A 129,078-nucleotide genomic window follows, 5' to 3' on the forward strand; every position below is an offset into this window, starting at 1 on the left:
TTTTTCTCCTACTAAAATTCCAAATATCGCTATTAGTAGCGAAAAATAATTTACGGTTTGTTTACATATTTGAATTTAAAAAGGCTTCGTAATACCGCAGTGAGAAATTTCTGAAAAAAAACTCGCTTTTGGTAAAAACTAGTATTTGAAGTGATAAAAGAAAGTAATGTTATTTACAATTCAAAACAGTCATACTGGTGGAACTCTAGCCGTTAGTTTTGCCACGTTGTCAAAGTTAAAAATAATTCTCCTAACTGAGGACTGATAGGAACTGGATTTTTGAGCGGTTGAAGCGAATCTAGTTCCTTTCGTGGTCCTTAGAAACAGATGTGATGCATATGATGATAACGCGTCAGAAGGCAAGAAGAGAAAAGATAGAGGGTCAACTTCACCTTTCCTGCAAAGCAAAAAAACTGCTAGAACCCCATGAAAAAGAAAACCAAGGGAAGAAGATTCATAAGATGAGGACGACGTTATGAGTATGTTGAAGAAGATGATGGGGGAACTAAAAGAAATCAGGAATAAAAATAAGAAATATAGAGAAGAGATGATAGCACTGAAAAAAGAAAATATAAAGATAAAGCAAGAATTGGAAGAAACAAAAAACAAATTAACCCAGATTAAAAACAAAGTAGAAAGAATTGAAAAACAGAGGAAAAGAAATAACATAGTAATTACGAGTCTACCAATAGTCGCAACAGATGAAACAATCTTAAAAATAACGTAAAAGATTTTATACAAAAGCATCTAAAAGAGGATGTCGAAATAGAATCTGCAAAGATAAATGACAATATAGGTCTGGTACAAATGAAGGATTATGGCGAAAAAATTAAGGTAATGAAAAAAAAGCATACTCAGATTTCTTACTGGAGAATCTTCATCAACGATGACCTGACCGAAAAAGAAATACACATGAGGCAGGAAATTGTAAATAAAGGCAAGTAATTAAGAACTGAAGGTAAAAATGTGAAGATAGGGAACAAAAAACTAACTGTGGATGGCATAAAATGGGAATGAGCTGGAAATGGTATTTTCAAACGAGAAAATTCCAGAAATATGTACCCAAAAAACGGCATATAGTAGTGAAAAAAAGAGATGACCCATTATGCCAACGGACCCTAGCGATGAACAGGAAAATGAGTTTCAACATAAATAGCACAATAAAAAATAAGAATATGTACCTAAATATTGCGACATGGAATATACGAGGAGTATACGAGGAGGGAGCATTAATTAACTAAATAGAAGAACTTAAAAAATATAAAATACACATCATAGCAATACAGGAAACACATTTAACTGGAAACAACATTGAAAAGATTAGCCCATACACGTTTTATACAAGTGGAGGCGATAATAGGAATTTTGGAGTGGGTATATGAAGACGTGGAGCAAGTGAAACGATTCGTAGCAAAATTTGACAGAATGTGTGCAATTATAATTAAAGGAAAAGAGAACATGATATCGCTGATAAATATACATACTCCCTGAACAGAAGAAAAAGGAGAAGAAGTAAAAGATGAATTTTATGAAGAATTAGAGTCATTGTCTGAAGAAATGCCCAGAAAAGATATTAAAATTATTATAGACGACACCAATGCAATTGTCGGAAGAGAAGATACTATATAAAAACATAACAGGGGGTGAAAGTAAATATTTGAATACAAATGGTAATGGCCAAAGATTGATTACATTCGTAATTGCAAACAGGATGAAAAGAATAAGTACGCATTTCAGGAGAAGAAATATATAAAGAAACGTGGAAAATTCCGAGATCAACTGAAACTAATCAAATCGACCAAATCTTAATACAAGAGAAGTTCGCCAATTTAATAACAAATGTGAAAACGTGCAGAGGGGCTTACGTAGACTCAGATCATTTGTTGGTTAGAATTAATATGAGAGAAGCAATAATTAAAAACCATAAACGGAAAAAGAAAGTGAAAAGTAATTTATTTTTAAAAAACTGCGAAAATTTGATATAGGGCAGGATTATCAAATGGATATACAAGAAACCTACGCCAAACAAGATAGTACTACTGTGGGAACATAAAACAAAGTTCTTGAAAATGACAAACACTATAAAAAAAGCAACGTCGAAGAACATACCAAGAACAAAAAGATTTAGAAAAAAGCACTGGTTCGATGACGAATGTAGAACAGAGTTAACAAAAAGATCAGACTAAAGATTAAAAAGTTTACCATCGCAAAAACAAGACGACCTAGAAAGGTATGCCGAACAACGAAAAAAAGTAAAAAAAATCCTAAGGGAGCGGAAACGAAAGTATATGGATGATAAAATAAAGCGTATTGAAAAAAATTACAAGAAAAATGAAACAAAAAATTTTTACAAAGAGGTAAAATACATTAAAACTGGGCATCAAGAAAGAACGATGAATGTAAAAAATAAGCAAGGAAGGCTGATAGTGGACGAAGACCAAATATGTGAAAGGTGGAAAGAATATTTCGAAGAGATGCTAAATGACGGAGTGACGAAGAAAATTATAATGTTCCCAAACCTCAAATAGTAATAGAAGAAATACCAAAGCCCACAAGAGTAGAAATTGAAGAAATAATAAAAGATATGAAAAATCAAAAAAGCCCCGGGGAGAGCGGCATTGTGGCAGAGAACTTAAAATATGGAGGAGAGCCCTTAATAAACCAACTTAGTGAGCTAATACTAGAAGTGTGGGATGTCGAAGAAATGCCTCAAGAATGGAATAAGTCGATTATAATTCATATACACCAAAGGAGAGATAGAACTGAATGCGCAAACTATAGAAGAATATCCTTAATAGAGGTAATATATAAAGTGCTCGCTATATTAATTAAAAAACAATTAGAAATATATATATATATATATATATATATATATATATATATATATATATATATATATATATATATATATATATATATATATATATATATATATATATATATATATATATATATAAGAATCTAGGAGAATACCAGGGAGGATTTGGGAAAGGAAGATCAACAACCGATTAAATTTATATGCTAAAACAAATCCTGATCAATTGCTATGAATACAACATTTCAGCACAAGTACTTTTCATTGATTATAAAGTCGCCTATGATACAATAGACAGAAACAAATTAATAGAAACGCTGAAAGAATTCCAAGTGTCAGAAAAAATAGTAATATTGGTAAAAATGATAATTAAACAAACCATTTGTGCTGTGAAATGCAACGGTACAGTCTCAGAAGAATTCGAAGTTAAAAAAGGTATTCGCCAAGGAGACATGTTGTCTACATTGCTATTCAATATAGTTCTAGAAAAAATTGTAAGGGTTAGTGGGATAAATAGGTCCGGCACTGTTTTATACAAGGAGCACCAATGAATGAAAAGAACTATCAAGTATAGCAAAAAGACTGATTCGGGAAATATCTAAAATGAGGCCGAAAGTTAATATTAATAAATCGAAGTACATGGAGATCTCGAGCAAAAAGGAATAAATACCAGGGGATCCTTTAAATTGGAGGTGAAGGATGGATCAGTTGTAGAATTCGAGAAGGTGGATGAATATATGTACTTAGGTACTCTTATTGATCAGACATGTAAAGAAGAAACTGAAATCAACCTGAGACTGACCAAGAGCAACAGGTGTGCTGGAGCCATGAGCAAAATAATTATGGCCAAAGAAATCGAAATATTCTGCTTCTTTTCTTAAATTTTTTATGAAAATGTTTATGTTTGGATGAGTTTTCTTTAACATTCTGTCTAACCGGTTGTTCCATCCTTCCACGACATTATTTGTTCGGTGTCGGAGGCCATGGCAGTTCCACATATTCATGTTAATTACTGGATTTTCTAGCCATAAAATTTTGTCAAATTTTATGATTAGCCACCCGTCTTCTATTTGCTCCAATTGTAAGTATGCCAATGCAGAACACATTCTTAAATGAAGTCTAACGTTATCGTCGTTAATGTATTGTGTTGTCAGTCCGATCGACTGAATGTTCCTCCAAAGCGACTGATTAAAATGGTAGTTGCATCCATGCAGTCTTACATCTGGGAAAACAGTTTTGAGTGCTTGAATAACAGCATCTTCAAAATCAAGCGTCACTGTTGTTGGTTTCCATCCGCCTAGTTTTTTTGTCAGTATTGTAAACAGCCTTCTATACGTTTTCATTTTTTTGTTTGGTAGAAGCGCATACAACACAGAAATAATTCTTGTTTCGTCGTCAGTGCTGCCTATATCGACATGCATGGTATATATTTGTGTAAACTGTTTGGAGGAGCTCTTAAATGTACCGTCGACAAAAAAATCTGTTTTTGTTGCTAACGTTTCCTTTGCTTTCGAAGTCGAAAAACATAAAATCCTTTCTCCTTCTTCAGTGTCGTCAAAATACAAAAAACTCTGAGCATCTTCTAATATCAACATTTCCAGTGGGATATCTATTTCAATAGACGACGCTGGTTCTGGTCCGACACCAGTTTGTAAACGTCTTGAACGACAAAGTGTAGACTTATGTCAGGCATACAAAGGGATTTCACTCACAAAATCGAGTCCTTTTGTAAATAGTTTTTCGAGCTCTTCCCTGCAAATGTCTGGGGTTGGAGTTTCTTCTTCTCGAGCTCTCTTTTTTAAAATGTACGTAGCCTTTTTTACTTCTAAGAGAGCTACATCGGGGACACAGGTGTGTTGGTTGACTTCGAGTAATTCCGTCAGTTTTGTCTTCATCCTCCCTTTACAGTTGTGGTGACGTTCTTTTAAACATACCCAAGTTACAACATCTTTTTTATTCTTCCTATATTTTTGATACTGATATCCAGCGTGAAAAGCAGAAGGTTTTTACTTGGTGGTTTCAATCACTTCAAAATTTTCCATTATTAAAAGTTGTTACGTATTGCACTAAACAATCTCTCAAACTAACAATATACAAATAATATGCATTTGTTTTTATATTTAGATTTTGGTAATTCTCCCCCCAGCCTTTATAATTAGGCAAATACAAACTTTCCAAAAATCCGTAATGAGGGGATTATTGTGGTTTAGTCATTACTGTTTTCATTACCTATTTTTTTAAATATAGATAAGCGGATTAAAATATTTCAATAGGGTCAACTAGGCCTGCTAATAACTCGGGTGGTTACTAATTTACGACCTTCTTATAATTATAGATTTCTAGCTTTTAAGTAAAATGTCTGATCGCAAGTGCAACGTTACCTGCCAAAATATTTTGGATTGACCGCTTTTGCAACGAAAATTACCTTAACCGCATATGCAACGACCGCATCTGGACCTATTTCTTTTCAAACCCCCATCACAAGATAGTTCTATTAAAGATTCTTTTTCATCCTGTTTTAATGTTTCATGAATGCTATCCAAAATAAATGGTTGTCACTATTTAAATGGGAATAAGCCACAATTGAAGATTAAAGTACGTTTCAATTTCCACTTTAATTTTATCTGACTCATTTATATTGACAATTCAGACATGCATTATACATTTTAAAGTAGACGACTTTAAAATGATATTGTTGAGTTGCGCTCCTGGGACGACTTTACTTATAAGATAGTTCATTCGATTACATGAAATCAACTTTAACTTCAGAATATCCATCAGAAAAGATCATAGCATGTAATTCGTCTTTAAAAAGACAAATACATGCCATGATGACAGTAAAATTCTCCTGTTAGTGATTCCATAGTAAATTATGAGGGAAAAACCAGGAAAAAAACCTCATAATACTATCCCGACATGGTAAGTATTTGGTCGTGCATTTAGTTTACTTTCAATAAACACCAAATTCTGATTTTATATGTTTGTTATTTAAAAAATATAAATGATGTATGCTCAATATGCTACTGACTTACTAATACTGGTATTTTCCTTTTAATAACTTCCTCTTTCAATGTGGGTAACCAGATCCTACTACATTCTGCCGAGGAATTTACGACACAATTGGTCTCATTTAGCATAATTAGAGCCGCTTCTTTTATTTTTCTCTTTTTACCATCCGTTTCTTTTAGGACTATATTTGAATGATTCCATTGAACCCTATGTTCATTATCATATGCGTGTTTACATATTCGAGATCTATCAAATTCTCTATTTTTAATATAAGATTGATGTTCACTTATTCTAATATTTAATGGCCTTGATGTTTCACCTAAATAAAAGTGATCGCATTCACAAGGTATTTTATAAATGCAATTCTTTGTCCTTTCTTGTTCATTGTTAGGTTTGGTTTTGGACAAAGTAGATCTCAACGTATTTGTTGTTCAGTTCAAAATTGGTTTCCATTAAAAACACATGTACTTCAGGACGCAACTCGAATAACCTGTTAAACATTTTTTCTTTTGATGACCATCTTACCTCTGTATGTAGCAATATCTAAATATGATCACTTCCCATTTCAGAGCATAGTTTTGAAAATAAACGCGAGCTTAAGGCTCGAGATTTTATAAAATTGACCATCTGAACGGCTTCATGGAGAACATGTTCAAATTCATCTGGCATTCGCTTTGCTACCAAAGCTTCTCTGTGCATACTTTTTCTGCAACCAGTTTTACTTTGGCAGTTACACCTCCATATTTTCCTGTCATGGCTCTGTCACCATCCGAACAGAAACCAACGGATTTTTTCCAGTCTAGTCCATTTTCCACAAAAAAATCATTGATTTTCTTGAATATTTCATCGGTAGTAGTTCGTTCCGTTAACGCCTAAAATAAGTACTTTTCTTCTATTTTGGTTTGAAATATATATCGCACATAAACCATAAGCTGAGCATAGTTTGTTACATATGTGCTCTCATCAAGTTGTATTGCAAAAAAATAAAATACTATTTTTTATCCGGTTTACAAATTTTTCTTTAACATTTAATGCCATTATTTCAATCCTACGACATACGGTATCATTGGATAATGGTATAATACTAAGCTGTTTACCTGAATTCTAACCAAAAATACACGTTACCATATCTTGTGCGGCAGGCAGAACTAGTTCTTTACCGATGGTGTGTACTTTTCCACACTTTGCAATTCTTATCACGAACAAATATGCCTCTACTGTTGTTTGATATGACATTAATTTTTTTGTGCATCTTAGATCCGTTAACTTTCGAACGAAGTAATCCTTAGGTTTATTTTCCAACACTGAATGTTTTTATTGAAGTGGCGTTATAATAGCGAAGATTTCATACACTGGTTAGAAAGAATTTCCGAACAGATTACACATTTGGGCCTTGGCTCATCATTTCTATTCGTGAATGTAAATCACCCTGTATAGGCTCCGACTCTGAAGTGGAACTCGATGGACCGGTATTTTCAGATGTTCTGTTGTCTCTTTTAAGCCACGTATCCATTTTTTATCAGTAACAGCAAATTACTCGTTTCGACAAAACCAACCACAACGACTGACGGCCACGAGGAAACTAATGGCGTGGCGTGAATGGACGTGAATCAACGGCGGTGACAATTTGCCGTGATTCCAGTGTTGCCAACAATGAATAAGATATTGCGCGCTTGTGATTTCAAACTCACAGCGTTGCCATGCACAACGTAAAAGATAACATTTGTTAGTAAATTTTATTGAAATTTTTCGTTTCTTCTAGTTTATAGAGTACCACTTTTAACTGCTTTGCGTACCACCAGTGGTACGCGTACCACAGTTTGAGTACTGCTGACTAAATGGTTTGTCCTAACTGACTAAAAAGCAATGTTCACTAACATAAATTGTCCTATCTCACATATACTAAGAAAAATTGTCCGTTTTAACTTTAAAAATGCAGTTAGGACTATTTAAGATGGCATTTTATACTGAACGGCATCAGTTAGGACAATTTTGCGTAGTACGACAAAAGCATGTTTGTAACATAACTTCAAAAAATTAATTATAAAAGGTATTTGTTATTGTCAGACATTGGGTGTATTCTCATGTTTTTTGTATTTTAAGTAAATAGGTATATCTTGTGAGAAATGGATGAAGGGTAAGTTTAATAATGTTACCTTAGGTATAAGCAATAACTGATTGTAATTATTGTTTGTAGTAGTAGCAAAAACTATAGACTCATATGCGTCTATATTGATTGGTAGTAGCAATGTAGCGTTACTTAGCCGGAACAGAGATATATGTAAACGTATGGTATTTAGCCAACAGAGAGAATGATCCAGATTTTGTACCTGGGCCGTCTAATGAATTCGACAATAATATAAATGGAAGTGAGTCGGATTCTAGTTATGAATCTAACCAATATATTATTATTTCCTCTGGTAAAAACATACAGATATTGTCATACGCATTGCTAGCCCCTGCAAGTTCTAATCAGGTAGACTTAAGTAATTCAAGATATTCAATTATCGTACTAGAAGAACGCAAAGAAAACCTATCCGATATAGAACCAGAAGAAAACGAATTTAACTTCGTTCTTCACTTCAAGATCTTCAGTTTACAGCTCACAATAATTATAAACAAAGCAGTTGATAAAGCTGAGAGTAAACTGTATACAAAAACTGGGTAAATAAGAAAAAGGAAAAAAATTGAAGAGTCATTTGTCGAAAGAAAGAAACAAAAAAGAGACAGTTATCAAGAAATAATTCATAAAAAGTTAATTTAATAAAAATGCAACTTTAACTTTACTAACTATACCTCCAAATATAAGTTACAAAACCCTAAAAACAGAATTTGAAAACAATTTTATTGATTTAAAAGATATTTTTATAATGAGATACATTAAGGAGACACGCTGAGGAGTCCCCAGATTCGTAATACATGTCGCGGTGTAACTTTAGATAGAACAAAATATTTTAATATTTTTATCGATACATATCATTTATGTTACATATATTGCGATGTAAATTTTGTATTATTAAGTTTTAAAACTTATTATAATAAAATTAAAAGTGTTCAGTTAATTAGAATTTCAGTTTCATTTAGGACAATTTCAGTAAGTAATACAAAAAAACGTACTTCATATACACTAAGTTAAGCAGTGGCGGATCCAAGGGGAGGGTCACGGGGGTCACGACCCCCCCCCCCCAAAATAAAATTAAATATCAATCAAATAATCCTAAAAAAAAATAATTTAAAATTCATCAACCCTATAAGCAGGAAGTCAAGAGTTAAATTCAAACTCATTTATTCTAGAGGTAAGTGTAGGATTATACGGAAGCCTTTTTAAATTGCTCTTTAAAAAATCAACAATTCTAAATACAGTAATACCTCGACTAAGACTTCCACGAATTCAGAGTTACGCGATTTTCAAATTTTGTCAATTCGTCATTTGAGTGCCAGGGAATCGTTCGATTATCGATGGAATAGAATTACCGCCCACACATTATTGCTCATTCAATGTACATGACATGACTTTTCGCACGAAATCAGCACATTTTTATTTTGTATTAGGTATTTCTTATCTTCAGTTTTTTTTCTACGAATTGGTTGTTTGTAATTTGAATATGTATTATCATTGTTGAGACTGTGTGCTCTATTTGATAATTTATCTATGATAAATATCAAAGTGAATATTGTTGTTGCATTAGCTCTGCCTGATACGCTAGTGAATACAAATAAAGGAACTGGGGGCTGCTGTCCAAGGTATTTGTGAAACTGTGAAATAGTAGTTTGTCTTAGTGATGTTTTAAGTACAACCGTATCACTTATATAGTCGTCTTCTTCAGTCACCAAAATTAGATTTTAAGTAGGCCACTGAGGCCATAGAGGACACTAAATGCATTCTTCAAAATAAAAGATCAAATGCTGAATCTGTTTTTAGCAAACTTTACTATAAAGTAAACAAATAGCTGAACAACTAGACATTGAATTGAAGATGCCTCGTATAGTTTCTCGTCAAACCTGTCGTCAAAACCAATCTGCTAACTCTTGCGAAGAATATTTCCAAAGATCTATTTATTTACCTCTATTAGACAATATCTTAACTAATTTAGAAGAACGACTTTCACCGAAAGTTATGAATCTATTTAATCTTCGAGTTGTTATACCCAAAACTGATAACGCACCAGAAGATAAAGTTGCATTAAAAAAAATTGTTGACACTTTCCGGGAGATTATTGGACCAACTACTTACTTCATATTCCACAGAAGAACAAGAGTTTTACTGTGGATTCAAATTGGGAAAGAGTGGTGCAAAATAATAGTAAAATAATAATAAAGTATTAGAAAACTGCGATATTCATATGTATCCAAATATCAGAATATTTCTGCAAATAATAATTAGACTGCCAGTCAGTGCAGAAACAGCAGAGTGTTCTACGCTAAAGCGTCTAAAGACTTGGCTTAGAAATAGAACTTCTGCGGAAAGGTTAACTGGTTTAGCACTCATCAGTCTGCATCCTGAAATTTCTCTAGATGTTGATGCAATCATCGAGCGATTTGCTAAATCGGATTGGCGAAAAGAATGCATTTTTATAAAATTATATAATATTTACTTATCTTATTCTTATAGTAGAAATTTCAATACTGAGAATTCAAAAAATATTTCATTCACTTATAGCCTAATATGCCTAATTATAGAAATAACTATTCCTTAATTATATCATGTTTTTTGTTGAATAAATTAATTTAAATAAAATGCTGTTCACACTTATTCTTAAGGTTTTTTCTTCATCGGAAGTTTGGCCATAACTACAGCAAATTGCTCTCTATCTTGAGCTGTTCTTAGTATCGAATATTTGTCCATGCCTGTCCAATCTTTTACATTCTTCAGCCAGGAGCATTTTTTCTTCCTGGACCTCTTTTTCCTTCTACTTTCTCTTCCATTATGAGTCGTAGAAAGTTATATTTTTCTTCTCTGTAAATATGTCCTAGATAACTCGTTTTTCTGTTGTTTACAATATTTAGGAGTTCTCTCTCAGTCCTCATTCTTCTCAGCACCCCGTTATTGGTCACGTGCTCTGTCCACGAAATCTTCATCATTCTTCGAAAAGCACACATTTCAAAGGCTTCTATACGCCTCATACTTGTAATTTTGAGAGTCCATGTTTCCACTCCGTATAGCAATAAGGAATAAATGAATTTTTTTACAAATTTATATCGGATATCCAACGATAAGATAGAGTTTATTAGGAATGTTAAATACATTCATTAATGTTTAACATTGAGTTATTGCATTTAAATTACTTAACTTTAGTTTATACTTATTTATCCTTGGTTTGTTCTTGATTTTGTAGCTGTAGGATAGGTGGGTTAAAATTAATTGTCTTTAAAATACCTAGTTTAAATTGACAGTCCTTGATTTTTCAGTATTTATATTTAAATAACTTTACTTTGGTTTAATAGTCTTGTACACTTGATTTTACTGTCATGGAGTATGTGGGTTTAAATTATTATTTTTTTGTTTAAGTTTAAGACCCCTTAATGTTGTACCCTTCTTTCCACCCGTAGGGTAATTGGGTTTTAATAACTTCTCATTGGTTTAATATATCGCTTAAAATAATTATTGAGAAAATGGTTCCCTTACATGAGGCACAAATCATATCGTAAAGGTGCAAAAATCTAAATCCTATATCAAAATCGCCCTTAAGGCCCATGACCTGCCCCCCCCCCCCCCGACAAAAAAATTTCTGGGGATCAGCTACTGAAAGGTGCAAAAATCTAAATACTGTATCAAAATCACCCTCAAGACTCATGACCCCCCCCCCCCCGTGACAAAAATTTCTGGATCCGCCACTGAGTTAAAGTGACAATATAATCAAAATTAAACTCGAGTAATCCGGAAAGAATAGATCAAAATTATGACTAGCAATTAAATTCTATTCTCCGACATAATATATAAAATAAAACATAAAGAGTTTCTTAAATTACCAAGCGTTATACAATGAAACGAAACAAAAACTGGATTTTCTCAAAACCTAAATTTTGCAGATAGGACCTTTCAGGTTAGAACGGCAGTATATATATATATATATATATATATATATATATATATATATATATATATATATATATATATATATATATATATATACTCAGGTGCAAAAAAATCGATCCATTCCTTATTTCTTATTTATTTGAAGTTGTATAATTTTAGAGACATTAAATTACGTATGTAAATTTAGGTGTACCCTCGTATACGAGAAATAAAATAATATTTTTAATATTGCTTTTTATATTTCTTAAAACAAATTGGTATTTCAGGTTTTTGTCAAAAAGGGTCTGAAGCAAGTAGATATTTATTGAATGTTGTTTTTAATTCAACAACCCTACTAGTGTACTTAGTGATTTTATTTTCAAAACGTGTTATATTTTTATTTAATTATCCTTCCTAAATGTCTCTAACTCCGACAGATGCTGCAAGGGCGGTGACTTTAGTTCAAGATGGTCGTAGCCAATATTATGCAGCTGAAATGTTGGGTGTTAGTCGATCTTCGGTTCAAAGAGCAGTTCGGCGTTTTAGCGACACCGGTAACTTCACAAGAAGACCAGGATCAGGTCGTAGAAGGGTAACATCCGAAAGAGATGATCGATTTCTGGTCTCATCATGTTTGAGAAATCAGCATCTTACTTCAGTTGAACTGGCAAATCGTCTGAGCGAAGTGAGAAATGTGGATGTAAGCAGATGGACAGTTCATCGACGAGTTGTAAAAGGTAATTTATTATCCAGAAGGCCAGCCCTATCCCCAATACTATCCATAGAACATCGCAGAGCTCGCCTTGCTTTTGCAAGAGAACAGGAAAACTGGAGTGATGCAGATTGGGGCAATGTATTGTTCTCAGATGAGTCCAGATTTTGTCTGGTCACCAGACGGCCGAGAAAGGGTTTGGAGAAGACACGGAGAGCGATATTTTCAATGTAATATTGCAGAAAGAATAAGTTATCGGGGGGGGGGGGCTCCGTTATGGTTTGGGCTGGTATCAGTTCAGAAGCCCATACTGATTTAGTTATTGTAGATAGAGGTTATATGACTGCTGCAAGATACATAACAAGTATTTTAGATCAGCATGTGGTACCTTTTGCTCCTTTCATTTCACCTAATTTTATTTTTATGGACGACAACGCGCGTCCTCACCGTGCTAGAATCGTCAACCAATATATAGAGGTGGTGGAAATTGTCCGTATGAACTGGCCAGCTTGCAGTCCCGATCTCAATCCCATAGAACATCTATGGGATATGATGGGAAGACGTCTTCGAGCACGAAGACCCCGTCCAAACAACTTGGCTGAACTTACAGTGGCTCTTCAAGAAATATGGGACCAATTGGATCAATTTGATATCCAGAGGTTAATTACCTCAATGCCTAGACGTGTACAGGTTGTTATAAGGGCCCGAGGGGGAAACACTAGATATTGATTTATTATCAATGTTTTTCTTAATTTCAGAAAGTTTTGAATATTCTTGTATTTTTTAGTTTTGGCGGTAGTCTCTATAAATAAATGATTTTTTTGTATAATCTTTAAACATTATTTTAATCTAACATATACTTTTACATATATACCTGATTTAAAACTAATATCTTCAAACGTTTTCTTTTTTCAGCAAATAATACCCATGGATCGATTTTTTTGCACCTGAGTATATATATATATATATATATATATATATATATATATATATATATATATATATATATATATATATATATATATATATATATATATATATATATGTATGTATGTATATATACACATGTTTAATAATATATTTATTGCATTGTAATTTGAGTTATAATAATCGTAGATTAGATACTAAATCATTTTTGGATGACACTAAATAAAATACCGTTAAATGATATAAATAACGTAAGTAACGCAATAAACACAGTAAAACTTATTATTTTTTAAATTTTATTCATATATACCAAATTAAATGTTGTCAATAATATTAAATCGTTAATTGATACACGTACATGTGATCCTTATTAGTGACGTGATAGAATAGAAAAAAAAAATATTATTCTTTCAATACGAACTTTTTCACTTATATGAACCATTTTTAATCTAAGTACAATTTATTACTATGCTTTCTACACTGTTTTAATACAGAAAAAAAAACATAAGACGCGAGTTTACGTTGTTACGAGGATGTGAACTTTTGCAAGCAGTTTGAAAATTTAAAGCGATTTTTTAAATTATTATTCTCATCGGTATTGAGAAATAAATGTAGGTACCTACCTATTCTTTAACTGTAAAGAGATTTGTTTCTCGTTTTAACGAATTTTTTCCAATTGGTATATATGATTTGGGAATAACAAGTTTTTTTTAAATCTCCAAAAATATACAGGGCGCGCCCATTTAAAATAAATAAGTTGAGGGTATTTCCAGTGAAACCAGAAGTAAAGTAGTAACAAAAAATATAACATTAGATGCTCTATTTCCATTGTACTTGCATGCAAAGTTTCATGAATATCGTATTTTTCGTTTCAAAGATATTTACTTGCTACTTGGTTTCATATTTTATCCCAACCTTGTATAAATTAAAGTTAACTACAGTACATTAAAAAGTTGATTTAAAAAGAGTAGTTTTCAGATCAAATATTGCCTTAGCTTATAATACTTTTAAAAAATAGGCTACAACTAATTTATCAATATAGCTCTTTACATTTTGTAAAAAATGGTATTACATACGTACAGACATAATCACCTGTTATTTATTACAAGTGCGGTACCAGCAACACACGACCCATGGTGCGTTGCCATATCTTAGTGTTAGATTTACTACTACTTTCTACTTATTTATTAATTTAATAATCAATGTAAACAGCAAAATAACTTGCTAAATAATTTATTCTTTTTGAAGATTATCATTACATAATATTTTCTTTTCTATTAAGATTCTTTGAAATTGTTATATTTTATAATTTCCACTTAAAAGTTTTATTTTATACTAATAAAACTAATTATAAATATGAATAAACGGAAAAATTATTGAATGAAATAAAAACACGGAAGAAATTATTCTACACTACTCCTTATTTCAGCTACAGTATTAAATTTTCAAAATTTTCTCCACTGGAAACAACTTAATCTGTGATAAAATACCCTATCCAACTTTTTCTAAAGCTTTATGCGAGATTTTCTGTATTTCTTTGGGTATTCTAGCTGTGAATGAAATCTTCAATAGCTGATGTTACTAAATTCCTTTTACACTCTAGAGCGTCGGATTTTTTGTCGTGTTGGTGTCTACTTTTTTCATTCTTGTTCCTCGATATCATTTCCATTTCTATGTAGTTCATCCCTCTGGTTTTACCTACTTTTATAATTTCATTTATAGGTACCTACAGTTTTTTCTTTCTACTCATTTGGATCATTATCAAAAATTTAATTTGACTCTGTTAGATATAATGCACTTAAACCAAAATATTTCAACCCAAATATTATAAATAGTTATACGATATTTTTTTTATACGATATTAAGTTTGTGCTAATTTTGAACGTTTATAACGTAATGAGTTATAATTTTTGTTTTAAGGCATCATTTGTGTTTTTGTTAAAGCGACGTATAAAATGACTATTTTTACCAGACGTCACTGAACTTAAATAATGAAAGCGTAAGGCGATCGCAAAATTATAAAAATATATGAGGTGATTCATTTACCGTAAGTATCCAACTATCACTGGAAATAAATGTCAAAACTAAATAACTTTCAAAATAAAAGTTAAGGTGTACGAAAAATCATACTTTTCTAAATAATGACAAATATAATTTGATTTCGTAAGTAGTACGCATGCTGCAGAATATGTAAATAAAATTAATATCTATGGAACTTACTCAGTTGCCTGATTGCATAGTATCCACATAAATATTATTCCACTAGTTTTTAGTAGAGCTAGTGCAATGCATTGAAGACCTGGGATACTAAGGGACCATACGAAATCGATTTCCTGAAGATGGCTCCGCAGAGAAAGTCGAAAGCTCAACGCAATCAAATTGAACTATGTGCAACAATGAATTAAGTGAGTTTTATATTAGTTTTTACGAAACTTATGATACCTATATAAAAATTTGATTTTGATGGATAAAGTACCAGGGAAGCCACAATTTTTTACAATAATTTTTGGGGAATATAGTTATTGTTTTAAAATTATGTAAACCTTAATATAAATAACAATTCTTGACAACCTCGGAATACCATACCAAACTTCTTAGCCGCATCCCCTCTCCTCGCCCAGAACGTCGTCACTTACCTACCTGCCAAGTTACATAGTTACCTGAGATTGTGGCGTCCTCAGCCTACTTAGTGCATACGTCACGATTGACCTTTTGAAAGAATTTTAACTAAATTGTAGAGTTTAATTAAAAAAATAGGTGATACCTTTTTAAAAACTTATTCACGAGAACTGTTTAACAGGTTACAGAAACACTGTGAAAGAAACTAATAAAAGTGATTTTCTATTCTGGTGTTTAAATTCTTGTGGAATTTTTAGGTGTGTGCGAATAACTGTGGAAAGTCTCTGTGTGGATTTCTTTCTGTTTTTGCAACAACGTTGGTAAGTATTTTAATGAATTAGCACTTCCTTTAAAGATATCAAACTAGTATACGTAGGTATTACCTATTATATATATATATATATATATATATATATATATATATATATATATATAATATATATATATATATATCCATTTTTATCCATATTTAGAAAATATAGGAAATAGGCTGATTTGATTGCAGAAACCATGTTATATATTTAGTGATAAGAATATAATATTTAACAATATAAATAATTGTATCTAATATTAAAAATTTTAAGCATATACAGATTTAAAAAAGGCATGAAAAAACCCTTAGTATATTTAATGTAATCAACGAATATAGACGCATATATGCATATTCGTCAATATTCGTTGTAATAGACAAGTAAACATTGAAAAAAATACTTTAATAATACAAACAACGAATTTAGTCTATATTTATTGATACAAAGTTGTCAAATATGTTGGTACATTTAAATATATAATGTTTTTGCGTATAAAAGTTATTAGATGTAGTTACTTAAAACATTTGTTAATTTCTAGCTATAGATATTTGATTTTCCCAATTTCCATTCAGTCAAACAGTTTTTCTAGCAAAACAAATTCCTTTCACTTATTTATCGTAATCCTTGAGTACACAAATATAATCGTTTGCATAAATGGAAAGAAACTTTTTCAAGAGTAACATATTTGTCGGAATCTTAGATTAATGAAACGATTTAATTAATCTAAGGTTTGAATTCACTGTTAGTTATGATATCGTCGTTCTTAAAATCACATTATTTCAGAAAATAAGTTTCACTTAACAGTTATTGCAAAATTGAAATTGTTTATCCCAGAAAGTTTTTATGTAAAACGGTATTATGCGTAAACTATTAGGTCTACGTAAATTCTGAATGCTTGAAGATTGAAAATTGAAATCCAGATTGAAGAAAAAGGCTTATTTGATCAAATTAAATCATTTAAAACGTTTATGTAAATATTGTAAAATAGGTTTGCAAAAGTACTATTATTTTAGGCTTATAAACAATTAAAATAACTCAGACACAATAACATGTAGGAAGTTATTTTTTTTTTGTCTTGGCATGTTATGTTTTATGTTGGCATTTTTACACGAATTCCAAATAAAAACCCATAATATTTTACGACCCTTAAACCTGAGTTAGAACGTATTTTTTTTTAATTTACCGGGACTTTGTTCATAAATACTAACACAAAGAAAAAGAATTATTTGACACATCAAAAGTTCAAGTTTAGACAAAAACATTTAAAAACGATTCCTTTCCAACTAAAATCTGAATTCATAAATTTACATTTATAAAAGCCGCAATAGGTATATGCGGTTCTAATCAACAAAAATGGATGTTTTTTTAATTTGGGGTACCTCATGGCGTAGATCATAAAAATTTATTTAGTTGTCCCCTATCCCCAAATCCACAAAAACTACCCCATCATCCGCCTAGCGGAAAACTCATCCCTGGAAAAATCGAGATATTGGCCAAAAACGTTGAAACCAGAAAAGTGGACAGCTATAAATTAATTGCTAATTTATTGCTGAAGTCTCATGCCAAGAAACACTTTATTGCTGCGGCCATTTCCCAAAAATAATGATGACTGAACCTATCTTAGCGTCATATTGTAATGCTAATTAAATTTTCTTGAATAATGTTCAACTTACTTGCTAAATTATTCCCATCATCCTTCAATGCAAATATTATCCCTAGCAAATAGTGCTGATACAGTTTTAAAAAAATAATATATTATTTGAACCTCATATTTGCTATATTCTTTGCATAGACCAGATAATATTTCCGTTAAGCTATATAATGTGGCAGCTACGAGATATACTACATATTGTAGCGTTTTTTAAATAAAACGAGCGGTTCGAATTTATATAAATATATTTATTTATAAGTTTACAGTTCGGTAATATATTAACAACTAAACTAACTCATAACATCGTTACACATATATATATATATATATATATATATATATACCAAAAGTATTATTCTAGAATAATTCAAAGTAGTCCTACCTCTAATTCGCCTACGTGCAACCATTACATGGGCCATGCCGAAAGCATGTTCGTAACAATATTTTATTGCTAAATTTTGCTAACTTAAAATACACACATGCATCTTTCATTGTTAATTTAATGCTGTAGTTTTCAGCCTGTTATTAATTCACCATCTTTTGAGAATCAATGAGTATTGTAGCCTCCGAGAAACAAAGGGCGTTGTAGTTTAAGTATGAAGCTACAATATTTTTTGTGTTTTGGAAAAGGGTGTAGCAATAAAAAGCATTGTTGGCGTGAATGGCCAACATTAATTATTAACTTAAGGAACTGGCCTTAATTACTAAATACATCGTAAATAAAGTATTAGGTAAAGTATCTAATAACTAGTAACGTCTCAACCTCGGCAGACGTATTTAAAGTGATTGACTTTGTATACATACATACACGTGTACCTAGTATTCCCTGTAGTTTGTGTGGATAAATATATGTCACCACTGATAATAATTAACATAGAATATATTATATTTCACGCTTTTTCAAAAACCTGTAACCCTTTTCGTTGCCGAGCTATAGATATGTTAGCTTTACCGTAAAGTTAGCAAAGCCATTGTTTCTCGGAAATGGTTGCAGCAATATATTGTTTCTTGGTGTAAAACTTCAGCAATTAATTAGCAATTAATTTCTTGTGGTTCACTTTTCTAGTTTCATCGTTTTTGGCCGGTATCTCGATTGTTCCGGGAATGAGTTTCCCGGAATAGGGAATAGGGAATGATGGGGTAGTTTTGGGGGTTGTACAATATACAAATCAACGGAAATTAATTAGCAATAAATTATGCCGCCAAGATGGGCTCTGTAGCCTTTTTCATTGCTGAGATAGCTATGGCTATGCTAGCTTTATCGTAAAGTCAGCATAACCATTCTTTCTCGAAAACTGTTGCAGCAATAAATTTTGCTTCATGGCGTAAAACTTTAGCAATTAATTCCTAGCGGTTAACTTTTGGTTTCAACGTGTTTGGCTGATATCTACATTTTTCCGGGAGTTTTGCGCTAGGGGATGATGGAGTAGTTTTTGGAGATTGGTCAATGTTCTAATAAATAGCAATTAATTAGCAATCAATTATGCCGCGAAGATGCCTTATTCATTGCCGACATAGCTATGGCTAAGGTAGCTTTACGTGAAGTTAGCATAATCATTGTTTCTGGCAACGGTTGCAGCAATATTTTTTTTCTTTCCGTAATATATTAGCAGTAAATTATAGTGTTGGTCTGAATTAGGTCTTATAAAATGGATATGCTAACTTTACAGACATTGGTAAATAGATCTAACCTGTTGTGTATTTGTTATCATTGAAATTAGTCTATAGTTGTCGCATTCAGTGGTGGAAAGTAATGTAACCAATGAATTATTAATTATCTGGGAATAGATATATCCAGCTCAGGTAACACGAGGAATTAAGTTAGATACCAAGTTACAAAAGATAACAAACTATCTAAACGACATAATATTTGACTCCACTATTTGACACCTTAAGAATAAAAAATACAAATTTTGGATATAAACGACGCATTTATTTGAAAAAACAAAAACTTTAATAAAACTTAGGTAATATGATTCTGCTAAAACAATGTGTTTATAATTAGGTTAATGAAAACATCAAAATTATTCAGAAAAATAAACAAAATTTTGGGGCTGCAAATGTCCCTGTAGTTGACACTAATAAAAGTTGTTGTCACCAGTGCTTGTCACAATAATGATCTAGTAGTTGACACTGAAACATTTTTATCCACTAACATCTAATGGCTTGCTAAATTCATATTTTAGTCGATCACCTGCTGCTGTCATATTTGGGAAATCAAGCTTTTCATTTATTTGTTTAAAATCAATGACACTTACATCATCTGAATTTAGTTTGAAGCAATTTTTTTCCATATTACAGCAATTCACCGCTACTACTTCAGCTTCAGTTTTTGAAATAACTTCCTGAATAACACAGACGAATTTATGAACTCTTTTTTCTCCTGGAAACTCAACTAATACATAGTCGCGTTCTTTATAAGTACCTTTGGTTTTTTCAGAATTATAAACTGCGTTTCTCAAATTAAAACTTATATTGCTAATATCGTCTATGGTGTCACCTGATTCAACCCATTCCTCATCAGACTCTGAATCAGAGGAAATATCGTATGTTGTTTTTGTTTTTCTTTTTGTGCTTTTCTTTTGTTCTATTTTGTTTCTTTTTATTAGTTCACGTTCTTCTTTTTTAGCGAGCCTTTCTCTGGCTCTTTTTTGCTTGTTCTTTTCATGTTCTACTTTAGCTTTTTCCTTTTTCTCATAATACTCCTGCCACTGTCTGTAGGAGGCCACTGATCTTCTGTTTTTTTCCTTTTGGTAGTTTTGGCTCAGGTCAATAGAGAACTCTTTTTAAAAGCAGAAGGTATTATAACATTTAAGACATTTGGTGAAGGGGCTTGCGTCCTTACTGACGGGTTATCAATTTATGAAGTACTAGGTGGATCAATGTCACGTGAACTCGAGGAACTTTGAAAGTAAAGCGTTGACTGAATCACATTAGTATTTGGAATGCTATCATGTGAAGTTGAAGGAATCGGCGCTTGTGTCTGTAATTTTTTAACAGGTGTTATGTGTACATCTGCTGTGGTGGTCACGTCATATATTTCATCTGCAGAATTGTTGGGGATTTCTTCTAGCTCTTTTTTCCATTTATTATTTTCTTTACTCTTTCTAAACTGTAAAAGTTTTTCATGTTGAATATATTTTTCCAAACATTTCAATCCCAGTGCTAGCTCTTCAATATTTTTTGAAGCTCGACTTGAAGTGTCATCAGAGAGTTTACTCTTTGATTTTATCTCACCTGGTTTGGTAATATCCTGAGGACAAAAATAAACTTTTTTTAAAATTGGAGACTCATGGTTGTCAATTCGCCATTGCTGTACTTTAGTTTCCCATCCCTCTTTAACAGTGCGAAAAACGGCAACGTCCATGGGCTGTATCAAATGGGTAGCGTTTGGAAAAAGGGCCGTAAGAATTATGCCGTTATCTGCACAAAACCCACTAGTATGCAACGTGAGATTTGAAGCATGTCCGTCAATAAAAAGTATAACAGGTAACTTGATGTTGTTGTCCACTAGCCAGGGATGAAAAATATTCGCTATAAACTCAAAAAAAGTTTCACCAGACATCTTCCCATAATCCGATTTTCCTATTCCCCGGTTCGGGGAAATACTCATAGTAGTTTCCTTCGGAATCCTGTCGTACCTAAACACTACCATAGGTGGTAGTACCTGAAAAGCTGCGTTACCGGTAACCAAGGCATTCCTTCTCGTCATTATTAACTTGCTGGTACAGTTTTCTCTCCTTTCCGTGCTAGTACTTTCCCTCCTTTTGGGTTTAAGAAAAATGCAGATTCACCACTATTAAAAATTCTGGAAGGATCCTCTAGAATGGACCCATGTTCATTTTTATCTAAGTATTCACGTACTTCTTTAAACCATGTTTGGATGTTTTTTTTTTTGTTACTGAAGATTTTATAACTTTATGTTTATAAACATTTATGTATAAAACTTTACAACTAGGTGCTTGTAAGTATGAGGAATTATAATTGTATGCAAACATTAATATAGCTAATAGAAGGCGCCACATATGCTACATATGTGTCATAATTATAATTTGAGCTTTTGTATTAAATTGAAGCCATAATCAAAACATTTTATTTACAAACCATATTAAGAAATAGTTAAAACAAATAACATTAAACTTTTTGTCAAAGTAAGTGTTCGATATGTCCACCATTTTTTTAAATGCAGTTAATGCAGTCCAATCCAATTCTTGAAAGTTGTTGAAAACCATATATTTTGCCTTAAGTTAAATGGAAATTCTTTCAACAAATCAATAAAACTATTTTGTAAAAAATGTAAATAGTTTTCACCATTCAAATTACCAGGTAACTCACATAGCCCTAAAAAATGATTAACAATGATTCCACATCAGACACGTTTATTTTAAATATATATATATATACACCAGTATTTAGGCGCCTCGCCCTTCCGGTAGGGATCTATGGAGGAGTATCACTGAGCCGCAAGCCTTTATCTCTTGCCGAACTGCTCCACCATAGGCCGATCAGACACCAGCATATTCTAGTCTAAGCCGCAGATTCATTTTAGAATTTTAAACTGCTGCGTTAGCCTTTTTGTTTTCTGTACACCGAGCTGGGAATCGAACTCACTTCCACTGAACCACTCGCAGTGAAGCGAATGAGAAACCGGCCGCCCAGCCCGCTTGGCTATCTGACCGACATGTTGGAAATGCCTTTCTCTCTTAACATGAGGATATTTAGTACTCCAAAATTGATGTAAATGTAGCTTCCATAAATAATATTCTATCGATGAAAGAGTTGTCAAGATTTTGCCTATTTCGGACATCATTTGCAAATCTGCATCTAAAGGTAAATCTGCTGGTAATAGATTTTGCAGAGGTGTAAAATTTTAAGTATGAAAATGCTCACGGTATAGGATTATTAAAACTGAAGTTTTGCTGATTCCTAACGCTGGAGATAAACATCGTGTAGTTACTTTAGAATCATCTTCAACGCGAACCATTACTTCATCTTGATCATATTGATCAGGCGCAATGATTTTCGGTCGGCCTAAGTTGTCACGTTTAGGACGAAATGAACCACTTTCACCTAAATTCCGAAATAGATGTTTAAGGGTTGGTAATTAGGTTGCAGCCTGTTTGGGTAACTTTTAAAATAGGTATTCCTTTTTTGCTGCATGCCAGTTAAAGTGCTGCTGCCAATAAATAGCAATCATATCTCTCATGTCTGTATTAGAAAAATAATTATGCCTCGGCATTTTCTGGTTTTCTTTAATAAACCAAAGTAAACCACATATTGCAAAATCGAAACAAAACTTATTTTTAGTTATCAAAAACATTTGTGACATCAGCCTTCTATGTTAAAATGTCCCCTAATCCATTGGGGTTGTCTAATGATGACATTAAAACTGGCTTAGAAAAAAAAGGTAGTTGGTACAGTAGCTGGTACTGTAGACTAGCGTGGAACTTTATACTGTTTTCTGTTTTTTTTTAAATTTTATTAATATTTTATTATTTAAAAGTAATTTTATTATTATTTATTTATATTTTAAACAAAGTAAGTTATATTAAAATAATTCAATACATTATTATTGCTAGTAGCGCCACCTGCTAAGGTACCAACAAAGCATACCTACGTTGTTTATTTCTGACAGACCCGTCAAAGACAGACTAAATATTAAATTATTAATAAATTATAAATTTGATATTTGATCATTACTTTGATAGTAAATTTAAACGTTATATAAAATAAATAAGATGTTTAAAAATAGAATTTGATTATAATTTGAAAGAAATTTATTAACAACTAACGTTAACAAATATATGATGACTATAAACGAAAGGATCGATGTGAAGACCGCTATTTTGTGACGCTACTCGTGACGCCGTCTCGTGGCGCTCGCCGCAGCATTTTACTATAGAGAAAAAAGTATACAACGCCAGTATAAAGGCTTTTAGAAGCGATAGAGGGAGGTTTCAGGAAATTGTAAACATGATAACAACCAACGTCTGAATACGGACACGGCACCTTAAGAAGAAGATAGAAGCCTCGTTTTAATAAGACATTCAGCAGCAATAACAAAGCATTTTTTGGTGTTTAATTGATATTTTTGAGTTGTTTTTATAAAAATAAACTATTAGTTATGCATATTCACAAGTATTCAGTGCTTTACCGCACAAATATCACAACTAAGAATTATTATGCAGTTAATTTATAAAATGCGGTCATCTAGAAAAATATTAAGTTTTGATGCTATTAACAAGTATACCTATTTTTGTTAAAATAATGTATCTTTAATATTTTTTGACAAAAACAGCGCTAACTTGAAGAGCAAATAGGTTAAGCGCAAATTTATACCACATATGGTGCCCCCTATCAGCTTCATTAAAATTTGCATCAAATTATAATTCCTCATACTCAAGACCACCCAGTAAATTTTTCTACATAGATGTTCACAAATATAAAATTTATAGATAAAATTTTAAATTTCCACTTGTTGGTGGTTACACGTGGTGAAAGCAAGTTGGCTTAAATCGTAATATTTTAAAGTGTCGAATTTACTGTTTCTTTTTGTACAATTACTTAAAAATGTAAGGACCACCCTGTATATACACTAATTAAAAAATATTTTATCTTTTGTCCATAACTGGACACAAAGGATCGCAGCCACTGAATCCTCGCCGAGCCGGCTTCTTTGTTTCCTCATGGTCAAGCCGGCTCTGGAGAAGAGCCTATCTGCTGGGATGGACGTAGCTGGAATTGATAGGATATCTTTGGCCAAACGAGCCATGGTAGGAAATTTATTCTGGTTGTCTTTCCACCAAGAGAAGATGCCCACGTTTCTGTCTTCTTCACTCATCATCATCCTTACCACTAGAGAACCCAGAAGAATGTATGTACATATATAGTAGTAGTGTATGATGTTATGTAGTACCACAAAGGTCCTGTTCATAACGTTAGTTATCTTTAGCCTTTTCTTCTTATCTTACTAATACCAATGACACCCTATTTTGTATGTTGAAATTCTATAATAGTTTCTTCCAATCACATAGTCCTGGATTTATATGTTAGTCAATGCACTGAGGTAATTTTTGGTAGCATTATCCGGTGCAAGAATTTTAGCTTCTTCCGTTCTTCGTCATACCCAATTTTTACAAAATAATTGGCGGCTTCAGAATTGCCGATGACGGAAGACGTTACATCTTCGTCTTGAACACTGATTCGGGAAAATTGGCCAATAACCTAGCATGCTGGTCTAAGCTAGTGTTGCTATATGCAGTGAGGGGTTGTAGGACAGGAGTTTAAAGTTTGGACAAGGTTCTAGATGACAACCAGTTGCCATCTAGAACCCATTTAGATAAGGTCTGAGGGTCAGCAACAACCCCTATTGGGTGCTAAGCAGGATATCTGGTAAACATTTTTAACAATAACACACAACAAATTTTGTAACTTTCTAAGATATTTAGTGGCTTGACTCGTATATAGTATATACCTAGTAATATTACACTGTTGATGGACTTTTTAGTCCGAAAACGTTCTGTGATGGAGCCCCAAAAAGTATTTTTAATTATATACCTTTTATAAAGGATTTTTTAATAAAACGTGTGTGATTCATGATATACAGCCAACCACAAGAATTTCATTTTGCTTGTGGATCTTTTTATTTTATTTTTAGGGTACGAGCAAGGTGTAGTCGGTGGTAACATCTTCACCGGGAAGGTTTTGGTAAAGATACCGAATGCTATTTCGATATCTTTGATTAATCATTATGTAGTCTGATTTCTGATTTCTGATCAATTTTCTTTATTGTTTTGTGGAAATTTCGACATATATAATCTGCGAGCTTATTCTTATAGTACACACAACCAAACTTATATGGAATCACCATGTATTTCAAACTAATATTTATTTCTTTTGAAAAAACTTGTTATTGTTGCGAAGAATAAAGGTTTTTATGGAAAATAAACAGACCAATAAAACAATCAGATAACACTGCCCATCACGGTATAGATTATTTGTATTAGTTGTAAATTAAACGGAGGTGCAAAGGGGAAATATTATTGGTCTTGTGGAGCAATTGATGTCTCAGAGGGACATAGCTACAGTGGTAGGCGTAACCCAGGGCGTTGTGTGAAAAACCTATGCTAGGTATCAAGAGGTGTAAGTGTTTCAGTTGAAACGACAAGAAGAAGACTTCATGCCGAAGGAGCAGTAGACAGTTACGGATTCCCGAGTTAACCAGGCAGCACAAGATTGATCGCCTAAATTGGTATCGATCTTCAATACCAAAACTGGAACACTGGAAATTGGCAAAATGTGCTATTTTCAGACGAAATAAGGATTTGTGTAAAATCATTTGACCGATAAATTCGTGCACTTAGAGGGAGATCAAGACAAATAAGAACAGAAACAGCCAGATCTGTTCACAGACCTAAAGGAAGAAGTATTGTGTTTTGGGGAAGTAATATGGTCGGTGAAAAAACTACTTTAATTTCCATTCAACCAACTTATTCGAACCAACAGCTCGAAGGTATGTTGATTTGGTTCTAAAATTTCTAGTTAGACTCTGAAAAGTGCAATAAGAAAAAAATTAATTTTTATGCATTATAATGCACCTCCACATGCCAGCAGAGTCATTACAAACTTCCTTGAAGCAGAACATATCGCTATTTTGTAGTGACCTGCTTGCTCATCCGACCTTAACCCTATAGATTATTTGTGGGATATGATTAAAAAATAATTAGTCTTCACCGGGATAATCCACAAAACACTGTACAGCTAGTACTAGTTGCTCTTGAAGAAAGGAAACAACCTACCACAATAAAATATTTACAATTTGTTTAGGAGCATGTCCACGCGAATTGGAGCTTGCATAAGGCCTAGTGTTAGTAACACTGACTACTAAAAAAAAACATAAATAAATAAAAACAATCTAACCATAATTCGTTGTACATTAAAATTTTTTATGCTATTGACTCTAAAACAAATAATTTCAATTTTATTATTTAAGAATTTATGGGTTTCTTTAATTTTTATGTATTAGTAATTAAATTGCTTTAAAATAAATATTCTTTGACTTTGTAGGTTGATTTTTTTTTTAATTCGCTTAAAATAATAAGCAATATCAGATGATTCCATATAAGTTTGGTTGTGTGGATTATTAATTAGTATGGTTATTGAAGAATTTTAAAATATTTGATTATACTGGATTTACTGTAATCATAAAATGCACGAGGATAAGTTTCTTGTAGTTTTTTTTGTTGTTCTGTAAATATTGTCAAAATATTCATGAATATTATTAAAAGCTATATCAACTGTCTCGCATCTGCTTAGATACATGGTTTTTACCTAATTTCTCTTAGGAATGTAAATTATAATGCTCCACCATAAACAGGCAAATATGCTTGTCCTTGTATAAGACAACATTCTTACATTATTATTAATAAATTAGTATGGTTATTGTAGAATTTAAAATATTTGATTATATTGCATTCACTGTGATCACACAATGCACGAGGATAAGTTTCTTCATTAATAATATAATTTGTTTTTAAGTTTTTTTTTCTCTTTATCGAATTTCGTTTTAGACCTTTTTTAAAATCGAAATATTACTAGTGATGCTGCTTGTGAAATCTTTAGCAATTCTATTTCAATTTATGGATATCTTATATTGTAGAGAAATTAATTCACATTTATTTATATACTTTAGAACAAGCAGAATGAAATATCAAATACAAATTGGGTCAAGCCAGGTTATCTGTTTCAGAATTGCAACTGATAGGTAAAATAAAAACAAGTAAAACAAGAATGATACAAGTAAGATTATATCTAGCTGAGAAGAGAACTCAGAAATGAGTGACCCATCTGATATGAGTGTTACACTTCTTTAAAATAACTTTATTCAACACCAACTTGTTTACAATTTAAACTGACAACTATAAACTTCAAAATCTCAATTACAACTGTTACAAACTGTCAACATCTGTTTATATATATTTTCTGACGTTCCACACTTCAATAGACATTTCAGGACTTTTCGATAACATCTCGAAAATTCTAGACTTCTTCATTACTTCTTTTGTTTTTTCGTCAAGTGACTTTTTCTATATGAAATAAATCTCACGTAACTGTGGTAACACTGCTCCCTCCTTTATGGTTATTCGTCTCGAATAACTGGTCTATCAGGGACCTATTGAAGCCAACAGGGTGGATCAGTTCCAACTTCTTCTTCTTTACATGCCAGCTCTGCGACGGAGGTTGGCAATCGTCATGACTATTCTAATCTTAGATTCTGCCGCTCTGAATAGTTCGATTGATGTGCATCCGTACCATTCCCTCAAGTTACAAAACCATGAGATTCTTTTCCTTCCTACACTTCTCTTGTCCTGAATTTTCCCTTGTATAATTATTTAAGTATGTTGTACCTTTCATTACGCATAATATGCCCCAGGTATGGCAGCATTCGTGTCTTGATGGTTTCCAATATTTCCATTCTTATCTCCATAGAATGGAGCTAATCTCTCGATATGAACTACCTTAGGTTTATGTAACAATAAAACACTGAAAACTTTGTTTTCAAAACTCCCACAAAATTTATTTTAAATTCTTATCACTACAGCTGTTTCGGCTGATTGCCTGTTTTTGGCATGGGTTTACACTTTATAGTCTCTAATGAAATAGGTTGAGGAGGGGAGAACTGTTTGTCTCAAGCTGGTCATTCAGAATGATATCTGTGTTTTTTAATTTGTTGATTTCCATAGATTCTAACAAAGATAGCTTAAGGCCTTTATTTTGAATGTGAAGAATTTTAAATTCGTCAGTAAAAGAACGATTATGATCTAGAAGGTGAAGTGCGTATGTAGAATCTGTTTTTCTATTATTGAAAGCCCTTTTATGTTCTGCTATTCGTTTATTAAAATTTCTACCAGTTTGACCAATGTAAGTTTTTGGACAGTCGCCACATTTAAGTTTGTACACACCACTGTGTAAGTGTTTTTTATGTTGGCTCTTGTTGTTTTTAATATATTTGCCTAGGTTGTTATTTGTTCTGAAAGCTGGTGTTATTCCTTTCTTTTTTATGTGTTTGGCTATTTTTGTTGATATTTTGCCTATTCGCTCCGTGCGTGACTGACGCGACACCTACCGCCTTCATCTGACAGTTTTGGAGTCTACCAATTTTCAGGTTAAACATATGACATTAATGACATATGTTTGACATTGTTAAATACAGGCGAAATTGACAATTATTAATAATTAACTTTTTAACTATATTTTTTCAGTTTATGTACAAAATAAATGTAGTATTAAAAACTGGGTTTCTCAAAATTCATCATAATATATCTTTTTAAGCCCAAACGGAAAAGAAAAGTTAAAAATCTAGTACTGGCAAATCAAGTTTTTCACGTGAAAGAGCATATAATTAAAAACAGTAATAGTAAAAGTTATGATATAAAAGCTAAAGTCATCAGGCACTCTGCAGTTAGCTTGAAAGCTTATAAAATATCATTTAAGGTAAATTATTTAAATATTTCAATTGCATAAAAATGAGGTTACGTGATATTTCCTTTTTCTTATTAATAGCACGGATCCATCTTTTTCTTTTCTCTAATTTAATCTTTGGGAACCTATAAAAACTACACTTACTATTTTTGCTATTATTAGCACAACTAAATACGCAACATGTATTTGCACACATTTTTGATAAAATTTATGCGTAAAAAGGTAGGGCCAATTGTGTCATATTTCGCCGCTACGCACGCTGGCATCGTTTCAAGGTACCCCTACCATGGTCAGGCACGGAGCGAATATATGTAATCGAGCAGAAGGTACTGGGTTTTTTCTCTGGTGGTGGAAATACTAAGTTCAGGGCTTTCTTGTGTAGTTTTTGATTTAATTTTATTAATTGTTTGTTCGTTGTATCCATTGTTTACTGCTATTTGCTTAATGATATTTAATTCTGTCTCAAAATTGTATTTTGACATCGGAATTTCTGTTAATCTATGTAACATACTATGATAGGCTGCCAGTTTATGTTGTGTGGGATGGGATGATGAATTGTGAATAGTCGTGTCAGTATGGGTAGGTTTATGAAATATGGAGAAGTCATGTTTGTTTTTAAGTCTGATAATTTTTAAATCTAAAAAATTTATGGATTGATTTGGTTCTGTTTCTATTGTAAATTCAATATGACTATGAAGTGAATTAATATACGATAAAAATTGGTCGAGTTGCCTGTTAGTTCCTGTAAAACATACCAGTACGTCATCTACGTATCTCCACCAATATAAAAACTGTTTGAATATGGGATGTTTTGAAATCTTTGTCTCTAGATGATCCATAAAAATATCTGATAGCAATGGGCTTAGAGGATTGCCCATTATAAGTCCGGCACTGTTATTTGTATAGATTTCATTATTAAATTCAAAGTAGTCCTGGTTTATGCAAACTTTAAGAAGATGTAAAATTTCAGATGTAATGATTGGATTTGTACATTTTTTTACTATTTTAATCTGGAGTTGTTAGGTAACTGAAAATTTTGTATTTTATTAACTAGTTCTATTGTATTTTTTATGGTAAATTTAGGTGAAAATTTAGTGTGTTCTAAAATAATTTCTAACAGTTTTTTGAAAGTTTATATGACGGAGCTGTATAAAAAGAAACTACAGGTCTTATTGGGTGATCCGGTTTGTGTAGTTTAATGAAAGAGTATAATTTAGGAGGCTGTGGGTAATCCATCAATTACCTTAGGTTTACTTTTAGCTGAAAACTCGATGCGGTAGATTAGATCGTCAGTTTCGTTGAAATTTCGGACAAAGTCCTTTCTTACGTGTGGGATTCTATAACCATACTGGGTCACGACTTTCGAAAGTTATACCTGTAGCATGCATGTTTAGCCTGGTCTTGGCTTTAAAGCTTCAAACTTTTACGCTCAAATTCGTAGACTTTTTCCAATTTTTTTTTCAAATTTTCGATGTACGTCAGGGATGAAAGTTTTTCTTCGCAGAGGCAACCTTCCGAAAATAAGAATCATTGATGGATAATAACCGGTTGATTCGTGTTCGGAACTTCTATAGGTGAACAAGAATAGAGGAATTAAAGTTTCATAATATTTTTGATTATCAGCGACAAACATTGAAAGGTATTTACAAACAGTTCTATTATGTCTTTAGACCATTCCGTTTGATTGTGGATGAAGAGGCGTAGTGCGAGTTTTCTTAATATCCAAGATTTTTATTAATTCTTGCCATAATTATGATTTAAAATTTCGTCCTTGATCAGAATGTAACTCTAAAGGAACTCCATGTCTAACACAGGACTTGTGTTGTAAATGCTTCTACTACTGTAGTCGCTCGTTGATCAGGAAGGGGTGCAATTTCAGGCCATTTTGAAAAATAATCCATTGCGACCATTAATTACTTGTTTCCTCTCCCTGTTATTGGAAGTGGACCGAGAATATCCACATCAATTCGTTTATAAGACTTTTCGGAAAAATATTGTGCAATTTTACCTCGACTTGTTGTTCTAGGGCAGTTTTACCAGTTACATAAATCGCATTTCTTACACCAATCTTCTATATCTCGGCGATAATTGATCTAGTAGAATCTGTCTCCAGTGTTACTTTGACTCCAAAATGTCCTCCAGAAAGGCTGCTATGAGTTTTTGAAACACATTTTTAATGTGTGATTTTGGCAGTACAACTTGTTGAACTGTACGTACTCCATCGAGACTTTCCCACTTCCGATATAATAAACCATTGGAAAGATACAGAGAGTTCCACCGTATTTGGTTATTTCCTGTCAAGGTAGTAGGTCTTATTCCATTTTTAAGCCATTCTCGTATGACTTAGCCTATCATTATCTTTCTTTTGACTCTTTTTAAGGTTTACAGGGAAGTCTAATCATTATCTTCTTCCTAGGTCTGAACTATCACTAGAAAATAAAATATTAGTCTATAAAGTAGTTCTAAAACACATCTGGACCTACGGCATTTAACTGTGAGGGTATGTAAGCGAATCACATGAGTTTCAAAATCACATGTGTAATGAAGTCATACACCTTGATCTCTCAGTGAGTGTTACGCGCGAAGAAATAAAAAGTGTAGTGATTCTAGTGCGATAAACCTACTGGATAACAGCAGGGAAGTGAGAAGACTTCCCTGCCGAGAAGACGAGACACAAACCCTTGGACTTATAAGATAGATTTCATAAGTAAATTGTTTAGAACATAAGAACATTTTTTAAATATTATTTTTAGTTAAATTTTGTTAGTAAGGTATCCCCACTGGCATGCAGTCTTCGCTCATACTAATTTTTCTGTTTGAATTATCAAATTTGATTATTATCTAAATAGGACAGATTGCAAATCTTTACTTGGAAAATAATATATATCTATATCTATATGTATATGTATATATATATATATATATATATATATATATATATATATATATATATGTATATATATATATATATATATGTATATATATATATATATGTATATATGTATATATATATATATATATATATATATATATATATATATATATATATATATATATATATATATATATATATATATATATATATATATATATATATATATATATATATATATATATATGTTCGGAAAGATTTCCGCGGTTAGTACAATTAAACTTAGAGCTAAGATTAATATTATTATAAAAATTAATATTAAACTCACCAGTCTTCCGGGTTGAACCGCGTCGATATCCATTTTGCCGAGCTTTCGACATCCTCTCTGATGTCTTCTTCAGGGCTTCCGAGGTCTCAGTCTCCCGAGCCCCCAGACACTACTACACTCACTAGTCACTTCTAGTTCACTCACTAGTTCACTACTACGACTGGGACCAGGGGACGGTTCATTTATACCGTCGATGGTGACGTGGCCTAGGTGGGGGTTAGGGTGGGGATTGGCGCGAGAGTTGGCGCGAACATTTCCGACAGTGGGATTTTGATTCGAAGATGGAGGGGGCGATATTTTGTTTATGAGAGGTCTCCATGTAGAAGGTAACCGTATGGCGTCATCTCTCTTATTAAGGCAATTTGGTCTTTTTTCTATTTCTATGGCTTCTCGGATAATTCTTGGTTTATAAAAGCGGATGGGGGCTATGGTTCTGGAGTTTTCGAAATCAATTTTGTGACCTGTATGAAGATGGTGTTGACCGAGAGCTGAAATTGAATCGGAATTGCGAACAGAAATGGAATGTTCATAAATCCTATTTTGAATTCTACGATTTGTTTGGCCTATATAGGATCGGGGACAGTCTGCACAAGGAATTTCATAAACTCCGTGCTGTTCGTTTGGAATATTGTCTTTGATTGATCGAACAAGAGATGAAAGTTTTTGTTGGGGGGTAAATATTGTTTTTATTCCTCTTGGTTTAAGAATTTTGTCGATTTTGTCAGTGACACCTTTGATGTAAGGAAGAAACGCTTTCGTATGATAAGGGTCTGAGTCTTTGGATTGAGATTGAGTGGGAGATTGATGTCTGTGGATGCTCCTATTGATGTGATTTTCGCGGTAGCCATTTTGGATGAGGGCTTGTTTTAAACAAGAAAGCTCAGCGGATCTACTTGCATCATCGGAAAGGCGTATTGATCTGGATACAAGAGTATTAATGACTGAATTAATTTGTGAAGGTGCGTGGTGAGAGTTGGCATGCAAGTAACGATTGGTATGTGTGGGTTTTCGATAGACAGAGTAATGAAAACCTTGGGATTGGTGTTTCTTTGGAGAAGACCAGATCTGGTCTTCTATTCATTCTTTCAATGTACATCCTATATTATGGGACAGTTTCGACCGTATCAATACACAAACAGCCCTAAACACTTTCGAATCTAAGAGTGAAACTCAGAAGCGCAAATTATTGCATCTCATTTCCGAACAAATTCCAAAAACCTCAACGCTGGAACCCACTACAGTGGTTCATAACTTTTCTGATACCCCTATTTCTGCCATTGCCACTCAAGCTTTAGCAAAAGGTTTCAATTACTCTGTTACTCCAAGTCACATTCCAATTGAGACAATCATCTGTCAAACTGAAGAAGCCATCTCCAGTTTATCTTCCGAAGATGCTGAAATAACCAGACAAGACATCTCTAGAGTTCTTAGAAACTCAAAGCCTCCTGCTCAGAACATTAGCCAATCCGAGAAAAAAGCCCTGAAAGAACTTCGGTCAAATCCAGATCTAGTCATTCTTCCCGCCGATAAAGGAAACGCCACCGTCATCCTAAACACTTCTTCTTACATCAATAAACTTTCAAATCTCGTTAACACTCCAGACTACAAACCAATTCCTAATAATCCAACAACCTATCTGGAGAAAACAACAAAAGCCATTATCAATAAAACCTCTCTTCCTGTTGACATCAAAAAATCTCTAATTCCTCGTGAAAAGTCTTCAAGAACACCTCGAATATATGGCCTCCCCAAAATTCACAAACCCGATATTCCTCTACGTCCCATTGTCAGTGCATACAACTGCCCTACACAACCATTGGCCAAGTATTTGGCCAAAACTCTACAACCTTTCGCCGAAAATGCTTCATCCTTCGTCAAAAACTCTTTTCATTTCATCGAACTTCTTAAACAATACCCTATATCACCGTCAGACATTCTAGTAAGTTTCGATATTGTCTCACTTTTTACAAACATTCCTATAGATGAAACTCTAAACATTCTGAAAACTAAGTACAGTATCCAACAAGACCACTTATCTCTCATTAAACATTGTATGTCCAACACCTATTTCATCTTCCAAAATCAATTCTACAGACAAATAAATGGTGCCCCAATGGGCTCCCCTCTATCTCCAGTGATTGCCAATATCTTTATGGAAGACTTCGAGACCCGAGCACTATCCACATCAATGCTCAAACCCACATGTTGGCTACGATATGTTGACGATACATTCGTCATTTGGCCCCATGGCAGGGATGCTTTGGTGTCTTTCCAAACCCATCTGAATGGTATACATCCTAGTATCCAGTTCACGATGGAGGTAGAAACTGATTCATCCCTACCGTTTCTCGATGTTTTCATAAAGAAACACCAATCCCAAGGTTTTCATTACTCTGTCTATCGAAAACCCACACATACCAATCGTTACTTGCATGCCAACTCTCACCACGCACCTTCACAAATTAATTCAGTCATTAATACTCTTGTATCCAGATCAATACGCCTTTCCGATGATGCAAGTAGATCCGCTGAGCTTTCTTGTTTAAAACAAGCCCTCATCCAAAATGGCTACCGCGAAAATCACATCAATAGGAGCATCCACCGACATCAATCTCCCACTCAATCTCAATCCAAAGACTCAGACCCTTATCATACGAAAGCGTTTCTTCCTTACATCAAAGGTGTCACTGACAAAATCGACAAAATTCTTAAACCAAGAGGAATAAAAACAATATTTACCCCCCAACAAAAACTTTCATCTCTTGTTCGATCAATCAAAGACAATATTCCAAACGAACAGCACAGAGTTTATGAAATTCCTTGTGCAGACTGTCCCCGATCCTATATAGGCCAAACAAATCGTAGAATTCAAAATAGGATTTATGAACATTCCATTTCTGTTCGCAATTCCGATTCAATTTCAGCTCTCGGTCAACACCATCTTCATACAGGTCACAAAATTGATTTCGAAAACTCCAGAACCATAGCCCCCATCCGCTTTTATAAACCAAGAATTATCCGAGAAGCCATAGAAATAGAAAAAAGACCAAATTGCCTTAATAAAAGAGATGACGCCATACGGTTACCTTCTACATGGAGACCTCTCATAAACAAAATATCGCCCCCTCCATCTTCGAATCAAAATCCCACTGTCGGAAATGTTCGCGCCAACTCTCGCGCCAATCCCCACCCTAACCCCCACCTAGGCCACGTCACCATCGACGGTATAAATGAACCGTCCCCTGGTCCCAGTCGTAGTAGTGAACTAGTGAGTGAACTAGAAGTGACTAGTGAGTGTAGTAGTGTCTGGGGGCTCGGGAGACTGAGACCTCGGAAGCCCTGAAGAAGACATCAGAGAGGATGTCGAAAGCTCGGCAAAATGGATATCGACGCGGTTCAACCCGGAAGACTGGTGAGTTTAATATTAATTTTTATAATAATATTAATCTTAGCTCTAAGTTTAATATATATATATATATATATATATATATATATATATATATATATAATCTGTATACTTCTGTTTGTGTACCTGTGGTTACTTGGAGACTACTTCTTCCGTTATGTTCTCTTTATCTTCAAGTCTTTTACAGTACTGGCATTGTTGTTCCAGACAGTAGCGGCTTTTTTAAATCTAGTATTGAAAACCATTTAGCACCCGATAAAGTGTTTAGTGTATTATCTATTTGTGGCAATGGATAACTGTCTTTTTGTGTAACCTGGTTTAATCTTCTGTAGTCTACCCAAAAGCGATTGAAACCGTCTTTCTTGGTTACTAAGAGCACTGGTGAACACCAGAGACCCAAAGCTTCTGATATCGGCATTTATCATGTCTTGTATTATGTTTTCAACTTCTTTTTGCCTAGCAAATGGTAATCTCTGTGGGGCTTGACGAATTGCTCTTGCATCTCCAGTATAAATTCTATATTGAGCTAAACTAGAACGCACTGTAGATTTCTCAGATTCAAAAATGTCAGTTTTCATCAATAAATTTATTCTTCTTCTTCTCATTGCGCCGTCTCCTTTCGAAGGTTGGCGATCCAAATGGCAATTGTAGTTTTGGAAACTGCTGCGCGAAAGATCTCTGCGGATGAGCGGTCGAACCATCTCCTCAGGTCTTTCAGCCACGAGTTCTGGCGTCTTCCTACTGATCTTTTGCCCTGTACTTTTCCTTCCAGTATAACTTGAAGTAATTCATATCTTTCGCCTCTCAGCACATGACCCAAGTATTGCATTTTCCTCTCTTTGATTATTCTTAGTAATTCTTTTTGTTTACACATGCGACGAAGTACCTCAACATTAGTAACGCTTTGTACCCATGGAATCCTCAACATTCGTCTGTATATATACATCTCAAAGGCATCTATTCTTTTTTCTATTTCAGAGTCCATTGTCCAACTTTCACAGCCATACAGTAAGATAGAAAAAACGTAACATCTGATCATTCGGATTCTAAGCTGTAGACTAAGGTCTGATCTTGTAATAAATTTATTAATGTTGTCTAATTCTTCAGTTGTTAAGTAATGAATATTTTTGATTAGTTGTTTCAAGAGACTGACGTCAACTGGGTAACTTGAAGATGTATTCTTTTTTACATCTATCAATAATGTCAATAATGAGTTCCTCGCTTTCCACAACGGCGAAATGCAAACCTTCAGGTTTTTGACTCAGTCTCGTCAGGACGATACTTTCAGAATTTTGAGGAATTTCTGTATCCTTGCTCACTATATCCTTACTTGAGGTGTCGATTCTTCCAAATTTAGAACAACTTCTTCATTTTTAGTAAACAAAATTTTATTTTGAAGATCTAGGATAAATTTGTTTGGCATTATATCCATTCCAAGAACGCATTCATCTTTAATATCGGGTAAAAGAAATAAGTGTTTTATTAAGGTGTTACAAATTTGTATGGTTGCTTTTATCTCTCCATGAATTAGCCTGAAGTTTTACCTGAAGCTGTTTTAAGAACTAAGTTTGTTCTAGTGGGTTGTAGTTTTTCATTCGGAAATCCGGTTCGATTGAAGGATCTGGTTGCATCGGTATCAATAATAAAGGTGCATTTTTGATTGTCAACGTAGCCCTTAAGTGGTCAATTCTGTTCATTTTTATTTAAAGTGTAAGTGCGCACACACACACATGAGTTCATCCCAACCCCTAGGAACATGAGTGTACCACTGCTAGTCAGTGGGACCCCCATATCCGAAGATCAGACCGGTCACGTTCCAAAAGAGCTAATCGTTTTGGCTCGGTACCTATCTGACCCCCAGGTTTTTCCTCCACCCCTCCTCTACGTCTTACATACGCAGAGGAGGCTATGAACTATTACGGCGGGCGATTTTGGGAAAAGAAAACACCCTCCGTTTTGCTTGACTTGTGGTTAGGCCACCTGACTGTAGAGGTAGCTTTTCTCCCTATTTACTTTACTGAGTTTAATTTTTGCATGACTTTGCGCTCTGTGTCCCGGAACAAAATGTGTGTCCGATCAGGGGGTCGGCAGCAGGCTGACGGCCCCCTGTTCGGAAGTTGTGTGCTCGATCAAACAGTCGCCAATTTGGCAAAAACTAGTTTTGGTCTCCTTGCTGGCTGAGTGATCGATGGGTCTGGCCATCAAGCCCGTGTTTGTCGCACACGGCCCCAATGCTCAGGTTACGCGATTGTCTAGGGCAATTTGGTCCCGAAGGACTATTTCCTGAAGGGTTTTTGCCTGAAGGGCATGCCTGAGGGGCCTTAGCCTGATGGGCTTTAATGACGTGTGGATCTGTGTCCAGCTATTTTTATATCTTTAAAGTTAACAGTTTGTTTGTTAGTGGGGGTTTTGGGTGAAAATAACAAGGGTGGGGTTTAAGGGTGGGTGGGATGTGCATTCCCAAGTGTATAATGCTCTAACAAATCCCGTGTCTGTGCTGAGTTGTGGAAGATCGATTCTTTAAAGACCTGTCTCCATTAGTATTTCTAGTAGGATTGTATGACGGGCTTCTGCAATTGAAGAGCTTGTTTAATTTCAACATCCGGTAGTCAATCTGTGAATGTAGCCTGTATACCAATTTGTTCTAAAAAAATTTAGGTGCCTGAAGGTACGTCAAATTCAAAAATCTACCAATGAATCTGCCATTTAGTTCTCAGTCCATTCATTTGTCGTAGCTACAGCTTCGAATTAAAAACGATAAGTTTCCTATGCTGTTTGATCGTCGAATCTGGGTGGTTTTAGAATTTTGCTAGTTTTATTTTATCTGGTTTATTTATGAAAGACGATGAATTTGTTTTTTCAGATTCCACATTAGTTACTGAAACAACATTAGATAAAGTAGCTTGGGTATTCATTTTTCTTTCTAAATCAACTATTTGTCTTTCTAAATTAGATTTTAAACCTTTTTGTTGTTGTTTTAAATCGTTTCGATGTTATATTATTTGATTTTTTAAATCGTTCTTTATATCATTTTGTTGTTCTACTATTTTATTTTCTAAATAATTCTGTTGTTCTTCTAATTTATCTATTCTACTAATAATTTGACTTACACCTCTAATTTTCGCGAATTTGAGACAAACTATTCATGATTTCTATCTCTACTTGTATACGCCTCTCCTTTTCCTCTTCCTTTTTCCTGTTTATGCTTCTCCTTTTCCTCTTTTTTGTCTACGTTTCTCATTTTCATCTTTCTCTTCTTGTCTACGTTTCTCATTTTCCTCTTTCTCTTCTTGTGTACGTTTCTCATTTTCCTCCTTCTTGTTTTGTCTACTTTTCTTATTTTTCTCTTCCTCTTTTTGCCTACGCTTCTCCTTTTCGTCTTCCATTTTTAAAAACCATGCGGAGGTCGTACGTATATATTTCTTTATCAAAACCAGTAGATATTGTATTTACAATTAACAATTACTAAATATTTCTTCTATCCCACCGCTGTCACCAATGTGATTGCTGTGAGATAGAAGATCTTCTTTAAAATAACTTTATTCAACACCAACTTATTTACAATACTTTAACAGACTAACAACTATAAACTTTAAAATAAATTACAACTGTAACAAACTGTTAACAACATCTATTTATATATATATATATTTTCTGACGTTCTGACTAATCTCGAAATTTCTAGTCTTCTTCATTACTTCTTCTTTTTCATTAGGGGACTTTTCTATATGAAATAAATCTCACGGAACTGTAGTAACAGAAGAAATAAAAACATAGAAAGAACGAGTAAAGGTCGCGGACTCTGTGTCTGTCCCAAATAGGTCTCAATAACTTTAATCCGGATCCCACATGATAATCTTTAACACAGTAAAGAGGCTTGGGCTTTAATTTTCGATAAATCTTAAAAAAATTGCTTTAGTTTTCGATAAATCCATAACTCGCCGGCAACCAGGCCAATTTTGTACCAAATTGTTCATAATAAAAACTGCACAACTTTTCTAAACAAAATCCTTTGATTGGAGTGGGGAAATATGTAAATAAACAAGCAAAAGCACAAATTTTGATTATACAATTTGAATAAAATTTTATATAAAACTCGCGATATTTCGGCTAGGTTCATATATTTTGATTTTTAATTTTGACAATATACCATGGATATTTCCTCAAAAAAATGAGTTATACCTACTCGACATTTTTTGAATCTCCCTTTTTAATCAATTCTACATTAAAATTTAATAATGAAGTTCAAAGCAGCGCGCAACTAGTACCTATTGAAGATTCTTCTCTGTTCCCTTCTTCTCGTAATCTTTCATTCACTTTTCTTACAAATTTTTCTTGTAACCCGGAAACTTTTAGGTCATCTATGTTTAGTTTTTTTTTATTTTGGACATTTTTCCTTTGTCAACTAATTGTACATCTAAACTGTGTCTGTACTATCAAATGGTCTGAGTCGCAACTTACTCCACGCCTGCTTTTTCATCTAATACCATAATAATAATTAGTAATAATATTCCTTTGAGACATATAAAATGTATATACAAGTCATGCGTTTTACAAACAATTAAAATTAAAACATTTATAAATTATATAAACATTACAACATTTAGATAATGTTTCTGTTCGAAACAAACTCTTCCACAGTACACCTAGTAACATTTGGCTAGCAATAAGCTTTTAATGGATTTCTTAAAGGAATATTTATTCATTATTCTGTATTTTTTGGTAAAACGTTAAAAAATCTGATGCTCATATACTTTACTGACATTCTTGTCGTTATTCTTTTTTCAACCAATACGTGATCTATTTGGTTGAATGTGTTTCTGTCAGGCAATATCCAAGTGACCTTATGAATGCCCTGATGTGGAAAGCATGTCAAACTGATAACCATATTATTTATAGCTGTGAAGTCTATTAGAAATTGGCCACTCTCATTTGTCTCTCTGTGAAGCATTGAGTTAGAATCCATGGAGAAGCTATGAGCATATTAACGTGTGTATTAAAAACGGCGTCAGTAGGTGTTGTTAACGATCATACCAATATGGCGGTGGGATCAGGGCCGGACTCAATAATATTAAAACTACTATACAAATATGACTAGTTATTCAGAAGATTTAATCATAATCATAATAAAATGTATTGCACATGAAAAGTGCAATACATTTTTAATAAACTATGATTTATTGACATCTCGACAAACACTAAAAACACGACATATTATACATAAAGATAAATTAATACAGTCATATAACAAGTTGTATCTGAAAGAGATAATAATATAAATAATATTTTAAAGGGTAAAATGAATATACGGTATGAAATAAAAGAAATATGTTCGTTTTACAACTCATATATTTGATAACTACAAATTAACTGACACTTAAAAATTTAGTTAAATTAACAAAGTTAAAAAAGTTATTATTAAAAAAACAAAATTGAATATCTGCCGAATATCATAATGGAAATACTGTGTAGAAATAAAAATAATTATGTTGCAGTAGTTAAAAAGAAATTTTAAGATATTTAGGATGAAGATATTTGAGTATTCTCAAGAATAGCACGATCTACCTTATTTATAAGATTTTTGATGAATACTATTAATTTATTCTCTGAAGTACGGGCCATTACTTTGTTTACATATTTGTATACTAACCTGTGGAACGTTATTCCTGAAGATTTTTTATTAATATTGCTTCTGCTACTCCAACTACGTTGAGAACAAGAAACGATTATTATGCACTATCACAATATATTATTATAGTTTTTATTAAAGTATTATCAAACTAAAAATATTCGAAAAACAACATACACGATCTGTCAAAACGATCATAACAATATGGCCGAAGTGAGGTCGTTTTTAGTCACGTGATACCCTCTACATAGATTCTAACTCGATGCTGTGAAGACTATGTTTTCCTATTATCACTAGGTACTGTTCCACCTGTCTGATTTTAGCGTTTGTGTCACTTATCACTATTTTAATATCCTTTCCTGTTGTTGAGCCATAAATTCGTTCTAGATAAAAGGGTAGCTTCGTGTCTTCCTGTTCATTTGTGGGATAATGTATATTTATTATGGTTATAGTACAGCAATGTGTTTTTATCCTCAGTTTGCAGATTCTTTCTTTGATGGCTTGAAAGTCTGTTAAGCTGTTTCATTTTATTATCCACTACAAACGCTACCTCAAATTCCTTATTGCCCTTATCTTTACCAATAGACAAAATAGTATATTTTTTCTGTGTTGATGATCTTTTTCCAATCATTTTGTTTTCTGTATTGCAGTGATTCCGATGTTATCTTTTTCATTTCGTTTAAAAAATAATCTACGCTCCTGGTCTATTTAGCTTTCTGACATTCCACGTTCTCAGCACCTCCCTTCGATCTTTTTACCCATTTACGAGTTCTTATTGGCATTTTTTAAGATGCGTCGTTTTGATGTTTTACACTTCAATACTTAAAACTTTATACACACCGAGAAAAAGAGTATTGTTTCAGTTTTTTTATCTATAATATTCTAAGCATCTTACAATAAAACCTCTCTAAAATGATACCAACTTCTTAAATATAAGATTAGAGTTCACGCCTCTATGCTCTAATAGAAAATGCTTATACGTAACAGCTAAACCCAAAACATTTTGCATTGGTTAAATATGTATGCAAATTTGTAAATAATGTTAGGTATCTACTGAAGAAAAAGTGTTTTAGTTAAACAATATTTTTGCTTATGTTGTTACAAAATGGTCCAAGTATTAAATTCTTCTGCAAACAATCATATGAGTATTCAAATAAAGAGGCACTAAGTAATAATGCTATTGTATTGAACATTACAACCAAATTTAAAAGAATTGAAAGTGTATTACGCCAACTAAAAGGTAAAGCTACATGAAGAAAACCACAGGATGCCAAGTAAACCACGAACATGTTTTCAATAAAATTATGAACTTATCACGTAGGGGTTAACAAATATGAAAAAAGGGTCCTTAAAATATATTGGAACAATTTATTCCCTGTTCATATTTTATACTAACGATCCAATAATAGAGAATGGGTAATTATGCAGCAAGACTGTAAATATTGTTGTAGAATACTTGTGTTGCTATATGTAAGGTCCCAGTTTGATCAGTAAAGTATTTCTGTCTGGCCATATAAAGACAAATTCCATAGATTTTTACGTTTCTAATGACCAGAAGAGTTGCAAGAAATATCTTTGCATAGTGAAAAGGTAACCGTGTGTCCTGCATATTTTCTAGATAAAGAATTATTGTGCCTTACTTCGTTGACGATAATGTAAGTTATACTATTTAAATTCTCACACCATTTGTAGATGACGTTTGTAAGTTTTGCTGATCAAGAGATTAACTATTCGGCAGCCAATTATTTAGCAAAAAAAAATTGTGTAGCAAATCAATTTTTTTAAACGAATTTTAACAATCGATTATCTTCTAATTTATTCTTTTATTGAATACATCTAGGGCACTTACTTAACATTAAAACTAAGATCAAAATGAAAACTCAACCAATTGTGTGGTTAAACAAATTAATATTATAATAAGTGATGGATTCGACCGTTACTTGATGGAAATTCATTTTATATAACAATAAAGCAATGGAAACTTTGTTTTTAAAATTTTCACAAAATGTATTATAATATTTTATCTATTATTTCTATTTTCTATTAATATATGTAACTTGTATGTTATATGGAAAAAATAGACATACAGATTTTAAAAAAGCTTAAAATAAAACAGAATTTAATTTTTCTTCTAACAAAAATAAAATCATGGAATAAAGAAAATCATAAAATAGAATAAAGTTATACAAATAACAAATTTAAGTTTTGTAAAAACATTCAATAACCAAATATTAGTTTAAAAGTTTCATTGTAAAATTGTGTCGTCTATCACTTAAAATGTTTTTCATTATCATTCTGGCTTTAAAACTCTGTGTGGGTCCTAGCCTCCTTAAGAATTTCTCTCCAGTCATTCCTATCCATCGTCTTCCTCCGCCAAGCACGTATTCCCATATTTCTCATGTATTCTCATTACATGGCCTACCCACCTCAGACTTCATATTTTAATATATTCTACGATTATGTTCCCGGTACATTCTATAAAGTTCAAAGTTGTAGCGTCATCTCCACACTCCCTAAGAACTAAGGATTTTCCCGTGACATTCGTTGATACGGTATCTAACGGTATACGTATCTAACAACTGGTTTTGATAAATTTGGTAATAAGAATATGTATTAAACGAAATATGCTACTAAAATATTATTATTAAACGTCATTTTTTACTTATAAACAATGTAAGATTGCTATTTGATTTTAAACATTAAATATAAAGACCAGTAAACTATATGGAAACGTGACACAATTTGATTGAACAAGCATAGAAAATCCTTTAAAATGATGGGTTATGAAGTTATTTTTGCTTAATTATTGGGAAAATAGCTTCAAAAGTTAATTTTGTGAAAATTACCAAGAACTTTTCTAAAAATGCAAAAAATTGATTTTGCTTGAGAATAAGGACCAAGTTATAAATATTTAGCTTTAAAAATTTCAAGAAGTTACTTAATAGTCATTGCAAAATTGCAGTTGTTTATCACAAAAAGATTTTATGTATAGTTATTATGCGTAAATTATTAGGTCTACATAAATTCTGAATGCACCAAATTGAAGAGAAAGGCTTAGTTTTTTAAATTAAGTCATTTAATGAATAAAAATTATTATTAAATATTGCCAAAGAGTTACACCCCAGTTTGCTCTTTCTTCAGGTATTCATCGGGGCTTTGTTTATAAACAATGAGCAATTTAAAAGGAGTCATTGGAAACGCTAAAAGTTTAGACAAAAAAAATTAAAAACGATTCATTTAAAACTGAGATGTACGTGATGCGCCCAAGATAAAGAGTTTAAAAGCGGAGCTATTTTACTTTTCCAAAAACTGAATTCATAAATTCAAATTTATAAAAGTCGCAATATATCCGGTTCTATTCAGCGAAAAAGTTTTTTTTTAATTTGGGGTACAATGTGTGGTATAGATAAGAAAAGATGCATTTAGGTATAAATTGTGAATTGTTTATTTAACCGAGTAATTTGTTTAAACAATTTAAAATAATTACTTATTTTGCAAAATTTTACTTTTCTCTTATTATTGTTATGGTTTATTTTTTAACCAGGAGGAGTAAACTAAAAAGACAGATTCACACCCAAGAAAGTTACTAGAAAAGTCACCAAATACATCTTCTTTTTTGGTTGATTATCTCGGCCTTGCGGTAATCCAGTAATCGATTCTAACCTAACTTTGTTTGTTTATGTTTGAATAATAATTTTTTCCAATTCACTTCCAATATATATATTTTTTTTTTCTAATCACAATAAAAAAATGTTGGATTGTTATGAAGAAGTTGAAGAATTTTTAGAGTTTATTTATCACATTGTAGAAAAAAATCGTCCGGAACGTATACGAAGCGATATATTCGTGATAAAATTAAATCTAAAATTCAATGGAAGTTTACAATATTTCATCAGCGCATTAACTTAAACAACAAATATTATATGCTACTTTAGAGGAATATAACCGGTTTTTATGGGACTGTCCATTTTTCAAATATACAGGCATAGACTTATGTTAATACATTTTGTTTAGGACATCTTGTTCATCACTGTTCCAGTCTGCTTATATTCTTTAATTGTTCGGTAAATAGTTGAATTCTCAACACCTAAAATTACCACATTACTTTAGTAAGTCTTGATTTTAATAATAACTATTCTGCAAAACTAACCTGTTGCCTGTTTTATTTTTGCTACCATAACTGTTATTTTTATTTCATGATTCTCAATTTTGATTTGTTTGTACACGTTTATAATGCATTATTTTTTATTTGATGATAAATGACCCAAATCTACTCGGCGTTTTTTAAGTGGGGAAGGATAATTATCACTAGTACTTGGCATCGAATCCATATTGTTATCTTAATACCACTAATACGTCGCTAAATAGTTCTGAAAAGAACTGTTTTTTATATAAATGCAAACACAAAATCTAAAAATTAAAGGAATAACGCAGAAAATACAAAAAATTGTCGATATAAATTTTGAATTTTAAAATTTCATAAATGTCATTAGTGTCAAAATATCGTAATTTAGCGGAGTAAACTTGCCTGTGATTGGACCAATTACAAACAAGCATTACGGTGCGGTAAATTTGAATTACTCCTCCTGGTTAAAAAACAAACCATAGTAGAGAAAGTTGTGAAATAATAAGCAACTAAAAAAATTTATATAGGAGTTATATTTAATATCTTGTAACAATAAATTTTACAAAAATTAATTTTTTATTTGAAAATCAAATCGATACTTGTTAATTTTTCTCGAATTAATGCTTATTATTTTTACAATTACTTTATCTAAAAAATATTACAAATATATTTTATACAAATTAATTGTTATAAACTTTGTATAATTATAAACAAAAATTATGGAATTAATTTGTATATATTTGTAACATATTACAACGTTACATTACAACGTTACACACTTAACTTTTCTATTTTTATTTATAATTATACCAAGTTTATAACAATTAGTTTGTATAAATTATATTTGTAATGTTTTTTATTCAAGAAAAATAATTGTAAAATAATAAGCATAATTCAAGAAAAATTCAACACGTATGGATTTAATTTTCAAATGAAAAATTATTTTTTTGTAAAATTTATTTTTAAAAGATATTATTTATACCCATAATATATAAATATTTTAAAGTTACCTATCTTTTCATAACTTTTCCTACTACTAATAGTAAGAGAAAATCAAATTAAATTGTATAAACAAATTACTCGGTTAAATAAACAATTCATAAATGAACTAATTAAATTTTATAATCTATGCAACGAGGTGCCCCAAATTAAAAAAACATAGATTTTCGTTGATTAGAACCAGAGATATTGCTACTTTTATTGTGAATTTGTGAAATCAGTGAAATGGTAAAATCGAAAAAAAAACTAACTCGAATTATGTTCTATTAATGTTCTATGACGCTAACTAAGCGTCATAGAACATTGATTTTTTTTTAATTTCGTGTAGAAATGCAGACATTTCGAATAAAAATAATTAACTTCATATATGTTGCTGCGTTTGAGTTATTTTAAATGTTTACAAGCTTAAAATCATAGTACTTTTGTAAACCTATTTTAGAATATTTAACAATAATTTTTTGTTCATTAAATGATTTAATTTGAAAAAGTAATCTTTTCTCTTTAATTTGGTTTTTTCAGAATTTATGTAGACCTAATATGTAATTTAAGCATAGTAAGGTTGTAGGTAGATAAAAGCTTCCCGGGATAAACAATTTAAATTTTGCAATAACTGTCCCTATTATCAAGTGAAAATAAGGTTTTTTTGTTCATTTTTAGAAAGGTTATTAATTATTTTCAAAAAATCGAATTTTGAAGCTATTTTTGCAATAATTAAGCAACAAATTAACAACAATAACTTTGCAAACTCTAAAACAAAACTAATAACAAATTTTAAAGGATTTCTATAGTTTTTTAGTAAGATTGTGACACTTTTCCATATAATTTGCCGGTCTTCACCTTTAGTATTTAAAATCAAATGGCAATCTTCCTTTGTTTATATACTGTTTATTAGTAAAAAACTACTCTTTTGCATATTTTTTTTTGTATATGTTGTTAGATACCTGTATCAAATAGTGTCAGAAGAAGGCTTGTAATTTACTAATTTCTTTTTACCTTTTGTATTTCTTAAAATAGTTAAGGATTTAAGAAGGAGATTTACCCAAAATAGCAGCTGTTGACCGTGCAATTTCTGCTATTTATTATTGCGGCAGTGTTATTTTTAGAGTTGACGAGCACTTCCAGGTACACAATTTCGTTAACTGCTTCGCTGACGTCGTTTTCTATAACAAGTGGCTGTAGGATTTGTGATTACGTGCTTATTTTTATGTTGACGTTTATTATTAAACCCATTCTTGTAGCCGCTTCTTTTATTGCTAGATTTGCATCTCGTACAGCGTTTTCCGTTATCCCAAAAATATTGATATCATCAGCATAGGCAAGGATTTACACTGATTTGTTATATATTGAACGGGTGGTTGTGATTTGTGCCATTCGTATTACTATTTCCAGAGCCAGATTGAACAGTATACAGGAGAGAGGGTCTTAGGGTATTTGTTTTAACAGGTTCAGCCAGTTCCTCCTGGATTCGTCCTCTACATTCAGCTGTTTCAAGAGTTAGCTTTGTTAAATTTACCAACTGATTTGGTACTCCTAGCTCTTTCATTGCACTGTACATTTCTCTTCTATTTACAGAGCCGTAAGCTGCCTTGTAGTATATAAATAGGTGATGAGTATGTATATCTTATTCCAGTGTTTTTTATAAAATCTGTATCAGGGTTACAATCTGATGAATTTCCGATTCACCACCTCTGAACCAGCCTTATATTTTCCTATTATTCGTTTTGCATATGGTGCCATACGGTGGCATAATACAGTGGAGAATATTTTATACGCTGCATTTAGAAGCGGAATTTCTGTGTGGTTAGAGCATTCAAAGATATCTCCTCTTTTCTGTGTCCACATTTCTTTTATGAGTCACTGTAGTGCCATTATGGTATCATGTCCACCTTCTTTATATAGTTCAGCTGGGAGATTATCTATTCAAGGGGATTTGTTTTTAGATAGCTTTTTAACTGCGTCTTTAACTTCAAGAATAGTTAGTGGTTCCTCTCCCCTCTCGTCTGTTCTGCTCTACTCATCTCTTTCGTCTTCCATTTTTTCTTTTTCCTCTGTATTAAATACCCGGTTAAAGTATTTCACTAATCAGTTCAATACATCGTTCTTGTTAATAGGTCACCATTCGGACTTTTGCATTGGGTTGTGGTTGCCTCGAATTCTTTTATGTTGATATTAACTTTCTTATAGTATGCCCTGAGCTCGGTCTTTCTGTTGTTTTCTAAATATTTAAATTCCTTATTTATGTGTTTGCGTTTCTTTCTTTTGTATATGTTCTTTTAAATGTTTACACTATTTAATAAGAAAAAGGTGTAATTTAATTTAAACAATGCATGAGGACATTAAGTAATGAGGATAAAGTGTACTGAATCCAGTATACAGTAATTCGAATAGTCGTACTGAAAAAGAGGTCTTAGAAAATAGTCGTTCTGAAAAACTACTCATCAAACGTGGAGTATGACAGGGATGTGTTTTGTCACCCAGTCTTTTTAATCTATACTCTGAAGAAATCTTTAGGGAGGCTTTGGATGACAGACAAGAGGTAGTAAAACTAGGCAGAGAAGTAATCGACAATATCAGATACACTGCCTATACAGCCGTTCAGAAAATTGCAAGATCTCTTAGGCCTTAAAATTAACATTTCAAAGACAGAGTGGATGGCGGTTGGAAAAATTATTATATATCAAGGTCTGCTTTCGCTTAATGGAGAGGATACAGAACGTGTAAACCGTTTTAAATACCTGGGCAGCTGGTTAAATGTAAATAATAACTATAATGAAGAGATAACAACCTGGATCGAAATATCACGTAAGGCTTTAATGACTTGGAAACCAGTTTTATTATTCGCAAGAAAGTCATGACATAGTATGTGGGGTCTATGCTATTATGTAGTTGTGAGACATGAACATTAAAAATAACAATGCTTAAAAAATTAGAAGCATTCAAATTGTGGTTCTATCTACGGATTCTAAAAATATCATGGATTTCGCACACTTCCAATGAAGATGTTCTTAAAATGATGAATTCAGAACGTCTGCTCACAAACATCATAAAGAGGAAAAAAACAGAATACCTCTACTTCCATCTACTTCACCTTATAGTACAAGGAAAAATGCAGGGAAAGAGATGGATTGGTCGAAAGAAACTTTCATGGCTGCGTAATATTAGACAATGATTTGGTGCCACAGTAGAAGAATTTCTTTGCGCAGCAGCAGTTCATTCTACAGAAAAAAAGCTAATAACCATTTTTGTTGAAAATTATCTCAGCTACATTTCTTGTTTGAAACATTTCTACGGCGTACAGATTCTTGATAAATCTATGTTTTCCGCCCCCTCCCCTTACGAGGGAAGTTTTTAGGGTCCCAAAATTCAGCCTGTACGTATGATTTTTAGAGGTCAAATCTCCTGACGACTGGAATATAAGGGTTATGAGACCTTAAATATGTCGCTATTTTCAATTACTAACGATTTTTTCACTGATGATGGTCTGATAAGGTCGAAAACGTTTTGAAATTTTTATTCCATTTGCATAATTTAATTTTATAAAAAAAATTAAATATATAGGTACCATTATATATTAGAAGTTGTTTACTTCATTATAAGTTTTTTTAAACTATGGTATAACGCCAACCACTACGATTTTCGCTTTTATAGTAATTACTTATCTTAGTAATTTATGTTGTCCAAAATATGCCTTTTAATTTTAACTATTCCTGCTACTAGCAGTTCCGTGGAGAGATCGGTCTCTTGTTTAAAGTAATGTTAAAAGTGCTCTGATAATGAGAATGTGAGATCTTCACCAAGATTTTAAGACGCTGTGATAAATGTTTTCTATGAACAGAACAAAACTCGAAGAAAGGAATTTTAAAAACGAGACTAGAAGATATATCTTCCCTTGGCATATAAATTTATTATGGGTATTATTATATTTTTATATTTTTTTATGGCCACCGTATCCAAAGTTATATTTAGCTATGTATTTAACTTGCTCGGGTTAGTTCCTCACACTATACTGCTTATAATTATTATCATCTTCAGGTTACTGATAACGATATTATGGTTTTAGTAACAATAATACTAGTTTAACATTTACCAATAATTGAAAATAATTTGTTTACGCTTAAAATACTTTTATTTACCGATAGCCACAAATATTCTCTAAAATCAATTAAGCTTATTTGTTTATTTAATAAATATATACATATTTTTAAATATGAATAATTTTTAGGAAAATCATTTTAAAATCAAATTCCGATCTGTGTGCTACATACTGACTGACCTCGATTTATAGTGAAAGGTTCTTTGGTGCAGCATACATAAATAATGATATAATTCAAATACATTTATGCTATGGAATTTTTACATCTTGTTATCGAAGGAAGTTTGTTTTTTTTAATTATATCTTCCCTACTGCCTTTATGTAGAATAAAATGTAGAATTTCAATATGTGTCTTACAAACACTTAATATTCCGACCGACTTATCGATTTAACTGGCTTATCAGAAATTTTATTGGTTTATCCTCATCATCACCTTTACAACTTTACAACTCTGTGTGGGTCCTGGCCTTCTCAAGAATTTCTCTCCAATCGTACCTATCCATCGCCTTCTTCCTCCAAGCACGTATTCCTATACTTCTAATATCTTGATCGATGTTATTAAGGAACCTTGCTCTGGGTCTTTCTCTTCTTCACTGATTAATGGGTATATCAAGAAGCGTTTCTCGCTGGGTCGTTTTGTTCCATCCGCATTACATGCCTTGGTTCCTGGTAGATTCTCTAAGTTGTATCGTCTTCCCTACACTTCCTTGCCATAGATTTGCCATTTAGATATAATACTGTTCTTTCGAAAAATTCAAACATGTTTTCATTACTTTTTGTTAGAGTAGGTACAGATATCTGGACCACCTGTTAGGACTGGGTGTATTATTGTTTTGTAGAGTTTTACCTTTGTACTTCTCGTAATATTTTATGATTTAAGAAGGAAATTGAGCCCAAAATAGTACCTGTTGGCCGTGCAAATTCTGCGGTTAATCTCTTCGATATGTTATTTTTAGTGTCCACGAGCGCTTCCAGGTATACAAATTCGTTATCTGCTTTGATGACGTCGTTTTATATAGCAAGTGGCCTTAGGATTAGTGGTTGCGCGCTTACTTCTTTTTGTTAGTGTTTATCAAGAGTTAGTTTTTTTTTAATTCACCAACTGATTGGGTACTTCTAGCTCTTTCATTACTTTTAACATTTCTCTTTTATTTACGGAGTCGTAGGCCGCCTTGTAGTCTATAAATATGTGAAGAGTATCTATGCCATCTTCCAATGATTTTTCTAAAATTTATCTCTGATATACAATCTGATGAATTATCGATTTATCACCGCTGAAACCAGTCTGGTATTTTCCTATATTCTTTCTGCACATGGTCCCATACGGTGGCATGGTATACTGGAGAATATTTTATACTCTGCATTTAGAAGCGTAATTCTTCTGTAGTTATAACATTCAAATATATGTCCTGTTTGTATATGGTGTAAAGTATCCCAATATTCCAATCACTGGGGAGGGATTTCTATGTCCATATTTCTTTTATCAGCTGTTGTAGTGTCATTATGGTATCGTGGCCACCTTCTTTATATAGTTCAGCTGGGATATTATCTATTCCCGGTGATTTGTTTCTTACTAGATTTTTTATCATGGATCATAAAAGAATTTAAATTGTTACTTCAGAAAATAAACTTAATTTATCACCAAACTATTAAGAATTGCGGAAAATCCACATGCAAGTAGAGGTATCAAAATGATCACTCGAGTAAGAAGTAAACTCTAGAAATGTAAATAAAAAAACTATTTTTTATCGTATCCCGTTTCATATAAATTATACAACAACAATGTGAACGAGGTTATATCTAAATATATTTGGCTACTTGCTGAAGAGTAATCACAAACACACATTTTTATTCATGAAAGAGTTTTTCAAGTTTGTGCTTAGTTTTTTCCGGCACGTCAGGTTTTCAGAGAAAGTGTGTTTAAAATTATTCATAGAAAATGCCAAAAATACTGTGAAAATATTTAATGAAACTATATTTAATTTGTAAATTACACTACAAAATTGAAATGTTCATAAAAAAAGCAATGCAATATAAGCATTAGACAATCTTTGGTCGAATAAAATCGTTCTCTTTTTCCGTGAAAGCTGCGTTTTTTAGTTTTCGTTTTGTGGATTTTTGTGAGCGTGTCCCTCTTAAGGCCCAGCTGTAATCAGTCATCATTCTAATTTCTGGAAAATGGTTAACGTGGGAATCCAAAAAATGAAGTTTGGAGCGCATATTGCATCCCAGTTTTTATAATTTTCAAGCATGCTGACTAAAATTTCTTTGTAGTTTAAAAACTTGTTTCCAAGGACACCGTTTGACTTCTACGAAAGAACTTCATGCTTCAGATTCACCCTGAGTCATTGTATTTTGGAACAATCTGTCCGATTGCAAGTTTGGAATTTGAGGGCGTACACAAATTTCTTCTTTAAGTTTAACTTTAGAAAGCGCAGAAAATAGATCGCACTGGTATTTACCGCATCTTGTTTATTTAAAGCTTTGACAAACTGCTTTATTAATCCTAACTTTATGTGAAGGGGAAGCAAAAGAACTAATTTTGGGTTAACTAATAAATCATGCCACACATTGTTTTATCCCGGTACAAGTCTTTCTCTGAGTGGCCATCCTTTCTTAACGTAATGTAAATTTCATGCTCGTTTGTCCCACTTGCACAAAAAATATGGATACTTTGTGAATCTAGACTGCTGACCTAAACATGGATATTATTTTGAGGTCTGTACAGAGTTGCCAACAATACTCGCTATACTTTATTTTATTTAGCAACAACTCAAAATTCTCATGTTTTTTTAAGATGCACACATATACACAGCATTCTTCAGGAATGTTATTACAATACACCATTGAACTCCATTGAGAGAAATATTTCGTAAACTCTTTTATACTATGGATCTACTACGAAAATGTGGTTCCTGCAGCTAACAAATTTTTATCTTTAAATCGTGATCCTAAGATTTGTGCAACATCCTTCATTAGGCAAAAGTCAGTTAGTTCAGTTTGGATAAACGGTTGAGGTTGGTATATATTAGGATTGAATTCGTCTTGATAGATTTTTTCGTTTCAACTTTCATCTGATAATTGTGTTGGATGGTGTGAAGAAAAGGTGGAGAAATAGGGATTCCTGGTCCATGAGGTACAAGTCGTTTAGCAGACGGTAAATCAGGTTACTGAATTGCATGTTTATTTTTCGAATTGAAACCTTTGACATCGCAGGAGCAAAAGTAACAGTCCTCTTCCTAGTTTATTGCTTTCCTCTATACCAGGAATTCCGAAAGGTAAAGAGCTACGTGTATTTTTGTCTATTTTCTCAGTATCTTGACACACTGAAAGTACACTTTGTATGGAGCCGAAGGTTTATTCTGATCACCAAGTTTTACAGCGAAGTAAGCGGGATAAACTTCGGAATAAATCACCGCACACCTAACAAAATATATCAGGACTATTTTTACACTTTCTTAATAATATATCAATATGCTGACACTATAGGGAGTATAATGCTCTTTTTCCCGCAGCTAACCTTGCTAAGACTTTTTTTTATGTGGTTGCCATCTGTGATGACCGCTCCCCAGGTATTTAAAATCTTTTTCTACGTCGAAGTTGTGGTCATTAGTAGCTATGTTATGCCTAACTCTTGGTCTTGGATTTTTGATTACTAGCATGTATTTCGTATTCTCTTCATTTATTCGAAGACCCATACTACCTGTTTCCTCCTCAAGCTGTGAAAACACCTTGAGGACATCTATTGTAAAATGAGCGACTGCATCTAGATCATCAGCAAAGACCAATAACAGTTTTGATTCTTGATTCGCAAATCCCCCTGTCAGCTCAGACGATGTTTTACTTATAGCATATTCTAAGGCCAAATTGAATAGCAACGGCGGTAAGGGGTCTTCTTGTCTAAGTCCTGATGTTAAACTAAATGGCATTTATTATTAGGTGAAAAGTAAATATTATCATCAATGCCATGGTGGTCTAGGGCTATGAGCCTGAGTTTGCTTTCACTCGCATAGCCAAACCTTCTTAATTTCTCTTTCTATGCCAGCTTTTGAAGTGTTAATTCAGTCTACGACAATGCACTGCAAAACCAATTTTTCTTATTTTATTTGAAGTAATTGCTCAATTTAATGTTCCAGAAAATTTGGTATTGATATTAGGTATTACTTGAATGTTATTAATATCTTCTTTTTTATTAAGTGGTAGTTTTTTCATATTTATTTTGCAATATTTAAAGATCTACATTCGTGCAAATTCAAGGATTTTTTTTTTATAATAAACAAATTGTAAACAGAAAAGATAAGAATATAAAAACGTATTTTTTACTATTAATATTAAATTTTGTTTCAGGTATTATTACTACCCTAAAATGATATCCTTGTGCACAAATCCAGTCTAACTTATAGCGATTTCACAATATTCTTCGATCTACATATTTTCAATATGTCTGAATCAACTCCAATCTGTCGGTGTCGAGTTCTTTATCTTGGTTCCAGCGTGCCACAACAAACCAAGGATGGTTTACAAGGAATCCAAGAACCTCTACAAGAGCTTTATCCTGATCAAGGATCGACCGGAGCCAAGGGTATCGATTCTTGGTTAAGCGTGTGGTCGAATGGAATTTTATTAGAAAATGTGGATGAAAATCATAAGAAAATAACAAGGTTTTTTCCCATTGAGAGCTTGCATTACTGTGCTGCCGTTAGGTAAGTTATAAAGAAATTTAAATATATCAATACAAAAATTTATATGGTATTATTAATAAAAGATAATATTTTTCTTTTTCATTTTTATCTTCTTATTCTCAATTTATAAACAATTGTCCAACATAAAGTACTTAACTAACAGTAAGTTATTACATGTAAATAGGTTTCTTATATTGTTAAACCTTTTTTTTAATGTTACGTTTTAATTATGTTTTTAAGTAATTAACCTGAAATGACATTATTTTTTTTACAAATTATTTTTGAACCATTTTATAAATATTTGAACATTTGTGGTTAATTGCGAAAACATATATTACTATAAATATAAGACGCTAATTTTACTTATTTTTGGAAGTAGTCTTGATTATTTGCATATGAAAATTTTTGGTAATTCCATAAAACTTCGGTTTATATACACATCAAAATAATCTAGGGGACAAAATCTAAATGCGAGATTACATAAGGATTTCAAATAATTTATTTAAAATATTTTTAATAAAAAAGTTATAAACAAGTTTCCCGAATATAAAATAAACATTTTTTCTTAGAATTATCGCAATAGCTCTTAAGAAAATTAAAAGAGATTTCCATAAGTCAAAAAATGGTAACAAAAAAAAATAAAAAACCAATTTGTTGCCCCTCAACTCCCAACAAAGTAGTCTTTAGGTTAGGTTAGTATAGTGTATGACCACGGTTGTTGATTACTAGTCTACATCTGTAAGGCAAACTCATAATCAGATGGTCAATGTCTTGCTGCGGTATTCTGTTCCACTCCATTGAAAGGCCCTTAAACAGTTGCTGTCTTATATTGAACGCAATATTTTGTTGTAAAACGCGCCTACCCAATATATCCCATACATGCTCAATTGGATTTAAATCTGGTGATTGTTAAGGGCATGGTAAAACCTCAATTTCATTATCTTCAAGGAATGTTCGCACGATCGTGGCAGTATGCGGACGCGCATTGTCGTGCGTTAACTGAAATTAATTGAAACAGGAATAACTTTTGCATTTAGAAACTATTTCAGACAAACGATATTGATTCTTATACCAAGAGTGATGCCACCTCATACAATTATCCAGCGCCTTGCTCTCCATGAACCTACTGCAAACCTCCTATGACCAATCGTTCAGCATTTCTGGTACAAATCCAAATCGAGACTCATCTGTGAACAAAGTAGAGGTAAACTCACGTCTAACCCAATTTGCGTGTTCTTGTGCCCATTGAAGTCGATGAGCGCTATTTTCTTTGGATAACACATGTACTCTTACAGGTTTTGAACATTTAACCCTACTTTATGCAGTCTATTTCTAATGGTTTGGTTACTTTCAAACACCTCACCGGTCTCTTGCAGCCTCATTTAGAATTATTGTGATGCAGTTACAGTGCGATCTCGCAAAGCCTGCAACCTAATAAAACGGTCTTCAATCTGGTTGGTTATCCTTGTACACCCTGTATGACGTTTATCAACATCAGCAGTTTCTTGACACTTTAACCACAAACGGTTAATGACACTTCTGTTCATGTGGAGGACCTCAGCAACGTCTCTTTGACTTCGGTCAGCTTGCAGCATCCCGATAGCACGCCACTGCGTTTCGCCATTTAAATGATGTCTCTTCATTATTGGCAATTGCAAAACTAAATAAAAATGCACATAGACATCAAAAATCAAGTACCAATAAAGAAATATTACTTTTTATCTTATAGACAAAAAATGCATATTGAAGTTTTGTTAAAGTTTTTATAGCCATTCTTATCAGCATTAGCGACCAAGCTGGTACAATAACCGCGTTTGACATAAAAAATGAAAAGTTTTTGACCTTTTTAACCCTTTAATGAAATTAGGAAGTGGTTGCTTACGTAACTGCGACGATAGAGCAACGATTTCAAAATAATTTAATATAATCCTTAAATAAAATAAATGACATAAAAGCATAAAGTAAAGAAGATAGAAACGAACTAAACATACAATTCCAAGAAAATAAACCGGACAGTAACAAAGACGAGAAAAACAATATAAAATAGTAAAAATAACCATTAAAGAGGAGAAAAAGTACTTTTTAAAAAGGAAGCGAAGAAAGTATGGGTGACAACAGAACAACTAAATAAAATGATAAAACAATTTTAGTAAAAACAATGCCTCGTGAAATGTGGAACAAAATCAGACGGACAAAACAAAAATCAATATCAGAGCAATGGTCTGATAAACAGTCTGGTCTAATAAAATTACAATACACGTAAATCAAAATGTAATTCGGTACAGGTTGGAACAAATTATTTGTTTTATTTGTTTGATATATTTTTGGATTTGTTTGATATATTTTATATCAAAGTTTAAATGCAAACAAAAGATATTTTTTGTGTGCAAAAATAGATCATTTTGCACACAATTTACTTTTTTAGCTGCTGCGGATATTCATGTTTTAATGGAGGTTTATACGATTTTTTTCTGCAAAGTTGAAGGGAAAAGGGGAAAAGTTCCATTTAAAACTTTCTAAATTAAATTTGACAATTAATGCATTTAAATAATTATAAATAAAGCTTGAAAAACAATTTTGCAACCAATTATTATTTGCATTATAAATAAGCACTATAAATATTTGATTTTGCAGAAAAAGTTGCTTTATATTACTAATATAAAGCAAAAAAATTTGGTTGAAAAATATTCAATGGTTTATAAGATTTTTAATTTGTTAATAATGTTACTATTTTTTCAATTGCAAGAACGCGGTTATTGCCGATAGAGTATACACTTTTATAAGATCTCTTTTTTTTTGTTTTTATGTATATCTTCGACAAGTGCGTTGAGAAATCAAAATTTCAATTAAACTCCCCTCCAAAATGGCGTTTGAAAATTGTTCTAATTTGTTTTTACCTTTTTTCTTTATTAACATCGCAGGGATTAAAAATTCTGAAATACCGTTTCGATATTCGTGTTCCTGACAATTTTTGACACATTTAAAAAACTCTTAGATATACCTACTTACAAAGAATTAAACCTCTTTTTTGTGATACATGGTATACAGCCAGCTGCAGGAATTTATTTTCCTTGTGGATTTTACATTAAAAAAAAGTTTTTCTGGGACCATTTTTTGCTGAGAAAAAGATAGCTTTTCCAACTTTAAAAAATCATTTTTTTTTTAATTTTTAAATATTAACATTTAAAACTGCCTGAGTACATCTATCAACCGTACCACTTAACGACGCCATTTATACATATAATAAAAATTGAAGAAAATTTTAAAAAATAATGATTTTCGTAGCGACCTGAATGATTGTAAATGAAAACTTTTTGTCTAAAAGTGGTGGAGGCAGTAGATCCAAGCTTTCAAAAGTTAAACGCAAGACTTCAAATACACGTCATCAAATAAGTTTGCAATATCTCTCTTTGCAATGATTTTTTCTTTATTTGAGGTAGCATATAAAAATAATAACATCTGCATGACCCTGTTTGCAATAAATAGTCATTAATTCGTTATAAACAAACTTTTAGTTATGAAAATAATAACTACTCATTTTTGTCTAAGTTGTAAAACAGTTTACGAAAAACTGTCAGTTGGTGATATTTCCAACCTCATGTTGGTAATATCGCCAATGTATTTCGGATGCAATATGAACTTTTAAATGAACATCAATATTTAAAAAATAGATTTATTTTGCCAAAAACAATATTTATGCACAATTTAGACAAATGTAAGGTTGGATTTAGTCTTCGTTTGTTAGTCCAACGCACTCCTCATGTAAGTAACAAAAACAAATAATCGCATGTCAGCCACTCTATCCACTTTACAGGTCTTCCAGAACCAGTTCTCGTTCTTAGAAAAAAAAGTCCATTGACTGAAGTTCATGCGTAATGTTACTCAGTAAGCAATCTAGTATGATCCCGAGCTAATCTGCAACTTCAGCAATAGAGCAATCCAGGTGGAAAGAATCATCATCAAAAATCAATAGACAACGGCCAGTTGTTCGGTATTTTGCAAAATAGCCAATTAATTTTTGAATGCCCCAACGGTCATGCTGCCTTTGGGTGTGATCATAGCAGTCCCGCCTGGAAGTAATAAATCTGTCCGTTCTGGTTTTAGTCGTGTGCCTTTGAACAAAATTACTGGAGGAATGACGGCACCTATAGCATTACCACAAGATACTAGTGTTACATTATGTGCATGTACATTTGCTACTACGTGTACTTCGTTTAGCTCCTTTCTTTGCTAAAACTCTTTGTTGGTGATGCAATGTCAGCCGAAATCCGTTTTCGTCCATATTATATATACTTTGGGGTTTATCCATAAGATTCTCATCGATGAGTATTTTTTGAAGTTTTTGAAAATGGTCCTTGATGATGAATTTGTTTGATTTTTGAGATCTAGCAGGATTCATATTCTGTGCTTTTCGATTTCTGGTTTCTGGGTTCCTTTTAAGAAACTCTTTGAGCCAATAACGTCCTGCCATCTTTTTTCCACTGAAAAAAGATTTTTTAAAGATATTTTTCTTGATCTGAACACATTTGCGCAGCAATCCATATCTTTCGCTGTTCCTCATGATGTGACCGAGGTATTCAAGGTATTCAAGGTTTTTATTGTGGTTTACAGCTTGGTATGGATATTAATTTTCATAATTTGAACACCAACTACCTATTAATTATTCATTTAGATTACTCATTAAGTTGTATAATAGGTATTATCTACAACCGTATGGTATTAACGCCATGGCGCTATTACCGAACATTAGACCATTTTTTTTAAAGAAAAAAAAACTTATAATGTATATGTATAGCAATAAAGCTGATAGAAAATAAGCAAAATCGGTCTTCGAGAAGTTTGGGAAAAAATCTACCTGCGCTGTACGATTAAAAAAATTTTAAACTCGAGTAGCTAAACTAAAGTAGCTTGAAACCTAGTTTATATCCAGTAAAGCAACATATTTTGCGTGTATATTATCAGTTGCAAATTTAGTTAGGGAATGAAAAGCTAAATCCAAGTAATTATGGATAAGAAAGTGACAAAGGGTTGCAACCTGTACACTCTTTAGAAACACTTCATCCTAAGAAAAATTGTGACTGTCGTAAGCACGGCTTAAAGGCTTCTTCATCATACAGAACAAATAAAAAACCCCATATAGGACTAAGAAGAACTTCATATCCCTATTTTTCTTCTTATTTTTAACTAATAGTCTAAATAATTGGTCCATCTCCATTGACTATAATATAAAAAAAAATTATTTTAAATCCTTTTCAAAAAAACTTTTTTTTTCTTTTACCAAATCCCTCGATAATCGTACCTCATTGTCAATAAACACATGTACGAAAGCAGGCCACATCTGGAACTATGACATTCAACAACGGATAGCAGACAACTGACAGTATACTAATGTGGTTTGACCGTTAAAAGAGGTCAAACAAAACATCCAAATGAAGCCATCGGTCAAATTAAAAAATCACCGAAAATTAAATAAATGAACAATAGTGCTCGCACACAGTTTTTCTTGTGTTTTTGTTTTTTTGTAATTTTGGTTAAATATTAATTTTTTAATATATAAATTAGTTTCAATTATTGTTTCGCGGTTATCTTTTGTGCCAATATTTATTTATCACAATATTGGTCAAAAAAATTGTTTATAACAAACTAATGAGTATTTATTTCAAAAAGGGTCATGCCGACATTATTATTTTTATATGCTATCCCAAATAAAAAAAAACATTGAAATTGGTCCCTTATTAACAAAGATATTGCAAATTTTTTTAACGACGCGGATTTGAAAGTTTGCGTTCAATTTTTGAACGCTTGGATATACTTATCCGCCACTTTTCAGGCAAAAAGTTTTCATTTAAGGTCGCTACAAAAATCATTGTCTTTCAAAATATTCTACAATTTTTACTATATGTATAAACGGAGTTGTTAAGTAGTTGGGTTCATAAATGTACTAGTTTTAAGTGTTAATATTGATAAATAAACAAATTACGAATTTTTAAAGTTGGAAAAACTATCTCGGCATAAAATGGCCGTAGAAAAACTTTGAGTGTGAAAAATTGTTAGGAACACGAATATCAAAATTTTTAATCCCCGCGACATTATTAAGGAAACAAGTTATAAAAAAATTGGAACAATTTTCAAATTCCATTTTGGAGGAGAGTTTAATTGAAATTTTAATTTCTCACTGCATTTGTCGAAAACATAAATAAAAACAAAAAAATGAGACCTTATAAAAGTGGATACTCTATGGGCAACAACCGCGTTTTTACAATAATTGAAAAAATAGTAACATTTACTAAACAAATTAAATATTTCATAAACTGTTGAATATTTTTCAACCAAATTTTTTTGCTTTATACTGGTAACATAACGGAATTTTTCCTGTAAAATAAAATATTTATAGTGCTTATTTGCAAATGCAAATAATAATTTTTTGCAAATTTGTTTTTCAACCTTTATTTATAATGATTTAAATAAATTAAGGATCAAATTTTCTGTGTGATCAAAGTTCTGTTACAAAATTACCCATTTTTCATAATTTAAACAATGATCCCGTTATAGAAATCATATAATTTTTTGAAAATATCTTTTGTTTTCACCTAAAACTTCGATAAAAAATTTGGTCCCATCTGTACCGAATTACATTTTGATTTTATTTAATTGGATCAGGCTATGTAGGGAAGCAGAGGGGATATATAGAATTCAATTCAATTTCAATGAGAAATGTAATTAACGTAACACGCTGCTATGGGAAAACAAAAACCAATTCGATAAGACAAAATAATAAAATGTTAACAGATAATGATACTGATAAAACTGAAACAGAAATAATATAAAGATGGAAGTACTACTGAAAAAAAAATAAGTCATAGAAGAAAACGAATTACAGGTTCTAATTACATTGGAGAAATAACAAATGAGGAAATTGGAAATTAATTAAAGCATTTAAAAATTGTAAAACCGCAAAAACGGACAATACAACTGTTGAGCTAATAATGATATTTATTCAAAATCAATAGAAACGTTACAGAAACTGTTAATTAAGATATGAATTGACGAATAATTATAACAGTCCTAACTCTCGTATCTAGAGTCGTTCCCAAAATCCTTTCGTATAGCATAAAATTGGAACCCTTCGAAAATTCCTTCTATTGCATCAATAAGGCGGAAATTGGTAGGATATTAAGTAGAATATGTCCTACCAGCAAATATATTAACTTCATGAAACTATTCTAAGGATTTGGAGACAGACTATAACACGCAAGAGAGACAACAGAAAATAGCTATAAACAGTGAAGGAAAATAGGTTTGTGTCTTGTCTTCCACATTCAGACAAATATTACTTGGAGTCTGTATAACTAATTAAAATACCTCCAATTTTCATATATTGCCATGTAGACGATTGAACGAAGATGTAGATGTTTGTCCTTACACCTTTGTCCTGATGGCTTTGTTTCACGCACCAGTAATAGGTCGCTGATTTTTTCCCTTGGGGAACAAGGTTTTTCCTTAGGGAAATAGGTTCACTTTATATATATATTTCTTTGAAGGACCACCCAGAAAACTGGGAAAAATGAAGATTCGAAAAGAACGTTTGAACAAATATATTTAAACAAATACAATGTATTTTAAACGCCGATAACTTGCATATGATACACACTTGTCGGTGATACAATATTGACACGAACTTATTAATATACCGACTGGTTTAAAACACTAATATGCCGCTAGGGCGAGTAGAGCCTGACGCTCCTTCAGTGCTGGAATTTGAACTGATACTGATGTCCACTCTCTCCCCTCAATCACAAACATTCCGAAATCTCCCCCCTGACCCCTCGACGTATTAAAAGATATGTTTATTTTTCAAATACCTTTAACTTTCAAATCATTGATAAAAACTACCTGATAAGGGTATTTGTCTCAACTTGCGGAATTTTGGAATGCGTCAGAGGGTAATTTGGAAAATACTAATCCTTTCATTGTTACGATTCTATGAAGGTTTTAGAAACTTGTGAACTTGTGTAGAAAGTTATTTAAATGCAAGATAACGGCGCTTTACAGATTATTAGTTAGTACAAAGATTTTTTATATATCTAAACTAATATACAGTATGATACAAAAATAAACTAAATAATATGATACAAAAATAAACTAAAAATATTAAGTATTGTTGTTACGCAACATAGTCCCCCCGTTGATGTGACCTACATCTAAATGAGTATGGGGTAAAGGACATACTTTAACAACAGATCTTATAAATGTTCCGTCTTTAGTTCTTAGTTTTACAGTTCTAACCCTGCCGTCTTTACCTGGCAGTGTTTCGATTACTCTTGCCAGTGGCCATTTTAGAGGAGGAGCGTTATCATCGATTAGGAGTACAAGATCATCGACTTTAATGTTTTCTTGGGGCAGAAACCATTTGGGCTTATTTTGGAGGCGATTTAAATAATCCCTAGACCAACATTTCCAGAAATGCTGCTGAATTTTGCTGCATTTCTGCCACAGTGATAAACTATTTTCGGATTTTGTCGAGATATCTTTTTCTGGATAGGAAGTCATGCTGCTTCCAATGAGAAAATGAGCGGGGGTTAGAAAAGAAAAATCATTTGGACTGTCTGACAATGGACAGAGGGGTCGTGAATTTAAAAAAAGCTTCTATTTGAGCCAAAATAGTGGTTAATTCCTCAAATGTAAAAATATTATTGCCCATCATCCTTACTAAATGATACTTGCAGCTCTTTATAGCTGCTTCCCAAATTCCACCCTGATGTGGAGATCGACGTGCAATAAACTTCCACTCAATTAATGTTGAGGCTGCGAATTCTTTTATGGTAGGTAGAACATCCGTTCCCATAAAAAAGTCATAAAGCTCTTTTAACTGATTACGAGCTCCAAGAAAGTTGGACGCATTGTCCGAATAAATGGTTTTAGGAATACCTCTGCGTGAAATGAATCTTTTTAACGTTAGTAGGAATGCTTCGGTGCTAAGACTGGACACTAGCTCTATATGGACTGCCTTAGTGACGAGGCATACGAATACTGCTATATAAGCCTTACAAATGGGAGCACGTCGCAGTTTTGAAGATTTTATTTGAAATGGGCCCCCGTAATCGATGTCGACATTTGTGAATGGTCGAGAGACCTGAAACCGTTCTTTGGGTAGATCGGCCATTATTTGATGAGCTGGTCTTGCGTTAAATCTGTAACAGTTCTTACATTTGTAGATGATCCTCTTGATTTCTCTCAGTCCATCAAGAGGCCAATAAGTGAGTCTAATATTTGACAATGTATTTTGAGGGCCTGTGTGCAATAGGCGAATGTGTTCTCTTTCAAGTAACGATCTAACTACCTGGCATTTTGTAGGAAGAAGAAGTGGAAATTTTTGATTATACGAAACATTTGCATTGCGAAGTCGTCCACCAACTCTTATTAAATCAGATGCGTCTATAAATGGATTCAATTTTAAGATAGCCTTATTTTTTATTGTTTTTTGATGCTTTAAGTCTTTAAATTCTGATTGAAAGAATGTTAGTTGAATGATTTTAACTATTCTCTGCTCGGCTTCTATTAATTCGGAAGCCGAAAGTACACCATTTCTTTTGTTTTCTTTATTTTTAAGGTTGTAAATATACCTATTGCAATATGCAATTACTCTTTGTAACCGAGTGAAAGATGAGAATTTACAAAAAGTTGTATATAGAGTAGGTTTCGAATTATTTACAGCGTGTAAAGTGGCTTTTATTTCAGGGATATCTGTTATATCAATATTTGGAACAAATTCATTAAATTTAGTGGTTGCGTTCATTAGAAAATGGGGCCCATGCCACCATAATGTATTGTCTACCAGCAGGGCCGGTGTGGTACCGCGAGACAGAATATCTGCTGGGTTATCTTTAGAACTTAAGTGACTCCATAAATAAGTTCGCGTTAACTCCTGTATTTGAGTTATACGGTTTGCTACGAAGATTGACCAACGAGAAGGGTGAGAATTTATCCATGCAAGTACAATTTGGGAGTCTGTCCAGAGCCTAACCGAAGCTATGGAAGAAACCTTTGGTGAAATAATAAGAAAGATATTTGAAATCAGGGTAGAAAGCAAAACAGCCCCTAATAATTCAAGTCTGGGTAGGAAAATGGTTTTTAGCGGAGCTACACGACTCTTTGAAGTAATTAAGTTGCATGAAACGATTCCATTTTCATGTAAAACCCGTAAATAAATACAAGCGCCATATGCCTTCATACTTGCATCGCAGAAACCATGGATTTCAATTCGAGAAATATTGAGCGGATTGAGCAGAGGTCTAGAGATTGTGAGTTTTGCAAGATCAGGAATGTGAGCTAGAAAATTCAACCATTCTGATGAAATTTCTCCTGTGAGTTTGTCATCCCAATTTAAGTTACATATCCAAATTTTTTGCATTAACAACTTGGCAGATACAGTAATCGGATTTATTAGACCAAGAGGATCAAAAATAGAAGAGATAATTGATAGAACTTCTCTTTTTGTGTATTTTGGTTCACTAGAAATGTCAGGAAGAGAGATAGAGAACATGTCAGACTGAGAATTCCAACATATTCCAAGAACTTTATTTGACGAATTGTCGGGTTTTATTACATAATTAGATTTTTGAGATTCAGAGGAAATAGAGTCGAGAAACTCGGAAGAATTAGAACTCCATTTATGGAGTGGTATCCCAGCGGAATTTAGACTCGTAGAAAGTTGCTTATAAGTCTTGTACAAAGTCTCGATATCATTTGCACCATGTAAAATATCATCTACATAACAAGAATTTTCTAGAGCATCAGCAGCTAATGGGTATTTTTCTTTATTTCGAACTGCCAACTCTTTAAGACACCTAGTACTTAAAAAACTAGCTGAGTTTGTGCCGTAGGTCACGGTCTGAAGTTCTAGACATTTTAATTCTTCTTGCGGGGAATTGCGCCACAGAATGTTTAGTAGAAATGTCTGTTTTGGGTTGATTCTTATTTGCCTAAACATCTTTTCGATGTCGGCGATAAGCGTATATTTGTAAAGTCTAAAGCGAACTAGAATTTCAAACAAATCAGGTTGTACAGTATAACCTTTGAGCATAATATCGTTGAGAGACACATTTGAGGTTGATTTCATTGATCCATCAAATACAACCCTGAGTCGAGTAGTTAAGCTATCATGCTTGAAAACACAATGATGTGGGAGAAAAAACTTATGTTCGGACGATTCATTAAGCTTAGAAAGGGGAACGTATTTACAATGCCCTAAAGAAACATATTCTGATATGAATTCTGTGTACAGATGCCGTAACTCGTCTGATTTGTTAAGCCTTTTTTCAAGATTGAAAAAACGTCTTTTTGCCAAATGAAATGATTCACCTAATTTTTGATATTCATTAGGAGTCTTCAGAGGTAGGTCTACTTGAAATCTGCCACTAGGAAGAATTGTTAGTGAAGATTTGAATATGTCCTCAGCTCGCTGTTCTGAGGGAGTTAATGTTTTTACATGAATAGAAGTGAGTGGTTTAGTCTCTTCTATTTCCCAAAAATTCTTTAAAAGAGAATCAAGATCAGCAGTTTGTACGTGTAACGAAATATTTGAATAATGTGAGTGTGCATTATTCGTTGAAGGAGTCGCGTTTGATCCTAACATTGTATAACGAGAGTATGGGATATTTCCACCTACAATCTAACCCAAATGAGTGTTTTGAAGAATAGGAAGGTTGGGGCCTAATTTTATTAAGCCGTAAGTAACTAGGTCAAAATAAATATCAGCTCCTAAAAGCATGTCTACGTCCGACGGGGTACAGAAATGTGGGTCTGCAAGTTTTATATTTTTTGGTATTTTTAATAAATTTAAATCCAGCGCGACTTGTGGATGCTGGCACGTAATGCTTTCGAGGACAGCACAGGACAGATTAAAGTTTTTACCAGGATATGTGTTTGAATAGATTTTAAGGTCTACCATCTTGTTTGAAACAGAAGAAGTTTGAGCTATACCTGATATTTGAAGATTTCTGGTATAGGGTGAATAACAAATTCTTTTGGCTAACCTGTCTGTTATGAACGAAACTTGGCTACCGGAGTCTGTTAAACAACGAACAGAGATGGGATTGTTTTCAACATCGTAAACAGTTACCAAAGCAGTTGCGAGTAAAATTTGCAGATTGTTCGAATATACAGAGTGGGACGAAATATTGCTCGGCCCTGGAAGATTTTGCGTATCTGGTAAACCTTGCGGAATTGCATTTGGAACAGAGTTGTTCTGCGAATTTGCATGAATATTCTCCAAAGTGAATTGAGACGAATGCTGATTTGGACGTTGATGACGTGAATTCCGAACAAATTGATTTTGGGCGGGTTGACTTTCATAATTCGATCTATACGAACTTTGCCGTGAAATATTTTCCGACGGGTGCGAAATGTGAAGCAAAGAGTGATGTCTCTTATTGCAGGTTTTGCAATTCGAAGATGAGGAACAAGAATTAGACATATGACCACTAGCAAGGCAATTGAGACAAAAACCTTTGTTTTTTACTTTTTGCATACGCTCTTGAGCGGACAAATTTAAAAATTGTTGGCAAGAGTATACTTTATGTGAGTTAGAATTGCATACGAAACATTTAAAAGATGTATCTCTATTATTTATAGAAATATGAAGAGACGGTTTTGATTTATAAACTGTTTTCTCTTCAAAGATCAAATTTTCCAATATCTTACATTTCTTTTCAATAAAATTCAAAAACTCATCTATTGTAGGAAGTTCGTTGAAATCTCTTTCGGATTCAAAGGATCGTTTCATATTAAAATCTAATTTTTGTGTAAATATATGAATTAAAATTAAATCTGCAAGATTGTCGGAGATATTTAAATTATTTAGCGCACTTAAATTCTTTTTTATGTGAGTTAAGAATTCTCGCAAGTTTTGAGCAGTATTTTTTGTTAATGAAGGAACGTTCAAAAGTTGTTTTAAATAAGTGTTAATTATTAAACATTTGTTTTCAAATCTATTCTTAAGTGTATCGAGCGCAACGGAAAAATTTGAGCCTACAACTTCCAAATTTTCAATTAGTTGTAGAGGCTCGTTCTTGAGAATTGATTTTAAATAAATTAGTTTTTCAATATCTGAAAGATTTAAATCATCTACGATAAGTTTGGTAAACATCTCGATAAAACTAGGCCAATTTGCTATATTTCCATCGAAATGTGGAATTTTTATTTCCGGTAGGCGGATATGATGGTTATTTGAATGATTTTGTTGAGCTGAGGTGCTCACAACAGAATTTACTGAAATTGTATCAATTTTATTCTTTAGAGCTGATCCTAACGTTAAAAATCTGTCTTCTACGTCTGCCATGTCAACAGAAAATTCATCATCTATTGTCTCTAATTCATTTTGAACCTCGAGATATTTGTCAAAAACTTTTGATAGATAGTCTTTTCTAAAAATTAATTCAATTTTTGAAATATTACTTTTTTCATTTTCTTTAAACCAATTCTCCAATCTAGTTATCGATGCTTTACTTCGACCTCTTGCCTTAACAAGATCATCTTTTACTTTAACAATATCATCAACCGTTTTATCCATGATTAGCTGATTGAATTAGATTAAGATTTAGTGAGCGAGAAATATGTGAAAGAATTTGATCTTTAAATTGAAAAAACAGAAGAATAGTAATAAACACAGAGATATAGCGAAAATATGAGAATTCACTAAAAATCGAAAATATAAGTAAAAGGATATAATAATTATAAAAATAATAGCGAAATAACGAAAATGTTCAATAAATGTTCAAAAAGAGTTTATAGTATGCACTTCACAAATGATACTAAAATTAAAAAACTTACAGTTTGTTGAGTGTGATGCTAGGCGTTAAATCAGCTACCAGGATGAAGGAGTCTTGAGGCGTCCTACTGAAAGATGCTGCAGATGCTGCGTTGATGTATAACTTGAAGATGAGACATGCGAAGATCTCTGATTCGAAGTTGAAATGTGAAGAAGTCCGGTTCGAAGGAACATGAACGAAGATGTAGGTGTTTGTCCTTACACCTTTGTCCTGATGGCTTTGTTTCACGCACCAGTAATAGGTCGCTGGTTTTTTCCCTTGGGGAACAAGGTTTTTCCTTAGGGAAATAGGTTCACTTTATATATATATATATTTCTTTGAAGGACCACCCAGAAAACTGGGAAAAATGAAGATTTGAAAAGAACGTTTGAACAAATATATTTAAACAAATACAATGTATTTTAAACGCCGATAACTTGCATATGATACACACTTGTCGGTGATACAATATTGACACGAACTTATTAATATACCGACTGGTTTAAAACACTAATATGCCGCTAGGTCGAGTAGAGCCTGACGCTCCTTCAGTGCTGGAATTTGAACTGATACTGATGTCCACTCTCTCCCCTCAATCACAAACATTCCGAAATCTCCCCCCTGACCCCTCGACGTATTAAAAGATATGTTTATTTTTCAAATACCTTTAACTTTCAAATCATTGATAAAAACTACCTGATAAGGGTATTTGTCTCAACTTGCGGAATTTTGGAATGCGTCAGAGGGTAATTTGGAAAATACTAATCCTTTCATTGTTACGATTCTATGAAGGTTTTAGAAACTTGTGTAGAAAGTTATTTAAATGCAAGATAACGGCGCTTTACAGATTATTAGTTAGTACAAAGAAATTTTATATATCTAAACTAATATACAGTATGATACAAAAATAAACTAAATAATATGATACAAAAATAGACTAAAAATATTAAGTATTGTTGTTACGCAACAACGATATCCGCCTGCTAACTGAACTACGAATCTTCATGTAAAAAATTATTAAATATAAGTAATTAACATCTTAACGAAATAAATCAAAATAAAAAGTTTAAATTTTTAATAGCTATGTTAAAATTATAGTAATTTATGAAGCGAAAACTTGAAAACAAATAAAATTATTGTACAAAAACTATAAACTTTTATTAATAAATCTATAAGAAAAATTCTGATGATATAAGGGCTCAATAAAATAACCGATATAGAAATCTAAGTACGAACAAGACATATTGGCTACAATAACAAAGAAAAAATGTAAATGGATTGGTCAGATATTAAGGAAGGACCACAATAACCGCAAGAAAAGCAAGAAAAGTATCGGCCCAAATAAAAATAAAAGAGAATCTAGAGATCCAGATAGTAGTGGTAAAAAAACTATTAAAACAGAAAACGAAAAAATCGGATTAGGATGGGTAGAAGTCAAAACTAGAGCCAGAAGTAGAGGTGCCAATGGGAAAGAACTTGTATAGTGATTATCGAGGAAATACAAGAGAAAGAAAATACCTGGCCTGACTAGTCAACCATTTGCATTAAGAAACACAGAAAATCCCAAGACTCTGCTCTCCACAAGAAAATGATAATGAGAAAGAAAGCGAGAGAGAGAGAGGTGTTCTGCCCATTAAAACCTTAAAGCCATTTATTTGAGTTATTGTAGAACAATTTATTTCCTCCTGTAACTATTAAGCATACCAAAATTTTTTAATATATTTTTGTATCCATTATTTTAAAGAACTTTTTTACTGGTATTTTAATGTAATGGCACACTTTACCAAAGTTCTTGTACTACATTTGCCATTCTTTTCTTTAGTTTTCTTCTTGATTGTTTCAGATATGTTTTGGTACCAGAAAAGAATACTCTTCACAGTCCAAATCCGCGTTTTTTGCCCTTAGACTCACCTTTCGCTCGTACTCCTAATCCTACGCATCCCCCCCTTTTTGCTGCTATTTTAAGAAGAACCACTGGGATAAAAGTTCTCGAGTGTCATGCTTTTATCTGCAAAAGGGAAGTTGCTGCTAATGCTTTAGTAAGATGCTGTTTTCACGCCTATGCTGACTCTTCATACGCCAAACAAGTTGACACAGCAGGAAGCATCTATGGAACTCTCGCTTCCGAACGGTTATCTAGTAAAGAAAAGGTAAGTTGAATATCCAGTTTTTACTGTTTATGCGTTATATTGTCTTCGAATCTACCATCTTAATTTTTAAATCAAGTCTCGATAACCTGTTCTGAGTTTTTAAATTATTATCTGCTATAATTCTACTTAAATATGACGGGTACGGTGCTTGAAAAACAACTGCTGCCTCCATAGCAATTTTGATGTGTTTTCATTACATGTCCAACGTAAACGAGTGCTTCAAAGTTTTATCAGGCCGTTTAGGTATCTACCTATATAAAATGTATCTACCAATAAAACTGCAAAAAAGATTCACATTTCATTGAAATAAATTCAGATATTTTCTTTAATTAATTTGTTTTGGCTTATGTAATAAAATACCCTATAAGACGTGAAAAATGAATTGTGGTATATTCATTAGATAGCGAGAATTCTTTCATAAACTTCGCAAGTTATAATACCTATGTATTTTTTGAAATGGTGCACTGTGTATTTTAAATTCGAAACATCCAAGCAGGAATTTATGAAAATACTAGAGTGGCTCTCTGTAGAATACTCGTTCTAAAATCACTAATTAGATCAACCTATTCTTAAATTACTCACAGAATCATCGATGTTTGTTAAATGGTCTGGATCTAATCCGGTCAATGAATAAGGCACTTGAAATTCTTTCAAACCTTCTGCGTAATTGGTTTAAGCTGTATCAAATCAAATATGTTGGTTATATTATGGTTGTTATATTATATTTTAAGGCTCAGTGTTTTTAAGTTTTATTGTATATTACGATATCCCAAGTTTTTGTTGTTGGGACGCTGTCTGATTATTTGGTAGAAGGTAGTCTGCGCTGGTATAAATTTCGAAAATATTGATTTTTAGAAAACTCATAACGAAATTTAACTAACAGCAATTCTGTATCAAATAGTGGTAGTGGTTTATTATTATAATAAAAGCGATTCTTATCTAAACAATCTTACACAAATTTTAAAGTTCTTGAAAATCAATCTCAGCTAACTCCTGTGTGTAAAAGGCATACACTAAACCGAAAACACTATTTTACTAGCAAATATCACAAATTATATATGTTTAGCAGATTTTGGTAATCCATGGAATGGTGGTCCAAGGCTCCATGCAATAAATGTAGGATGAGTTTTTGTCATCCAAGGCGGTCGGTTCTTCCTCGTCACTGGAAGCTGCTGACTTGATCCTGTTTTCAAACTGTCGTGCAAATTTCCTTAAATTGGCTGCGATTTTTCAGCAAAGTTAGCTTTTAGTTGAGTTAGATCTGGAGATGTATTCAGCATTCCAGATTTACTCTTCTTACGATTAACTTATCGTTCTATTTGTGTAGATTTAACGAGTGATGTTCAATAAAATCGAAGCAGGAGAGGGGATTCCAGAGGAGTGGGATCTATCATACATGTCCTCTATTTTCAAAACAGGTGACCAGGGTCACCAAATAACTATAGAGAAATTAGTGTAATACCTTCAAAAGCAAGAATCTTTTTCATAGTAATAAAAGAAAAAATAGAACAACACATGGACCATTATCTAGGCTAAACCGTGTCTAGATAATATATATTCATCATGAGACAGGTGATTGAAAAGAAGAAAGAGAAAAACATTAAAACACATATGACATTTATCGACTTGGAGAAAGCATATCATAGCGTTTCCAGGAATCAACTATGGAAATCAATGAGAAAAATGCACGTTAGAGGAAAATGGATGAATATAACACAAAGACTGTATAAAAAACAGAAGTGCAACTAAAGTTAAGCAATGAAATAACAAAACCAATCACCACAACAAAAAGCCTCAAACAATGGCCAATGACAATATCATTACGAAATAAAAAAAGAACAGTTGAACTGTACTTTATTAGAAGATGTCTACAAATCACCAGAGCGGATAGAATAAGAATAGAGGATATATGGAACAGAATGGAAGTAGACTGCTCAATTACAAAAATGTTAAAAAACAGAGCCTTGCAGTTGTACATGCATGTACAAAGAATACCAGCGCACAGGTGGTCGAAAAGAATATTGGACTGGGACACGCCGAGAAGACGCCGGAGAGGAAGACCTGCTACAAGATGGAAAACTATGGTAGATAGGAAATGCTATGATAGATAGAGATCTCAGGGAAGATGACTGGGAAAATAGAGTGCTGTGGAGGACCGAAGAAGAAGAAGATTTGGGCAGTGGGGAAATATCAGCTATAGTTAGACTTCTTCTTCTTCAGTGCCTTATCCGGTCCGGATATTGGCGATCATCAAGGCTATCATGGTTTTGTTGACTGCTCTGCGAAACAGCTCCGCTGAGGTCATCCCAAACCATTGTCGGAGATTTTTCAACCACGAGATACGACGGCGTCCCGGTCCTCTTCTGCCAAATACTTTACCCTGCATAACAAGTTGAAGAATTCGATATTTTTCTTCGTTCCGCATCACGTGGCCGAGGTACTCAAGCTTACGTTGTTTAATTAAATTAAGCACTTCTTTTTCTTTTGTCATGCGCTGTAGGACCTCAACGTTGGTGACATGGTCCACATAAGATATTTTTAGTTAGACTTGGATGAGTTTAATTATTGGACTGGGAGATTATAGAGTCTGAAGGCTTTGTCTGTGTTTGATCATTTGATTGAGTATTCGTAGGTACTGAAAGCCCTGCCTGAGTTTGGGAGCTTGTAGAGTTAGAAAGGCCTGCTTTAGTTTGGTCTTGCCGCTGGAAAGCCTGAAAATCTATAGATGAGAACAATCTCCAAAATCATAATCAGTGACATTTGCAGGCGCAAGCATCCACGCAGGAAATATATTTTCGTTCAGCGGAAAAATGACAAATCCCTTCTAATTATTGCTAACCGTAGCTGCTCAAAGATAAACTTGATTAAATAGTTCAGTTAGTTGAAAATGTGTGCCTGTTTTTCCTGGATGGTTCCTAAGCCTAATATTCAGGTCCTGATTATAGAATGTGTTAAGTGGACCAAAGAAACTGACATCTAGTGGTTGCATTTTATGTGTGTAATGGGGTGGAAAGCAGAATATGGTAATGCCATTATCTTTGGCGTAAGTCAAATCAAAGTTGTTGTCACTGGATTGACAATCCAAAAGTAACACAACCTTGGCTTAGCATGTTTCACAAAATTTTGCATCCATTTGTGGAATACCTCTCCGTTCATCCATCATTTTTCTTGGATAAATCCAACAGCACCAGTTAAAGCATATTGTTCTGAAGCTATTTTCTTGTGGCATTTTAAAGTAATTACTATTTAAATGGAAATAAGCCACAATTAAAGGTTAAAGTACGTTTATTGACGTTTCAATTCCCACTTCGGAAATCGTTCTCAAAATACAAACATTAGTAAATTAAACAAATTTTGTTTTTTTGTTACTTAGTGAAAAATTCATCTAATAATTTAATTTTATCTGACTCATTTATATTGACAATTCAGACATACATTATACATTTTAAAGTAGACGACTTTAAAATAATATTGCCAATATTGTTGATTTGCGTTCCTGGGACGACTTTACTTATAAGATAGTTCATTCGATTACATGAAATCAACTTTAACTTGAGAATATCCGTCAGAAAAGATCATAGCATGTAATTCGTCTTTAAAAAGACAAACAAACACATGCCATGATGACAGTAAAATTCTCCTGTTAGTGATTCCATAGTAAATTATGAGTGAAAAACCAGGAAAAAACCTCATAATACTATTACGACATGGTAAGTATTTGGTGTTAATAACTTCCTCTTTCAATATGGGTAACCAGATCCTATTACATTCTGCCGAGGAATTCGCGACACAATTGGTCTCATTTAGCATAATTAGAGCCGCTTCTTTGATTTTTCTCTTTTTACCATCCGTTTCTTTTAGGACTATATTTGAATCATTACATTGAACCCTATGTTCATTAACCCATGCGTGTTTACATATTTGAGATCTATCAAATTCTCTATTTTTAATATAGGAATGATGTTCACTTATTCTAACATTTAATGGTCTTGATGTTTTACATAAATAAAACTGATCGCATTCACAAGGTATTTTATAAATGCAATTCTTTGTTCTTTCTTGTTCATTGTTAGGTTTGGTTTTGGACAAAATAGATCTCAACGTGTTTGTTGTTTTGAATGTTGTTGAAATGTTGAATTTATTTCCTATCCAATGAAATGATTCAAATATAGTTCTAAAAGAAACGGATGGTACAAAGAGAAAAATCAAAGAAGCGGCTCTAATTATGCTAAATGAGACCAATTGTGTCGCGAATTCCTTGGCAGAATGTAGTAGGATCTGGTTATCCATATTGAAAGAGGAAGTTATTAAGAGGAAAATACCAGTATTGGTAAGTCAGTAACATATAGAGGATACATAATTTATGTTTTTAAATAACAAACATATAAAATCAGAATTTGGTGTTTATTGAAAGTAAATTAAATGCACCACCCACCAAATACTTACCATGTAGGGATAGTATTATGAGGTTTTTTTCCTGGTTTTTCCCTCATAATTTACTATGGAATCACTAACAGGATAATTTTACTGTCATCATGGCATGTGTTTGTCTTTTTAAAGACGAATTACATGCTATGATCTTTTCTGACGGATATTCTCAAGTTAAAGTTGATTTCATGTAATCGAATGAATTATCTTATAAGTAAAGTCGTTCCAGGAACGCAAATCAACAATATTGGCAATATTATTTTAAAGACGTCTACTTTAAAATGTGTAATGTATGTCTGAATTGTCAATATAGATGAGTCAGATAAAATTAAATTATTAGAAGAATTTTTCACTAAGTAACAAAAAAACAAAATTTGTTTAATTTACTAATGTTTGTATTTTGAGAACGATTTCCGAAGTGGAAATTGAAACGTCAATAAACGTACTTTAACCTTTAATTGTGGCTTATTCCCATTTAAATAGTAATTACAGTTAAAGCATGGTCCATTAGTTCGACTTTACTTTTTCTACTTAAATTTTTACGAGGAATAATAAATGCCCGAGGGCATTAACGCAGCAAACCTTAGTATAATGGTGGCCTCTCTCGGCACTGGTTAACAGGCGACTTGTTTTCTGCCTTTTGTTGCAAATACTTTCGCATTTTGTGATGGAAATGTGCTAAATTCAGATTCGTCAACATTCCATATTTGGTGAGGTTCGAAGTTATACAGTTTCAATAAATCAGTCAACAACTTAAGAAATGTTTCCATTTGAACATTGTTCAATCCCCGCGCTCTAGCTTTCGATGTAGCTTCAAGTATCCGAAGTGATATGGTCGGGTTTCGTTTCCTAAAGTCTCTCAACGAGTCCAAACCTGCAATTCTTTTTTTTTTCAAAGAAAATCTATGGGGAAGTTTCTTAGCAACAGCTATTTGGTAAGCAAGTTTTCTCAAATTCGTTCTAGTCATTGCAAAAATTCGCACCTCCAATTTTTGAAATGTTCAATTAATTTGTTGTTCCAGTTCTTTCTTAAATGAAGCTTTGTGACCACCTAAATATCATTTAGACGTTTCTCCTATTTGTGCTCAACGTCGGAGCGTAGTAGTTGGAATGTGGTACAATATTGCTGCGATCTACAAACCCATTTTTGCCTACGAACTGCTGCAATTGCTAAAAATATGAACTAACTTCAAAAATATATTTTACGTTGTAAATAATAATAAACAACATGAAGTCAGTTAAAACTTAGACTTATTGAAACTCCCAGTATCGTCCACTGGGTGAGATGGCATAATATGTCGTAGTATGCCATCTTACACTGTAGATACCTATTATCCAAAATAAATTGTTTATTTATCTACAAGCTATGTAACTTTGTACACTACAATATAATTGTCACATTAACCTCTAAAAAAACCAATGACTGTTAGCTAATGTAGAACTAGAATCATGCCTTTTCTGCACAAAAAATATTCTTTTTTGCGATATATTTTTACTTAAACTGTCGTAGTGCCTGCCTCGATCGTTCTCACGCACGGGCGATGGGCAAGTTGAACAAGCTTCCGTTAGGTATGCACCTATACATGGCGCTATTACACTACTATTGGTGACGCTATTGCTACCATGCTGTCTAAGCCGTTATGTTATGCCGTCCTAGACCACCACCTTCCCCTAACAATTTGTGAGTCGCTAGTTGCAGATTATTTCACATTGGAATACCATATCTCTATTATAATGCTGATCATAAACAATGGTAGTCGTATTATTGCATGAGTTGATCACACAATTATTTGTTTGTATTATATGTTTTTAACAATAACTGTTTGAATTATTTATGGGTGACATATTTCTTTAAAACATTTTTGGAACTCAATAATATTTTGGAATATAAATTTTATATTATTCTCTTATCTTTGCTTCTGTAACCTACAACAATAAATACACCAATCTTTATGTCTTAGATAGAAGAATGGAAAATAAATAGATCACAATCTGGATCTATAATGACATTAAATACAATTGCAAACAACAATCACAAAGATGATATTAGCATCTACAATGGTGATGAGAATCACAAAGTTTGGGCAGGTTCCCAGGACAACTTGGATGGAATTTACGACATTTATTCTAGTAGTACTATTTCGAGACCTTCACGTCCTAGACAAATTTGTCAACCAGTAGGTTAGTATTTAATTATTTAATACATTTGTTACTATATGTATAATGTTATGTTTTCAATTTAAATTTTCATTTATTTCGATCATATTCTCATTTATTTTTTGTATACCCCAGGTATTCAAACTCCGCAGTTAGCTAGCTTAAATAGCGACACAGTTTATTCATAATTCTAATTTCCGTCTGTCAGTTTCACTTCAAAATAAGAGAAAGTGTACATTTTTTCTGTATCTCTTTCATCTATTTAAAGTGGAATTTGAAGTAATAAACTCATTTCTACTGTTTAATCTCTCTTGGCGTTTGATCCATATATTGGACATTGTATTGTTCTCCTTTATGGTGAGACACCCCAATTAACCACGTGGTGTGTAACACCAATGTAACAAGCTACAGTCTTCTCTGGTAGCATAATCTACCAACATCTCCATTGAAGCCAACAACTCCAGTGGAACCTATAATCCACCTAGAAGAATTACTACTTGAAGAATAGTCACTTGCAGAAGAGACTGTGTGTAAGTTATTATAATCTTTTATTTATCCCTACCAAATTTCTCATTGTTCAGGTTTCCGTTTAAGATAAGATGTACCTACACCTGAGGCAAAGCTAGTCGAAGCCTCAACAATAAAATTGGCAGCTCAAGTGTCTTTTATAGTTACACGACTGAGGTGTCATTTTATTGTTAAACAATTAGCATCCAATAATATAGGCAGTGACTCCACTAGTATACATTGGTTGTTATATTGTTACAATATAATTACACCTCTTAGATTATCTACTTTATTGTCTGTATTTGACACAAATCAAATGTTCTCATATGACCTGGTACTGTGTGTCACGTCTGTTTTCAGATTTCATTACGCTTACTTTTCAAAATTTTTCTATTTATGGCTTAACCAAGACAAGCAATTTTCGTTTTATATCATCCTATATTTTTATTATTAGATATCAATATGATTATATATATATATATATATATATATATATATATATATATATATATATATATATATATATATATATATATATATATATATATATATATTATATATATATATATATATATATATATATATTATATATATATATATATATATATATATATATATTTATATATATATATATATATTTATATATATTTATTATATATATATATATATATATATATATATTTGTATATATATATATTTATATATATAATATTTGTTTGATTTTTTACACCTATTACTTATTTGTAGTTTATTCTTTTTGGATACACATAATAATGTTTGTCAACTTATTCGCCATTTTTGTTAGGGCTTCCTTTTAATCTAAATCTTCTATGTCTTTGTTTTTCTGGTGTTTCTTGAGGAAAAAAGGTTTAAAATTTGGTAGGACAAATCCATCAGGCATGTGGCGAAGGAACGTATCCGACAGGGCAGGCAGAATGGAAAAAAGTTAAGCAAGCCAAGACCCACAACTGGTTGTGGCGCCATTAGTAGAAGAAGAAGGAGGAGAAAACAGAGTATGTGGAATGTCCATTTAAAGATGGAGCTACTAAAAACAAAATGATATCTCTGTATTGTGAAATGATTGTGAAAAATAACTAGAATTAGGGTTGTATGGATGAAGTGGAAGGAAGCGAGGAATGTATGTTGTGTGACAGAAAAATTCCAATGAAACTGAAGGGGGGATTCTGTAAACAGCCATAAGCTATGATGTATGGAACTGAATGTTGGGCAGTTAAAAAGAAAAATGAACAACGAATGCGTGTGGCATAAATAATAATGCTTAAAGCTTAAATGAATGAGTGTAGTGATAAGAAAGGATAAAATTATAAATGAGTATATTAGGGGAAGTCTAGGGGTGGAACAATGGATGCCAAAATGAGAGAGCATAGGTTAAAATGGTTTGGTCATGTTGAAGGAGTAGAAGAGAAAGACCTGCGGGAGATGCTTAAGCAAAACATGTCGATAAAGGGGATTGATATTGGCACGGCTCAAGATAGAAACTTATGGAGAAATGAAATTAGGGAAGCTGACTCCGAGTAGGTATAAAGGCAAAGAGAATGATGTTGATGATTTGCTGGTATTTCTATTATTACTTACCTTGCTGTTTTCCATTTATTAACCATTTGTATCTTCGTAACCATGTTCGAACACTTTTTTTTCCTTACTACGACTCAGCTCTTACTATTTTAATGGATAACAAATTTATTTTTATTTATACTGTATTGGCTTGCTAATTTAAATATTTTCTCAAACAAATAATTTTGTTTAAAATTAAAAGTATATGAGATACTTTTATTTTAAATTAAAACTAAAACTTATGTATTTAATTTCTCGTGTTTTTTTCATTTAAAAATTTATTTAGCTGTACCACCTCCTCCTGTGAAGGACAAAAAGAAAAAAAGTAAACAGAAATCATTAAGTGGATCGAAAGAAGATTTATACCATCCTGTTATGAATGGTAAAGCGAGTAGTGTAGCAGGGTCAATGACAAAAGTTCGACAAGGAGGTTCGCAAATGGGAGTACCTCCTCCTCAACCTATTTATATTATGACTCCGCATCCTGGAACACTGCCCAATCCAAAGTTTTTTAAACATCACGGTAAGTTTTAATCATATAAATTAAATTTAATTTTAATAGAGATTTCCAAAATACGAAAGAGGATAAATATTTTTGGTTAATTTCTGGGCCTTAACTGCTGTCGTCCAGAAAACGATTACGCAGGTGTTTACTTAGACCGTAAGAATAATCTGATTGAATATATATATATATATATATATATATTTGACGAACCGGAAATCAGTACATTAGAGAAATCTAGTAACATATTAGCTAAGATAGGTCAGAAACAAGTCGGTCTAATTGTAAGTGCTGAAACAGGTTCCAATATAACAGTGGAATACGCAGTGTTAGCTTCAGGAAATTATATTGCGTCTTTTTTCTATTCCCTCGTAAACGAATGCACCTCTTTTAATGAAAGGAGCACTTGCTGGTGTCGTAGGCTACGCAAATGAGTCTGGTTGGATGGACAAAAACCATTTTCTCATATATCTCAATAATTTTATCAAATTCGCAAAACCTACTCAGGAATATCCAGTTCTGCTAATCTTGGACGGCCATATTAGTCACAGACTACGTTCACTGCTGTCACGTACTGCTGTCAACGAATGCAGCCGTTGAATCTTTTTGAAAACTTTTTAAAGAGTATTAACTGTTGAAAAGGGCACTAAAGAATAACACAGATATATTTGACGAGACTGACTTTCTGCCTTGACTGACAATATTTGATACTTCCTCCCAAACTGGCATCTCGGTAGATTTGCCCACGTCAGCATTGCACCAATCTGAAATAATTCGCCCTCCTAGACCTGCCACTCCAAATCAGCAATTATGTGCACCTTCAACCGGCAGATCTGATAATTATTATCCTCAACCTGGCACCAGTAAGCAGACTGATGCAGATATCAATGCTAATTCTTTTACAGACACTTCAACTGCTGTCTCCAAAACCCAGCGCAGTTAACATAAGAAAAAGCACAAAACCAATACTAAAAAGGAGATATCGAAAATAAAGATGATCTTTAGAAACAAAAGGAAATTAGGAAAATTAGAGTCAAGATAACAAAATCAAAATCACGCAAAGCATTGCAGAAGCAGGATAAAATTTTGAAGCTTGTGCCAAAGAAAAAACAGCAAGTGAAGGTTAGCACTGACAGTAGTAAATATTCAGATTTGGAATGTATATATTACAACCTTATAGTCGGAGCAAGAAGGAAGAGGGCTGAATAAAACTTATGGTCCCATTTGTCCCGCATACTGGGGTGTATAGGACTGGACGCCATTTTCACTTTAAGTTGTGGTTTCTTTTTAACATGTTACTTTATTTCCTTTTTTTTGTTAACCATTGAAATAAAAAATGTTATTCAAAACTATGGTTAGGGTGATGTATCCACTACTTATTAAATTTGGTAAATGCTAGTAAAATGCAGTGTTAGGTGGTAAAATACGATTTTATTTTGAATAAAATGTTTTATATTATTTATGTTTCCGTTTCTAATTGTATTGCCAAATAATGTAAATATGTTATTATATTTTAAGATTTTTTTTAAAGGTTAAAGTACGTTTATTGCCGTTTCAATTTCCACTTCGGAAATCGTTCTCAAAATACAATTATTATATTTTAAGAGTTTATTATTAAAAAAAGTAAAATAGAAGTATGCACAAGAAGAATAATAAGGGATGGAGCCAAAAATGTATCTAAGAAATGGGCCAAGTAAGGAAAACATAAAAAATTGTAAGATTAGTAGTAAAAATTTAATATCAAGAGTTAGAAATCTCTTATTTTATTTATTATTACCGCAAATGAGGTTAAAACAATAATAAATTTATTTTACCGAGTTACCAGTCTTTTTGCAATATAATTGTTATTTTGACGTAAAAATGATCACTTGGGAGTTACGTAACGTTAAGGTAGGAGGAGGGGGTACAGAAAAATATTATAGTGCCTTACATGGGGAGGGGGTCAAAAACTTTAACAATTGCGTTACGTTATACCTACCTTGAACACCCACTAATTATTAGTGACGTTAAGATTTTAATAAAATGATTATTAATGTGTAACATAAAATATTTTGAAGAAAACAAAAGTTGAAAGTGAAAATCATTGTACGAAAGCGGCGTACAGTATTTCTACACCAAAGATGTCTCTTTATCTTTTCGATATAATGTATACACGTTACGATATTTTATTTTTTATATCGATGCATTAATAAATGAATAAATGAACTGAAAGATTTTTATTTTCAGTGCACAAAATTAAGTAGGTAAATCATAATCTTGATATCTAAAAATGTTTTCCAATTAATTATATTAAATATGAAAGGAATTTTGTTAACGCTTTTTTTTCAATATGTTTAGTTTTTTATATTTATGAATCATTGATTGATATGTAAATAAACAAAACAGCCTTGAAACGCAAAATTGCATACTTATAGCTTGTTTTCATCTCTTTCTAAATATCTAACAGCTTACTAATTGTGTGTTGCATGTTATTTTTGTATTTTAAGTTTTAGTGGAAAAATAATTAAATGTTTTAAAAAGGATGATCACGTCACATGTATTTACGACCATTTAAAATACAATACTTGCAGAAAGAAATCACGTATTTCATTTTATAGTTAATACAAGTTGTAAGTTACATCGACACCTGATATGAAAATCATTGTATTTCACAATGTTCTTTGTTTTTAACAAAAACTAAAAGATATCAGATACAAAAAGGCTCTTCTTTTATATGTTGTTTTTTTGGTGTTGGTAATTCCCGAAATTACGTATAATATTAAGAGCCTTCTTGTACCTTATGTCTTTTAGTTTTTATTAAAAACGAACCTATGTACTGAAGCCTGATGACGAAGCACATATTGTAAGCCTCGAAACCAGATAAACACTTACTTAAGATTCTGAGGATTAACTTCTTTCCTATACATTAAAATTATTATTAGTTTTTTTATACATTTGACTTAAAACGTGATTTTTTACTCAAACGAGTATCTAAGAATTCACATCATACATTTATTTTTTACAAAATGAACATTTACAAATAAAACAGTTTATAATATTTTATTCAAAAAAACAAAGTTTACCCCTAATAAACTTTTATTCAGAGTCATCATCCGAATATTGTGTTTGTTGAGAGTGGGGAAGATTCAAATAAAAACTACAATATTGCTCTAGTGTAGCTTTACTAAAGCACAAAGCAACAAGATCTTTATATTTTGAAGTTGTTATACGAAGTTATGCAGTATATGCTAAAGGAATTTGTAGTTCCTATAAAGCTTGTATATTTTTATTGCTGGATTTGGTAGCTCTTTTGCTCAATTTTGGTTTCAATTCTTGGTTTATAAACGATAATTGATTAGAAATAAGATTGTACTGAAAACTGGGAACATGTGGTTGTTTTGACATATTTTTATGTATTGTACCTACTGTCGACCAGAAAACTTTTATCTATGTCTAAATCCCAATTCGGTATTTTGTTTAACATTGATTTAAAGTCCAATTTATCATTTTGTATATGTTCTATATATTTTGTATGATATGACAGCTTTTTTAAATTGTATGGTTTTCCTGTGACTTTAGCACACAGTGTATACCACTATTGTGGAATATAAACAACTTGGTTCTTTTTTCTCCGCTCAATAAGGACATGGGTTGAATCCACCTCAGATTCAGATGTCTCAGATTGAGATGTACTAGTTATTACTATACAGGTAACATGGATTGTCTAACTATTAGTGGTTATAAAAGACTATTTTGATGTTTCAGTTATAATTAAAAGTGACGAACCTTACAAACAATGATACCTCTGAGAAAAATAGACATCTCACAACTGAAGAACCCTGAAAATAAAAATTAAATTAAATAAGTATTAAGGTTAAAAAAGAAATAGAAACGCTAGAGAACTTGGCGCAGATAGACGTTGAAGTAACATGGACTGTTCTAAAAACGAAAATAACAAAGAGACAAGAAGACGGCATCGGGTTCACGAAAAACAACAGAAAACAAGAATGGATAACGCAAGAGATCGTGGACCTCATTGACGTAAGACGAAAACATAAAACAAATCTAATAGAATACAAACAAAATGAAGGATATCCTTTATATATGTATGTCATTTCAGCAATAGTTGAAAACAATTGTGAGTGGAGTTACAATGTTTTTCATATCAGGTGTCGAAATGTAGACAATAAACTTACGCCAATTAACTAATAAATAATTAAACTTTTAGTGGTTAAATGATATATACAGTACTTTACAGATAAAACTATCTACGTTAAATAACTTTTGAACTTCTAGTTTTTAGGAAAATCGCAAAAACACGTCAATTAATATTTGAAGGGGGAGACATTATGTGATATTTAAAAATGCTGGAAAAGGCACCTCCTGTAGCACCCCTTTGTTTTTTTTTTTTAATTACTTCACCCCTTTTTTATTTTTTATTTGGATTCTACTTTATGTAGGGGAAAGGAGGGCAAGATGACGAAAGTAAGCTTAAAAAATTCCTAGAACTGATATTTTTCCTTGTACCAAATGCATGCAACTACAAGGTAATTGGCTGATAATAGTACTTTACATATTAAAATTAGATTACGTAAGGGTTAATATTTCAAATTAAAATTTTAAAATGTATCTACCTATGTCATATTCGTCATCTTACCCTTCGTGGAGGGTAAGATGACTAATTGTGAAGGGTAAGATGACGAGGTATGCCTATTCTAAGAAAAAAAGGCAGTTATATATATATATATATATATATATATATATATATATATATATATATATATATATATAGGCAGGAAAGTAAACAAATTAAAGTAAAATGCATTTATTCTGTAACTAATGCAACACTTTTAATAGGTCCTACATTTTTAAAAGCATCAATCACAGGTCCATTGTTTTACCTTTGCTTTTTGACAATCCATCCCAGCATTCAGCGTGAGTCCATTCCCTACACCTGCTGCAGCAATACCATAGCTCATCTTTTCCTCTTTCATTGCAGATTATGCAATCTCTTTCTTCCTCTGAATCGTTATCAGTGTCAGCATATTCCATATCTACTTCTTCTTTTCGTCATTTTTCCTTTGCCTTTATTGAGAGTGAATTTCCTATTTTTTTGCTGAAAATTAAAGTCTTTGCTTCTATTTTGTTTTTTAATTTTCTTCTGTGATTTTATATCCCTTTTCCTCTCTTTTGATAATTTTGCAGCTTTTTCTTTTTCTTCTAAAATCTTTACTATTGGTGTACTAGAAATAACGAGAGATGGTAATTTCTTTCTGGGTCGTTTTGCTCTCACTTCAGCAACAGGTAATTTAGGTAGATCATTATTTAATATATGATTTGATACATGAGGGGGTGTCTGGCCAGCTATTCCTGATGTAGATGAACCTGGCATATTTGGAATAGAAATATCTGAAATTTCGTCAGATATTTGAACAGATTCTTGAGGTACTGTTTCTTTTAAAACAGATATCGGTGACATTCCTTGAATATCTGGCATTTCCTCTTCGACCTCTACATTTTCCAAAGCAGAGGTAGTTTGAACTTCCGTTGAAATTGGTTTGTCTTTATTTGTTGTTAAAGATGCCTCAAAATCAAGTATATCAAACACCTGGCTATCAACAGGATATATGCCAGTGGCTCTAAAACCACTAAGAGCATTTGAAACAGTTGCTGCTTTTAAGTACGCTTTCCCAAATAGGGTTGCAATGTCATACAATGTTATAAGACGACCTGGATTACTAATCAAAAATTCTTCGCAAGCTCGTGAGTATGCTGTTTTCAGAGGTCCATATATTGACACATCCAATGGTTGCATACGATGACTGGTATGCGGTGGGAAACCAAGTAGAGTAATGTGATTTTTCCGGCATAGCTTAATGACTTCCAAAGAAACGTGACTGGTGTGATTATCCATTAACACTAACACAGGTTTGTTTTCTCTTGGACAAGCGTGTTGAATGAAATGTTCCAAATATTTAACAAAATTTTCAGAAGTCATCCATCCAGAAGGATAAGCTACTGCCATGGTCCCTTCGGGCGCTCCATTTTTAAGAGCTGGTTGCATTTTTACTCTTGGAAATATTAGGAACGTTGGTATAAAATTTCCAACGGCATTCATGCCACAAACAGCAGTCACGTTAACTCCTCTTTCTGCCGAATAGTATATTTGTTGACCATATATTCAAATTGGTATTCGTACATTAAATCAAGGTATTCGTGAGCACGTTTGTTAGTTATATCCTTAATATTAATATAAATGACCCCGAGTAGTATATGTTGTTCTAAATATTGTTTTAAGTCTTGAAGGAATTCTTCCATATCACCAGATGGTAAACGATAAAGACAAGTAACTAAGATTTTCTTATTTTCTAATTTAATAAGTAATTTGATTACTTGAGAATGTCCCATCATTACCTTTTTATGCAAAAATGTATTGGTTTTTTTACATATACTGTTACCCCATCATTCCTATTGAAGTTTGAATCACTATGCAAGAAGATGTATTCATGGTTATTGTAATATTGTACATCACATAGTTTAAAAGTTTCAGTTAGTACTATCAAATCAAAATCCTAATTTAGTTGACTTAATACTGCACTAAACTCATCAATGCTTTTTGTTATGCTTAAGTTTGGTGAAATGTGAAACTATAATTTTATTATTTATTTAATTTATTCATTAAAATCAGCTTAAACCCAAATAAAAGTAATATCATTTAATAGTTATTTTCAATACCTTTCAAACGAGATATCACTTGGCATAAGGTCCTATTTAAAATTATAGATCCCAGTGCTCTGTAATGTCATCTATGACTATTACGTCACCTGTTATGACTAGTTAAGAAGCCTACGTCAGTTTATTTCCTCCCTCCAAATTTCACTATTATAAGTATAACCGTTCAAAATATACGAGGGGCTAGCACTGTATATAGTGTTGGGTCCAAAACCACCCAGTTATATTAAGATTTAGGGCTATGACAGACGAAGCTTACCTCCCCCGTCTGACCGTCCAATTTAAACTATTTTTGATATCTTGACTCAGGTAGCTGCATCCGGGAATCCTTCCTTTCACACCCTTTAGGTACGAACATGGAACATATCTTCTGTAAATTTTGTTTGGCGTAGATACTTCTAATAAAGAAACACTGCCCGTCTGAAGTCTTCATAACCTGTTTTCTGAATTATAAAACTTAATTTGACGCTTTTTTTTGTAGAAGGGGGATAACTCTACCAAGACGTTTATCAAGTTAAAAGTAATACTCAATTATAAGTTACTTAATTAATACTTAATTTCAAGCTATTTTTGTTTCCATTCCAAAAATTTCAGTGTTTAATTTTTTTAATTAATTACTTAAAATTCGTTTCATTTTTAAATATTCACTTAAAACGTGTTAAATAAAGTTTTATTTAAAAAAAATGGTTGGTAACAGAAACCCACATCATATTAAACATATTTACGATAATTTACATACTTCCGATTTATTTATTGAAAAAGTTAATTAACAATTTATTATTAATTAAATAATATATTAAATTAGTTTTTTTTTCCTGAATAAATAATAAAATCACTAAAATTTTTATTTTAGGCAATACATTTTCTCATCGACCAAGAAGCAAAGTTCTTATTCCTGCAAGGCCGATACCGCCTCCATTAGTACCAGTAGCACCAATAATTTACCCTACGACAATTCCCAAGAATAAAAAGAAACAAAAACATGTAGAGGAACCCATTTACATGCCAAGCAATAGAGCCCTAAGTCCAGTAGCCAGTTATCAACCAGTTAATTTTCCCCACGAGGCCTACTTAATGCAACACTACGCCACTATGGAATCACAAGGAAAGCAGAAAAGTAAAAATAAAGAGAAAAACATCGAGAAGGCAAAAATGAATAAAAAATTAGCACAAAGTATGAATGGATTAGATGACCCTAATTTAGATAATGACGAAAGTCCTTTTAATACAGGAATCTATAAGAAGAAGGGTCATCTCAACGAAAGGGCTTTTTCTTATTCTATCAGGCAGGAGCATAGAAGTAGGAGTTACGGAAGCTTGGCAAACTTAAAATTTGCCACCCCTATTCCCAATGGACATGATGTAAGTCTTTGTACAAAACATTTTTTTTTGTTTTGAGTTGTATTTTGGAAACACTTTATTATGCAAAACACATGTTTAAAAACCACATGTTTTGTGTCGCAAGTCTGCGTTTCAAAAGTAATCTTGAAAACAATATGGTCAAAAGCTCGGTACTGACTTCTGGTAATTAAGTGATGGATTCGACCGTTACTTGATGGAAATTCATTTTATCGAACAATAAAACACTGAAAACTTTTGTTTTCAACACTTCCACAGAATTGATTTTAAATTATTATCACTACAGCTGTTTTGGCCAGAGTGCCTTTCTCAAGTGATCTATTTTTGGTATGTATTTACACTTTATAGTCTTTAATTGAATAAGTTGAGGAGGGGAGAACTGTTTGTCTCGAGTTACTCATTCAGAATTAAGTCTGTATTTTTTAATTTTTTGATTTCCATAGATTCTAATAAAGATAGTTTAAGGCCTTTATTTTGAATGTGAAGATAACATGTTCCACATCAAGACTTTTGTTGATTATGATCTTGGATTATTTCACTGGCACTACAACAGGGATTTCAAAGGAAGGTAACTAGAGGTATCAATTCTCTTGCTTCTTGTAAGAGTTTTTGTTCTTGCTTCTCCGACTAACGACTTTTTGTCCCGACAGGGTTTCTATATCTTTTGGCTTTGTAATGTTTATATCTTTAGCTGTTTCTATTATTAGTATTATTAATATACGATAAGAATTGGTCAAATTGTCTGTTAGTTCCTGTTAAACATACCAGTACATCGTCTACGGATCTCCACCAATACAAAAACTGTTTAAATATGAGAGATTTTGAAATCTTTGTTTCTAGATGGTCCATAAAAATATCTGATAGCAATGGGCTTAGAGGATTATTATAGCATTATAAGTTATTCTAAAGTAACTTCTAATAACAGATTTGATGTATTGAACAATTTAGAAAATTTTCCACAAATTGGTCAAATTTATAACACAGACATCTACACCAACCAGTTCTAATAAAAATTGGGTACCTCGGCCACAATACCAAAAAAACGTAAAGCTATTTTACCGATTATTATAGAAGAAACACTAAATTTCTAAAACAAAATTAAAATAACTAATTCAATCTTGAATATTCCTCATAGAGAAGATTTTCAGATATACAAGGAAAAATTAGAAATTATAGTACCTACCACAAAAAATACCGTACATATTCGATAATATCTACAAAAAATTTAATTTAGATATACTTAACAGAAATGCAGGTTATAAAAGACACACAAAATGAACTAAAAAATTTATTAGGATCTATTCAACAAAATGATGGAAATCACGACATTTAATAGGTTATTTAACATATTACAATGGAATGCAAAATCTATAATAAAAAACAAACCAAATCTTTTAAATCATATAAACCAATCAAAAAGCGTTAATTTAATTTCACTAAATGAAACTTGGTTATCACCGAACCAAAGTTTAAGATTAAATAACTATAATTTCATAAATAATAATTGATGTTTTTGTTGCAACCTAAGGCCTATTAATTTAGATATTGCTCCGTTGATTGATTGATTGCTCCGTGAATTGATTCGGTGTTTCCATGCTCTTGATAAAACTAAGTGTCCAATATTTAACATAGCCGCCTCCCTTGAAGGCTAATATGCCTTTAAAAGCAAGGCAATACACACAATTTAACTACTGCACGATGAATAAGTCCAGTTGCTGTTTTTACCATTGCACTACGAGCAACCCCATCACGTACGAGAAAGATTGTTTTCACACGACCTAAAGACCATTTGAGGATGCCCATTCTCCTTGATTACGACAAGTGTATCTGGGAGCAGTACATGGGGTTCTGCTTTCTTCCATTTGTTTTGGGATCAAAATAATTGAAGTCAAAGACTGATAAACTGATATCGGTTGAGCCGATTTTCAGTGACATCAAGCCAATTGTGGTCTGGCATGGACAAAAGTGGTTCTCCTATTAAAAAGTGTGCAGGTGTTAAAGGATAGGGTCATTCGGGTCGTCAGATGGGGGAGAAATTGGTCAGGAGTTTAGACAGGATTCTATTTGAGTTAACAGGGTTGAGAACTCCTCGAAGGGTAAAATACTTTCACCGATACTACGGCGCAAATGATTCTTAACCGATTTAACACCGGCTTCCCGAAGTCCGCCGAAGTGCGGAGAATTAAGCAGAATGGATCGCCAATCAATATTTTCCTGACTAAGTTTACTTAGAATTTCGTTTGAATTGACTTCAAAGAATCTTTGTAATTAATTTTTTGCAACCTGAAAGTTGGTACCGTGATCTGAGAATATTTTTCTACAAATACTCCGTCGTGCAAAAAAAGCGACGAAGTGAGGCTATAAAGCATTCAGTGGTAAGGTCACTTACCAGTTCTAAGTGTACGGCCTTTGTACTAAAATAGACGAAAAGGCAAATGTAACATTTTAACACTTTATAATTGCGAGTTTTTCTATCGCGTAATTTAAATTGACCTGCATAATCAGTTCCACGTACCAAAAACGGGCGAAAAGGTCGTATTCGATCAATAGGTAAATCTGACATCAGATATTTGACAGATTTAGCATTAAAACGAAAGCATCGAATACAATTATGGACAATTTGTTTGGTTAAATTTCGACCATTTATAGGTCAGAATTCTTCACGAATTGCAGATAATGTGAGTTGAGATCCAGCATGAAGAAGGGCAATATATTTAAATTTGGCTTAGAGTTTAGTGAGCTGATGGTTTTTTGGAAGAATATCTGGATGTTTTTTATCATACTTTAAAATTAAATCTATCCAAGCGTCCTCCAGCTCTTAGTATATCGGAATCATCTATAAAAGGATTTAAAGTAGACAGGCTATTGGAAAGATCCAATTTTTTGGCTTTTAATGATTTAATTTCTCTTACAATAGACTCTTGTTGACAAATGCGGGTTAGTTGCTTTAAAGAATTTTTCAATTCTTCGCATGTAAAGGGACCTGAGACCTTGTTGGAAAAATTGGGATGACAAAGACGAATAAAACATAATACATAAGCAAATATTCTTTGAAGTGTTTTAAAGGTAGGGTAGTCATTGAGCCTTGGAATTTCTAAAAATTCTGTTACAGGAGATAAGGTGGCCATTAAAACCTTGTGCTTGACTTCTGGAAGATTTTCATGGGGAGAAGGTACGAAGGTTTATATTTATAATTGGGGCTGGTTAGACATTTCGAACCCTTCCACCAAATTTCGGAATCTATCAGCTCCTGTGTGAAAATTCCACGGGTTAGTAAATCAGCGGAATTTTCTTTTATATTTATGTACCTCCAATTAGTAGCTTTAGTTAAGGATTGAATCTGTGCCACTCTGTTTGCTACGAATACCTTTAACAGATGAGAGGAAGTATTATTAATATAATATAGATACAGCAGTCATAAGCTGCGATGGTTATGGTGGGGTAGGAATACTTATTAAAGATCACTTTTGTTATTCTGAAATAAAATTTATAAAAAACTTTAATAATAAAAATATAGAAATTTGTGCAATACTTGAAGAAGACCTTAAAATATCAATCATATGTATATATAAACCACCAAATGTACAAGCAACTAAAAATGCTTGGACATTTTTACACAAATACAAGGTGACAACATAATTTGTGGGGACTTTAACGCACATCACAGCATTTAGGGCTCGGTGCACGATAATATTTAGGTTAATAATTTAGCAGATGTTCTACAATAAGTCAATTTTATTGTTTTAAATTATGGTGGACCTAGCCCAGGAAAATAAGCTTTTTTCCTGACACTCGTCCCGCCAGGCAACCGGCAGTTGTTTTGAGTCGTATGGACCTCTATAACAAGAACCTATATGTTTCGTGCAGTCGATTTTTTGGACTTAATTAATTATTAACAAATTATCAAAAAACTGTAAATTTTCGATCTTTTCGTCTATCAGCAAAAAGTAAAGAGTTTGAAACAAATTTTAGAAGAGAAGAAACTTATATAAAAACATTAAAATGGCGTTTTCTTAACGTTCCTATCCTTATTTATTGCTTAGAAAGTTGTAAAATAAGTCAAAAAATTCGGTTTTTCATAAATGTTAATAACTTTTTTTAAAATAAACTTACACCTTTTACCTTCACCAAGCTTGATCGGTTACGTAGAATGCTTCAGACTACTTTCCCATAAGTAAAATATTAACAAGAAGATATAATAATCGTACAATACAACCAAGTAGAAAATGGATTGAATCCTCGGCCAACTTGGAAACCTATCAAAATATTTTAACAAACTGCGTCAAAAATGAAAACTTCCAGTAAAGTCAACTTTGAACAGTGTCTCTAATATTAATACAGTAGCTTATACGGCAATGAAATTTCGCACAGCCAAAAGCAAGAAAATCATAACACCACTGTGGTGGGATAGACTTTCCAACGATAAAGTGAGAGATAGAAAAGCCGCTTTAAAGAATTACAATAGAGTATCAAATTTTCAAAATTATATAGATTTACGCAAAGTAGAAGCACAGTGTAAACTACTGTTTAAACAAAAACAAAAAAGTGTACAGTGTACCTGTTTGAAAATACGCACGTATCAAAAATTTGGAATTTTATTAAATAAATATCAAATAAGAATAGCAGTTACAGAAAACCTTCATTAACACAATTGAGGAATTATTAGATACAGCTGCACCGACTTATGTACCAAATATATTAAAAACAATTGATAATAATATGCATGTAATAGATTGTAGTGAGTTTCAAGCTCCGTTTGATAGTGAAGATTTGGAGGTTACAATAAAAACAACGAAGAATACTACTCCTGGCTATGATTTTATTACTTATAAAGTTTTCAATAATTGGTGGGTAGGAGAGCAACACGTAGGTCATTTTAAAGAGTATATCATACAGCCAATATTAAAACCTAATAAAGACACAAATTTAACAAAGTCATATCGATCAATTTCTTTAATGTCGTGTGTAAGTAAAACCTTTGAAAGATTAATCAAAACTGGACTAGAATGAATTTTAGAATCAAATTGTATTTTACCTAGTACGCAGTATGTATTTCGCAAAAGCCTTGAATCATTAGATGTAGTAACGAAGTTAGTTACAGGTCTACAAATTGTGCTCTCTAAAAATGAGTATGTACCTAGTTTGTTTGTCTCTGGACTTGGACATAAAAGGAGCATATGATATAGTAGATCTTAACATACTTAATTATAAAATGTGTTCACTTGGTCCCAATAATAAAATCTGTAATAATATATTAAATCTATATTATAATAGAACAGTGTGGTTAAAAGATCATAGAAATATTGGATCAAGAGTTGTAAATTATGATCTGCCACAGGGTTCACTACTAAGTCCAATATTATTTAATTTATATTCTGCTAGTATTACCAGTTTGTTTGACGAAAACATTTAATGTTTACAATATGCAGATGACATCTGTATATACTCTACCCAAAACCTACAACGGCTGTGTACGGTCATTGAGGCATATAGTTGAAATTATTATACAATGGACAAATGAAAATATTATGACACGGAATTCCACGGAAAAATCCAATATTATGTTTTTCACCAGGCATAGGTTGCCCAGACCGGGGATCATAGCATCGAGTGTGCGTACTATACCAGTGGTGAATCAGTATAAGTATCTAGGGATTATATTAGATAATAAACTTCTGTGGACTAAACATATTCAAGTCATCAAAGGTAAGTGTGAAAAAAGAATAAACATACTAAGGTGTATTACCAACAGAAAATGGGGTGCTCACCCCAAAACAGCTTTATTGTTCTACAATGCCTGTATTCGGTCAGTCGTGGACTACGGGTGTTGGATATATGGATTAGCATGCAATACGAATTTAAAAATATTAGATCTCGTACAATACAGATGCTTAAGAGTATGTTTAAGTGCAATGGTATCAACTCCAACAAACGTTATGCTAGCAGAGTGTAATGAAATCTCGTTTACACTTAACAGAACTATTAGCACAAAAATACTGAAAACTTAACTAATAAATATTGGAAAATAAAAAATCACCCCCACTTACAGGTGTATTCATTGAAACCAGGAGTTATACAGAATTACAGAAAAATAAATTACTACAAATTTATAAATTTTCGTACAAAAATTTGATAAAAAAAACCAAGAATAATATTTCTTAAATATAAATAATCAAATCAATTCAACAATATTTCAGTAAAATCTACACTGAGCGACTTTGTGGATTACACAGTAACTTACACAGATGGTTCTAAAAATCAAACAGGTGTATGACGTACTATGTATGCAAAATACCTATCAATACTATAATTCCAAATTATATAGTGTTAGTAGCATCTTTACAGCTGAACTTATAGCCATCGAAAAAGCTCTAGAATGGATTCAAGAAAAAACTATTAAAAAAGCTGTGATAACAGGCTCTAGATATGCCATATATACAATTGAAAATAGAGATTTCGGTTCATACAAATCTACAATTTTATGTAATATAAAAAATAATTTGCCTAAAGTAGAAGTGGTATTTATATGGGCAAAAGGAGATGCCGGTATAATAGGTACTGAGAAAGTGGACTGCTTGGCCAAAGATAGAATAACAAAGAGTGCGATCCTAACTAACTTAGATAGATAAAAATCTTAGATAGGTAACGTAGATTTTATCGAGTGATGTAATAAATGACGAAAAGGTTGCCAACATGAATCCTTAATACTAGTATATGGGAATTGAGTCAATACTCACATCTTAAGTAGTTTTTATTAATAAAGTTGGTAAATTTTGGACTACCGGTTTCAAGGCTTACAATATTTGCCCCATCATCAGGCCCGAGTACGTTATTTTTATTTGTGTTAAAAACTAAAAGCTAAAACAACATAAAACAAGCAATAAACAACTGAAACACAGTAAAAGACACTAAAACAATTTGAGTAAGTGAACAGCTATAACATTAATTGAGAGTGAGATTGACAAACCAAGTATTGTATTGGGACATTAATGCCATTTGTCATCTCCAATCTGATGGAAACTGTATTAAATAGTCAGTAAGCTGTTAGTATATGGTTTATTAGAGGAAAATTGTGTTAGTTGAATTGAATTTAATTTATATCTTAATCTGAGACGAAACAAATACTACTTATATATCAAGTACAGGAAAGCTCTATAACTAAAGTACTTCTGAGAATCACCTTCCTCTTAAGAAATACATTCACTCGCACTTATGAGTTTTAAACCCTATTATGTGTATTTTGTTTAAGAATATTTAATAAGATGTTATTATTATATATATTTTGTTTCCAACTGTTGTGTCAAGATGTAGAATTAGATTAATTTAAATTAATCTAATTTAGTGGGCAGCTGCCCCAATTTTTCTTTTACGAAAATCAGGAGAAGCTGTAAAGGCATTTTACTTGAACGGCCCGCCTCCACATAGGGAATGAAACAAATTTATGCTAACCAACGCATAACAAATTAAAAATTAAACCAATTATTTTGTTTTGAAAATAATAATAATTATAAATAATTCCAGAGGGACTCGTTGAATCTACTTTGGTTCTGTCTAGTGATGAAGCCACTATCTCAGTTACTGAACTCTACTAACTCAGGATTTAGCATCCAAAATAACAATACTGTTGTGGCAAAGCTTAATTATGTGTTGTATATGGATGATTTGAAATTAATGGCTTCCACTCGAAACCACCTAAGTATATCAGATGTTAAAATCTGTAGAAACTTTCTTAAATGATATCAGTGCATGGGCGACATCTTAATGAGATCAGCCAAGAAGATGTCGACAATACAGAACTATTAGTTGACATCAGGAAAGATATTTCCTAAGACTAAGGGTTTCCTAGTTGCCATTCAGGATCAGGTTATTCCAACTAAAAATTACCTAAAATATATTGTTAAAGATCGTCAAGTCCAAAATGACAACTACAAGCTATATTGAGCACAGTGCGGAACGCAACGTGCTCACAGAACAACCAATGACACATAATAGACCGGATCTCGTACTAGTTAATAGTTAATAATTTGTGTTTTAAATACAACGAAAAGATCGCCAAGTACAGAGATCTAGAAATACAAATCAGTAGACAATGGAGAATGGAAAGTACTCTGACAGTACCTATTATTCTATCTACTACTGGTGTTATTCCCAAAAACCTCCTAGAGAACATAAAACAGCTGGGTCTAAATGAACATATCTATACAGCCATGCAGAAAGTTGTACTCCTCGCGACGTCCAGGTGTGTACGAACATTTTTGGGAAATACTCCAGCATGCCAAGTAACCTAGGGCTTGATAACACGGAAAGAGTCCTACCAGAGCTCAATCCTTTTGATTCTGTAGGTATCTGGGATGAGTAAATTATCCGCTTAGAGGGAGTGTGAGCTGTATGGCTAAATCTGGATAAATAATAGTGAAAATAGTGTTTCCTCTATATATTGCTAACATACCTATTACTGCCAATATTTTCTTTTTAGTGACTTCTTTTAATGTTGGTAGCCAAATCCTAGTACATTCTATTGAATAATTTACTACGGATTTTTGAAATTAATGTCATTTAATGTCAATTATATATATTTTTTTAAATATAATAGATGATACTAACTTTGGATCGGTTTCACCGATGAATATCACTTTTGTAATCTACATATTAAATGATTATGTATGTTTATATTATTTCCAATTGGAAAGATTGTTTTTAAATTTTGTATAAGAATAGAAATTTCAGTTATCCTTTCAACTGTTTTGCCATCTTTGGAAATTAACTCGTATATTGATGTGTAAGGCGGTCACAGCTTTATGTCCTATGTATATTTCATAAAAAATGCCTCTCATTGTGTATATTAATTTTATTAATATTTACTTATATACGGTATTATACTTCAGGTTGAAGATAGAGAAGATATAAAAAAAGAAAGAGAAATAATGCAAATGGTACAAGATTTGGATCTTTCCGGGGAGGAGTTGGAAAGATCTGAAGTTCCACGAGGTATGTATGAAGCGAGAGCCGTTCCACCCAGTCCTGTGATTGTATCTGGTTCGCAAATTAATGGTAGAGGTCATTGGAGATAAAAGCTTGGTAACGTATACCTATTATTTATGACTAAACAAAATTTTATACATTTACGATTAAAATTCTATTTTGAAATAAAATCAAAGTAAATGTATTTTAAAACTATATAATTGATATATGAACCTTAACTTTGGTAAACATTTTGTTGTGATATTTTATCATAAAATAGAGTACGTTAAATTAAAATTAAAAAATTACAATTTTACCTGCAAATACTTAAAAATTCCATTAAAAAAGTGCCTTGTTTTAGCATCTTCTTAGTAGAACTTTTCAAAAAAAAAGAACGCATCCTTTCGTACGTAACATTCTTTAGAATTCAACTTGCATTTGCATGCAATCTGCGTGCACGAATATACAAGGTTATAATGGAAAATCATTAGGTTTGTATTTTAAACCTGTTCGTTGGAATAATTTTTTGGAGCTACTTCAGTAAGTTTGTATGTTTTGTATGACGCTCCAACTGCTCTTTGCCTTTAGGTCTTCTTTTTTCTCGTTTTCTACCATGTTAATACATTATAATCAACTATTGTCACTGACAACAAAAGCACACAGCTTTTTTTTTCTCTGAGGGTGGAAATTTCTAAAAGCCGTACCAGGTTAACCCATCCCTAGGGATGGCTGGCGTGTGTTGGATTCAGGGTAGAGAAGTACATCAGAGCCTATTTTCTCTTAGAAGAAGGAGGTCCTACAAACATATGCCTTTCTTTTATCCTGTCTACCAACTAAAACCACCCTCTTCTACTCTCTTCTACTTGTGCGCAGTTGACTGTCGCACGTACCTTACTAAGAAAGTAGGATGGCCGCCGTAAGGTTGACGATACTTGCGGAGCATTCGCTTCTCTTATCTATATCTTATCTCTGTCGTTGATCCGCCTAATTACTGTTCGAATGTAATCATGTACAATATTTCATCCCTCCTTACTTCCCGTCATCTTCACGACCATCTCTCTCCCAGTAACAGGGTTCATCCCATTTCTCTATACATTCAGTTTCTGTCCATCTATTACACTCCAGCATTGTGTGAGTAACAGTGTCAGGGTATTCACAGTATAGGCATTTATCTGTATCTGTCTTTCTAAATCTATAAAGATATGGCCTAAAACACCCATGTCCTGTGAGCACTTGCGTCAAGAAGTAACCCAGTTGCCTGTGGCCACAATCCACCCTGTCCCTTAGGCTCGGGATCAGTATCTTGGTCCACTAAGCAACCTCTTCCATGTTGTTCCACTCTTCTTGCCATCTTTATGTAGATCTTTCTCTTTCTTCTTTTTTTATGGCTGCTGTCAAATATTTACTTCTCTCATAGAGATGTCTCCTTTCTACTGCTAACACATGCAGAGGAACACAATCCGTGATAGTCCACAAGGCTGCCGCAGATACAGCCCTGTAGGCGCATGCTACTCGCAACAGACTTGTTCTGTCTACTCGTATCATGAGCCCTTTGTAGGTCGGTATCTCTATCGCCTCACTTAAGACTGGTGTCGCATAAATAATGATTGACTGCACAACACCATGTAAGGCCCTCCTTCTTTCGGATTCGGGTCCTCCAATCTTTGGTATCACCCTCCCCATCGTAGCCGCACTCTACGCTGCCTTCTGGGCTACCACCCGCATATGCTCCCCCATCCGCCATAATGTTGTAGTGTCACTTCCAGAGATTTGACGCATTTCTTCGATGTTAGCTGTACCCCTGCATATTGAAGTTCCATCCCTTGTCTTTTCCATTTGCCCTTTAGAATGAAGGCTTCGGTCTTCTCTGCTGCGAGTTCTAGTTCGTGATCAGTCATCCAGTCCTTCACGACGTTGTTCGTATGTCTTACTCGAAATAGAAGATTTGGCTCGTCCCGTGCTACTATCAGCACAGCGAGATCATCCGCAAAAGCGAAGGTAGTTATACTTTCTCCATATTCGCGTGCCATGTCATTTCCTCTTATCCAATGTCCGCATCACCTCTTTCCACTGCAGAGTGTTAAATACATTTCTTACATCGAAGAGCAGCAGAGACGTCCAGCGCTGTTCATCCTAAATGCTGTGCAATGCCTCTATTACACTCAAAATTGCGTCAATTGTGCTCTTCCCTTTGCAGAATCCGAATTGTCTCGAGGATAGGCCTCCTGATCTCCCAATTGTGTCGTCGATTCTTCCTCGCAACATCCTCTCGTACAACTTTTCGATGAGTGAGAGGAGGCATATGGAGCAATATTTCCCTCCAGTTTTGGGAAACAGTATCAACCTTGATGTTCTCCAAGCTTCGACTTATTAGATTTGCTCGACGACAACAGAGTTTATCCCTGCTCGGTCCCTTGCTCTCTTTATCCTTCTCCTCATCTCTGAGCTCTTCGATGTCCGCACTCCATCAGTATGGCATCCTGCTCACCCCTCGACGACCTATTCTACTGCCTTCTATAGCTTCTTTCATGACTCGTCCCAGGTTTTCAACCCGTTGGCGTTTGGCGATTAGCATTTGACCCTGTATCATACCTACTCTTAATTTAATGAGTTCCTCATATGTCTTCCAGTCTTACACATCATTACATCCGACTCTGGACAACCCGAACGTGCGAACCTTGTTAGTAGTTCCTGCTTCAGTTACCAAGAATCCGATGTATCAATGTTCCATTCCGGTATAGTCTCGCAAGACTGACCAATCTTGTGTTTTGTAGCCATGGTAACATCGACGTACGTACCCGTACTTTTCTCACGAATGTGGGCTCCAGACCGGTGTTCAGTACCATCAAATCCAAAGTACCCACCCAATCAAATAATATTCTACCGCGAGTATGGGTGATGAGGGGACACCCACTCCGCTGTTTTGCGTTGAAATCTCGTAGCACCACGCATTCTCCTCTCATACTCATCACCTCATGATCTTATCCATCTTCCTTTCATAATCACCCACTGTTATATTAGGAGAGAGATAGCAACACACCAGCTGCAATTCCTTCATCCGTACGATCATATACCCTTCGTTTGCCTTTATTTCATATACTCGCAACTTCCTGTTACATATTCGTACACCGACCCTTCCAGTCGCATTCACAAACCAGCCTCTTTTCTTAACTGCTGGTGGGTTTGGCTCAGCCGTAACCAATATGTCTATGTTCTTTTTCGTGGCAGCAGCCTCCTCCAGATGATGGGACAATCTAACCGTTCGCACATTTGTTTGGAGTATCCTTAACTCTCGACTTGTGTTTCCCATGTTTGCCATCTCTTTACCTCGGACCTTGGACTCGACTGTTTCTCGGTCTTTATATACTAGAGTCTAGTGTGCATATCCTCAACCAGACGATTTAACCTAAAACACCTCCTCGAGTTTGCTACGTGACCAAGTACATTACAATTGAGACATATTGTTTCTTTCTTGCATTCAGCAACCAAATGACCTTCGTTGCCACATCGGAGGCAGCACCCTCTTCTGTTTTGTCCCTTGCAGTTCCATTGTCTATGTCCGAAGGCAAGGCATCTCCTGCATCTGGATATCTCTGCCCTTGTTTCTACGACCCGACAAGATGTAAAGTCCACTCGTATCCTTTTCATATTAAGACTTTTTCACAAGATGTCTTACCTTTCCATACCTTTCTCCTCGTCCTTCTTTCCAGACTTTGACTACGTCACACGCCTGCTAGTTGCCTGCAGCTTCCTCTACTGCTTTCTTGATCACTTCTGCCGTAGTGTCTGGTGATATTTCCTGCACGCACTAAGACTCTCTTTTTGAAAGTGCCCCCTTTGGCCATCATTCTGAACACGCCTTCTTTCCCCGAAAGTATTTTCTTTACTTTCTCAGCCATTTCTCTTCCTCCTCTTAGTTTCAGCGATATCACTTGGTTTCTTGTCTGTCTTTTTTTCCACAACTTTCCTTCCTGCGAGATTTTCTTTAATTTCCTTCATTAGGTCTACGAGCGACTTTTTTTTTAGTTTTATTTATTATGACCACGCCCTTTTATTCTCTTGATTTTATGGGGGCCCATCTTCTCCTTATTCCTTTTTCTATTAGCGTTAAGGATCACATCCCTTCCCCTTAAAGTCTATTCTACTATTTTTCTTGTTGTTATGTTCCCCGGGGTAATCGGAGTATGGATCTCGACTTTGTTTCTTCCCAGTTCTTACTTCTTTTGGTAACTAACCTTGAATCCGTACTTTTCTTTGTTTATCCATTCCCCATTCTTATGGGTAGAGATTGTCACTCTCATAGTCCCCAGACCACATGTTACACATTTTTCGTCAGCATCATCATCATTGTTGTCGTAGTTTGGATCCATTAAAAACTCAAAACAAAATGAGAGATTTTCGGTTGCTATTTTGTGCATTTCCTTTTTTGTTATATAACAAAAGCACATAGCTGTCACATGTCTGGAAGTAGCCGCATTTGAACCGTTGGACTTGACAGACGCTCTTGAAACTTTAATTTTAATGTTGGCACTTAAAACCTTTCTTGGACGGAAAGCGGGAATCTTGTAACATTTCTACGTCAATAACTCAATTTTGAAAAAAAAAAAAATGGCACTGTGGACATTTCTAATTTCCACTCTTCACTTGAAGTTGATTTGTTTCTTTATTTATTTATTATAATGATCTAGACTGAATTAATGCATGTTAGCTACTTTTTTTAATTTTTTAATAAAATCTTTTTGACGATAGCCGATTTTACTTATGTTTGAATAAATATTTCATGTGAGTTATTTGATCTGAAAAACGTAATTAAATTTTCATCAGACATACATAGATAGTTGTTGTCTTCATGACTTTGTAATGTTTTTTTTTATTTTAGATAAGAAAAGGATCCTACTTTTAAGATACCAATTGGAAAACAGTTGAACGTTCATTTATAATATAAAAGATTTATATATATATATATATATATATATATATATATATATATACATATATATATACTTCGTATATATATATATATATATATATATATATATATATATATATATATATATATATATATATATATATATATATATATATATATATATATATATATACGAAGAGGAAGGCCAAAAGGATTTTTTCAGAAGAAGGACAAAACCTGGCATGCAACGAAAGAAATGGAAAAAAAGAGGAACGAGTGGAAAAATTTATAAATAGTACATACACATAATTTATACCCCTACCTGAAGGGGATTTCAGTACATAAATTTCTATATGTGTCTCATAACTATATTTGGTTATTTTGCCATCAAAATTGTGCATATAAAATATTTATGCTTTAATACACACCTTGTATAAATATATGTATATATATATATATATATATATATATATATATATATATATATATATATATATGTATAACCTAGAGCTAAGATTAATACTATTATAAAAATTAATATTAAACTCACCAGTTTTCCGGGTTGAACCGCGTCGATATCCATTGGGCCGAGCTTTCGACATCCTCTCTGATGTCTTCTTCAGGGCTTATATATATATATATATATATATATATATATATATATATATATATATATATATATATATATATATATATATATATATATATATATATATATATAGGTACATGTTACACATATATCGTCATGTGGGGTGCCAAATGTTTATGTGAAAAACGGTAACTTTTCAGGAGAGCAAAAATACTGTTTTATCTACTACTCCTATGAAAAAATTTGAATGCCGAAAATTAAATTATATATTTTTGCATATATCCAATGTAAATTTTTTACATATAAACGAAAGACTAAAGCACCAGAATTTTTTTCTAAAAATCTGCACATAACGGGTTTTTCGGTATCACAACTTACCTGCATGTGATAGGACGCACATGAAGGATTTGCACGTAGCTAAATTTACCGCTAAACTTGACCACTATGTGTTAAGATCTATAAGAAAATTGCCTTAGATTAATTATAAAAAAACTACACAATGTTTTCATAGCAAAAATGTAATCAAAATATTTGAATATAAAAAAATAATCAACCGTTTTTATATTATTGTAGGGGCCAACTGATTAGTCTTGATATCAAAGCACTATCCATAAGCATTCACTGTAAAAGCTACTTACTTACTCTACTTCGAGAGGTTTGCCAACGCAGACGCCAAGACTTTGTTCCTGTTTTGGTAGGAACATCCTTTTGAAGTTAATATGAACTTTTTATATGCCGTTTGCTTTTTTAAGAAAGCTGCGATGCAGCTTGTGAATTCATTGGACGTCACTCCACCATTCGCCTCATGCCATACGTATAGGTGTACATCTTGTGTGTTGTTTAAGTATATAGAAAAATTGTGCAGTTGCAATTTCTGCTTGTAGTATTGAACAGAAACTAATATTTTTGGAAACGGTAAGACGCTTTGTACATCCATAGTAATAACCAATACGTCTGAAATGACCGTCAAGCTTAGGGCGTCTGATTTAGCAATCATAACTTCATTCTTTTTCAGAATGTGAAGTTTATAATTTTCTTCGGATGTATGTCCTTCTTTGTAGGAAACACACACATCGCACTGATCTTTCCGAGGTTTGAAGATGGAAACATTTTCTGGTACCAATACCATATAGAAGACCCTTTTCCTATCTTTTGGTTTCGTGTTGTCTTGACACCAAATAAGATGAATCCGGTGCATGTGAGCCTTACTGTCGAAGGTATTTTCAACGTACATCCTGTTAGTGTATGCCCGACAGTAGCGACTGCTTATTTTTGGTAATAAATTTAACCACTCCTTAACAGATTGTTGCTTTTCTGCATTATTAGTCACAGTCGTTATTGTCTTGATCGTTCGCTTTTGATGTCTAGTTCTTAGGTCTTGGTTTGTCCCAGTTGCAGGTTGTTCCGCCTAAAGTGTCTTGATCCATTCCGTGTCTGTTTCAAAAGGTTTTACAGACTCTTATATGTATATTTTCGTCGTCTGGAAGAAAATAGTCGAATGCTAAATTTTTATGCTGATTATCAGGGACACACTCTTTACATCGTCTGATCACGGGGCGCATGCGGATAAGATTTTTAAGGTATGCTTTCTTTGCTTTTCAGGTAGCAGAAATACTTGAAAAGATATTGCCGTCTGTCTTCTGATATCAAACTGCAGAGAAAGCTCCTATCAGACTTATCGGTTGTATAATGTAAGCATTGTTTTTTTTATAGACCTTCCTGTATGCAGGTCATAGTAAGACTTGGATTTACTGTTGTCGTCAGCGATGCATTTCCTTTTACGGCTGTTGTGTTTTTGACTTAGAACCCGTTGTATCTTATTTTTATTTCGATTTTTGGAAACATTTTCAGTTTCGGAAGTCTCGGAGACACTACTATCGTCAATATCAAAGTTTTCAGGTACGCCAAATGCTTCGTTCGGTAAAAATAGACCACTGACTTCATCCAAGTAACAATTGTTCGAGTCGAGAATTTCTCTAACATCTGCGAGTTTGGGAATGCTATCTGCGTCTAGAATGAATTCACCTGTAGGTATCTATGATAATACGTGACTATTGCACCCGATTACCAATATATGGTTTGAATTACAACAAGTGCTTGGTGGGGGGTTTGAAGTGAACTCCAAAACTTCTAATTCTTCACAAGTAAGTACATCAATCTGATCACCACAATAACCCTCCTCATTTGTTGTCTCTCCAAAAGGAGCATGGAGCATGCTTGGAAAGAGACGTTTTCATAGTAACTAGATCCAATTCAGCAGATTGGCAATTTTCTGTACCGTAAAAAGTATGTTTCTTGCTTGTTGGATCATAAGCTTTGGATATGGAAACATCAGATAAAATTGATATCTTTGACATTGAACGGATGTTGGAATCTATACTTCTTCTACCTACTGCCAGGTCTAGCAATAATCTGGATCACTGTGAAGCAGAACTCATAGTTCCTGTAAAAAACAAAATACATATGAAATGAAATTCTTTATTGCCAAACACAACAGTGATAAAAAGGTATTATATAATATTCAGTAGATTCTTGGCTGTGGTACGGTATTAATTTATCGTTGAAAGACAGGTTAATTCTGTACATACTTGAATGAATCAGGGAAGTGAAAGAAGAGTATATTAAAGTATGTAAATATTTACACATTTTAATATACTGTTCTTTCACTTTCCTCATTAATTTATCGCTACTATCCGTCCTACCACTCTTACCCTAATCTAATAGGTTGCGACAAAAATGTTAATAGAAAGAATGAATTATATCAGCAGCTGTTAATGTTTAACAATGTGCCGGTAATGCAAAAAAAGCCTCATTGCAGTTTTGTAGTAACTTAGGAAGAACATCGAACGTTTAGATTTAGTACCACCCTGCCAATGCACACAAAAAAGGATAAATTTGAGGTTAGTTTATGATGTCGTTTTTAAGTAGGTGCTTACTTAGTTTTATTAGAAAAACAATAAATAGTACTTACTTACCATTATATTTATTGTAACACTGATTTTAATGTGAAAAATACGTAGTTTTGACAAGCTTTCAATTATTTTAACACAGTTTTTCACTACGAGAACACATTTCTTGCGTCGTGCACGTAGGTATGAACAACTGTCAAATCCGTTATGTGTTATTTCAAACACATAACGGATCTTCCTATAACGACTGTAACACATGAAGGATAAGCAAGTGCAAGTTCTAGGTCGAATTTCACAAAACGGATAATACCAATCGATAGATCAGCAAAAATGGAATCGAACTGCCAAAAAAAAAAATTTGCAAAAATGCACATAACGGATTTGGCACCCCTCATGACGATATATATATATATATATATATATATATATATATATATATATATATATATATATATATATATATATATATATATATATGTATATATATATATATATTTATATATATATTTATATATATATATATATATATATATATATATATATATATATTTTTATATATATATATATATATATATATATATATATATATATTTATATATATATATATATATTTATATAAGTTAAATAGCACACTCCACCAACCGTATTCGTGGTCAATTTTCACTTCTTTATGGTTGAGAAGAAAGAAATTAGCCATTAGTAATCCCTCGCAACATTCTAAAAACGTTTTTTCCGTTATTACAATGCTCAAATTGTAGAACTTCATATTAAAAAAAAATGGTAAAAACCATTAAAAACCCTTATTAATATTAAGAGGGATTTTAACAATAATGGTGAAATTTACTATTTTCTGCCAAGTTTGTTTTTCCCTTTTATTTTTTTTTTATCAAAATTTGTATAGGTGTAGTTAAATTGTTTAAAAATTTTAAATAAATATAACTGATTATCTATCTATTTATCAGTTTTATATCCATTCGATGCGTTTTAATAATTATATATCTGCCCATGGCTACCATCTAGTAGCCGAATACATAATTTTCCTTTCTTGATTAGGCATAAGTTTAAACTAATAACTAGATTGCTCTTCGTGATAGTGACGAATGTATTTTTTATCATTTTTTCAAACATCAATTTTTATAATTTCAGAGTTGTCGTAATAAAATTTATACCCGAAGAAATAGTAATTTAACACAAAAATGGTTTGGCCCTAAATTTATATATATATATATATATATATATATATATATATATATATATATATATATATATATATATATATATATATATATATATATATAGATATATATATAAATATATATTATAATTAAGCATCGAGTTAGAATCTATGGAGAAGCTATGAGCATATTAACGTATGTACTAAAAACGGCGTAGGTAGGCGTGGCTAACTGTGAAACCAATATGGCGGTGGGATCATGGCCGGACTCAATAATATTAAAACTACTATAAAAATATGACTAGTTATTCAGAAGATTTAATCATAATCTAAAAAAGTGCAATACATTTTTAATAAACTATGATTTATTTATCCCTCGGTAAACACTAAAAACACGATATATTATACATAAAGATAAATTAATACAGTCAAATACTATTAATTTATTCTCTGAAGTACTGGCCATTCCTTTGTTTACATGTTTGTATACTAACCTGTGGAACGATATTCCTGAAGATTTTTTATTAATACCGCTTCTGCTACTGCAACTACGTTGAGAACAAGAAACCATTATTATGCACTATCACAATATACTATTACAGTTTCTATAAAAGTATTATAAAACTAAAAATATTCGAAAAACAACCAACGTAAATAAACATATACGATCTGTCAAAAGTGGCAACACAATATGGCCGAAGTGAGGTCGTTTTTAGTCACGTGATGCCCTCTCTATAGATTCTAACTCGATGTAATTAAGTAAAAGTAAAATGTAATGGCATGTCTCGCAAAATAGAAAACCAAAAAAGTATATCGATTGAAGGCAACCGTATATACGTATTTGTGACTATTGGTCACACGGTGCAGCTATTAAACAAGGAATCGAATAACAATCGGATTGTTTTATTTATGTGATCAATATTCGATTGTTTTGACCAAACTTTAAACACTACCAGCGCAAAATAGACCAAAGTTTTTGTAGATCAAGTAAGTGCTATTATACATTTTTACAGAAGCAACTTGTTAAGGCTTGTTTTAAGTTTTGGTTTCTGAAGTAGATGCCAACTCGATTGTTTTATCTTGAATCTCGGTTTCTTGGCAAATTTTTATTTCTATTAAAGTAAAATTATTAGTATTAACGTATTAACAGAAACGTTTTTATCGTTGTTATCGAAATTAAATTTTCTATATAGCTTCAGTTACGACAGTTTAGTGAAAAACTGCTGACGAAAAATTCACTCACAAGGATTATTTAGAACACACAGAATGTGAACTATTGGAAGAAGTAAAAAATGAAGAAAATGAGATAACAAAATGGATTACTCGCAGAATTGTTCAAGAGTTAAAAAGTACCATCTGCGTAATCCATGAAAAGGGCAACAAACTCCTCTGTCAAAACTATAGAAGAATCTCGTTGCTGTGTTGTAGATATAAACTATTTACCCCTCGCAAAGATCATCGGAGAATAAGAGGCAGAATTTAGGTAAGGAAGAATAACCATCAACCAACTGTTCCATGTTGTTCGATAAAAAAGACACATTTTTATATAATATTAAGTGAATTTGAAAAACCGTATAAACTAGTTAGGCTCATCCAGATTAGGATGATGGACACATTGGCTCTGGTACAGATACAACGTGCGATGACAGAAGCGTTTTAAATCACACAAGGATTAAAATAGGGTGATGGCTGGCACCAACACTGTTTAATTTAGCACTGAAATACGTAGTTAGAAAAACGTTAGAAGATAGAAACAACACACTTATCAAAAAATCCGTCCAACTGGCAACATAAATATGCAGATGTCATAAATATCATGCGCAAAACCAAAGCAGTAGGTGAGAATACGTATACGGAACTTAATCACACGCTACACAAATAGGTCTGCCAATAAACACAAAAATTCTAGTACAAAGCCGATCGGTGAGAGCAGTACGACCCTACCTGACCGTTTACGACTTAAAAAAGTGGATAGCTTTATCTATTTAGGAATCAACGTCATAAAGGTTAACATTGACGATGCAAAGATTAGCAGAAGCATCATTCTAGCTAATAATCGTCCTTTAAAAGAAAGATACTGAGACGAATAGTATGTTCTATAAATGAGAACAACAGGTGCAAATCAAATACAATTATGAAATATATAATAACGAATCTCAGTATATCTCAGTATTTCCGCCTACATCGTCTTTAATTACAGGCCACGTATTTATTATGAAAGAAAAGAGGCTACCAAAAAACTGTTGAATGCAAGAATGCAGGGGAAGATACTTATTGCGAGACCGAGAAAGCAAGTGGAGGATGATGTGGATGAGAACGCAAGAAATCTTCTTGGCAGTTGATAGTGGAGGAGATCGTGACAAATGGAGAGGTTTGCTGAGGAAGACCACGACTCAAATTGGGCTGTAGAGCCATAGGATGGATGGATGACAGTTTAAATGAAAATATAATATAAAGAAACATTCGATTGATTTTGAAAAAAATAAATTTTAGATACGGACCGGATAATTTTCAGATTTCAGTTTCAACAATTATTTTGGAATGTTGTTTTTAATATTCATTATTTTTATAAAATGACTTATATAAACAATAAATTGTACTTATTATTTTTACACGCGATATATCTAAATATGTGAATATTTAAAGAGAAATGAGACTCTTCTTACATATTAGCGTAATTTTCGTGGTTTACATGCAATTTCATTATATATTATTTTGATAAAAATTAAATATAGCTATAGAGTAATATAATATACATAAATATAAGATCATACAATTCTATTTTATAATATATAAACCAATTTCTTTTAAAAACTTCTCGGTGCTGTTATACTATATGTTAAGTGCGGTGTTGATGTACGACGTCGTAGATGTTAACCTGGAAAGGTACTTTAGGTCTGTATCTGGGTATCATAAGGTCAGAAGTTATCATCTATTCAGTATCCCTGATTTTTATAATGTAACTATGCCCTGATCGAATCATTACATTATTCAGTTTTTCTCACAGAAGTCTATAATATCACATTCTCGTCTCCCCCTTCTATGGCATTTTTTGCTGAAGTGAACGTCACAAAATAGTTGGAATAGTTAACTTGCAACTTTGAAGTTCATTTACGCGACAACCGTTATGCAACATGTAAACTTTTTCAATTTTATTAAAATATATAACAATGTTATTAACTGTCAGCGGTTTTATGTACCTTCAAATGTACAAAAAATTGTTGAACGAGCGACCGGGTGGCTAGCATAGCTTTCTTTATCGCCTAAGCACAGAGCAATGGTGTTTAATTTGATTTATTTATTTTATTCTATGCTATTTCGATTCGACGCGACTCGACTAGATTTTATTCGATTCGACTCGACTCAAGTCGACCCGATTCCACTCTATTCGACTCGATTTCATTCGATTTGATTTAATTCGATTCAATATTCAATTCGATATTTGATTCGATTAGATTTGATGCGATATTCGATTCGACTTGACTCGACTTAATTCGACATGACTAGATTCCATTCAATTTCGATTGATTCGATTGTATTTTATTTTATTTTAGCGCGAAGTGTCTGGTCGCGGGATATATCGGTTCAGTAGCAACAGTCGTTACATTATCTACCGTCGTTACGGTCAGGTTAATTTTTTTTTTCACACCTCTGTCCGATCCACCGGGCAGTCCGTAGCCCGCGATAAGAAAGCTTAGTCAACTTTAATCATTTAAATTATACGTTTCCGGTAAAAATAATGTTATTCGGATTTAGCACTCTTAAGGGTGCTGTTATACGAGCGCTAATGCCTTCGCGTTGATGCGATGAAAACAGAGCGTATAATTTTTAAGTTATGCGTGACTGTAGTTGCGCCGCGTTGTTAGCTCGGGTCAAACTTATAAGGAGCGGTTTAGGGACGCATTTGCCGTTATGACTTAGATAGATTGTGTAGGTTACCTACAAATTTTACAACAATACGAAGAAAGTAATTGGAGGAAAACTAGACGGTGGGGTACACACACTGTGCTGTGTATACACCGGATGCTCGTATAACATGATCCAAACATATTCTTAACAGAAAAAAGTTTCAAGAAAATCCATCAATAATAAACTACATTTAAGACAAAAATACTTGATAGATTACTTAATAGAAATTGTAACATTTCTGCAACAACCCGAACCACTATTGAAACAAGCCCAGTTTTTTATTTAGAATTTAGAGAAAATGACTTATGTACATAACGTTTTATAATATTACACTTATTAAAATTATTTTATTTTGTAAAATATAATGTATGTATTTCGAATTTGCTCAAGTAAATGGTTTGTATTAGTTTCAATATTTAAGGGTTACTATTAAGGTTTGTATTATACTTTATTAAGCTTTAAAATGCAAATAGCTACTACAATAATGTAATTATTTAACTAATATTGTAACGTTTTACCAATAAAACGAGCGGTTCGAATTTATGTAAATCTATTTATTTATAAGTGGTAAGTGGATACGATAATATCTTATCAACTAAACTAAACTAATATCAGCGCAGCTTATGTATACAAGCTATTATGTACTAGAATAATCTGGAATAGTCCACCTCTATTCTTGCTTGTATTAACGCCTCGATTTGTCAGCCGGTAGATACATCAGGAACATTCTCGAACACAAATCATCGTCTCGAGATGCAACCGTTATATGGCGTACGTCGAAATAAGCTTGTCCGTTACAATATGATTTAAATTGTACCTAATTTAATGTTAGAAACCGTTTTACAATTTTGACAGATATTATATCTAAAACTTAAATTTAATTGAATTAATAACAGCGTTGTGGATGATCATACAGGTTTTTTAACGACGAGCTTACACTTTTTATATATTGGAAACTATTTACACGATCTTTATGAAAATTTATTTATGAGGATTACAAATTTTGACAAACTTGCGAGAAATATTTTGACAGACACGTCTTTCCCGGTTATACCGGAAGTGAATAACAACTTTCTTATTTTAAATAGAACACCTTGTATATTATTGCATTTTTAGATTCTGCGTAAAATTCTAGACAAAATTTGTATCAATACCAAACTTTATATTGTTTGAGTTATAGACAGACAATCTTTTCTAAATTAATATCACATCCATTTTCAATGATATTGTCTGGAAAAACTCTGCACACAACGCCATTCGCTCAACTCATTCATTCATAGCTGGAAACCTACAACACAAAAGTTTCTAGCTAACAGTATTAACAGCTTAAATAAACTTTTATTACAGACTTCTTTTATTGAAAAAGAAGAATTATTATAAATAGTGGAAGTGTATTCTAAACCCATAAAATTTTGGGTAGTATATATTTAAAAAATATATTTCAGTTGTTATAATTTAACATATCTATTTATTATATGGTACAAATAAATAAATATTGATTGCCGGTAATTCGTAACGTTCTATTTTAATTACTATTTAGTTTGTTTACTATTAATATTGGCTACGAGTACGTGTGCTTGGTTGTATAGTAATTTCCAGCTACTTCTAGTCTGTCATTAAGTAACTAACTTCGCAAAAAAATAATTACTAAATTCACTAGACAGTTCGGAGTGGGAATAGCGAACCGACTAGCGAAACGTTCTTTCAGGTATTTACATCGAAATCGGATTTCTAAATACAGTGTTCAAAAATATTGTTCTGAAACATTATATGAAGAATTTTTCACCAAGTAACAACAAACAAAATTTGTTTAATGTATTAATGTTTATATTTTGAGAACGATTTCCGAAGTGGAAATTGAAACGTCAATAAAATTAAACCTAATACTATTTGAAAGACAATGGATTTCATTTTCACTAAAATTATAAAATACAGTGTATTTCATTTAAAATTATTAACCTATTATGGTTTGAAGTTTAAAGAAATGGCGTATCATTTGTGAGCAGAAATTCGATTTTGATGTAAATTCTAAAAGAAGTTACCTACTATTTGTGTGCAAATGTTTTCAAGATATTATGATTGAATATGGATGAGATATTATCTTTGAAAATATTGTCTCTATCTGTTAAAATAAAAAAAAGATATATAACTCAAAAAATATAAAGTTTTGTACTATGGTATACTTCATATAATTTACTTACCGTTGCACGTCATCCGCGTCATAGCCCGTGAGGTCACATGATACCAACATGAAATATTTAGGCGGTAGGTGTGTTCTTTTTTAGAACCACTTAGCCGAGTACACGGGCATTACAGCCACTAGACATATTTTATTATATACGCGTAGAAATAATATTTAAAGATTTCTATTAATGTTAACTTAAAGAAATACACAATAATATGTTTCATTTAATTTATATAAATGCATTATAAAGCGTTTTTATGAAGAACATTTGTTCGGAACACACTGTAACTGTAATCGAACGGAGGTGATCTGGTAACACTTATTTGACAGTATCGTTGTTGACACTTTTTGTACTTTATTATTTTGAATTTTAAAGTGCATACCTCTTGTTTTATATTTTTACCTATTTAATAAAATCTGTTCTTTTTAGAACAAAATTAGTGTGTTTTGTTTCAAAAATGTCCCGTAAGAATTTAAATAGTCGTTGTAAAGAGATGGTAGCTTCTTTGATTCATTATTTTGAACAGGAACGTGATAATAACTTATTATATTGTAATATAATTCTAATCACTATCGACCAGAAAACCGAAATTTAAATAAATCTGAAGAAAAAAGAAAAATTTGAAAATTTAGTTGTAACAGAACATTTCAAAGTAAATAAGTAATGAAAAAATTGTTGTTTTTGTTTAAGTATTCCATTTTACATCTTTATACGACGCATACAAGCGGCTCGAATTGTTTTTAACAAGATTATTTTTTAACTCTTGTTATGTTTCTATTTATTTACATTAAATATTAATTTGTCTTGTTGTATAATCCACTTTTGCGATAATTATGTGACCTATTTGATTTTAAATGGATTCAGGATTTTTTTATACTTTGGCAACTATGTCAACTTCGATCTCTGTCAATGATAATGACGTGCAACGGTATGTAAATTAGATGGACTGTATCTCATACAAAGTGTATCTATAATTTTACGCATAATCTAAAAATGATATAATATACAGGGTATTCCATTTAAAATAACAAAGTTGTAATTCACTTCCGGTATAACCGGAAATTGCATATATGTCAAAACATCTTCTTTAAGTTCGTCATAACCTACAATCCCAATAAACCAATTTTTATAAATATCGTATAAATAATTTCCGATATATAGATAGTTTCGTCTTGAAACACCCTGTATATTAAATATAAAAAATGTTAATTTATTAATTGTAGGGCTTCTGTAAGCTATATAAAAGCAAGTAGATAAACTTATATAAAATTTTTATCAGAACAGACGGACCAGAGAATATAAACAAATTTGAAGACATAAAAAATATAGAAAATATTTTATACATAAGTAAATTATTTTTTATTAACGTATATATTTCCAAAAAATATATAAATAATTATAACTCTACTTTTCCAACATGTATATCGACTTTAAATTGATTTATAAGGATTTAGCATAATATTTTATTGGGATTTTTAATTATATAGTCAAATATATACCTATAGTATATATACTAAGTCATACCATTTTAAATATGTAATATATACAGCTAAAAGGTATATTTGTAAATTAAGATCGCTTTTAAAATTAAATATTTTTTTTGCAAAAAACGTTTTTTTCTTTTTAGCTAGTGTTTGTTTGAATTGGTATATATTAAAATTGTAATGTTTTATTTTGATTATGACTTTTAGCTTAGAAATTTTACCAGCTATTATGGAAAATAACAAATAGTTTAGAAATATTCATCATATACATAATTTATTTAGCTAGTTAAATATTTATAAAATATTTGCTAATAAATAAATTAGATTTTAAGCTACAGTACGTATATTACATATACATATTATGAGTATATGTTAATTACCTTTTAGCTGTATTATCTTTTTTAGTGTGCACCTACTAACAAGATATTTTCTTATATTCGAGTGTTATATTAAGTGCCATTAAATTTACTAGATAAATTTTTTTATTGGTATAATTTAAAATAGGCATGTTTCAGCTAATTTTATATGTTGGCAATTTTAATATTTTGTTTTGTAATAAGTTATATATGTAAATAAAATATCTATAGATAAATTTTATTAGCAGATTCATTTATTTTATTTAGTAATACCTCGAGGGTACAAAAATAACAAAAAGTAAATAATCATATCGCTACCCCAGTCGTCCCGATCTGTTTTTAGATTTTTACGGAAATATCTCAGAAATCTAATCTGTCTCTATCTCTCTCTCTCTCTCTCTCTCTCTATATATATATATATATATATATATATATATATATATATATATATATATATATATATATATATATATTTCAAATATATTGAGACTGAACAAATAGAGTTTTATTTCCTGACCGATTGCTGATACTATAAATCAATATATATATATATATATATATATATATATATATATATATATATATATATATATAGAAAATGGAAAAGGATAATGCGAGTGAATAATAAAAGTAAAAAGTAATGGCATGTCTCGCAAAACAGAAAACCAAAAATGGTATATCGATGGAAGGCAACCGTATATACGTATTTCTGACTATTGGTCGTCTTCAGTACGGTGCAGCCAAGTTAGAAAAGGAGCATATTAACTTGGGAAAGGATCACTACAGGAGCAATGCAACCAATTTGTGGCATTTCATCGATATACCATTTTTGGTTTTCTGTTTTGCGAGACATGCCATTACTCTTTACTTATATATATATATATATATATATATATATATATATATATATATATATATATATATATATATATATAGTTGTTACAGTTGTGCTGTAATTCGATGAAGTAAAAATAAAATCTACATACCTAATACCAAATTTATCAAAAATGCCCTTAAATGAGAGAAATTCCTAAAAAAAATAACTCTTAAGTTTATTGTACTACAAATCAGAGTTTATTCCAGCTTAATACATTAATTTCAAAACACCTTTATATATTCAAGTGATGAAGATAATTTTCGCTTCGCTGTATGAGCCCTAATAAATTTAAAATATAAAATCTAAAGGGAGCATTTTTATTCGAGTCCATAACAAATATTTTATAATTGCATTGACAAAATTATAATATAATAGTACCTACATCGTTGTAATAAACATAGAAGTATATATTAAACGGAGCTGAGTTTTTTTTCGGTATTTGTTGTGTCTCCCTCTTACACCAAGTAAGTATAGCAGCGTCTCTTTTAGGGGGGGGGGGCGAGTTAACCCATACTGACCGAAAAAGGTGAGTTTTATAGGCTATTTAATTTTCCATGATTTCTCATACTGAATACATATCGTGTAGACGATACTGTAATCTTTTCCTTTTATGTATCCAAATTCAAAGTCATATCCATGCAGCAGAAATTATTTCTCTATGGATTCTATTGTTTCTTCACTCGCCTGTTCCTCATGATGCACTTTATCCGCCATGCTACGGCCTGCTTAGCCTTACAGCCTGTAGTCAACAACCCAATGTATGAGTGGGAACACGAGGTGTATAAATACTCATTCTCATCAATCGCACCCCTGGTATTGCGTATTGGATGAGCCACCCTCTATACACACACACACACACACACACATATATATATATATATATATATATATATATATATATATATATATATATATATATATATATATATATAAACTAAGGTACACTCGAAGAGTGGTGGGTTTTTCGGTCAAAGTGGAGAAATAAAAGACAAAGAAGGTGGCTACTTCATCTATTTATTGAAGACGTTTCGCTTTCTGCTCAGAAAGCATCATCAGTTCATCTAAAAAGAACAATATGAAACCAAACATTCATAGAGAAGTTATAATAAAAGTGTGTTACCTTACAAAGACATGTAGCAGTCAATGATGTTAAAAATATGAAAAAGCTTACGAAACTGGACATTTAGAGTAAAGTTGTATAAATCAATTAATTGAAACTTGGTATAGTTTGCAATTTAACAAAATTAGCACAGCAAAAGAACATGTGATAAACATACATGTATATAAAAAAGTTATTATAAAAACTTAAGTAAAAAACATTAAGGTTTATTTTAAAGTGTAAAGAACTAGAAAGATCATGAAAAAGCACTTCCAACAATTTATTTAATCAATTATGATTTTAAATTTAACTTTAGGTAACATTATAAGTTATTTAAGATTAATATAGTATAAAGATAAAATGAAGTTACCAGTCTTAAGCTTACTGAATCTCGCCGGTAAATGAATTTACAGGTTTAACACCCACGCACACAACGTGAATAGAAATGGCCTTGAGGTCAAAATGACAAGAACAGCAAGGCAAACTACCAACCTCTATATAATAGGGCGGTATATTCAAAGAATGTGATAAATTTGTCATTTTCAATTTATCAATTTATCACTTTTTAAGGTAACACATGTTACAACTTTTCCATGCTTGTGTGGTTTTTTCATATTGTTCTTTTTAGATGAACTGATGATGCTTTCTGATTAAGAAAGCGAAACGTCTTCAATAAATAGATGAAGTAGCCACCTTCTTTGTCTTTTATTTCTCCACTTTGACCGAAAAACCCACCACTCTTCGAGTGTACCTTAGTTTATTTTGGATTGACGGTCGTACTCCTTTTCTCGATATATATATATATATATATATATATATATATATATATATATATATATATATATATATATATATATATATATATATATATATATATATATATATAGAAATGTTTCTTCAACGTTGAGTTTCCCAAAAAAAATCTTTATTTCGAAATAAAAGTTACAATTTTGAGAAATATTACAAACTACTACATTTAATGATTTAAACTTGACTATTGAAACATAATAATTATAATACAATAATAATAAAAATATTGATTTCTTCCTATTTATAACATCGGACATCGGAATCTGCTGATTCTTAATAGTAGGGGAGCTTATGGCTACATTTCTCCTCCCTCCATTGGTTGGGACTTCGTCCTCGAAGTTTTGGTTACTTCGGCTATCAGCTCGTCTAATATCTGGATCTGGGCAGGATGCAATTTTTCTCCAAATAGGATTTTGGAAATTCGTTTTCTTTTCCTAATTAGGAAGATTATTAGGAAAGCTAAAATAGTTAAAAATATTATAACAGAAGTGGTGCTCAGTCCTATTGATAATCGGGGTAGTACGTCTATGTTATCTATTGGTTGAATTTGGCCATGTGTCTCTGGGATTGTTAATTTTTCGATTTTCATCTCATGGTTTGGTATTAATTTTTTTGGAACAATTTTTGAACTATTCCTAGCAATATGACTTTGCTGGTTTCTTGGAAAAAGTTCTCTGTGAAAAATGTTTTGGTGCAATTATCTACATTGGGTATGTTACATTTGGATTGTACATAGTTGGAACAAACTATGTTATCGCCTTGTCCTATACAAGTGTCGAACCATTTATTATTTCTATAGTTGCTTGCAGGTGGCACACTCATAACATGATCTTTGTTTGGGATGGGATAGATTTTATAGGTAGTGTAAGGAGTTTCATGGAGTATAGGGATTTTAATTATTATGAGCATTGTATTTGAAGTTACATAAACTAAAGTTTTTGTTGACTCTATAAGTTCATAAGGGTGTTGATTACTATTGGGGATTGAATTTCTGGGATAAATTTTGAGAAGGTTTTCTTTAAGGTTTATTATTTCCTTTAGAGTGAATAATTCGATATTAGAGATATTAAGTTCAGATAAAGTAATGGTTCTAATAAATGTCATTAGAAATTCGTTTATATTTTGGAGATTTATTATCTCATTGTGTAGAATGATATAGCTGTCGAAATCAGCTGATAATTTGTTGAGTGCAGATATGAGATTTGAATTATCAGAATTTAGTTTTTCTAAAAGTTTATTGAATCTCGTGTTAAAAGAGTTTCCATAAGTTATTTGGTTAATAAATTTTTTAATAATTTCGTTTTGTTTATTTTCTAAAGAGATTATGTGTGTTTCTAATCAGAAGTCTAAGTCAGAGTCATCTGGATTTCCAGTCACGTATTTGATAGCTGTACCTAGAAAATTAAAAAGTCCGCGTTTCTGTTTTCGCATAATCTTGTGTAGATCGTCTTTTGTTTGTTCTTGCATGTGGGTGTATTGGGAGTACAGTAGCGAGAGAGGTGCATTCTTGAAGTGATCTCTGAAATAGTTTGTCGGACTAGCGTCAATAGTGTCGGATAGTTTGTCTAGTGAAATATGAAGAAAGTGTCTGTGATAGTGGGAGATTTCTCTTGGTTTGCCTATCTCTTCAGCATAGTAACCATTATTCGGAATCTCCTGAATACTGAGTAGATGGACCAGGGCGAGGATTGTCCTGTGAAAAATTTGGGTCTTGAGTAGGTTTATCTACATGTTTTCGTATTCGTTTTACATATTTAAGGTGAGTGCTTGTTAAATTTTGCTTATCTGTTTTACCGATAATTTTTGTTTTATCTTGTGTTTCTGGATGAATAGTAGAGAAAGGGGCTTGTAATTTGGACTTATGTTTTTTCTTAGAAACATATAGGGATTTTGTGAAGTCTATTTCCGGAATATCTTCGGCATTTTCGTTTTGTCTATCTAAAAGTTGTTGTCTTTTTTGTTTTTGTTTATTATATAGTTCTGCAATAAAGGGTTGGAGTTCTTCTTTATGTCTTTGATTATATGTTTCGTATATCGGAAGATATATATATATATATATATATATATATATATATATATATATATATATATATATATATATATATATATATACAAGGATTTCCACAGTTTTCACTGTATTCCTTCACTCAACCGTTTTCTCCAATTTTTCCTGTTTAGCCAGTCTCCTTCCTGTAGGTTTCTTCTACTCATTGCTTCGTCCACTTCATCTCTGAAAGATCTTCGGGGTCTGCCTCTCTTTCTTCCTCCTATCGGGCTCCACTCTGTTATTCTATTTATCCACCGATTTTGGTCTGCTCTTCTGACATGTCCGTACCAGGTTAACCTCCTCTGTTCGATGTAGTCTATTATGTCGGAGTTCATTCCCATTCTCCTCTTAATCTCCATGTTATTTATTCTATCTCTTCTTGTTACTCTGCAGCTTCTCCTTAGGAATTCCATCTCTGTTGCTCTTATTTTGTTTTTGTTTCGGAAGATCAAAGTCGAAATGTATTTCTTCTGCATAGGGTCCGTACAGAATTGAGAAAGGGGAATAATCTGTGGAACTGTGGATTGATTGGTTGTAAATGAGAATGGCATGTGTTAGAATGTCATCTAACGAATCATTTGGATTTTGGGCTTGTAAGGTCCTAAGTTTTTCAATAAGAGTTGAATGAAAGCGCTCTACTGGAGAGTGAGGAAGAATTGTTTACTGTTTTAAAATGTATTTCGATTTTGTGGATATTTAGGAATTCTTTAATGACTGCGGAATTGAATTCGGTGCCACTGTCGCATACAATCTTTTTTGGATAATTGTGGTGCGAAAAGTAGTGTCTTAATTTATTTAGTATGAAAATGGAAGTTTTGTCGGTGAGCTTATAGCATTGACCGTATTTGGAAAAAGAATCTATTATTGTGAGATAAAGGTTTTTATTGCAGTGGATTAGATCGATATGTAATATATCAAAAAGTTTTTGACCTAACAACAGTCCTAATTGGGGAAGTTTATAAGGACGTCGTTCGTATTTATTTTTTAGGCAAATTTCGCATTTATTGATAAAATTAGAAATAGTTGTCTGCATTGAGGGCCAATAAAATTTTTGTTTTAAGTGTTTGTAAGTTTCAATTATTCCGTTGTGATATTCTACGTGATATTTCTTTATGCATTCTATTTATTGGTTTTCTTCTTCTATGTCCTGAAGTAGTATATTACAAAATATTGCTTCGACTGTGGAATTTATTTTTTCTTTAAAATAGTTACAGATAAAAGGTCTAAATTCGTGAGGGATTGTTATTGCAAATTTTTGATTTGGTCTAAGGATATTTTGGAAGGTATTTACTATTTCTGTTTTCCAATCATTTGTCAAAGTGACAGTGTAACGGTGTTTGTTAAAAATTCTTTTGTATTTAATTTCAAAATTATTTGACTATGGTTTGAAAATAATTTGGTTTGAGGATAAATTAATTGGTTCAGGTGAAATCTCTATTCCAGTGATAGGGTTCTCAACTGATGTATGTTGTGTGTTAGTACTGTTTTGTAAGTTGTCAAAATCGGCAAGGAAATCGTCAATGTCGAAATTGTCGGGTGGTTCAGCACATTCTGAACTCTAGCTTAGGGCATTTATTTGGACTCGGCTAAGAGCGTCAGCAACTTGATTCTCTTTGCCTTTTTTATATTTAACTTCAAAATCATACTCTTCTAGTTTAAGTTTCCATCGGGCTAATCTAGAAGTTGGGTCTTTAATTTTGTAGATCCATACGAGAGGATTGTGATCTGATTCTACAGTGAATTTTTGGTTGTATAAATACATACGGAAGTGTTTACAAGAATCTAGTATGGCTAAAAGTTCTTTTTCAATAGTGGGGTAGTTTTGTTCTGCGGAATTTAGAGTTCGAAAATAGTAATCAATAGGGTGATTGTTTTGAGATAATACTGATCCTATAGCTATATTAGAAGCGTCTGTAGTCAGTACAAAAGGCTTTCGAAGTCTGGGTATTGTAAAACTGGGGAATTAGTTAACAATTGTTTGCATTTTGCGAAACATTCTAAATAATTTGGATTGGTAGGGTCAATAGTTGCTCCTTTTCGAGTACTTCTCGAAAATGGAGATGTTATTTTTGCAAAGTTGGGTATGAATCTTCGGTAGTAACCGATTAAACCAAGAAATGATTTCATTTCTTTTACTGTTTTTGGAAGAGGGTATTTTTGTATAGCTTCGATTTTTGCTGGGTTAGGTTTGATTCATTCGGTTGTCACTACGTGACCTAAGAAAGAAACTTCTTTCGTGAGAAACTCGGATTTGTCTAACTGAATTTTTAAATTATTTTTTCTGAAAGTGTCAAAAATACTAGCAATATGAACTAAGTGTTCTTGCAGTGACTTGGAAAAAATAATGACATCGTCCATGTAGACGAAGCAAAACTTATGAATAAAGGGCTTAAGAATATTGTCCATTAACCTTTCGAATGTTGCTGGGCTATTCTTTAAACCAAAGGGCATACGTAAAAATTCAAAGTGACCATGCGGAACTGAAAAGGCTGTTTTCCGAATAGAATCTGGATGAACTTCAATCTGATAGTAACCTTGAGCTAAATCTAACGTTGTGAAATAACTGGCTTTTCCTAAGTTATTCAGTATCTCATCTATTTGAGGAAGTGAGACCTGAGGCATCAGCTTTTTTTGGTACTATCCAAACTGGAGTTGAGTACGGTGAAATTGACGGTCGAATTATCTTATTATCTAATAAATTATTTATTTGTTATTTTATTTCTTCCTGCATTGCTTTGGGATGCCGAAATCCCTTTACATAAATCGGATTTTCATCCTTCGTTTTAATTTCGTGTCTAACAGCTGACGTAAAAGTTAAATTTTTGTTTTCATCGTAAAATACATCCTTATACTTCTTATAAAGATTTATAATTTTATACTTTTCTTCGTTGTTTAAGTGCGAAGTACGGATTTTATTTTCATTAAAATATGTCGGAATTTCTACTATATTATAATTACAAAAGTTCTCAACTTCAATTCTCATATTAAATTTCGTAGGAGTAGGTAAGTTGATAGTGTCTATAAATCCATTTTTTGCAACGTGAATAGAATGGGGAATTTTGATACCTTAAAAGTGTCTTTCATGCAATAAAATGTCACCGTTATCTACGTTTACAGGAATTTTCTGATATAAAGTTTCAAATGGAATGCTAACATGAGGATTCTCAAAGGTTAAAATATGAGTTGCATAATTAATAGTGGCATGGAATCTTTTTAAATCGTAATTTCCAAGGAGCATATCAAAGTGCTGACTAAAGTCGGCGATTTTTACGTCGAATGTTTGTGGAATTCCATATTCTAGGAATAGTGGCGTCTTAATATTTAAGTCGTGCTTGGAAGTAATTTTCATTGACGTTAGCGAAAAAGGTTTTCGATAAATATGATTTTTATCAAATAGTTTGAGAGCTCGCGGATTTAAAATTGAATGGGAACCGCCGGTATCGATTAAAACGCGTAGATGTGTTTTGGGTGTGACGAAGCAGGGCAACCCAGGGGAACTTTCGATATTATGTAGGTTTATACAGGGGGTGGATGATCGTCTAACGAGATGGCTTGAAAATCCTGATGATTTTCATCATGCAAATCGGGCTCTTGTTCGGATTCGTAATTTTCGAAATATTGGGTATCATTTGAGTCTATGTGAAAATTGTGACTTCTATTAGTTGTAATTGTCATGGGCTGATGGTTTCTAGGTTGTGGTAGTTTGAACACCGCTGATTGGAGTGGAAAGATTTGGTTGGGATAGAGGAGTTTTATATTTATTTAATCTTTTTTGGATATTTTTCGCAACATTGTTTCGTTGGAAGGATTGGTTTTGTTCGTAAGAACTGAAATTTTGTCTCTGAGGAAAATTGTAGTTCTGTGGTGGAGTAAAGTTAAAGTTTGGCTCTGTGTTGTGGAAAGGTGCGTTGTGAGTCGAAGGTCTCACATAATTTGAATGCATGGGTTGGAAGTTTGATTGTGTGGGTTAAAAGTTTGTGGATCTTTGATTATTCGAAGATTGATAGGGTTTATTTTTCATTGGGGGCTTTTTGTTTTGTTGGCTCTTAAGGAAGTTCATGTATTGTTGCTGATTTTTGTGGTTATCGTATACAATACATTTTTGAAGGGCTTCCTCAAGGGAATTTAGTTCAAAATGCGATAAGTATTCGCAATAAGGCTCGTTAATTCCGGTACAGAAAGTTTTGAATGCAATGTTTTTAAAATATGGGGTTTTAAAGGTTACTGTTGCGGGATTGTCGTTTAGGGTGATATGTTGGAGTAAGTTATTCAGATTTGTAGTTATTCTTTGATGATAATTGTCGTAGGATTCACTATGTTTTTGGACGGTGGTCGATAATTGTGTTAGTAATATGTCTTCGGAACGTCTGTCTCCGTATTTAGTTAATAAGGCTGGACGAATTTCTGTCCAATTGGTTTTATTAGAATAGTTTAAGAAATTTCTAGGTTCTCCTTTAATTCGAGATACGATATGGGAATTTAAGATAAATTCTTGGGACGGATTTAAATCTTGGGTGCCTAAGAAAATTTTATTCTTCTCTCTATCTATATATATATATATATATATATATATATATATATATATATATATATATAAGAAAAAGTACTCCAAAATTTTATGTATATATATATATATATATATATATATATATATATATATATACAGATTCGGCAAATTTTCAACTACCGTATACGTTATTCAGTATGTGGAACAAAGATAACACTTAATTGTTTGAATAGAAGTGAGAGGCAGTCACCATCTCGATAGAGTAGGTATGACTTTTAAACAGTGTTGCTATTATTTCTGTTACATCTTTCCTTCTAAAATTTTAGTCCGATACATGAGTCTAAAATAATATTTAAATCCACTACAGTTCATTGTAGAATAAAAATTAATATTGTCGCAAAAAAATTCAAATAAAGTAGCCACGTAATTGTTATTTTCTAATCGATTTTATCAATTACTTTATTAGTTAACAAAGAACAGTGATTTAAGTAATTTATACGTGGCAACAAAGCATTGTTCCCCTGAAGAGTTTAAAATTTTAAGCAACGCCTTCTTTTACAGTGCGAAGCGGCATAAAAATACACCGATGACGATGACCGACAGTAATTATCGGACATTGATGGGGTGCAGTTCTTTGCATAAAATTATTTCGTCGCCAACTTTCCGTCGGTAAATCTTTAAGAAAAACTCAAACACTTAGGTATTCGAGTTTTAAATGTAATTTTTGTAGATTTTTAGCTGTGGTAGCTAGGAAATAAAACAATAATTAACTTAACAAACATTAACTAAATATAAATATTATTTTTATAAGAAAAAAACCAATCAAAAAAATTATTCTAAATAATTAAAATTAAAGGCATTTTTAAAAAATCTCTAACCAATTAAATGTTCAAACAAACCACCATTTTAAGCTAAACAAAAACCGAATCTATCAATTAAAGCTCAAAGTCTCATTGCATTTAGCTGATTTGGTTGTACTCGACTACAAAGTTGAACAATTTTTTCTTACAATTCTGCTAAATTGGTGGCTCGTTCGAATTCATGCCGATATAATTTTGATTTTAGCATTCCTACGAAATAAAATACCAAAGGTGCTAAATCTGGTGATCTAGGGGGCCATTTTATTGTTCCTCGTGTAGAAATTATTCGTCCAGGATATGTTTGTTCCAAATAATTTGTAACTTCGATTGCATTATGTGCTGGGCAACCATCCTGTTGAAACCAAACATCATCGAAGTTGACCGCAAGGTTTCAAACTGCTGGAATAATCTGATTGCGTAATAAATCTAGATACTTTCGTCCATTCAGATTTCCCGTAATAAAAAATGGACCAATTATATTATCGTTTTAAATGCCAGTCCACACATTTAATTTCTTTGGGAATTGTGTTTTCACAGCAATACTCAAATGTTTCTTTTCCCTAGACCAATAGCGGACGACAGATGGATTATGACGTTTATGGATTGTGAATGAAGATTCATCGGGAAACATTTTTTAAAAAGTTATTGTTTTTAAAAAGCAGCAATAAATAACTATTATTTCTACAATAGAATGGTTCCCATAATACCATTTCACCATTTGAATCTTTTCTTTTTGAAAATACAGTAGAACCTCGATAGGTCAAACCTCAATAACTTAAAAACCTCTATAACTTCAAAAAATTATATGTTCCCTTCCCATCGGAGCCCAAAACCTCTACAACTTAAAATACACAATCTCGATAACTTAAATAAATAATATCAATATTGGCCTTCAGTAACTTAAAGAAATGTTTTCACAATCTCTATAACATAAAATTGTTTACCAATGACAGCTGAACAGCTTACTGTATCATAAGTTTTGATCACTGTTCTAGAAACATCGAATTAGGTTACACCTTGCTTAAAATGAGTTCAAAAAGAAAATTAACAACGCTAACATATGCTGATAATATTGTTCTGAAGCTATTTTCTTGTGGCATTTTAAATTAATTAATATTTAAATGGGAATAAGCCACAATTAAAGGTTAAAATACATTTATTGACGTTTCAATTTCCACTTCGGAAATCGTTCTCAAAATACAAACATTAGTGAAACGTCAATAAATGTATTTTAACCTTTAATTGTGGCTTATTCCCATTTAAATATTAATTAATATGCTGATAAATTAAAAGCTATAGAAGCAGTGAAAAGTGGATTCAAAAGAAAAGAAGTTGCGGCTCTGTTTGGAATACTCGAGAGTACATTATCAATCATCATAAAAAAAGAAACCGAACTATTGAAAAAACAAGAATCAGGAGACAAAAATTGCCGAATTCCCTAATTTGGAACAGTGTTTATTTACGTGGTTAAAACAGTATCGAAACAAAAACATCAGTATCAGTGGACCCATACTGAAAGAAAAGGCTGTAGAGTTCGCTAATTCACTAAAAATCGATAATTTTAAAGCCAGCAATGGCTGGTTAGAGAATTTCAATAAACGAATGATTTAACCTTATAAAAATGTGCGGCGAAAGTACGAGCGTAAGCAAATCAGTCTGCCAAGAATGGAAATCTGACTTACATAATTTAGTGAATAATTATGATCCCAATGATGTTTTTAATGCTGATGAAACTGGTCTGTTTTTTAAATGTCTTCCCGCAAAAACATTAACATTCAAAAATAAAAATGTCATGGAGAAAAACACAGCAAGGAACGACTTACGATTCTGCTTTGTGCAAATTCTACGGGCACAGAAAAACTCAAACCTTTAATTATATAGGTAAGTAAAAAAAACTCGGTGTTTTGCAGGTTTAAAATCACTACCCATGGATTATGAAGCCAATAAAAAAACATGGATGACAACAGAACTTTTTAAAAAATGGCTGATTAATATAGATTAGCAAAGGGCAACTTGAAATAGAAAAATTGTTCTGTTCATCGACAACTGAACAGCACACGGGGACATACCACCATTAAAGGCAATCAAAGTACAATTTCTTCCACCAAACACAACATCACAACTTCAACCTTTGGATCAGGGTATCATTAAAAATTTTAAAACATTATACAGAAAAGAAGTTGTTAGAAGAATGATAGCTGATATGGAGCAAAATACGATTTCTTCTATCAATTTTCTTCAAGTAATGAGGATGATGGACAAAACATGGCAAAACGTAACACACCTCACAGTGAAAAACTGCTTTAGAACCTGTGGTTTTTCTTCAGAACCTCAAGAAATCATTTTGAAGAGGAAGATAATAGTGATCCTGAATAATGGAATAACAACATGTACTGTATTTAAAGTTATAAAGACGATGAATTTAATGACGACCCACAAACTTCATCTAAGAGCATATTAATCAACGAAGCAAGAGTGCTATAACGACTGTACGATCATTTATAGAGCAGTGTAGAAACATAAAAGATAACGTATTTTCTTCTCTATGTTACTGAAAATCAAATCGATTTAGAATCTATGAATTGTTTAAAACAAAAGAAAATCACAGACTTTTTTTAGTAGAATATACCTTTAATTATTGCTTTAACTTTTTGTAACGAATATAATAAATGAATGTAGTGTATGTAGTAATGTATAATAAATGCCTATATTTTAATAAACTTCTGACCTATATTAATCCATCACAACATAGACCCTTGATAACTTAAAATCTCTATAACTTAAAATATTTGGTTTTTCCCTTGTAATTTAATTTATCGAGGTTCTACTGTATACGCTTGGCATGTTAATTATTTGTTTTCAACCTTTTACCACGACAGCTAAAAATCAAAGAAATAGACCTTACCTTATTGACCTTAAACCTGCTGTACAGATAAGGACCGCCTATTCTTTTGAGGGGAAGTCGTAGAGGGGGCAAATGGTTTATACTATTTGTCTGTCTACTGAAGTGCGTTATTTATTTAGCTCACGCTGTTGTCGCATCTCAATTTCTCAATTCAGTATTCTTTGTTAATTAATGAAGTAATGATATAATCGTTTAAAAAATAATACTTACATGATTACTTCATGTAAGGTTCATTGGGGCAATATTAATTTTCATTCTGCAATGAACTGTAGTGGATTTAAACATTATGTTACACTCATGTATCCGACTAATGTTTTAGTAGGAGTTATGTTACAGAAATTTCGCAACACTGTTTAAAAATTAGACTCGCTACTCCAAGTGCGTGGATTGTGTCTCACTCGTATTCAAACAATTAAGTGTTATCTTTGTTCCACATACTGATTAACGTATACGGTAGTTGAAAATTTGCCGAATCGGTATATATATATATATATATATATATATATATATATATATATATATATATATATATATATATATATACTGTCTTTTCCATAGTCGTAAAGTTTTCTCCACCTAATTTCATTATTAACAATATGTCCTTTAAGAGGCCTTCACTAACA

The 129,078-nt window shown here is 32.4% G+C and overlaps 2 protein-coding genes across 2 annotated transcripts; one reads left to right on the plus strand and one right to left on the minus strand.

The window, feature by feature from the left end:
- Positions 1-15,965: 15,965 nt before the first annotated feature.
- On the plus strand, positions 15,966-102,829 carry LOC140434702 (uncharacterized). The gene is made up of 8 exons (XM_072523151.1): positions 15,966-16,418; positions 55,342-55,697; positions 71,328-71,634; positions 78,024-78,243; positions 80,588-80,824; positions 88,368-88,876; positions 97,759-97,951; positions 102,714-102,829. The coding sequence occupies exons 2-7, from the start codon at positions 55,435-55,437 to the stop codon at positions 97,942-97,944; spliced, it is 1,722 nt and encodes a 573-aa protein (XP_072379252.1). The 5' UTR covers positions 15,966-16,418; positions 55,342-55,434; the 3' UTR covers positions 97,945-97,951; positions 102,714-102,829.
- LOC140433746 (uncharacterized) lies at positions 54,519-54,923 on the minus strand. The gene has a single exon (XM_072521723.1). The coding sequence runs from the start codon at positions 54,921-54,923 to the stop codon at positions 54,519-54,521; it is 405 nt and encodes a 134-aa protein (XP_072377824.1).
- Positions 102,830-129,078: the final 26,249 nt, after the last annotated feature.

This window comes from Diabrotica undecimpunctata, chromosome 2 (genome assembly GCF_040954645.1).
Source record: "Diabrotica undecimpunctata isolate CICGRU chromosome 2, icDiaUnde3, whole genome shotgun sequence".
Classification (NCBI taxonomy): Eukaryota; Metazoa; Arthropoda; class Insecta; order Coleoptera; family Chrysomelidae; genus Diabrotica; species Diabrotica undecimpunctata.

Coding starts and splice junctions, on each gene's coding strand:
- LOC140434702 (XM_072523151.1), top strand. CDS start 55,435: ATGTCTGAATCAACTCCAATCTGTCGGTGTCGAGTTCTTTATCTTGGT. Junction 80,825..88,367: donor AAAGTTTTTTAAACATCACG/GTAAGTTTTAAT, acceptor TTTTTATTTTAG/GCAATACATTTTCTCATCGA. Junction 88,877..97,758: donor CTATTCCCAATGGACATGAT/GTAAGTCTTTGT, acceptor ATTATACTTCAG/GTTGAAGATAGAGAAGATAT.
- LOC140433746 (XM_072521723.1), bottom strand. CDS start 54,923: ATGCCATTTAGTTTAACATCAGGACTTAGACAAGAAGACCCCTTACCG.